Here is a 144,179-nt window from a genome sequence, read left to right as displayed (position 1 = left end):
TTGCGTGGAAATCCATGACGATGCCCCAATTAGCCTCTGTTTACACCTTTTCTTGAAATGCGCGCCAAGCCTCGGAAGACCGCTGATTCTTGATTTGCTGCAACAGAGAGCAGGAAAGGGGCATAGCAATGTATTTTCACAGATATATGCATGCCTCGATCCTCGTGCCACCAATCATGCATATCGATGCATGATGGCCGAGGAGTCGAAATGTGCAACTCAATATAGAATGAATGCACGTGTAAACACAACAAGAACCTAACTCCATCATGGATAATCCGGAGTGTCGGTGACTTGGAATTGAGACACGTTCCGTCACTCGGAGTACGAAACGTACCTCGTTTCCCGTGCTCGGGCTAAATCCTATCCCGAACACGATGTAATATGCATGACATGCATGAAATGCAACTAAGATACAATTCTAACATACACAATGTTATGGAATGGCATACACGCTGCACGAGGTAATACACAACCAAGCATACACAATGCCATGGATGAAAAGGCATACGCAATGCAATAATGGGCTTACACCAACATGAGAGAGCCTCAGCCACACTCACATAGGAGGCCATCAGATGAAAATAAGACAACTCGAAATGCGTGCACGCGTGCATGCAAACCGAGGACCGACCCTCAGGCACCGAAATGCAACTCTAATGAGACATGGCAAAGACATGGAATATGGCACACTATAATGCAAAAATCAGAGGTAAAATGAGATGCAAAACAGCCCCGAAACCCGGTAAAATGAAACCCGATGCATGGAACGAGCCCCGAAACATGGATTTTGGCGCATGAAATGGCCTATAGCTATGCAATGCATGCACAATTTGAACATGAGATGAAAAGACAAAAGCAAGGAAGCCCCTAGATAAGCATTTTTACAGTTCAAAGCATGGCCAAACAGCAAACACAAATAGGGAAAAAATAGCATGCAAAAATGGCCCTAAATGTGAGATAATGAAACAACTCACAGATGCTGACCCCAAACAGATTAGGGCCCTTCAACAAAATTGAAGAGGGGCCCAAAATATGATCTTTTACAGTTTATGGCAAACCACAAAAACCAGCATAGGTATGGATAAACTCTCATGCAAGAAATGGGCCAAAAGATGGCCAAAGAAGCAAGTAGTGGTTGCTGGCCTTAAACACAAAGGGGCCCTTCAACAATGTTGAAGAGGGGCCAAAAATAAAGCATTTTACAGTTGATGGCCGGACCCAAAACAGTATGCAAATATGTCCAAGATGTTATGCAAAAATGAGGCCAAAAAGGGAGATATAACACAAAGTATATAAAAGATGCCTCAACTCATGAAAGGCCCTTAATGAAACATGAAGAATGGACTAAAATAAGACTGTTTTCAGTTCTGTAAAATGACCAAAAATAGAAGCATAATGGGTTAATAAATCATGCAAAAATGGGGACCAAAGAGGGATATAATGACAAGTGGCACATGGAGGTCCCAAACAGTGATGAGCCCTTCTTCAATATTGAAGAAGGACTCAAAATAAGCTCACTTATAGTTTACAACATGCCCCAAAACAGATTACATATAGGCCAAAAATAACATGCAAGATTGTGGCATACAAGAGGAATAATGAAGCAAGTGCAAGATAGGGACCTCAAATGCCAAAATTTCCTTAATGAAACATGAAATAGAGCTCAAATAAAGGGTACTTTCAGTTTTGTTCGGAGCTCAAAACAGCAAGCAAAATAGCTAAAAAAAAGTTGCAAGATTAAGTTCAAAAAGAGGGAATTGGTACTTACCCTTGGAGACAAGTCTTTAGCAACTCTTGGCTTGAGTTTGCAGCACCCCTAAGCTCTGGAGAACACCCTCAAACTACTGGAGTGGAGGATGGAAGGGTAGGGCTTGGTGGTGTAGTGTAAAATGGTGTAGGGTTTGAAGAATGGAAGCTTGGAGATGGAGAGGGAGAGAGATATAATGCAAAGGGCTTGAAGGGAAATTTTCTAACCCTAAACCAGCAGCTGGAGCTACTGATATATAAGCCAAGGAGGGGGAAAAAATGGGGGAAAAAATGGAGAGAAAAATGAGTCAAGTTTCCCTCCAAAAGTGCCAAACCCTCGGACATGGGTGAAGTGTAAAAACAAATACATGGCTGGAATGCACTCACAGAGGCAAAAATGGCTGGCCAGTTTAAAAGGGAGAAAAAAGTCATCCACCAGGTAAGTGGCCGGCCGGCCAGAAAAAGGGACGGCCGGCTAGTTCAAAGGGAAAAAAGTGGCCGGCCACCCCCTAGGATGAAGCCCCAGAAGTTAGCTTTCAAATGGCGCAAACCTTGCATTAAAATTCCTCCTGTAGAAAAAGTTATGCCCTTTTCCGTGAAGCCGCGCAGATTCGGTCCAACCAGACTTCAACCAACCACATCTCCCCCCCCCCCGGGACTTGGACTTGGGAGATTCTTGAGTGCAAAATGAAGCCCCGGAAGTAAGCTTTCCAATGGTGGTGGCCTCATATCTTAATTCCTCTTGTACAAAGAGTTACGCCCGTTTCGGTGAAGCCGCACAGATTTTTCTCCTTCCCGGATTCATGCTGAACCACTTTTGACCAAAAAGAAGTTGGCTTTTCAGCAAAATTGCTGGCCTTCCACCCTCCTACAAGCTTTCTAACAGTGAAAATAAGGTCTCCACCAAAAATGAGCCGAAATCGATGCAAAATGAAGGTTCGGGGGCCGAAACGCGCAGCCCGAGGCCTTGAAAACTGGCTGTTAGGCACCGGGAGTGGTGTTCGACCACGAAGTGGGTCTCTCAGACCTCAGTGTCCCTCAAAAGGGAGTAAATAAGATGCATGCCAAAAACCGGAGCAATAGGAGATGGTTAAGCGGTCCCGAACCGAGGCACACGGCCTAACGGCTCCGAAAATCGGGAACCGGGCTCCGAAATGGGAAAAATGGCCTACAGCCACAAAATGTAGCCCACGGCCACTGAGAGATAGTCTACGGGACCTCTCCCTTCCCTCAGGAAAAGAAACAGAGAAAACCAAGCCTGGTTCGCAAACCGAGGCAAAGCACAAAAGAGTCCGGAAGTCCGGAGGCAAGGCTCACAGCCGAGACTCTAAAACTTCTGGACGAGCACGATATGCAGTATCACCAAGCGCTCAACTGGTGATGTCTGAGTCTCAAGGTCGGTCAAAAATGGGGTGTCTACAACGAGTCAGGGTTTCCTAAATTTCCCAAAAAAATAAAATATTTAGGTGGCGACTCTGTATCTGGCAAAGCAGTCCATGTTTGGCACTTCTTTCCTAAAAATCTGTTTTTCTCAAAACGATTTGCCGGATTTGGACTCTTTGGTTCAGACTTAGAACCGTGACAAATTTTAGAGTCCTGAGCTGTAGTGACCCCAAATGAACAGAACGGGAGCTCACCCTCCCGGGGCGTTCGGGGACGTCTACAGTTTCTGGCGACTCTGCTGGGGATTTAGAGAACTTGACTCGAACTCATGATATCTGGTTTTGACTACACTTATGTGTTTCTTTGCATTGCATTTGCATTGGTGCGCCTAGGACACCGTGTTTTCCATCTGCTATTCCTGAACGGTTTGCCGGAGGCTTGTCTTGTTAAGGCATGACCATAAGGCTGACCGGTTGTGGGCTCTGCCAGTATGGGAACACAAACCCCGGTTTTACCGGGGCACCCTTTTTGACCATTCAACCTAGTGCATATTCGGATCCGTAGTGACCATTCCAAACTAGGACAGGTTGCTTACCCGTTTATAGGTTGTTTGAAGCCGCTGCGTGCGTAGTGAAACCCTAGCTCCTGACAAAATAGGACAGGGAAACCCTACCCCAATATAGGGGTGTTTTTGGCTCTCACTTGTCTGCTATGTGCTTTTAGAGTGCGTCTCTATAGGAATGCATGTATCAGTCTACAAGTTTGGGCATCAGGCCTGCGGGCATCAGTATTTGGAAGAATCAGTTTTACCTGAGGGTATCAGTTTTCCGGCAGAATTTTGGGCATAATTCAATAGAGAGCACACGCATTCAACTATGCTCATATCTGTTCAGGTGAAATCAGGCTGAGATGCTCTCTGTTTTCTCTTTTGCTAGGCAGTCTTGGAACCATAGCTTCAGAAGGCCCCAATATTCCCCGGGTACACCGAACTTGTGTTGATAGACTTTGTTGGGTCAGAGATTCAGTTCAAGGGCAATCAGTGTTCCTTTACCAGAGGCAGGGTGAAAAGGTCGGTCAGGCACAGACCACCAGTACAGCAGCTACCAGCTCAGTGGTCTTTGAATAGCCAGGTTAAGATTTCTGAGCCTACTGCAGACACAGGTATACCAGTTGCTCAGTCAGATCAGGGCAATATGTCGGGTCTGGAAGAGATGGTGCGCCAACTCCAGGATAGTATGAAAGCCATGCAGCAAGATGCTGTCCGTCAAGCGGAATTCACCAAGCAACAGGCTGTGGTCATAGCACAACAGGCAGAGACAATTGCCAGGTTAGAGCAGCAAACTGGAGTATCTACTTCACACCAGGCTCCTCTCCCACCAAGAGTTCCCATACTCGGGGAGGCAACCCACGTCCAGGATGATACGGACATTCCAGGCAGGCCAACTCCGCCTCTGGTACTACCCCAGCTGTCTAAAACACCCACCAACCTGCCAGACTCCCCCTTTGAGTTCAAGACGGACCCCACAGCATTGAAAGTGAGCAAGCTTGAGAAATTGTTCAAAAAGTCTCAGGGGACCCACTCTATTCCTGATATAGAGGATGGTTATACCGACTCAGTGGTGACATTATCGGATCGGTTCAAGATGCCACATATCGATCGATTCGATGGCTCTGAAGACCCAATGGTACACCTCCAACTGTTTTCTGATATTTTGAGGCCAATGGGTTTGACCACAGCCCGGAAATTGTCACTATTCGGCCGAACCCTGTCTGGGATAGCCGCAATCTGGTATGCAAAATTGGAGAACTCTGTGAAACAGAACTGGGAAGGGCTGGCTGAGGCCTTTATTTCTCAATACTCCTACAACACACAGATCGAGGTCACGACTCGTGATCTCGAAGTCACCCGCCAAGAGCCAAAGGAGGGTTTCTCAGAGTTTGTGACAAGATGGAGAGTAAAGGCCTCAATGATGACTACAAGGCCTTCCGACAAAGATCAGATCAGGATGATTGTTCGGAATCTGCATGGCAAGTTGCTGTAAAAGATGGTCGTTCTACCTCTGTTTACCTTTCCAGCCCTTCATGAAATGGGGGTTCAAATCGAGGATGCCATCAGACAAGGGATCTTTGTAGAAGATAATGAGCCTTCGAAGAGAAATGTTGCTCGCAGTTCCAATGCTACTACCGATGGTAGCACAGCTGCAAAATGCTCAGAAGTAGACACTATCATCACTTCCCTCAATGACCAAGAACCAACCACTTCAACTCGGCCCCAAGCCCGAAAATTCCATCCTCTGTACATGAGTCTCTCCCAAGCTTTGAAAAAGCTGCAAGAAGAAGGGCACCTAGAACTCCTAGAACCCCAACCCCTTCCAAATCCTCTTCCACCAAGATATGACCCAGCTAAATACTGTGCCTATCATCAACAACACGGTCATGATACGAACCGTTGCATTCGCCTCCGTCATAAGATTCAGGATCTTATTGACGAAGAGACCCTAGCTCCACCAAAAGGACCTCAGGTTAGTACTGATTCATCACCTCCCATCTCAACCTCATCCATACACTACCATCCACCTTCGACCCTAGCATATACATCACCCCAGCCCATCTACCCAAGCCTGAGGTGCTCATTCCAGAAAGCATGGACTTATGCATGATGGATGCACCTGGACCCCAATCATCTCAAACCCGTGAACCCACTACTTCTGAGCTGAAGAGAATGATCAAAGATCTTTAGAGAACTGTGACAGATTTGGCCTCCGGGACATCGGCTCCGTCATCAACCACATCACATACCAGGGAGTTCATGTCAAAAGGCTCCCCAGTCTTGGAACGGGCTGTATTTGAGGAATGCCAATCCCTTGGCAAAGTAGAGGCAGACAGTAAGAACAAGGTAGGGACAGGCATTGGTCCCCATGAACATCTTCTGTTGGCTGTTGAGGCTTTAAAAGCCAAAGGGCTAAACAAACAGCAAGTGCTTGCAATAGTTGCAAAAACTGTGGATGATATTTTTGCCACTCAAGTTGGGGGCAGTTTGAATCAAGGGGCAAGCCGGGAGAAGGGTCGTTGTATCAGAAACGTTCCTTTCAGCTATAATCCTGCACTCAGAAGAGATCAACAAACCAGGCCAGCACCTGCCAAGCACTTTGCTGGTGCGTCCAGCAAAAATCCACAAACTTTGAAGTACCAACCCTGAGGTCAAAGGGTCTTCCATGCCCTCCACATGCCTTTGTCCAAAGCTTTCCAAATCCTTATAAGACAAGGCCATCTCAAACCCCTTGAGCCTCGGCCTCTCCCGAATCCTCTTCCAGCTACGCATGATGCTGCCTAATACTGTGCCTTCCATCAACAAACCGGTCATGGTACTGACAATTGCTCTCGTCTTCACCACGAAGTGCAAGATCTGATTGACAATGGGGTCATTGTCGCGCCAAGCTCTGCAAAGTCTATCGGCACTGGATCGGTGAACTTGGGGGATAATATGACCATGTGATCGGGGGATGAACCACCTGCGGATGGCACTCGATTTACTCTAGATATGGCATATGGCACGCACCGTTTTGAGCATTTGGCGAAAACTACATTCTGACTTGGGTATTGAGTCAGTCTTGTTGTTTTGTTTTGAGTCTGTCCTTTTGTTTTGAGTCAGTCTTTTCTTACTGAGTCAGTTGAGGTCTGTCTTGTCGTATCGAGTCAGTCCTGTTGTATAGGAGTCGGGTGATTCCGGGGGGTGTTACCTCGGGCGTCACCATTTTGTTTTATGTTTGTCTTTTCGTTTTGTTTTGAGTCTGTTTCTGCCAAGGAGCCAGTTGTGCCAACAGATTTTTGAATAAAACAGCAGTGATCTTCACGCTCTCGCATTTGCTTCTGCCTTGTGCCAATTATGCCGGAAGTTCTGAATGAGACGACAGTATTTGACTAAAGAACTCTGTCTTTTCTGTGCCTTGAAATCATTGTACCGACCTAAGTTTTTCAAAACTTTTTTGAACACTGCAGTGAAAACGAAGAGGAAGGAATTCTTCGGGATTTGCAAAACTTTGATCATTTGAGAGAAAGAGAGGCGTGCTAAGCCCTTAATGAATGAAATCATGCTTGTTAGCGTGAGTACTGAGAAGGACCCTGGCTTGATCCAGACTGGTTTCACACTATCTTCAGCACGAGCGATTTGTCGCTTTCTTAAAAACTTTCAAAAACAAAATGTTTTGCGCGGTCCTGCGAAGACCTGTGTGGAATCGCTCTTGAGATTGTGCAGCCTAGGATCGCTCTCAGCCTCGAGACTCAACCACTTCGCTTCCAAACTATTGAACTTGAATTCAGAAAGTTCAACGGTCAACTACGATGTGAGGCCTGTGTGGCTAGATTTGAAGCAGCCCTCGAACAAGAGGCCAGGAAAGTCAGATCAAAAAGATCAAGAAGATCAGATGCGATCAAAGGAAGCTTGCAAAGCTCAATCAAAAGCACCCCTCGAACTAGGGGCTAAGGAATTTCAAATGTGCTCGAAGAGTCAAAGATGAAGAACGGCAAGAATGCCAAATCCCAGAAGGAAGGAAGGAAGAAGACACTGCTGAAGAACAACTGAGTTCCTATCCACAACACTAGGAGCAAATTCAGCCCCCATTTGATGGACTCCAACATCACCAGCGAACAACAGCCATTCTCCTGGATTCAGATGACTTCAGGATCCCAAAACCATTTGACATGGACGAAGCTATACCTTTACCCTTGAGAGGCTCGCCGGGCCGAAAACCCGAAAGGGCGGCCCAGGCAAAAGTTAGAGCAAGAAAAGAACAAAAAGAACAAAAAGAGAAAAGAACAAAAGAACAAAAAAGAAAGATGCAAAGAAAAGAACAAAAAAAAAATCAAAAGAAATGAAATGAAAAGAAAAGAACACAAAAATTGAAAAGAAGAAAAACATAGCTCGCAAGGTTGAAAACCCGCAAAGGGCGGCCTTGGCAAAAGTTAGAGCGTAAAAAGGAGAGGTTAAATACCCGAGTGTACCTTAACCCCGAACTACGTAAGGCTTGATTCCCATCTTTGGGATACGTAGGCAACTTCATTCTGAAGTCCAGCCATAAACACTTCCAAATCGACTGTGTCCATGCGATGGTTCTGGTCATCTTTGTCTTCTCTGTATCTGAGAGTCTGGTTATGTTCGTCGCTCTGAGGACTGACTACAATGCGCTACGGTGCTATCCAAACAAGGGGAAACTTTCCGTTGCCATTCAAAACGCCGCAGTGCCATTTCAAACAAGGGGCAACTTTCCGTTGCCATGCAGTGTCCTTCAGACAAGGGGCAATTTTCCATTGCTATAGATCCGAGGTTGTGCATCTCAAGAGTAGGTTCCGTGCTCGTTGAGCAGTGGTCGTTTGCAAAAATAGTTTTTGAGAATTTTTACTGAGGTTGACTAATCTTCTCGAAAAGTACTCCATTTTTCAAAACTGGACCATTTCTTGGACCCAAAAGAGGAAAATTTTCAGTGCTCATAGCCTGACTTGCATGATTTTAAATCATAAAATTGAACAAGCATGTTAATCTAACTCTCATTTTGGTCAAAATTTTTTAGGAGAAAACTAAAACAAAAAATGGTCAAAATGATGAACTAGGGGCACAGTTGAGTCAGGCTTCCTGTCTTTCTCATTGTCAACATACTTGCCAAGAAGGGCATCGTATTCGCCAAAAGAGGGCACAACTGAAGTTAACAACAAAGGGCTGAAAGCTCTCACATCCTCCAAGCAACGAGGTATCAAGCAAAGTGCGAAGCACGAACTAAAATGGGGCAAGATTTTCCACTCCATCATCTGGACAGATCTTATCATGTCCAAACTCCCCAGCAAAGCATCATCAACTGATGTTAGCTGTAGATTTGCTACACACCCAGTTGTAGCGCAACCCTTCCATGGGAGAAATTCACTAGCTGTGAGCGGAAGAAAGAGAACCTAGCAGAATGCTAGGGGCACGAGCCCACAATTTGCTGTTTATCCATCGACCACCCAGGGGAGGGATAAAAAATGAGAGATCGAAGAATAGAGAGATGTGCAATGAGAGAAAAAGTGAGAAAAGGGCTTTTTCAGAAAAAATAGAGCTTGAGGGCCGAGTGATGTGAGAACCACAAATGAGAAAGGGTGGGAAACACTACCCGGTGAAACAGGCTCCCTGTGCACGTCTGAATGTTGAGTCTTTTTGTTTTATCTCGATTCTTGTTTCGAGTCGTTTCGAGTGTTACTCGACGTGTCTACGTTGAGTGCCTTTTATTTCCTTGTTGAGTCGTTTTGCTGTGTTCAATCGTATGCTCAATACCTGGTTGAAAACTCATCTCTCAATTTCCAAAAATAAAATCGTTTTGTGCTTAGAGTGCTGTGCCATTCTTCATGATTGTGCAAAACAAGATTCGTTCTTTCGTAAAACCGCACGGTTCAACCCAAGTCATGTGAGAACAGTAAAACCAGGACCTATCTGAAGCTACATGGGTTCCGGACTGCAAAGCAAAAGAAAAGAAGGAAAATGGAAGCATCTGAGTGCGTTTCACCTTCAGCAAATTTCATGATTGTATTCTGGGTATACCTTTTCAAAGCCTTGTCAATGCTCCGAAGTATGAGTGTGCCTCTACCTCAAGCGCAAGATCAAGCCTGCTTCAAAGTTATGCACCCTTCCACCTGCATTGTTATGCACTTTTCCACTTGTATTGTCATACACACCATACTTCCATTTATTTGCATCTTGTGTTATCTTCTACTTTTATCCTTTTTACGCTGAGCAGCGTTTGGGATCGTTGTCCTCCGGGACTTTCTCAGGTTGCGTTGTGTACACACCTGGGCGGTTGTTTTTTGGGCCTCCTCTCACGATTTCAGCGTGGTTTGAGTGTCCAGTTCCTTACGCGATTTCAGCGTGTTTGGAATTTATCTCAGGTTGCGTTGTGTACGCACCTGGGCGGTTGTTTTTTGGGCCTCCTCTCACGATTTCAGCGTGGTTTGAGTGTCCCGTTCCTTACGCGATTTCAGCGTGTTTGGAATTTATCTCAGGTTGCGTTGTGTACGCACCTGGGTGGTTGTTTTTTGGGCCTCCTCTCACGATTTCAGCGTGGTTTGAGTGTCCCGTTCCTTACGCGATTTCAGCGTGTTTGGAATTTATCTCAGGTTGCGTTGTGTACGCACCTGGGCAGTTGTTTTTTGGGCCTCCTCTCACGATTTCAGCGTGGTTTGAGTGTCCCATTCCTTACGCGATTTCGGCGTGTTTGGAATTTATCTCAGGTTGCGTTGTGTACGCACCTGGGCGGTTGTTTTTGGGCCTCCTCTCACGATTTCAGCGTGGTTTGAGTGTCTCGTTCCTTACACGATTTTAGCGTGTTTGGAATTTATCTCAGGTTGCGTTGTGTATGCACCTAGGCAGTTGTTTTTGGGCCTCCTCTCACGATTTCAGCGTGGTTTGAGTGTCCCGTTCCTTACGCAATTTCAGCGTGTTTGGAATTTATCCCAGGTTGCGTTGTGTACGCACCTGGGCGGTTGTTTTCAGACATCTTCTCATGATTTCGGCGTGGTTAGAGTGTTCTTTTCCTCACACGATTTCAGCGTGTTTGGAATTTATCCCAGGTTGCGTTGTGTACGCACCTGGGCGGTTGTTTTCAGACCTCTTCTCACGATTTCGGCGTAGTTAGAGTGTTCTTTTCCTCACACGATTTCAGCGTGTTTGGAATTTATCTCAGGCTGCGTTGTACGCGCACTTGAGCGGTTGTTTTCGGACCTCCTCTCACGATTTCAGCGTGGCTTGAGTGTCCCCTTCCTCACACGATTTCAGCGTGTTTGGAACTTATCTTAGGTTGCGTGGAACGCGCTCCTGATTGATTTTCTTTGTTCTACCTCCACTCACGAGTCCAGCGTGGTTGGAATATGTCACCCTTTGCATCTGTTATACTATCTATTGCATCGCATCTGTTACATCCATTGCATCGTATCTGTTTTATCGTTCGGTCTAAGGAGACCTTAAATCCTACATCATCATTCGCGCTGTTTTGCGCATCGCACTTTCATTCATTCGCTCTGTCTTGTACACTCTCCGGTTTAGGAGACCTTAAATCCTCTAAAGGTGCAATTCCTTTGGTGTTTGTCGTGCCCGAACGACTTCTGGTGGTCTGGTATAGCCACCTGCCTGTGTTTGTGGTGAGTTCCTAGGAGACCAACTGAGACGGTGGAAACTAGAGTTTGAATGGCTTATGCCTAGAACGCAAAGGTTCGTGATTTCCGAGACTAAAGTCTGGTTTAAATACCCAGGGGTATATCCTCGGCTTGAAATCTGTATGGCAACCCCATAGATTGAGATAGCACCTGTATGCACCTCAATTCTGGATACTGATCCAACCTAGTCTGTCACCCTGTTGGAGAATAGGGAAAGCTGCAACCATAGTCAGGGAGAAAAGTAGTACCTGTGGTTCAACTGAGAAGAAGCGGGAGATCCCCAGCAGCATGAGGTAAGTCATTGCCAATTGCCCCTGTGAGGTACCTTCATTTCCTAACTATTACATTGCATTTCAGCCACTACATTGCAGTGCATTGCATGAATCCTCAATTATCAAACCAGCTTCGCGTAGCGTATAAGTCCAATTATCAAATCGGCTTCGCGTAGCGTATAAGTCCAATTTTCAAACAGCTTCGCGTAGCGTATAAGTCCAATTATCAAACCGGCTTCGCGTAGCGTATAAGTCCAATTATCAAAATATTTTTGCATATCATTTTGCATCCTGCCCCTGAACTACGCTGGTTTGATTCCTTGCAAAGGGATACGTAGGCAGCCTGCGGGCGCAACCATTTATTTATCTGTATTTTGTTTGTTTGTCCAAGTCTTCGGCCTTGTCAAAAATGGGTCGTCTCTAGGCTTTGACATTCACTCCCGTCACTTCTTGACTTCCGAGTTCTGTCAAAGAGGGGCAACTGTAGACACCCCATTTTTGACTACCTTTAAGACTTGGACGTGACTGATGGTTTACTTGGTGGAGAAAGGTGTGCAGGGGAAAGGTGCAATTTCTTCAGTAAAGAGAGAGTCAAATCTCAACTTCATACCCCTGTTCTGGACCAAAACAATCTTGATCAAAAGATTTTAGTCTTAAAACCCTCTCTCTCAAAAACGTTTTTGAAATAAAGTTCTTACGATGTTCTGACGCTCGCATTTTGTTAAATGTTGCGCTTTTCGATAAACCGAGCAAGGGCAAAGTGGAAAAGAATGAAAGAGAGATGAAATATTTGAAAAAATCTTTCAAAATACCTTACTTAGGGGTTTGAAGTTGAAGAAAAGATGAGAAGAGGGAAGAAATCCAGTTGGGGGAGAAAATGGGCATGAACCGTTAAGAAAGAGTCGAACAGCCCTCGCCGAATCGGGCCTATTCATTGGCATACTTGGAATCAAGCTATGAGGCCACCACCGTTGGAAATAATACTTCCGGGGCTTCATTTTTCACTCAAGAATCTCCCAAATCGAATTCCGGACGGGGAAGATATAGTTGATTGAAGTAGGGCATCACTCTGGTTGGACCGAAATCTGCGCGGCTTCACCAAAAAGTGCATAACTTTTTTCACAGGAGGAATTTTAATGCAAGGTTTGCGCCATTGGAAAGATAACTTCCGGGGATTCAATTTGGACACTTGAACGGCCACTATTGGACCTTCCTACCACTTACCGGCGAATTTTCTTTCCGGCAGTCCATTTTTTTGTCCTGAAAGTAGCTGGCCGGCCAGAAAACCTAGCAGGCCGGCCACCTAGATGGTGAAATGACCTTTTTGCCCTTTTTGAGCTGGCCGGCCATAATCCTTGCCCCAAGTACATTCTAGCCATGTATTTTGTTTTACACTTCACCCATGTCCGAGGGTTTGGCACTTTTGGAGGGAAACTTGACTCATTTTCCCTCCATTTTTTTCCCCCCCTTTTCCCCCCTTTGGCCTATATATCAGCAGCTCCAGCTGCTGGTTTAGGGTTACAAAATTTCCCTTTAAACCTCTTGCATTATATCCCTCTCCATCTCTATTCCAAGCTCAAAACCTTTCAAGTCCTACACCCCTTTCCACACCACCACCAAGCACCACACCACCATCATCCATTCCAGCAGCTTTAGGGACATTTTCAGAGCTAAAGAGCCACCAAACTCAATCCAAGAGTTGCCTAAAGTTTGGTCTTCAAGGGTAAGCACCATTTTCCCTTTTTTTGAGCTTATTTTGTATGCTTTCTAAGTCATTCTTGCTTGCTGTTTTGGGCTCCGACCCTAACTGGAACTAGGCTTATTTTGAGCTATTTTTCATGTTTGTTTAAGGGTATTTACCTGTTTGAGGCCTTCTTGTTGCACTTACTTCATTACCCCTCTTGTATGCCATTGTCTTGTGTAGTATTTTTGGCCTATGTATAAACTGTTTTGAACTCTGTCATGAACTGAAAAGTAGCTTATTTTGAGCCCTTCTTCAACATTGTTGAAGGGCTCATTACTGTTTGAGGCTTTCATTTATCAGTTGCCTTTATATCCCTTTTTTGGCTCCATTTTTGCATGATTCATTAGCCTCTTGTGCTTCTGTTTTTGGACTCTGGTCCGAACTTAAAACAGCCTTATTTTGACCCTCTATTCATGTTTCATTAAGGATCTGTCACTGTTTGAGGCATCCTTTATATACTTTGTGTTATATCTCTTTTTTTGGCCTTATTTTGCATGGCATTTTGAGCATTCTTGCATACTGTTTTCAGCCCGGTCATAAACTGTAAAATGCCATGTTTTGGGTCCCTCTTCAACTTTGTTGGAGGACCCTCTTGTGTTTGAGGCCAGAAACTTTCACTTGCTTCTTTGTCCATCTTTTGGCCCATTTCTTGCATGAGAGCTTGGCCATACCTGTGTTTGTTTTTGGGCTCTTTTCAGAACAGTAAAATATCATATTTTGGGCCCCTCTTCAACATTGTTGAAGGGCCCTCATCTGTTTGAGGCTTGCAGCTGTGACTTGCTTCATTAGCTTGCTTTCGGGGCCATTTTTGCATGCTAGATTAGCCCCATTTTCATTCGCTGTTTGACCTTGCTTAGAACTGTAAACATGCTTGTTTTGGGGCTGCCTTGAATCTGTCTTCATATGTCATGATCAAATAATGCATGCTTGATGTAGCTACAAGTCATTTCATGTACTTAATCTTGCATTTCGGGACCATTTCATGCATCGGGTGCTATATTGTCATGATTCGGGGCTGTTTTGGGGCATATTTTAGCACTGAAATTTTCATGCTTGTATGCCATATTCCATGCCTTGCCATGTCTTGTTAGAGTGGCATTTTGTGCCTTAGGGTCGGTCCTCGGTTTGCGTGCATGTGTGCACGCATTTCGAGTGTCTCATTTTCATCTGATGGCCTCTTATGCGAGTGTGGCTGAGGTCCACTTGTGTTGGTGTAAGTCCATTGTGCATTGTGTATGCCATTTCATTTCATAGCATTGTGGATGCTAGGCCGTATGTTAGCGCATTGTGTATGTCATGTTACCTCGTGCATCGTGTATGCCATTTCATAGCATCGAGCATGCTAGGTTGTATATTAGTTGCATTCATGCATGTCATGCATACTGCATTATGCTTGGGATAGGAGTTAGCCCGAGCACGGGAAACGAGGTACGTTTCGTACTCCGAGTGACGGAACGTGTCTCAATTCCCCAGTCACCGACACTCCGGATTACCCATGATGGAGTTAGGTTTTAGTTGAGTTTTCATGTGCATTCATTCTATATTGAGTCTTGCAAATCGACTCCTCGGCCATCATGCATCGATATGCGTGATTGGTGGCACGAGGATCGAGGCATGCATACATCTGTGAAAATACATTGCTATGCCCCCCTCCTGCTCTCTGTTGCAGCAAATCAAGGATCAGCAGTCTTCCGGAACTTGGCGCGCTTTCCAAGAATAATTGCAAAACGGAGGCTAATTGGGGCATCCCAGTGGATTTCCGCGCAAGGCAGCCCAAACACACATCATTCAGAAGAGTCAAGGCAGTCCCTGGCTTGCATGCCAGTTTATGATTTTTCTTAGTTAATTTGTAAATTAATTAGGAATCTGTATTATTTGGACTGTATTATTTGGACCGTATTATCGGGACTGTATTATTCTTTCGGACCCTCTGTGCGAGGGCATAATTGTAATAAGTGTGCGTGTGTGTGATGCATGTCTTCCAACCCCACGTCTTTCTTCCCTTTTATTTACCTGCTTATGATGGTTAGATTAGGGCATGTTTAAATTAGCATACAGTATGACAGCATGTTTGCATCATTCATCTGTTTTGCATGCACCGGGCTCGGCGCATCATACTAACTGCATTGTATTTTCAATTCCAAGTTGAGTACTTGTTAGCTGTTGCATCTCATATGCCATGTTTAGAATAGCCGAGCCTGCTATAGTTGCATTTTGCATGTGTTGCATTAGGCATTTCTGTATATTTAGGAACATGCATGATTTCTAACCTAGCTTCTGTTTTGGCTTGGAGTACTCGGTGAGTTTTATGCTTTAGCATCCTTGCATGCGTGTGAGTGACTGCCATGAATAGCATGCTTACCATGAGGCTATGTGCTTATGTGATATAAACTGCCTGAATGCCTGTGGATGAAGGTTGGGTTATTTGGATTGGAACAAATCATCAACTGTGAGTTTTAAGTCCACTAGATAGTGGCAAAACCATGTTTTCTAAGCCCACCCGAGGGTGGCAAATCCACGTCTTAGCCTACTTGCGAGTAGCACCATCAAACCATTTTCAAATAAACAAACATGAAATGTTTTGTTCCAATTCAGGCGATCCAGTCTATACTTGTATGTTGTGCGCATCACATAGAAAATCTAGGCTAATAACCGGAATAAGAGCACACAATGTTTTCAAAATTTGATATCATGGTTAGTAGAGGCCGATCTTTGATCGGGCGAGCGGGGGTGCTCACGAAGTGACCTTCCCCAATCGTACCCAAGTTCCCGAGCCGAGGCAACTTTGGTGATGACGGACACGTGGCCTTAGGCAACGAGTCAGGGTTTCCTAAATTTCCCAAAAAAATAAAATATTTAGGTGGCGACTCTGTATCTGGCAAAGCAGTCCATGTTTGGCATTTCTTTCCTAAAAATCTGTTTTTCTCAAAACGATTTGCTAGATTTGGACTTTTTGGTTCAGACTTAGAACCGTGACAAATTTTAGAGTCCTGAGCTGTAGTGACCCCAAATGAACAGAACGGGGAGCTCACCCTCCCGGGGCGTTCGGGGACGTCTACACCCATTTCCTAGAAAACACTTCAAAACTCATAGTTTAACATAGGACTAAGCAAGGAATCTGTGAAATCCGTAATCCGATCCAGTCCAGTCCAATCCAGTAGGTTTGGATTGGTTTTTTAAATCCGTGGTTCGGTCCCGGATTGAAAAATTAAAAATCCGTATTCACGGATTGGTTCCGGATTGGAACCGATCCGGACCGTATACAAATAGTCTATATTTTTATTATACACCCTCCTGCATAGTATCTTCTCTTATTTCATATAAAATTTAAATCCAAACCTAAACTTGCATAGTATCTTCTTTTATTACTTTTGTTTGCTAGTTTTTAGTGTTAATTTGTAATGGTCTAAATACTTATGGTGGAACTAGTTTCTTTATGGTTGTTTAAATTCTAGAACAGTTTGTCGCTATTATGAAAAGACATATTGCTATTGTGAAACTAATATGGTGCTATATTTATATTTTTATGAAAATAAAGTGTTATATATATATATTTGTTATTTGATTATATAAATCCGTGGTTCTAAACCGATCTAATCCGTATTTAAATGGATTGGTTCGAATTGGTTCCACGATTTAAACGAATTGGATTGGTTCCAATTTTTCAGGATCCGTAGATAACGGATTGGTTCTGGTTTTACTCCAATCCGGTCCAATTCGGACCATGCTTACCACTAATTTAACATGATTCAAAGCTCAATTTGTAAAATCAAGGCACAAAGGTGAGGGAATTAAACCCAGTTTCAAACCAATTTTCAAGAACAAGATGAACATGCAACATGCATGAAGTTAAACAACTTACAAGCCTCAAATACATGCTCTATTGAGCTAATATCTTCAAAGACAAGATGAATTCATGGACTTAACATAAATATGAGCATGCATGTGACAATTTTCCATGGAATCAACTCAAAATTCAATGATATAGGCATGCATGCAACAATTGAACTCTAATTCAACACTATTGAACCAATTCAAGCCTTAGATCACTAAAGACCCATTAATCATGCAAGAATCAACTTAAAGACACAATTAAGAGGTTGAATTCCTTACATAGGTCTTCAATTACAAGTGTAGAAGTTCAATTAGGCAAATCTCCTACAATTTCTTCAAGTCTTTCAAGCCAATTCTCTAGATGAACAATCTTCTCTCAAGGCTCTCTCTCTCTAGTCGGTTGCTCTCAAGAAAATAGGCTGATGAAATGTTTTGTTGTAATGTAATAAGGCTTCAATAGATGCTAGATAGTGGTCCACTAATAGGGCAAGTTGGTAAATACAGTAACTTATGTAATTTAGCTCATTTTAATCTAATTTAATCATACCAAATCAGTTTTCAGATAATTACACCATAAAATCACATAAATTATGATGATCATGAAACACAAATCGATCTCCAGTTCGGCCGCCGATAAGGCCTTCAATTCGCAATTTAAACATAAAACATGAACAGATAATCAAACAGTCAACAGATAGATAATGCATTTAAACAGATACAATCAATCAATCAGTTTCAAATTTCAGTCAGTGAATTCAGTATTTCAATCAGTTCAATTACTTTTTATAATCAGTCTCAGTTTAGCAGTAATCGGTAGCTTATCGGTAAACAGTGGTGAGGGTTGTTACAAAGATATTGTTTGAAAACCCTATTCATTAGGTCTATAAAAGCTGCAGGTGCATTTGTTACTCCAAAAGGCATTACCAAGAATTCATAATGTCCATATCTAGTTCTGAATGCAATTTTCTCTACGTCTTCTGTCTTAACTTTTAACTGGTGATAACCTGACCTGAGATCAATTTTAGAGAACACTTTGGCTCCTTGGAGTTTATCAAACAAATCATCTATCCAGGGTAATGGATATTTGTTCTTAATGGTCACTTTGTTCAATTCCCGGTAATTGATACATAACCTCAAAGACCCGTATTTCTTTTTGACAAATAATACTAGAGCACCCCAAGGTGAGGTACTCGAACGAATGAATTTCTTGTCTAAGGGTTCCTGTAGCTGAGCTTTCAGTTCTTTTAGTTCAGAAGTTGACATCCTATATAGAGTCTTAGAGATGGGCTATGTTCTAAGTGTTACATCAATGGTGAATTCTATTTCCCTATCAATTAAGTCCCCAGGTAGGTCATTTGGAAACACATCGAAAATTTCACAAGCAACTGGGATAGTTTCTACCGTAGTTCCGTCAGATGGTACAGCCAGTATACAACACAAATAACCTCTACATCCCTTTTCTAAGCAGTTTTATGGCTTTCAAAGCGGAAATCAGATATGGGGGAGGAACTACCCCATCCCTAGTAAAAGTAAATTCAGGCATACCCGGTGGTCTAAACACAATAGATTTACTTGCATAGTCAATGGTAGCATAGTATTTAGTCAACCAGTCCATTCCCAAAATACAATCAAAGTGATCAACATTCAAGGGTAATAAATCAACATATAACATCATTTCGCCAATCATAATATCACATGCTGGATAAACATGAGGACACATCATAGAATCCCCAGACGGTGTGGATATAGATAACACATATGTCATACGTTCTAGTGGTCTAGTCAATTTTCGAGAGAATGTATGCGATATAAAGGAATGTGTAGAACCAGAATCTATCAGTACACATGCATTTTAAGAACATACAGAGAGTGTACCTGACACCACAATATAGGTGTTTGGTACGTCACCAGCCACTAAGGCGAACACTCTTCTTTGCCTCAATGTTTCATTATTTGCATTCCCTCTAACATCGGTCCTTGCATTTGGTCTTGCAGTGGAAACAGACCCGGTGGAACTTGTCATAGGACGGTTAACCTCGTTGGATCTCATCGGGCAATCCCTCACCATGTGGCCAGTCTTGCCACAGCGAAAACACGCACCTGATGCTCGATAACAAGCACCTCTGTGCTTCTTTCCGCAGTCAGGGCAGTTTTGAGTAGATCCACTACTTTGGCTAAAGCTGCTGGAGGATCCTGTATTTTGCCTCTTCGAAACTGACCGGCCTTTCTTGAAACTGAATACAGTCCTCTTTTCTCTCCATTCTGTTGTTGGTGTTGTTGTTTGTTTCTTAGCTACTATTGTGGCTTCTGCCATCAATGCCCTGTCGAGTACCTCCACATAAGTAAGTAATTTTAGGACACCCACTCGGTTAAATATTTCCAGGTCCAGCCCTCCCTCAAACTTCTGTGCTTTCTTGTAATCAGTATCCACCATATATGGAGCAAAACGTGCCAATTCGGTGAATTTGGCTTCATACTCTGCTACGGACATTCTTCCATGTTTAAGTTCTTGAAACTCGGACACCTTTCGATCCCTGAAGTATTGGGGAAAATATTTATCATAAAAGATTGCATTAAACTGTGCTCATGTCATATTCCCATTGCCACTTAGAATCAGTAACCACCACCTGCGGGCTTCATCTTTCAGAGTGTAGGTGGCTATGAGGACTTTCTGAGTTTTAGAACAAGGAAATACTTCATACAATTTTTCCATCTCAAGCAACCACGTCTCAGTTTTCAAAGGTTCAATTCCACCATAGAACATTGGCGGTTTCATTTTCATGAATTTCTATGTCAGATTGATGATGTCATTATTATCTACTTCAGCTTGTGTTGGTGGAGGTGGAGGGAGTAAAGGTTGTTGTCTCTGTTGTTGTGTCAAGGTTTCAGTCAATACTGCTAACATCTGTTCCATTCGGCCCATGCGAGCCTCTGAAGATTCACTTTTACCACTTCCCCTTGCATTCTCCATCTTACTATACAGACATCAAATGATAATAAACACAGGCAAAATCTTATTCATTTCCTTCAATTCATTTGACTCAAATGTACATTCAGTTTTCATATTCAGTTGTATTACCACACACTCACACATGCAAATGGAATGCCTCTAACTCTTACTAGGACATCCTAAACTCATACGGACCTATACGGACCTGTGTGTGCGGTAGAACACGTGCTCTGATACCACTCTGTCACGACCCAAACCCGCCCCTGTAGGTTTAGCATCGTAACCGGCCAGTAATCCATGGATTACCAAAGGCCTCTGAACAGATTAGCAAATAATAAGGGGCTGCGGAAGCAATAATACAAAATAGACAAGGTCCAATGAGCTGTGATAACGTACATGGGACAAAACATTTCAAAACTTATTTATATATACATAAACGTGCCAGTTCAGATACACAATATTTACAAGGTATTTACAGAATGTACTTCCCAAGACCTGGCTTTATAGAGCATACACAAAGACTAGCATGAATACAAAAAAAAACAGCCAAGGCTTTAGGCTTCGTTCGGAACCTCCTCGGGAGGCACAACAGTTGGCTGACAAAAACAAAACAGAAGGCCATCAACTCTGGCCCTGGTCATGTGCCGACTCACCTACATACATAATATAAACTGTGAGCGAAAGCCCAGTGAATAATAATAGAGTAAATGGGGTTTTATGAATGATGTCCAGCTCAAGTTAGGATCCAATATTTAAATCAGAACATATTCAGACTTCAAAACAGAAATAGATTTAGATACACACTCATGTTCATAATCAGATTTTGTATAAGATCATACGTGGTACACCCATTAGCTATCAGATCAATTTGGTCCAGAGACCCACATGCATAGTTGGTACCAACGACCATAAAGGTCTATATCTTCCGCGCAAGTAGCCATGGTATTGTTACCCCCAGGCAAGGGCCACGTGCAGATTGGTCGCGGTATTGTTACCCCCGGGCGAGGGCCACGTGCAGATTGGCCGTGGTATTGTTACCCTCGGGCGAGGGCCACGTGAACTAAGGGTGCCACAAATACTTTTCAGAAAATTGGACATTCATTCATAATTCGTAAGATACCATTTCAGAAAACAGATCATACTATACCAGTCAGAAAATACTTAAGTTAAACATAACTTTACAGAGTTATTACTCACAGTGGGCATTGAGACAGACAGACGGAGTAAACTTGGTCAAACGGTATGTGGCACGTGACCTACATAACACATAACAGATGCACACTTGAAACACACGTTCTAATTGTACAAAACTTATTTCGTTGGCTCTTAGTGTGTTTCTAATCTCTTATCCTCATTATAGGGTCTTAAACATGGCCTACGAATGCCCAGGATGGAGTGAGGATGCAAGAATGCATTGAAAACCATTTCTCAAATTTTGTTGAAGATAAGGTCCACGCTCGAGCGTGGCTTTCCCCACTCGAGCGGACATGCAGACAATGAAGCTCCGCTCGAGCGTGGACTTTCCTGCTCGAGCGGACTGAAAACTTATGAAAAAGTACTGGATGCATGAAATTCACGCTCAACGGGCGCTTGACCCCCGCTCGAGCGTGTGACACAGACCCTCACGCGAGCGTGGCTTCCCCCGCTCGAGCGGACTGCAAAACACACAAACTTCTGGGTATACACATTTCACGATCGAGCGTGACTCTCGCCGCTCGAGCGGAAGTGCATGTACTCAGGCTTCATGCTCGAGCGTGAAAGTCCCCGCTCGAGCGTGGGTCAAATTTCTAGAAAATCTAGATTGACCTCCAAGCATGAAACTCAACCTTTAAGCCTTCAAAACTCATTTTTTTGGGCCAATATTTGAGGAAACATATAATAACTCATAAAACAACATGTATTTAAAATCATTTCAAGAAATCATGGCCCAAGAGCAACCCAATTTGTGCAAAATCAACATGAACTTTATGAATATGCTATTAATTCAACATGCAAGAACCTCTATGAATTCAAACCCTCCAAAACATAATCAAACTTGATAATTTGATGGAAAACAAGTTGAATGACCATAATGTGAGTGAAATTAACACATGCATGGAAGAAATCTTAGAATTCAAACTTAAAGCATGGAAATTTATGCATGCATGCATGGATTGACTCTCAAAACAACACCTTGAGTTAAGTCTAGACTTTAAATACCAATTTCACCATGAATCTAGCAAGGACAACTCAAATTCATAATTAAAAGGATGAACTCCCTACCTTAGGTCTTCAATTCCAAGTATGGAGGCTCAATTATGCAATTCTTCTACAATACCTCCAATTTCCAAGCAAATCTCTAGATGAATTCAATCTCCTCCCTCACTCCCTCTCTCTCACGGTTTGGTCACAAGAAGGTGAGCAAATGGTGCATCCAATATGTAATAAAGCAAAATAAAGGTTGCCTAGAATCAAGCCACTAAGTGGCAAACTTGTAATAACTCAAATAAGTGTAAATTAACATTATTTAATTTAATTCAATCATACCAAATCAAATTTTAATTAAATCTACCATAAAATCACATATATTCTAACTAGTATGAAACACTAATCAATTTCGAAATCAGGCGCCGATAAGGCTTTCAATTCGCAGTTCAAAGTCTAAACATGCATAGATCATTTTATGGCAAACAGATAGAAACGCAAAGATAATGAAACACATATGCAAATTAATTCCGGATTCCTTCTAAATTACTGTTAGGCATAACTAATTGTGAATTAACATTAATCAGAGGTCGGGGTTATTACAACGAGGGTATAAAGCTGGAAGTTGAGCGGAAGCTTCTCGAAAGATGGGACTTAGGACATATTCTTGTTTGTCGCTATGGCGAGAAACAAAAAGGCGTCCGTCTATGGCGCTTGACCCATCAGCTGTAAATTTGGTAATCTCTTCCTCAATACATTTCTTCAAAGCTATTATTGGACTTATACGATCGCCAGTTGGTGTTTTCAGAGAAGAATAATCCATTGGTGGCAAGCAGCAAGGAAGAGAGGGTTAATAGAGGGGAAAGGTTTGTGTGTTGAGCAAACGAGTGAATTTAGAGCACGAAATAAAAGGGTTTTAAAACCTTTGTGTCTGGAATTTGTAAAGAAGTACTAAAAGTACGGATGCGAAGAGTTTTCCTCAATATTGATAATTTCTGGAGGGAAACACATCTCAAATACTAATGTTAGCTTTGAAATAAAATATTTGGCTTTGAAGCCAATTTTAGGTGCCAAATGAAATGACAAACGGCTTTGAATGTCGAATGCTTGCTTCGAAGCACATTCCACACCTAAGGATGTAAGAATGTTCAAGTATTTGTTTACTTCGAAGGGGATTAAAGACCTGTTTTAGGTTTCTTAATGAGAGTAGTATCCTTTGAAGCAAAACTTGAAATCCCTTAAGGATGGGAATTGTTGTTCGAAGTATCAAAACCAATAGTTGGTTTAATAATATACAAAAAAAATTGCTTTTTCGGATTAAAACAGTGCAGCCTTCAAGAGGGGTTCCATATTTTTGAAAGTATGGGCTGTTGTTTGAAGCAAAAATGGTCAATTTTAAACTGATTGATCATACTAACCATGACCAAATGTTGGACATGGTTAAAACAAGCTTTAAGGGGCAAGGTTGTTAAATTCGAAGCACTGATTCTAAATGGAAACCAGCAAAAGTTGTCAACTATATTCCATGAATTGGACAATTCATGTTGATTTTGCAGTGTTTCATTTGATATGATTGAATCCAGAGTCGAAGGATGAGATTATGGAGTCCGAAGCCCTAAATTTGCTTATAAAGACAAACAGAGATAAAGTCAAACCATGCCAAACAAAAAGAAAAGTCTTAGCTATATTGAAACAAAAGCAATTACATCAAAAGACCCTACTTGGGTACAAATTCGAGTTTATAAAAGTAAGGAATAGAATAAATAACAAGATCATGGAATTTAGTCCAACTATGGTCGATAAATTTCTATTCTTTTTTTATTCTATCCTCTATTTTCTCCAGGCTTGGCTGCTGAAGTTGATGTGCTCTTACTTGATAAAAGAGTTCTTCAGCCTTTATTTCGAACACTGTTTCTTTTAACCCTTGTTCCAGCTTGTCCATATTCAAGTCATCCCAGTACGCAGAGTCTTTATTCTTGAAATCATCGTATTCTTCGATGAGGTTCTCTATTTCGTACTGGGTATGAACTCGAAGGGATGAAAGTTGGTTTAAAGATTGGGTGGTGGCCACAGAAGTCCGGTGCCAATGGAGAAGCAATGAAAGTTGGTCCAAAAACATTTGGAGTTCTGTTTGGGCGATGGGGTTGAGGACGTGACCCCGAGTGATAATATCACAAGCCCATCGAAGGTTCTTGAGAGGAACATCGTCTTCAAGAACATTGAAATGCAAGTGAGAAAAGACCGCAAGCAAAAGTTGGGCTTGCTTTCGCTGAGCTGGAGTAGGGAAAGGTGGAGGCTTATAAGGAGGAAAAACCTTGTCCGCAGAGAGGGTAAGCCTCAGTCTCTCTGTCCAGCAGGGATTTTGCGGAAGAGGAGGTATAGAGGTTTCCATTTTGAAAGAAGGAGGAAACTTAGGGACATTAACACAATCAAGCCAATTAGAAGAGCAAAGCCTCGCCTTCTGGGCTAAGAATAATGGGTTATACCCTTGTGCCTTTTCTGGGCGACGAGTAGCTTGTACTATCTTTGTAGGCATGGAGGATGTGTACCATGCTACAAACAGATTGTCCTCTAAACTACGTCGGCGGTCAATGGGCACGTAAGGAAAAACCACCGAACTTCAAGCATCAGAAAGGAATTCTAGGGGATCAGTGAACTTGACAAAGTGATGATTAACTCGCTCCCCTAACTCACATGCATCAGGTTCCAACCAGCTTCTCCAACCAGAAGCCCCAAAGGAAGAAGAAGCCACAGCCTCATCCCATGCATAAGATTGTGGATTAGAAGAAGAGCTTCCAATATCAATATTTGTAAAATTTTGGGTTAGAGAATTATGAGTAGCGAGTATGTAATCCAAAGGTTAATAGTTTGCAAAAGCTTCTATGACTTGAATATAGGAAGGTGGGTAAAGGTGGCTAATCAATGAATGAAGGTTCTTTCGAGGAAGATCAGCATCATCAAATGACTCCTCGTATACTCGATCAATAGAAGAGAAGATTGGCTTGGCCATAAAAGATGTATCAGTCTTTTCGAATACTGAGATAGTGGGAGTGTTCAAGGGTTAGATGATAATTTAATGCAAATGATGAATGACAGTTGCATTTCTAAGAAATGCAAAAGCCCATACATGTTCTAAGACGTGGAAAAATACCTTGATTCACTAATATCACCAAGTATTGTGTATATTAGTGCGGGGGGTAATGTTGGCTACATATTTTGTATAGAGTCAATCACAGTTCAACACGTAGCAGGTTGAGGGTAATACGAGAAGATAATTCAAACCTTCGATCGTGATCGTCCACGTGGCAGTTAGTATTGGTTTTCATAAGATCTGCGTAGTATTGGATCAGCAAAAGAGATGCAAAGTGATGTGGCTTCAACGGTTACTCACATTTAAATTCAAAATCAGGAGGGAAGCCTAACTGCAGTATTGGCGTAGTGGAGCTAACTATATGGCAACATGATCAGCGATTATGGAGGAGCAGTTCGATGGTTAAAAGTGCAGTTCGATGGTTATCCTTGAGAAGTATAAATAGCAGAGAAGGTCCCAGAAAGAAGCCCCAGGCTCAGATCCAAAAAACCAGTTTTATTCTACTTTATTTCCTTTCCAGTTTTATATTTCTTGTTCTTTACATTTCTGTACTTTAAAATTCCTGCACTGCACTGCACTTCGTTCATAGGAGTAGTTTCAAGTAGATTGTTGCTATAAACCTCTACGAGGCTGAATTGGATCATTGTAAGTTTTTTATTTTAATGAGATGCTTCAATTGTTCTTCATTTGAATGTTGTTTGCTTAATTCTCCTAAATCAAGTCATTAGTAAAAGTCCTCTTCATTGAGGCTGAAAGAATTAAAACACAATCGTATGATAATTGGTTAACAATTAATTTTCTGTAAGGATTGATTGATCCTTGCTGGCACGCTTATAATTACAATAATAACATTCGAAAGCCAAAAAGCTAACAGAAGTAAAATGGGAAAGTAGATATTTGTAATCGAATAGAATTTTCTTTGAAAGAAACATGAATCCAAATGATTTAGCGAGATCACCATATATTTTTATGTAAATTAATTTTAAAAATTAGTTTTCGGCTCTAAATAAATATATATATGTATATATATATATTTTAACTCTGTGTAACGCTCCGTTTGTTTGAGTAGAAAATATTTTCAAATGGAAAACAATTTCTATATAAAACATTTTCTAGAAAATATTTTTTGGAGAAAATATTTTTGGGCTGAGCTTCCTTTCAGTCCGTGATCGGATTGAAATGTATTGTTAAGCCCATGAGGGCCCACCAAGGGTTCCATTTCGATAATCCGAACCGTTCAATGTGTAGAACTCGTCGAGTATTATATGTCAGTAAAAAATTACGTTGATCGGATATCAATAGCTATCTCATCGGATCAAATTTCTGTCAACTGTTTATTTTTTCACATTCTATTTTTTTTAATACAAAACTGATTTGATCATGTAGCTATCGATATCCGATTAACGTAATGTTTTTTAAGAATATAGTACTCAACGAGTTCTACACATTGCACGGTTCAGATTATCGAAACAGGATTCGTGATGAATCCCCGCGAGCCTAACAATACCTTCCAGTCTGATCAATGACGGAAGGGAAGCAAGCCCTAATATTTTTCTATGTTTGGTGATAGTGGTGGTGAAATGAAGGTTGAGATGGTTGTGTGATGGCAGAGGTGAGAGTGGCGATTGTGGTGCGGTGACATTGATAAGATTTTAGTCTGAAAAATATTTTCTGTTCATATACTTATTTTTTTTTTATAAATTATGAAAAATATTTTCAATTAATTTTTATTTTTCATTATATCAAATATCAAAAAAATATATAAATTATTTTTTAAAACATATTTTTCTACCCAAACAAACGGAGGAAGAGAGAGAGAGGTGGCATGGTGAGACTAAAAGTCTGGTGAGCTATGGAACTCAAGGCCAGGAGGGAAGTCGTTCCCTATAAACGCTATGTAACCAAAAAATACGCATTCTTTTGCATTTCATTTCTCTCTCTCTCTCTCTCTGTGTGTTTGTGTCTGTCTTTCTAAATTGTCATCGTTAGAGAGAAAATAGACATATATGATGAGTGAGAGTAATATAGAAGAAATGGGCGTTCGTTCTCTGGTAATGGAAACACTAAGCGAGAAGGTCACATTCATGAGGGAGTCTCTGCAGAAGAGCCAAACCTTCACAGACAACATGGTCACCATTCTTGGCTCTTTTGACCATCGCCTCTCTGCCCTTGAAACTGCCATGCGCCCTACTCAGGCACTCTCTCTCTCTCTCTCACACACACACACACACACACACACACACACATTCATATTCATATACATTCATAATGCACATATTCTTACATGTATATACACATGCATACACATAAATATGCATGATCTGGAAAAGATACATATGTGTTGAGTTGCGATCTATCAATAATAGGGTGTTTGGCAGGGGCTTTTTTTTCGCTTTTTGGTTAAAATTTACAAAATGACAAAATAGGTTAAAATAATCAATCAAAAAAAGGTCGCATCAAAATCATAATTATTTTATTTTTTCTCTTACAAACATCAAATATAATTACAAAAACACAAAAAATCAAAAAAAAAAAAAAAATCCAACTATCTTCTCCAACACAAAAATTTTAACCTATTAAAATAGCCAAAAATTAAAATAGCCTTTTTAGTAGCAACTTCCCAAACAGCCACAATCTATCTGTCAATCATTTTAATGGGTTTTGGGTTTCTTGTGTAGATAAGGACGCATTCGATTAGGAGGGCACACGAAAACATTGATAAGACACTGAAGGCTGCTGAGGTCTTTTTGGCCCAATTTGATCTTTCACGCCAGGTTGGTTGTTTGTTGTTCTGTCTCTTTTCATCATCAATTATATATATCTATCCGGTTTACTTCATCCAAATAAAATCTTGGATGGTTTGGCATAATACCATACTGAATTTGTACATTTATATGTTTTGTCTCTATTATTGTCAATAATATGTCCTTTTTTCGATTTGAATCATTGTCTTGCCAATTACACGCCTTAATTGCTAGAGGTGGTAGTTTTTTTGGTCTTGTTTATGTATAATGTATAATTAGTAAAAAGAGGCTTCAATTTGATATTATAAAGAACAAAATATAATTGAGAGCTGCATTTACTGTGTAGTTTGTCAGTATTTTGTTATACATTACAAATAGAGATGAAATATGATTTAGACTAGATATCTAGAACAAACACTTCTTAGATACAACAGAGCATTTCATGAAATCAGGAGCTTCCTTCGACATCTAGAGACTAGAAGTTTCTGTAGCCATTTAAATTAATTAAATGAATGAAAATTTGGATCATTCTTCTGTTACGTCTCAAATGAGATGAGAAAAAACTTATAGGCTGAATGAATGTGTGGGTGCTCTAGGATCAAGTGAGATCCAAATGTGGTTGAGGGCGAATGTGCTCGAATCTAACCTATAATCAAAATGAAAGCTTGTGATTTGAGGGGCAAGCCATACAGGTTCTCTCTTGCCTTAATGAAGAAGACTCCACTATTTATCAAGTGTGGAAGTGTTGGACTCGCCTTGATATGATTGAAATGACGGACAATAAATTAAGCAAAGAAAGTAAATGTTACCATTGATGGAAATAGTAATGATTACAGATCTGAATGAATAGTGTTAAAGCTATTGGTAAGATAAGGAAAACTAAGCTACTAAAGCAAAGGTAATGATAAAGATAGAAGCATTCAGCCAAAGTTGAATTGAAAGATTGATTGAATAAATTGGTCAATTGTCATGTTGGACTCTTTACCATGCCTTCAAATCTTCTATTTATACTAAGTTCTTGGTAGTTTATCCAATTGTGATTCTTTACCTATGTTCCCAATCAAATGTTGTCACGTGTTCCATGTTGCACTCGACTTCTACAACTACTTCCAGCATTTTCTGATCATTCATCCCCATAATCCATCAACTACTTTATGCAAATCTTGCCCTGTTCTTCAGAGCCCTTTATACTTCGCCGTGTGTCACTTTCCTAGCTTTTAGTACCTGTCCCTTTGATGTAGGAAGTTGTGTTGCTTGGATTAATGGACGTGATCACCAAGAAAGCCTTAGTCCTTGACAAATGCCCTGCATCATGACTTGAGCCCATCTATGCGTGTATGTGCATGGTGTTTATGGCTAAGATAAAATAGGAATAAGGCCATAACAACTTCCTCCTTTATAAGAACTAAATACAACCAGCTCCCTTAGATTCAAATTTAAGTAGTAGCTGTTACACCCAATGATTTAGGCTTTTGAAGATAACGGCCTGGGTTTTATTCTTTCCTCCACTTTGCAGAATAATACCAGGTGATGCCCTCTTACTGGCAATGCCATTTGGGGTACACACATCTTCATATGTTATATCTAAAGGTGTAAGAGATTTTGAATTGAATTAGATGTTTAACAGACCCTTGTGTTGTCCCATTGACTTAAGAAGTTGAACATGTAACGTTTGGCAAGACTTTTGAAAGTCCTTCCAAACTATTAAAGTCCTTTTGAAGGTTTTTATTCTGTTTGATAAAGGTAATCAGAAGTCATTCCATCGGAAGCACGGTAGTAGAAAGCCAATTCCGAAGAAGTCACCCAAGTAGGCTTCCAAATTCACTTATCGTAAAAGCCAACCACTATGACGTCCATTTTATTTTATTATTTCCTCATTATTTAAAATGAATTAATTACCCTTTATTATATTTACAAGTTCTTACATATAAATGTATAAGTTTTTTGTAATGAAATTTTACATTTAAGAGTATAATTTTTTGACATTATACTATAACACACCTTGAATTGAACACAAAATTAGTGTTCGGATGAATTATTTTTCTACATGGATATGAATATGACATGATTCAATAAAATAAATATTAAATAAGTCAGATTAGTGTCGAATCTACATATAACAAAATTGATACGGATAACCTATGTAACAAAAAATTAATAACAAATGTTAATGTTATTTTTAGTTAGTGGTATCGTGGCATTTTTTAATCCCTAATGATACTTATCTAGCTGATTAAAAAATAAGTAAAGTATAATTTAATGCGTATATAATTTTTTTTAATTGAAGATAATATATTTTTTATTTAGTAAAAACATATAGGGTAAATTCCATTAACCTTTCTTGAGGTTTGGAAAAATTATATTAAATTCACAAGGTTGACATAATTATAATGGTCTCCCTTAATATTTTAATTTACATATTTATTTCCCTTTCATCAATAATTCGTTAGTCGTATGGATGAAAAAAATGATATTTCATGTCAGTTACACTGAAATATATATATATATTTTACCATTGTTTATTCTTGTGTCTACAAATTGTTTGCATTAGTTTGGGCCTCTTTAGCATTGTTAAAAGGGAAGTCGATTTAATTATATCAAATACACTAATATGATATAGTTTTTTAAAATTAGAGAAATGGAATTACGTTGAAATCAAACATTTTTATAAACAATTTTATCAAGTAGAGATTAGTTTCATTAAATTTAATTTTGGGAAGAAAATTTTAATATTTTCATATGCTTGGTATTTTTAATTAACGATGAAAAATTATAACACATTAACAGACATGTATTGTACAACATTGTTAAATTAAAGTTATCCGTACTTCTAAAATGATGCCACCAAATATCACTTTATATAGTTGAAAAAAATCCTAAATTATGTGATTCGTGATTTGAAATAGATTCAATTACTACAAATTATAAAACACAACAAACAAATAATTTAAATCAGCTAGCAAGTACGAAAGTAATTTAGGTTGTTTCACAATTGATGAACCAATATGAAAGATTTTAACGTGGAAAAAAATCATAATTGCCGCACCTTCAATTATGAGAAAAAACCACGGGCTTAAAACCACTAAACAATCCACTATGAAGATAATGAAATTACAAATGAGTACAAGCAATTACCCAACACTCACTCAAGAATTGACTTCCACTCCTTGTGCCCCTTCCACCAACATTCTTGTCTCAGAGTTAATTAGTCTGGTGTTGAATCCCCAACACCCATGGTGAATCCACAACGATGGGCCGTTTCGAATGCCTTCAAAGCTTTCAATCTCAAACCTTTCGGAATCCATCGAAGAATGCTATTCGAAAGATAGATTTGTAACAAGCCCCTTGATGTATACTCTCCAATCCATGTGAGGCGACAAGCTCACGAAATCATCAAGGGAAAATATATGCAAAGTTCTTCAGATGGATACTTAGAAATTCTTAGGTCTCCAATCTCAGATCTGAAAGAGGTAACCCTAAAATTTGCAACTAAGGCAGCTTAAAACAAAACAGGGTCATGAAGACCGCTGGAGTGTAGGAAACACAGCTCGAGTGGTGTGTCTAAGAGGCGGTTGAACAATAAGTGATTTTGCTCGAGTGGTAGAAAGTTTGCCTGAGAGGAGAATGAATCCTCCTTTTATCTCAGAACAAGTCTAAACTATTGGATGTGGATCATTTCAGTGCTCAAGCATACAAAGCACCGCTCTAGCAGTCCATGAGAAATCTCAGCTCCAACAAAAACAACTCAAATGTGTTTGTATGCGGAATTGACAAAATAAGGGACCTAACAATTTCTCCTTTTAGTAATTCCCGGAACAAATACTTCTAACAATCAAGTCCTAACAAACACACGCTCTAGACACAACCCTAACCACTCTAACCAATTGTGATATGATCCACCTGTAGGGAAAACAAAACAACCAACAAATAGGATCATTCTATGGTATCAACACAACGTATAGATAAAAGATGGATAGACAAGAATGAATATATAAGTACCAAAACTCCACATGCTATGGTATCAACAATAATCATTCTCCCCCTTTTTGATCATGGGAGACAAAGGGACATATGAAGAATAGCCCAAATGATGACAAGTAACCACAAATAGGCAAGAGAAGGAAAACTCAATATCCAACTGTCCATGATATCCTAAAATACCAACAAAATAACCCAACATGGGTCAACAACCCCAAAAACCAAGTATAGCTAAAGAAATAAGTCCAGGAGAGCAAATATTACACAACCATAATAGGGAAACCATGTCCAAAAGAGATATAATCCAGAGAAATAGAAAACATCACTGATACGAAGGCCGAGGAGGGTGCTGCAGGTAGTAGGATAGAAGCCGTGCAAGTTGAAGGGTGGCCTAATCCACCGAAGTAGAAATGTTGTTAGTGGTGGTCTCCAAGGTAGAGAGACGCCCATCGAATGCATCCACTCGAGCATCTAGCTGGTCGAACCTTTACATCATGGCATGCTTGAACTGGTGAAGCTGTCCTCGAATGGTATGAGCATGGACTGGCTGCTCCCCCTCATTGGCAGCCGCAACCTCAAACTGAGCTTCTTTGGCCATTTGCTCTTCACCTGCAACTGATGGACCCGACTTTGAGAGACAGTCTTTTTTGGTAAAAGGATTGATAGGTGGAGCTCTCTCATCATGCACAAAGGACACAACATCAAGAGAACCATAGGGTAGGCCAAGGTTTTTCTTACCCTCAAACATAGACAACATTTTTTGGACAATCATTGCAGAGAGATTAATAGGTAATCGACAATCAATGTAGTAGAGAACAAACCCTTGATCTTGATTGATCTCAAAACTATGAGTGGTGACATGGAGATTGGCACAAACAATGAGATTTAAGTGACGAAAGGGAGGGTGGAGTTCGTTTTGCTTAATCAGAACCCCGAATACCCAATTCGAGGTGAGCCACAGAGTTCAGAAGCAACCATGTTGAAATCAGCATTTGGAGAGGTAAGAAACAGAAGGGGAGGGATATCGAGAATGGAGCGAATGAACTCAGAAGTGACATGAATTTCGATGGACCGAACCCAAGTTTTGAAGGATGGACCAATGAGATCAATGGAGTGCATGTTACAATAAAACTCGCACACCCAATCTAAGTTTTTAAGACCAGAAAAAGATAGAACTTTGTCACCCCCAACAGAGTTGAATAAATTACGAATTGGGATGGATTTGAAAGTATCGGGTTGGACATTCCTCTCTAGATGGACAATGTGAGAGCTAAACAATTCCCTATATAGCTTGGCTTTCTCCTTAGATTGGAACTTCTCATGGTTAAACGAAGGGCGATTAGCCATAGACTTTTGACCCTTGTTGGATTGAGACATGACGAAACATTACAGGAGAAGGGCATCCACCAAAAAAGACAAACAAAACCCAATAACAACCCGACAAATAAACCCCACCATGATACACCAAACCAAAACCAAACATAACCCAATACCCCCAAAAGCAACCACCAACAACCCACCAATCAAGAAAAACCATTAGTAACAAACAATATATATACAATGATGAGCAATAAACTGAGAATATATATAATGATGAGCAATATAAACCATGATGAGCACAAAAATATTGAGAATATTAAACTAATTAAGAAAAAAAAAACAAAAAAATTAAAATACCTAGATGAGAGCACAAGATCAAAGAACACCCTAATCTAGAACAAATAAGCACAAAAAGGGAATAAAGCAAGGGAATAAAAAGAAAAAGAAAGAAACACCCCTAGAAAGAGAAAAGAGTAGAAAAAACAAAAGAAACATCAAAATAAAAAGAAAAGAGAAGAAAACTTACCCAAAAAGTGAAGAGATTCACATGATGAGGCACAAATCCGAGGGAAAAGATGAAGAAGGAGATTCGAAATCAACGATGGGGGTGAGAAATCGCCCAAGAGAGAAGCCCTAGAAGAGATCTGGGGGAAAATGAGTTGAAAAGACTAATCTGAGCATTAAAACCCGCACAGATTGCTCGAGCGACCACTTTATCGCTCGAGCGAACTTACTAAAACATGCGTGATACAGCTCGAGCAAAGACTTCACCGCTTGAGCGCAAAAAGAAAACACCCAGAAGTTCTGATTGTAGACAAAAGTACCGAAAGATGTGCAATAACCGCTCGAGCGCAAGAAAAATCACTCAGTCAGTAACAAAAATCAATTAGTGCTCCCAAAAGTTTTAAACACATCCATGAGCATCCAAAACACTCTCAAGAACAGAGCATCACCTAAAATAGAGTAATATGAGCAATATAGCACAATGTGATACATAGATAAGACAATATGCACATCGTAAGTCACTCAATCTTGCAAGATAGACAATATGAACATGAAAATGATTGAAAACAAGATAGAGTACAACAAGTGACATAGACAACACATGAATGCAATACACAAGGGAGAACATGATACCTCACAAAGAAAGTGTGTGTGTGCCATTCTTGAATGTCCACAACCACTAGACTTAGTAGGTGTTTGGCATCCCCTAAAATAGCCAAAAAGCAAAAAAGTCACTGAAAAAGCAAAAAAGTTTACACGATTCACATGTTTTGGCGGGAAAAAAGTACTGAGTAGACAGAGAGTAAAAAGTAAAAAATGCCCTTGGTTTGCTAGTTCCAACAGCGTACTTTTTGGTGAAGAAAAAAAAAAAAGAAAGTGCAGCACAGTGATGGAATGTGCACTGGCGGCACAGTGCGGATGGTCACTGACATGTATGGAAAGATGTCAGAGGTCAAAGGGTAAGAAGGTAATTTTGCTAGTTGATACAATATTGTAATACACTTTCTTTCGTAAAAAGTAAAAAAGTTATCCCCAAACATACATATTTTTTTCCTCTACTTTTTTAGCCAAAAAGTCAAAAAGTGCACTTATATAGTTTATCCCAAACAACCCCTTAATCCTGGTAATGATCGGATGGTTGGACCTCCAGCAAGAGAATCTATACGAGATTGAGGAATGTCAAACCACTAGTGACCAAGGGGTATTTGTTGAGTAAGCATAGAAGCTCCCCCTCAAACAAAGAATACCATTTTCTTGTGCACTCACCGGCGGCTTTCGTGCTCAAGAGTATGGAAACCAAACCAGAAACGGATGGAAAGAATAAATGAAGCCTGGTTGGTGACTCTGAGGTAGCATTTTCCTCATGCCTTGAGAAACATTAACTGAGAGAAAAGCTGTGGAGATACAAAAAGATGATGGGGGATTAAGAGACTCAACATCACTCAAGATATGCTAGCATAGGTCAATTCCTCAAGAAAGCACAAGATACAATGCTAGAAGTCCATAGAGAAATTTGATCACTTATGCGGAAACCCCTACAATTTCTTAACTCAAGGATGTGTACAGAATAAAATCATGTAAACAAATAGCATAAACATTCATCATGAGATATGTGCAATCACACATGAAACCTTGTTTACAAAAAGAGAGATGTTCAAGTATATTTATGCGAAAAGATGAAATGAATCATTACTAATGAGAGTATATTATCCAAGCACACAAAATACCATATAGCACACATCTACTCATGCAACAAGTTACACCCTAATTAATGAGCACTACTCCCAAGGTCTTCCTAAGGAACTCAAACCTAAGAAGATCAAGGGAATTTGTAAAAATATCAACTTTTTGATGCTCAGTAGGAACATGCTCAAGAACAACAAGGCCCTCATCAACCAACTCTCGAATGAAATGGTGACGAAATACCAATATGTTTGGTGCGAGAGTGTAGGATCAAATTTCGAGAAATATTGATGGCACTCACGTCATCACAGAAGAGAGTGAGTGTGTGCTGATCTTTCCCATAATCATGAACCATTTGCTTCATCCAAATCATTTGAGCACAACAACTCCCTGAGGCAATGTACTCCGCCTCAACGGTCGACAGAGAGATGGCATTTTGCTTCTTGCTATGCCATGCGACCAAATTATTTTTGAGGTAAAAACAACCTTCGGATGTTTTTTTGTGATCATCAGCACACCCTGCCCAATTGGCATAAAAAAAGCCAATAATGTTGGCAGTGGTGTCAGAAGAGAACCAAATCCCATACCCCAAAGCCCCACTCACATACCTGAAGGTGAGACTCTTTAGGGCAAGCTTGATAACGAGCACACACACCAACACTAAAAGAAATATCAGGCTGACTCGCGCTGAGGTACAAAAAACTCCTAATCATACTCCTATAAAGTGTGGGATCAACATCAGTGCCAGAGGAGTCCTTGGACAAGTGAAGACTCGTGCTCATGGGGGTCCGTGCGTGTTTAGCAGACTGAAGAACGAACTCAGAAACAAGACTTTTAACTTACCTGGTCTGTGACACAAACATACTTGAAGACAATTGCTTAATTTGAAGCCCCCAAAAGAAAGACAATGCCCCTATCATGCTCATTTCAAAATCATGTGTCATGCAATCTGAAAAATATTTAATAAGAGAATCAGAAGTGGATCCAAACACAATATCATCGACATGTATTTGAGCAACAAGAATATGGTTACTTAGTACACTTCACAAATAATGTCATATCTACACTACCCCTTTGAAATTCATTGAGAAAGGTAGTCAACCTATCATACCAATCTCGAGTGGCTTGTTTCAACCCATAAATTGTCTTGTCTAGCTTGTAGACATGAGACGGAAAATGAGGGTCCTCAAAATCCTTGGTTGCTCAACATAGGCTTCCTCTTTTAAGTACTCTTTCAAGAAAGTACTCTTCACATCCATTTGAAACAATTTAAAGCCAAGAAAGCAAGCAATAGCAAGTAAGATACGAATAGATTCGAGACATGCAACAGGGGCAAACGTCTTATCATAGTCAACACCCTCAACTTGCGTATAGCCTCGAGCAACCAATCTTGCCTTATTCCTAATAATTGAACTGTTCTCATCAGATTTATTCTTGAAAATCCATTTGGTACCTGTCACATTCACATCTCTAGGTCTAGGAACAAGGGTCCAAACTTTGTTACGCTCAAATTAACCTAACTCCTCCTGCATAGAATTAATCCAACAATCGTCATGAAATGCCTCTCACATTCGTAGGTTCAATTGAAGAAACATAACAAACATGTGATACCTCTTCCCAAAGTTGCTTTTAGGTTTTTATCCGATCGGTGACATTACAGATTACTTGTTGAATAGGGTGATTAAGCTTTCCCCTAGCCATTGGCTCCAAGATGAGCGGAGAAGAAGATGAGGTGGTCATGGACGCATTGCCTTGTGCACTACTTGAGTTTGAGCTTGCCATGGGTGATGGTGCTTCTTCACCTCCTAAAACTTGTCTCTGAGCTTCTCCTTAGCTTGGTGAGGCCACATTGGATGTTGGAGGATCAACTTCTTCCTCCTCATGAATTGATCCTATAGGAGAACCTGTGTCATCTACAATCACATTTATAGATTCCATGAGAGATAAAGTACAAAGATTATAAACATGAAAGCCTCAACTAGTGGTTGAATACCCTAGAAAAATACTTTCATCCCTCTGGGAGTCAAACTTATACAAAGGCTCTCGATCTTTAAAAATCCAACACTCATTCCCAAAAGTTTTGAAGTATTTTACATTACGTTTCAACCCTTTCATAAATCATAAAGGGTTTGTAATGTACCAGGCTTCAAATACACACAATTCACAATGTAAACCGTAGTCTATGAAGCATGGACACTCCAAAATCGGTGCTGTGGCGGTGTTCGACACGGGGACACGCCGGGGACACATACGGGACATCCCAGATGGCGTGTCCCTTTAATTTAATGATTTTTTTGTAGGGGACACAACGGGGACACGACGGGGACACGTGTGTCCATATTGGGACATGGCATGGGACACGGCAGGGATCACTTCTTTTTTTTTTTCTTTTTTTGTCTCTCTTATTTAGTGCTTTTGTGTTGAATATTGTTGGATGTTGAATGTTTTCCCTTTCTCATCTTGGTTCTTGTTATCGTTTATTATGACTTTTTTGTGAATAGATAATCTATTAATTTGTTTAAATGTAGTGTTTATATTTATTGAATTAATGTTACTATGTTAGTGTTTGTTAATTTTGATTTAGGATGAATGTAATATGAATTTACATGACACATAAAAATATATAATAAAAAAAAATATTTCGTCGTGTCCCCCCGCCATGTCCGTGTCCCCATTTTTTAGAAATTGCCATGTCCCGTGTCGGTGTCTGTGTCTATGTCCGTGCTTCATAGAACGTAGTATTCAAGGCTTCAGCCCAAAACTTGAGAGGGACCTTGCTAAGGAGCATGACCCTAACCATTTCTTAAACCCCATGATTCTTTCTCTCAACAACCCCATTTTTCTGTGGAGTAATAGGAGCAAAAAATTCATGCTTGATCCCATACATATCACAAAAATTCAAGAAAGAACTGTTCTCAAACTCACGACCATGATTAGTTTGGATTCTTATGATACGTCCAATGGCAACATCTTGTTCATTCTAGATTCTTGTGACCAATGACTTAAAAAGCATCGAACGTATCAGATTTTTCTCATAAAAAATTTACTCATGTGAATTGAGTGAAATCATCAACCGTAAAGAAAATATATCTTTTACCTCTAATACTTTCAGTACGAGTGGGTCCCATAAGATCCATATGAACAAACTCAAGAGGATGCTTGGTTGTTAAGCTATTCATATTCTTATGAGAAGCTCGAGTTTGCTTCCCTAATTGACATGGTCTACACACATGGCTCAAAGACTTACCCAATTCGGGCACTCCTCGCACTAGCTCCTTATTGGCTATCTTGGCTAGGTCTTTGAAGTTGATGTGACCTGCTGGTTGATGCCATAAGTCTAGATTGTTTATGATGGCCGAATGACTAGTGAGGTCACTAGTAGTAACAATCCTATAGCAATTATCAGATGTGCGAACACCATGCATGACGGTATTTCCCTTTTTGTCCACAATCTCACATTTATCTTTTGAAAACAATGCCTCATGATGTGAGTCACACATTTGACTAATGCTCAAAAGATTAGCCTTACGACCATCAACAAGCAACATATTGTCCAATTTAGGAAGACTGGGGGCATTTATAGAGCCCTTACCAACGACTCTAGAGGTGCTACCGTCTCCAAATATGACAATTCCTTCTTCATATTTTCCAGAGATGTAAAGTAGGATTTGTCTTGGACATGTGACGAGAACAACCACTATCAAGATACCACATGCGTGAGTCACGTGCTTTATAAGCAGTGTGAACGAGAAACCAAGTTAAGTCACTCATCCTCACCCACTCTTCTAGTCTTAACTAGAGAGGGATCATCATGATTCTTGGGTGATGTCTTAGTGTTGTGAACACTATTTCGGTCAATGATGCTTCGCCTAGACATATAGGGTTGTCTCCTAACCCAAGAGGTATTTGAATTTCTCCTAACTCTTTGAGACACCCTACCAAGCAACTCAAAATAATAGGGGTGTATGTGGCCATACCTACCACAATGATGACAAATAAAAACCGGTTTTACCTTTCTTTCATTGAACATGCCGACTTTAGGTTGGTGGAGAGACTCATCATCATGTTGCATCTTTTGCTTCTCATTTCCTTAGGTCCTTCTGTCATGCGATGTAGAGGCGTTCCATTTTTGCGGCTTGTCATCTCCAAAACCATTCCACTCTATTCAAAGCCCATTTGTTGAGATCCAATGATGTCTTCCAATGTCTTTGACCTGTTGTTCCAAAAATTAATTTTAGCCCTAGCATTCTTGAGTTCTTCCTCTTTCTTAATGACTAGCTCATCCAAAGCAACTTAAGACATCTCCAAATTTTCAATCTTCTCTTCATATGTTGCATAGATTTTCAGTAGCTCATCCCTCTTAGTCTTGCAAGTCAAGAGTTTTGCACAACAAGCTTGTCAATAATTTGAGATCTTGATGATATCATTCCTAGCCTTGACAATCTCCTGCTTTAGTTTGACATTCTCACTCTCACATGCTTTAAGTTTGATAGTGAGTTTGTCATTCAACATAGACAAATTAAGAGATTCCTTGTACAACTTTTCGTAGGCTTGTTGAAGCTCTTCACCATCTACTTCATCACCACTCTCAGAGGATTCATTATCAATAACATTCTCAAGTGAAGGCACATCCTCCTTTTGTTTCTCTTCTTCCTTGAGAAGTTCCAATTGTGCAATAAGAGCATTGAAGTGAGAGGAAATAGATGCTTGTGAAGATGATTCCACTCTTTCATGGAATTGCATTAGAGTAGCCCACACATCTCTAGCATTCTCACAATGAGATGTGTTGTCGCTCTTGTTTCATCAAGCGTTTCATTCTCACGCATAAAAAGGATTTCAAAAGCGGAGGTGAGACGTTGAAGTTTTGATCTCTTGGCCGAAGTAGTAACCTTGTGAATTGTTTCAAGAATGTCTCAAGCTTCTTTTTCAACTTCACAAGTGCAAATACACCAGAACTCTTCCAGGGTGATAGAGCGAAAGAGGGAATTGAGCGCTTTACTATTCCAACCCACGCTTTGATAATAATTTGTATCCCATTTATCAATTGGCTTAGAAATTATGACATCGTCAATGGTCACAACATGTACATTCCATCCATAGATGACGGAATGCCAAACTTTCTCATCAATAGATTTTAAAAACACCCTCATATGAGCTTTCCAATATGAGTAGTTTGTTTCATCAAGCAACAGAGGTCTATGAGTCGAGTTACCCTCACGAATTGAATCCATTGTCACAAATCACATAAAATCACACTCTTATAGCTTTGAAAAAATGAACAATCAAAGAACGAGTGACTCGCTTTGATACCGATTGAAAAAACCCTAAGTTATGTGATTCGTGATTCGAAATAGATTCAATTACTACAAATCCCAAAACAGAACAAACAAACAATCTAAATTAGCTAGCAAATACGAAAGTTATTTAGCTTCTTGTTTCACATTTGATGAACCAATACAAAATATTTTAACGTGGAAAAAACTACAATTGGAGCATCTCTAATTGTGATAAAAATAAAAATAAAAAAAAATCACGGGCATAAAGCCACTAAACAATCCACTATGAAGATAATGAAATTACACAAGAGTACAAGTAATTACCCAACACACTCAAGAATTGACTTCCACTCCTTGTGTCCCTTTCATCAACATCTTCGTCTTGGAATTGGTTAGTTTGGTGTTGAATCCACAATACCTATGTTGAATCCACAACGATGAGCTACTTTGAACGCCTTCAAAGCTTCCAAGCTCAAACCCTTCGGAATCCACCGAAGAACGCTTTTTGAAAGATATATTGAGGTGACAAGCTCACAAAATCATCAAGGGAAATATATGCAAAGCTCTCCAAATGAATACTCAGAAGTTCTTAGGTCTCAAATCTCAGATCTTGAAGAGGTAACCCTAAAATTTGCAACTAAGGTAGCTTAAAACAAAATAGAGTCGCGAAGATCGCTCGAGCAATGTATCTAAGAGGCGGTGGAACAATATGTGACTTTGCTTGAGTGGTAGAAAGTTCGCTCGAGCGGAGAATGAATCCTCCTAGTATCTTAGAACAAGTTTGTACTACTGGATGGATCATTTCAGCACTCAAGCGCACAAAGAACCGCTCGGGCGGTCCAAGAGAAATCTCAGGTCCAACAAAAACAACTCAAATGTGATTGTTTGCAAAATTGACAAAACAATGGACCTACAATAGTGAAAATACTATTGAAATAAAAATTAATGTTCGAGTGATATTTATTAATTTTGCAAGACTTTCAAACAGGTATTCACCAAACATCCATCTACTATTGAAGTCGTTCTCATAAAATTCTTTCTGAGAAGTCCATCTTCATAAAGGACTTGCAACTACAAAAAGCTACGCCAAACAACCTCCACAAACATTTACTAGGATGGTGTTGCCATATTTTAAAACCTAAAGTTAAAGAAAACAGCAAAAAGTAATGTGTTAAGAATTATTGTTTTTCTTTTAAATGGATTTCTTCTCCAAGTGTTAGATATTATCAGTGGGATTAGTGAAGGTAGATGCTTTATATCTTCTTCAGCATTTGTTTATTTAACATCTATAATCATGTCTATAGAATTTCAAATATACTTTCTCACTTGCGTGATCTCATTCTTTATGCTTTACTCAATGCAACTTCACTTCAGGTAGAGGCTAAAATATTGAGAGGGCCACATGAAGATTTAGAAAGCTACTTAGAAGCAGTTGATCAACTGAGGAGCATTGTGCGTTTCTTTAGTAGTAACAAAAGCTTTCAGAGTAGTATCGGGGTGCTTAACCATGCCAATAACTTACTTTCAAAGGCTATCCTAAAACTAGAAGAGGAGTTTCGACAACTCCTAACCTCATACAGGTTTGCTTTTTTATTTATTTTTTCATTTTTTTTTTACATATATATAAAAAAAGTAATGCTAATTACTTCATTTAGCTTTTGCTTACTTCTATGATAAACTAATATTATGATTTGTCCTTGCACAATTAATTGGATAATTTTATTTTCTTTCTCTGATTCAAGGATATGCATGAATATCTCTTCTAATTGAAATTTTGGTTTTGTTAGAATCGGTAATTATGGTATGAATAGGCTGTGAAGATTTGACAGCTCAGTAGATTGGAAAAATGTGTATTACAGCGGTGTATATGTCCTGTAATTATAATATTAATATCCCTGATTTATGGGGATTAGGTCTTAGGAGAGTTTTCCTTTTATACCTTAGTTTTTTCCTTTATATTTCTGTACATTCTTTGGTTGAATATTGACAAGAGATTTCTCTGTCATGGTATTAGAGCCAAGTTAGGCTTCTTGTTTTTTCAATTTTTCAGCTTTCATCATTGCTAATTTTTTTTTTCCAGTTTGTGCAAAAATATATATATTTTTTTCCGGGCCTTCATTGCCTGAAACTCTTGCCGACGGCCTTAATTGCCGTTCATTAATAACCTAATATTCCCACGTGAACCCATGAATCTTTTCTCCCTTCGATTTTAACTATGTCTGACGTTTTAGAATCCAATAAGGTGGTGTTTGTTTTGAAGGTGGTGTTTATAAATTATAAATTATAGATTACAAATTTAAAATTATATATTAAATAAAAATTATAAATTACAAGGGTAAAATAGTCTTTTGAACATTTATCCTTATTCAGTCCGTCCAACCAAACATTGGATTCATTAAAAATAGTCCAATCCAGACGTCTAATCCCATGACTAAACAAACATAGGATACAAATCCAGTTCAACCAAATAGTCTGGGCACAATGTATCCCAGGACTAATAGTCCGATGGATTACAATCCCCCTTATCCAGTTCGTCGAAACAATCATGCTCTTAGTCTCTTCAATGGCTGCAAACAACACCACTTCAAATAGTTCTGTCGGAGAATTGTAGAATATTCAACCTAGTTTACGTCTTAATGGCCAAAACTATTTTAAGTGATCTCAATTTGTTCGAACCCTTTTGAAAGGGAAGGGCAAACTCAGTCATCTTCTTGGGACGAGACCAAAACCAGAAGATCTGATGTTCACTGCGTGGGATGAAGAAGACTCGATGGCGATGTCTTGGTTATGGAATTCGATGATGCCAGAAGTTAGCGATACTTGCATGTTTTTGACAACATCAAGGGAGATTTGGGAGGCCTGCAGGCAGACCTATTCTAAAGTCTGAGATGCTACACAAATCTATGAGATTAAAACAAAATTTCATCTACCAAACAAGGTAACTGCTCGGTAACTGAATATGCCCAGATTTTACAAAACTTATGGCAGGAGTTGGACCATTATCAGTGTATTGAGATGAAGTGTAGCGATGATGCAACCCTTCTTAAATGTTTTATGGAAAAAGAGAGGATTTGCACCTTTCTTGCCGGATCAAACATTGAGTTCGATCCTATCCAAGTGCAAGTATTGGGAAAGGGAGAAATTCCTTCACTCAATGAAACAATTGCCATAATTCATGAAGCAGAAGGACGAAGAGGATTTATGATGGAGCCTCAACCAGCAGATGGTTCAGCCTTAGTTACAAAAGCTGCAAATCCCATATCTGTGAAATCAGACCAGCAGCAGTCAAATGCCTATTCCAGCGGAGTAGGAGGGAATAATGGGCTTTCAGAAGGATCAAGAGCAGGTAATAAAGACTCTTTATGGTGTACCTACTGTAAGAAGCCGTGACATAGCAGCGAGAGGTGCTGGAAACTCCATGTTAAGCCCTCAAATACTAAAAATACTTCTTGGACTGCTAAAAGTAACCAAGGAGGAGGGCAAGGACAAGCACATTTGACCTCGACACAATCAGAAGGAGAAGGAGAAGGAGAAGGAGAATTCTCTCAGGAGCAATCCGAGTTCAATAGAGAAGAGATTGAGAAGTTGAGATACTTTTTGGGAACATTAAAAGAAACCTACGGGTGGTGCATCCGAGTTCAATAGAGGAGAGATTGAGAAGTTGAGTTACTTTTTGGGAACATTAAAGAAACCTACGGGTGGTGCAGGTACTTGGTCCTTGGCTCTTGGCTCTTTCAGGTAATTCTCAACCATATGCACTTAATGTGTCAACCTCCAAAAGGACTTGGGTAGTGGATTCCGGGGCTATGGATCATATGAGACCCAATCTTCTCATGGGTTTGTCTCTTACGATCCTTGTCCTAGCAGTAAGAAAATTACTACTGCTGATGGAACACTGGTTACAGTTGCTGGTCGAGGAGATTTAGTTATAAATCAGAACTTTGTTTTAAAAAATGTACTGCATGTTCCGAAATTGCCTACCAATCTAGTTTCAATTCACAAGCTTACAAAGGATTTGAATTGTATGGTGACATTTTCTTCTGCACTTTGTAAATTTCAGGACCAGAGCATGGGGATGATGATTGGACTTGCTAGGGAGAGGAATGGGCTCTACTTTCTTGAAGAACTCGATGGGCAAAATAGCACTAAGGATACTATCCACTGTCTCTGCTTTCTGAGTCTTCTCTTTCCAATAAACATAAAATATGGTTGTATCATCTTCGTCTTGGTCATCCTCCTTTCAATATTCTTAAAGTAATGTTTCCTGGTTTGTTTAAAGGAGTTGATCTAGGTATATTTCATTGTGATGTTTGTGAACTTGCAAAACATAAGCATGTTTCCTTTCAAACAAGCAATACGAGAGCTTCCATACCTTTTACTCTAATTCACAGTGATATTTGGGGACCTTCTACAGTTCATAATATTTCTGGGGCTCGCTGGTTTGTCTCATTTATTAACGATTGTACTTGTGTATCATGGGCTTTTCTCTTAAAACAAAAATCACATGTCAGTTCAACCTTTGAAATTTTTTTCTACATGGTGAAAAACCATTTTTGGGTTGAGATAAAAAGAGTTCGGTCTGATAATGCTAGGGATTATTTTAATCAAGTGTTGTCACCATTCTTTGAAGAAAAAGGAGTCATCCATGAGTCTTCGTGTGTCAACACACCACAACAAAATGGTGAGGCAAAGCGGAAAAATGGCCATCTTCTAACTGTTACACGAGCATTTTTTTTCCAAAAAAATGTTCCAAAAAATTATTGGGGAGAAGTTGTCTTAACCGCTACACATCTGATTAATCGATTACCCACTCGAGTTCTTGATTATAACAGCCCCATGGAACTATTTTCATAATTTTTCCGTGACTTAAAAACAACAAATCACCTGGTTCCTAGGGTCTTTGGGTGTGTCTCATTTGTTCATATTCATTCAAATAACCGTGGGAAACTTGTCCAAGGGCTCTTAAGCGCGTTTTTGTTGGATATTCTTCTACATAGAAAGGGCATAAGTGTTATCATCCTCCAACAAAACGATTCTCTGTCTCTGTAGATGTATCCTTTTCTTCAGGGGGAGACATCATTCATGCAAGATAAGGACATAGATTTGTTTTTACTTGATCTTTCATCCTTCGCCTCACAACATCAAAATCCACCGTCATCTATCTCCATTCCTTTACCGGATGAGTTAGACCTAAGTATTCCGAGCCCAGCGAAAAAACATAAACAAATTCATAGTGCTATTCGCCCATTGCAGGTATATTCAAGGAGGAAAGAACCACTTGTTCAACCAATGCAGGTTCTTGATTCAGAACCAAACTCTGGTACTGATAATGTTGAGGTAACTCCTAATTCTGAAGATTATGCAAGTAATGTGCCAGTTATTGATGTTGATCTCCCTATTGCGATTAGAAAAGGTCTTAGGAAGTGTACTTAGTAGCCCGTACATTCGTTGTCTCACTTTGTGTCCCATGAAAAGCTATTTAGTGGACATAAAAGTTTTCTTATCCACCTCAACGCTATTACTATCCCAAAAACTATCTCTGAAGCATTGGGAAGTAAAGAGTGGAAGGAAGCAATGAAGGTTGAAATGGATGCACTCGAGAAGAACAAAACATGGAACTTAGTGGAATTGTCTCAAGGAAAGAAGCTAGTGGGATGTAAATGGGTCTTTACTGTGAAATACAAGGCAGACGGATCACTTGAACGATATAAGGCAAGGTTAGTAGCCAAGGGGTATACTCAAACCTATGGTATAGATTATCTTGAAACATTTGCTTCTATTGCAAAAATGAATATTGTACGAATCCTATCATCTTTAGCAGCTAATCGTGGTTGGAGTTTGTAACAATTTGACGTAAAGAATGCCTTTTTACGCGGTGGTCTTGATGAAGGAATCTATATGGAGGTTCCTCCAGGATATGAATCAGAAAAGCATAAGGTGTGTAAATTAAAAAAGGCACTTATGGCTTCAAACAATCTTGCAGGGCTTGGTTTGGCAGGTTTGCTAGAGTAATGAAAGCTTTGGGTTACAAACAAAGTCAGGGTGATCACACATTATTTGTTAAACATTTTGCTTTAGGGGGAGTTATAGCTCTATTAGTCTATGAGGATGATATAATAGTAATATGAGATGACTTGCAAGGAATGGAGGCGTTGAAAAAGTGTTTATTGCAAGAGGTTGAGGTCAAAGAACTCAACAGGTTAAAATACTTCCTCCACATTGAAGTGGTTGACTCTCAACATGGGATCTTTATATCCCAACGGAAGTATGTGTTGGATTTATTAAATGAGACTGGGAAACTAGGGTGTAAACTAGTGGAGACACCCATTGAACAAAATAACAAGCTTTGTGAAGCTCTTGAAAATGCGGTGGTGGATAGAGAATCCTATTAGAGATTAGTTGGCAAACTAATCTATCTTTTTCATACCAAAACAGGCAACCTATGTTGTAGGAGTAGTGAGTCGATTTATGCACAGCCTAAAAGAAGTACATCTTCAAGTAGCACATCGAATTCCAAGAACGGGAGTATTATTTAGAAGAGGCAATGAATTAACATTGGAAGCATACACATGCAGATTATGTAGGAGTAGTTGCAAAATCAAGCACAAAAGTTGAGTTCAGAGCTATGGCATTGGGAGTTTGTGAGCTTCTATGGCTGAAAATAATTTTGGAAGACCGAAGATTGTGTGGAAAGGACTACTGAAGCTATATTGTGATAACAAGTTAGCAATTAATATTTCACGTAACCCTGTGCAACATGAACGCACCAAGCATGTGAAAGTGGACAAGCATTTTATAAAGGAGAAGTTGGAAAGCGGACTGATTTGTGCCCAATTTGTGTTAACCGAGGGTCAACTTGCAGATGTGTTAACTAAAGGATTGAATGGTTCTGCGTTTCAGTTTATCGTTAGCAAACTAGGAATGGAGAATATCCACTCACTAGCTTGAGGGGGAGTGTTAGAATTGGAAATTATGGTATGAATAGGCTGGGAAAATTTGACAACTCAGTAGATGGGAAATATGTGTGTTACGGAAGTGTATATGTTTGTGTATATGTCCTGTATTATAATGTTAATATCCCTGATTTATAGGGATTAGGTCTTAGGAGAGTTTCCTTTTATACCTTAGTTTTTTCCTATATATTTATGTACATTCTTTGGTTGAATATTAACAAGAGATTTCTCATATTCTGTCAGGTTTAATAGTCTTTTATTGAAGTTTCTTCTTTTTTGAACTTAAACTACATTCCCCTTTATAACACCTTATTCCTCTCCATCAGAAGTGGGGTTGATTTTTGTGATGTCCCAGGTCCTTTGACCTAACTTGAATGTGCGTATTCGGAGCCTTGTGCATCTTGTAATACCATAGTGTTTGCAAATCGAACTCTTTATAACTTTTCTTGACATTTTACTGAGTTAGAATTTTTGAGTTTTGGACGTAAGGACCGATCGAGGAAGTGGAGTGCCTTGGAAAGATTTCGGTACACCAGGCTTTCCTACACGTGCGGCAGGTAGGGCCCTAACGTGCAAATTTGTGCAGTGACATTTTGGATTATGGACAGATTTTTGCACGTGTGGTGTGAGGTTTAGTAGGTGCGGTAAGGGTCCCACATGTGTGACGAGGTGGGTCAGCAAGTGAAATCCATTTTGTATTAAACTGCACTGCAGAAGAGGGTCATTGCACGTGCAGCCAGACTTGTTTTTGCCTTAACTTTTGTGCACTTTTCCTTCATCAACTGAGCCCTCACCCATATTTTCACCATTTTCTTTCCTCTCTATCTCTGAACTCTTTTCTCTTATTTCTCTCTAAAACAACCACCAACCCTCATAAATATCTCAATCCAAACAAATGAAAAAGGAATTTGACCCTAGTTCTTTGGACCAAGGTGTAAAGTCTGTCAGGGGTGTTGTTTTACCGGAGTGATCAACATTTAGGCAAGCTCAAAATTTGGGGATTTTCTTCCTTTTCTCTCTCAACTCTTTGAGGTAGGGATTTTCTTAACCTAGTCCACGTATTTTAGCAAGATTATGTGCTATTTTGATAGTTGTATTGTTTGGAAGATTAGGGTTTTACTAATATTGATATTTGTAGGTACTTGTATCAAGCCCAATACGCTACAAGCCCTACGGGTGCCACATCACCAAAACCCCACCCATGTGACAGACTAATAAGGCACCACGTGAGCATGTCATCTGTTTGATACATCTCGAGCCCAACGGGCGCCATGTGCTAAGGCACCACGCAAAACGAAGACTATATGCTTAGCCTAAGTGGGAGCATACATATAAGCTCAAATATATCTAAATATGAAGAGCCCTACAATAGGCAGCACCATGGCCCCGCAGGGCCCATGGTCCTTCATAACTTGTTTTAAGACCAAACAACAATATAATCAACCCCCGGTTCACTTGGACTTGGATTGATGAACACTGGCTCTCCTAAACATTGAGATAGGCTTGCGGCCCATTGTCCTACTTGGTCGCTTGGAAGCGAGCCCTTCTCCTAAACATTGAGATAGGCCCACGGCCCATTCTCTTACTTTGTCGCTTGGAAGCGAGCTCCTAGCTCTCCTAAACACTGAGGTGGGCCCTGGCCCATTCACATACTTGGATGCCTGGGTTGGGAGCAGGATCCAGGCACCACTGCTCGGGATCATCAAAGGATATTGGACTGGTGGCTGAGGTCATGGGATCGTTGAGATGGTTGTCTTCTTGCTAAGACAACTCCATCTTGACCGGGCTTGGGGAAGAGGCAATAATGACCTTACATTCGTGTCATCCGATGCATATACAAAACGTTACTTTCCGTCTGCCATGAAACGTTGCTCTCCGCTTGCCGTCAAGCCACAGATGGCAGAAGGGCTTATATACTTCTAGCAGAGTTGAGGAGAACAAGCCACCTGTTCAACAGTTTGCTTGGCCTCCAATACTCCTGTGGCCTATATAACGTATCATATATGTAGCAAGACACAACAACAACACAACTCCATAATTCTAACACACTGAGTCTCACATTCAGACATCCCCTCTCACACTCTATATCAGTGTTCAAGGTCCATCACTGCCAACCTCTCCCTCTCCAAGCTTGCCTTGACCTCCTCCTCTCCACCACCGGTGATCTCAGGCCATTAAAGTGCCCGCCATCTTCCTAGATTACCTCTGACCACACCTCTCACCCACAATATTAATGCATAAATAATTAGGGGAAATTATAAAATACTTATGAACTTTTCAAATGTTTTATCTATGGTTTAAGTGTGATACTTGAATTTGAAAAAAATTCACTTTGAATGAGAGATTCTCAAATTTTTCTAAACCCTAGGAAATGTGGAATTTGAGAATGTGGTTATGTGTTGGGAAATTGATTGAATTCTTGGAAGATTATGATCATTGGATGTATTTTGAAAATGATGAGATTATTAGATTTTTGGAAAATCGTGTTCTAATTTGGAATTGTAATGCCTCCAAAATATTGAAACCCGATTCATTGGGTGTATCTCACATTTATATTTCAATCCTCATTATCAATATATTTAACATGCGGAAGCAATATGTTGTCTTAACAATTCATTAAAATCAATATCATACTAGATCTCTGTATTTCATTAATAAATTCCAAGTTGAGATTTACAAATGAGAATCACATGCAATAATACATTTATAATCCCTAAGACTTGAATCTATAGCATGTGATTACAAGAGTTAAAACAAAACAAATACAAGCATATGCCTTAGAGGCTACAAGTTCCAAGGCATTACCCCAATACAAATTTGCCCCTTGGCTTTACAAAATAAGGTAAAAGAAACAAACCTCATGCTCCAAAATCCTCCAAAGTCATCACCCTGGCGGAGGCACCCCGTCAACACCTGAAAATGGTTTTTGACAAAGGGATGAGCACAAAGCCCATCCGAGATAATCTTAATGAAATGCATGGATTTTAAGAATATCATGAGGTGAATGCAATGAGATGCCATGCCAAAAATATAAGTTTGCTTTCTGAAACCTCATGCCATGCACTTTTCCAAACCATAAACCAATCATTCTTTCATTTCGATAAAAAAGTATGGGGTGGTAAATATAACTCTGACAATCCCTAGGTACATGTTTGTTGGGCTCATAGAGTACTACCGAATCCACTTTACTTGCTCTTAATCGGAAGGAAATTGAAACCTACTCCGCGTGTGTTTTAGGACTTTCACCATGGACCTAAAGCCAGCTTAATTCTCAACAAACTACAGCCCTAACCGGATTCACCAAGGTATTTCCCCCTTTCTCAATACTTTTCAATCAATCTCAATAATTTCAAAAGTTTACAATGAATCAAATCACAATGTGTTTCTCAAAATGCGGTAAGAGTTGAAATCATGAAATCATGGAATGTTCAATGACATGCATGCTTTTGAAAATGTTTCAATTTCCCTAATTCACATGCAATTTCTACAACATCTCAATACAACCGCCTACCTGTTGTCAAAACAATTATCTCTATCTTAATATTCTAAAATAGGCAATATATAAAGCATAATTCAACATTTTCAACAATTCTCAAATGGAGTATGATTTTACACAATCTCATCATTTCCAAATATACTCAACGCTAATAATTCTTCAAGGATTTTTCATCCACACAAATTCAATTTCAACGATTGCAACTTCTAGGGTTTATGAAAAATTAGGGGGTTCTCTCTCAAAATACATATTTCACAAATTCACAATTATAAGTTAATCAAAAGAAAATCAATTTGAAGATTTTGCAAAGTTTGAGAGTTTTCCCCTAATTGGTGTATTAATACTCATACAAACAAACCCAAATCTCTCAAGTGTGTTAAACTATCAAAATAACACGTAACAAAGCTAAAATACATACACAATATTAAGAAAATCTCTACCTCAAGTATTTGAAAGAGAAAAGAAGAAAAGCCCTGGAAATTTGGATTTGCCGGATCGTCGAACGCTTCGATCAAAACATAGCCCTTGAAATGCTCGTCGTTTTGATCTTAAGAACTAGGGTCTAAATCTTTATGGATTTTGTTGGATTGGAGATTTGTGTGGGTTGGGTGAGTTTTAGAGAGAAGGAAGAGAAAAAGAGAGAGTTAGAGAGAGAAAGAGTCAAGAAAGAAGAGGGGAAAAGATCAGTATAAAAGCAAAAAGGCACAAATTCGAGATTTTCAAGCGCCTAGCAGCACCTAAGGAGCCCTTGGCCGCATGTGCGGCTCCCTTCTTCTGCATGTGCGATGCCCCTTGGCCGCATGTGTTGGACTCACGTCGCAAGTGCAGGACCCTCCCACTGCAAGTGTGCAAAACTGCCCATAATTTCAAATGGAGACTGCACTAAACCGCACGTGTGAGCCCCTCTTGCTGCATTTGCGGTGCAGGAAAGACTGATGGTCAAAAAGATTTCTAAGGCGTTCCCATACTTCCTCGGTTTGTCCTTATATCCAAAACTCGGAAATTTCTATCTCAAAGAAACAACAAGAATGTTAAACAGGTTCAAATACAAATACTGACATGTCCTACAACACTCTAGACTCCAAAAAGGCGTAAACAAGTCAGGTCAACAACCAGGGAAATCACAGGAATTGTTGAGGATTTTGAATTATGTGCTCTATATATTGCCTTATTGGAATATTTTGATAGAGATAATTGTTTTTGCAATCGGTGGAGGTTTGCATTGACTTGTCATAGAGAAATTGCATGAGAATTAGAAAAATTAAAACATTTGCAAAGACATGCGTATCATTGACATTCCATGATTTCACAGTTTCACTTCGTATCACATTTTGTGAAATACATTATGATTGGTTCGTTGAGAGCTTTTGAAAATGTTAAGAAATAAGCCAAATACCTTGGCAAATCCAGTTAGGGGATGTAGTTATGTTTTGAGAATTAGGTTGGCTTGAGGTTTGTAATGCCCTACAACCTGTTTGTCGAAGTAACTTGTGGGTCTACTAACATGACCCAAAAGCACAAGCTCAAGTTACTTAGTAGCAAGCTAGTGGTGCTTTATATGCTCAAGATCACTCATGCAAACTTCTGATATGGGACGGGGTTGTTACAAACTCCCCCACTAATAAATTCTCGAGTCCTCTCGTGGGTCCATAATCAATCAAAAATACCACGTCAAGCTCGTGGCCAGCCCAGAATAGTGATCCACATGGTTGTGTGCATGGATTGGCTATACTATTTGTAACACCCCATTACCTGCTAGCCCAAGTAACCTGTGGGTCTACCAACATGACACAAAAGCTTAAGCCCAAGTTATGCAGTAGCAAGCTAGTGGTGCTTTATATGCTCAATATCACCCAGTGCAAACTTCTGATTTGGGACGGGGTCATTACAAGATCCATGGTGAAAGTCCTAAAACATGTGCGGAGTAGGTTACAATTTCCTTCCAATTAATAGTCGGAAAAGTGTGTATTTGGTAGTGCTTTGAAAGACTACTAGCGGATACGTACCTAGGGATTGCTAGTGTTGTATCTACCGCCTAATGTTTTGATGAAATGAAAGTTATTGATTGGTGTTATGGTTTTGAGCATGACACATAATTGTGTCTCATAAGCATGATAATGTTAAAACTCATGCACTTTGTTAAGATTATCTCTGCTGGGCTATATTGTTATCCCTATGTGGAAATCATTTTCAGGTATTGATAGCGTGCCTCTTTTGTTGTAATAGGGCAAGGCCCTTGAAATTTGTAAGCTATCAGGGCATATATTTGAATATGTTTTACTTTCATATTTACATTACATGATATAGATTTAAGTCTTAGGGATTGTGAATGTATACTTGCGTGTAATTAACTTTTTGTAATCTCACAATGAAAGATTTGAATGAAATATAATTGAAAGTGGAGATTTACTATGATAGGATTATCGACATGTTTGAGATAAATTATTGCTTTCACATGTTTAATACTTTCGATAATTGGGACTGGGTAATGAATATGGATTGTACCCGGTAAGTCTAGTTTCAAATAATTGAAGGCGTTACAATTTGTCTTGTGAATGTTTTTTTTTTTTATTGAATTTATCTGAGAGTTGGCTAGCAGTTTATGTTTCCCTCATGTGAACTTACACATTCTCTAGACAAGAACCTTATTGTAATCAGTCAAGTTTTTTCGTCTTTTTAGATCAATAGATGTTCTACCATAGAGTGTAATGTCGCTATGCTTTTTAGGAGCCATAACCAACTCAACCTACACTACTTGGAACTTGTAGATATGTTTCTAAAAATTCTAAATTGATCCACAATATGGAAATTAATCTTTTGACTTTTGATCTATAGGTACGGATCTTAATCGCATGAAGTGGGAGGACGAGCGAGGACGGAGACATAGAAAAGTCTAGGGGACCATTAATGTATTTTATACACAACAGAAGAAGATGTAGTATAGATTGTTATCAATGACCTGTATGGGCCCATCAAGGAAGCCATGGTGTTAGGAGATTACCAAACATTCCTTCAACTGTTTGGATGAGCTGCCCACATGCAAAGGAATATAAAAGATGGATTTATAACTTTCTTCGGGAGCAATTTTAATAGGGGACATTGCACACTGAAGAATACCCTAAGAACCCAACTACTAACTCAAGAGGTTAACATTAGTCTGAAACAAATTAATGCGGTTCAATCAATAATTGTAAGTTAAAATGTTTACATTACATCACCAATTAAACTGTTAAAAATAAGCATAGTGAATTCTCGTTTCGAAAGTAACAATTTATCATCAATAACGTTTATCTTTACTCCTCAATCCTTAGATAACCTAATTGAAATGTACATAAAAAATCTACATTCTTTAATTCCTAAGAGGAAAGTCAAAATCCACGATAAATATATGATCTCTACAAATATTCTTTTTCCTTAGTAGTTTATTTATTTATTTGGTTAGACAATGTGTGGTTGGTAAACAAAGTTGGAATTCATAGTAGTCCATCCTAGTTGGAATTGCAATTCTATCACATTAGGGGCGTGGTTTTTGCAAGATTCTTACTATGAGCTGTGGAATTACAGTTCGAAAGCGAAAATATCACCCCTAATAAGAGATCCATACAGCTAAGGTTATAGGGTGTCATATCTTTTATAATATTCTTAATCTATCTTCAAACAATTTTTGTAGTATTGTATGCTGATGCGTGTATGTCTTAATCTCTTGGAGGCAACACTTTTACTCATGCCATTGATTATATGTTGTTTAACGCTTATTGTTGCAATTTTATTTTGTACGTAATTAGTATTTTTTTAACCTATTTTCACGATGTTAAAAAATCTTATGCCACATGATAAGTTTATGAAATGTGATTCTTAAATAGAGAAAAACAATACACAATTTGTATCCTGATATGACAATTATGATTGTTATATTATTATTAAATTATTTTTTCCTTTTTTGAAAATTTGGGATTTTATGCACCTTGGAATCATGTATACTCTTGTTTGATATTTTTGATTCATTTCACATTAATAAATGTTTTTTAGTCTTATTGACATATATTAGGATTGTGCAGTTGTGATCTTTATATCAATGACTGTATAGACCTTAACTATGTTCAATTAATCAATACTTCAGAGCTCATTATAGATAGGTTTTAGTTTTAGTTTTCAAAAAATTTCCAGTGTTTCCAAAATATTTTCCATTTCCGTTCTATTCAAAATACTTCATTTCTTAGCTGACTGAGACATCACATCAAAACAGAACTTTGATCATGCTTGCCTTCACACCTTAAGTTAACATAGCCTATTCATGATTAATTATGTTACCTAACATGGGTCGTTATCAGTAATCAGTAACAAAGACAAGCTTAACATTGTCACCATGTAGTTATGATTTTGTGGATATACTTGATTAGTTTCCTTATTGTTTGCTTACAATAGTTTAGAATGAAGATGTAATATTTTACGTGAAGCATTCAGTATTTTATGCTTCTCTTTTTTCGTCTGAACCTGAACCTGTAGAGAATTTTGGTGTTACTCGATTGTATTATGAATTTTTTTAATGTTTTATTCTGCATATTCTATGTAATTGTATAATGATTTTGAATTTGTTTTTAATTCATAATGCATCTTTAAGCTCTGTATAAATTCATCAGAAGATTATTTGGTTTTTCGTTAATGCTAAATGTAAAAGATGATCAAGTAAGTCAGATGACTCATCTCTCATCTGGATTCCAGCAAACCTGTGGAACCTGATCGTCTTTTTGACTGCCTACCCAATTCTCTGCGACCATCATCAGGATCGCCAGGCAATGCTAGTGGCAAGAAACCATCTTCTCATAGCTTAGAAGCAGCTGTTTACACTGTTCCAACTCTCATTCCCCCCAGAATTTTGCCATTGCTTCATGATTTAGCTCTACAAATGGCTCATGCTGGTCACCAACAGCAATTGTTCACTATTTACAGGTGAAGGTGTTAATTCCTTTAACTATTTTGATGTAGTATCGGTCAACATTCTAATTTATTAGCGATCTTTCCACACCTGGGTGAATTGTTCTTTCATTTTACCAATCAGTACATATTAAGTAAAATACATTAGATTAAATACATTTCATCTATTCTTTCTTCTTATATGTTTTTTGTGAACTATTTGGGACGACATCAATGATTTGCATAAAAAAAAGAAAAGAAAGAAAGAATTATTGTTATAAGACTTGATGCATGCTAGTATGAACATAAAATATTGTGGTCGTGTGAGAATCAACTGATTAGCTAGATTTCTTTATAATTCTTTTCTGGTAAGATATGAATTAGATTTCTACCATTAATGAGCAGGATGAGCTTAATTGGGGTGATATAATTAATCAAGAGAATCCTAAAGTGGAAAGTTTTTTATCATTTCAATACAAGTGCTTGTTTTGTTGGGAAAAACTTGACCGAAGCCTTTTAACAATGCTAGATGAAAGCATAATCATATATATCATCTTATGATTTAGAGTTTAGGTTTACAAAATGGATACAAGTGAGTGTTAAGGAGTTATAATAACTTTTTTTCCAGAATTTTTTAATTACTCTTCAATAGAGGAAAAGTCTATTCCTCTTTTATGTTCTCTAGAGGCAAAGAACATGTAACGCCCCAAATTTTATTACTCGAATCAACTACCATAGCCCTTTAATTAAGTCCATTTCCAAGATATGAAGTCAGAATAAAATAAACTAACCAATTAAGGTTCTCTCTCTAGTATAGATATACAATGATGAGGTGATCAATACAATTAATTAGAAGTGCCAACCTACATTTAACAATTTAAAGCAAAACAAATAAAACAAAAGGGTTTAACCCTCTTTACAACAAATTGGCATTCTGCCTAATGTAATAGGCCCCATGGCCAACAGTCAAGGAGATTTCAAGTCTTGCACAAATCTATCAAACTTCACACCTGGAAAATAATCAACAATGTGAGATGAACACAAATGTCTAGTAGGAACCCCAATGACTCTAAACAATAACAATATATAGATAGATATGATCATGAATGTTACAATTCATATTTATATATGTAATGTGACTTTTTATATTCAAATATACATACATAAGTATATCTTTCTTCAAAAGTATCATTCTTTATCATATCAAGAAAATCCATTTTCTGATCTTGGTAACTCACCACTTTCAATTCACAAAGATTTCTAGAACCAATCCACAGTATTTTCGTGATACTCATTTATATCAAATAATACTTACATTGTTCTGAATTCAATGACTACTTATTATTGATACTCATTTTGATCAACAATTATCTCTACAAACATACATACATTAGTAATAAAATCTCACGATAAAATAAACAATTTGTGGTCTCATCAAGCCCCACATCACCACCGTGGTCTCATCAAGCCCTACGTCTGCCTGCTTTACCGGTTGCTAGCTAGAAATACATTGCCTATATATAGCACAACTTGCTTTATCGGGTGCTAACCGGAAGGAACGCATTACCTCTATATAGCACATCAGCCTGCTTAACCGATTGCTAGCCGAAAGGATCGTGTTACCTCTATATAGCACAATCACAATTCACACACATACATCTCAATTTCCTTTCATTCATTCTCACCTGATTACCTAATTACGCAATCAACCTATGAAGCACAGGTACGGGTACGGGTACGAGTACGGTACGGGTACGAGTGCGGGTACGTTGATACGTCAAAATTCAAAAAAGTATGATACGGGTACGGCTGCGGTACGCCAATAAATATATATATTTTTATTATATATGATAAAAATTATAATTTATAAAATTTATTATATATATTATATATGATCAATTATATTATATATTATACATGATCAATTACATTATATATAAAAATTTATTATATTATTATATATTATATGTATCACTAATTATATTATATATCTTATATTATATATATTATATTATATATCTTATATTATTTATATTATAATATATATTATATTATATATTATATCTTATATTATATATATTATATTATATATCTTATATTATTTATATTATATTATATGTATCATATGTCTTATACTATATCTGAGAGGAGGTGAGAGAGCAGAGGCGAAGAGGAGCAGAGGCGATCGAGAGACGAAGAGAGAGAACAAGAGAACAGAGGCGATCGAGAGACGGAGAGAGAGAGAAAGGAGAGAGACGAAGACGATCGATCAACAGTGAGCAGAAGATCGGTCAAAGAGAGAGACGATTGATCGATCGATCGATCGAAGAGAAAACCCTAGAATCCTTCATTGCCCTAGCACACAAAGGCGACGCCTCTCTACACTATCAGGTTCGATCTCTTCCATCTCCTCTGTCTCTCTCTCGATTCCCTCTATAGATGTGTTTATGGTATGTTTATGGTATGTATACATGTATACATGTAGTTTTTGAGTATTTTTTGCCCCCTCCGCACCCATGGCGTACCCCCTCCGCACCCATGCCGTACCCAAATGTACCAGACGTACCAGACCCCTTTTGGCCGTACCCGGTACGCGTGCAGCCGTACCGGTACGTGTACCCGTACTAGGTACGTACCCAGTACTTGTACGGCAACATTTTAGGAGTACCGGTGCTTCATAGCAATCAACTAACAACACAGTTCAATCTATTTCACATTGATTCTATAACAAGCAATTCCATCCTTCACAGATGGCTAAGGACGAAACCTCTATGCAATAAAGACCCAACTCTCACATTGAAACAAAATAATTCTCATAGCAATTCCATACTTGATTTCATCATTTCCAATTATCAATAGTTTCGACATAAGTCTAATTCAAGACCATTACATGTTTCTCTTCCTCTTTCAATTGCATGATACAAGTCTCACAACAATTACTTATAAAATCATGGGCAAATTACGATGGTAGTCCTTGTACTTTGGTCCTTGTGCAATTTTAGTCCCTGTAATTTCGATGGACTCAATTTTGACCCTGAATTTGTGACTTTGTCTCAATTTGGTCCAATTGGTTACAACTCTTAGCATTTATTTATGAAAAATAGGACAAATTATACTGATGGTCCTTACATTTTACCCCTTGTGTCATTTTGGTCCATACATGTTCAATTTGCTCAATTTTGACCTTGAATTTTACATTTTTTGTCAGTTTGGTCCAATTGATAATGTCGTTCGTGTTTTTGACAAAAAATAGTCACTAAATTGATTGAGGTTTACTTACTAAGCTGAGTAAGTTTATAAATCTACTCTTAAATATATGACACATGCCACTTATATGCGTATTTTTCATTAAAAAATGCTAAGAGTTGTAATCAATTGGACCAAATTGAAATAAAATCATAATTTTAGGGTCAAAATTGAGCACATTGAAATTACAAAGACTAAAATGATGCAAGGATCAAACTATAGGGACTACTATAGTAGTTTACTCTGAAAAATATGCACATGAGTGTTATGTGCCATATTTTTAAGGGCCAAATTATAAACTTACTGAACTCAGTGAGTTAACCTCATCCAATTTAGTAATAATTTTTCTTAATAGACACTAACGATATTACCAATTAGACCAAATTGACGCAAAATATAAAAGTAAGGGTCAAAATCAAGTCAATTGACAGTGTAGGGACCAAAATGACGCAAGGGGTAAAATATAGGAACCACCGGTGTAATTTACCCTAAAATCATTATCCTTCCTTTGTCTATTTATATTCTACTCTTTCAATAATTTTGATTTCATTAATTCAATTTCTCAACAAGTACGATATAGTACCATTACATGACAACCCATCCATATCATTTTCACAATATTGAATTTACAATAATCGACACGACTCAAATAGGCATAGATTCCATCAATTTACCTCATTCTCGAAATTATTACATAAACAACTAAGATTTGGACATTTTCACTTAAATCACCATGAATCAGACTCTAATTTCATAAAGTCTCAATGATTCTGTAATTTCCAACTCTTCTTTATCATCATAAATATTCAATTAAAAATTAGGGCTTTTATATTCAATCATCATAAGCATGTATTATTATCTCTCAATTTCAAGACCAACAATAAAAACATTAGATTAACTCCGAAACCTAAACTCAAAACCCACATGTGCTTCAAAATCTCTTCACTATCATTTATTTCATGCAATAAGAAAATACCACATGTCTATTTATAGTAGAGTATTGAAAAGAAGCAATAAGTCCTTACTTATTATTTTATATGGCTACGGGTAGGGCTACACAACTAACCGAATCACCCGAAAAAATTGATCTAATCAGACTGATCCAAGCAAGTCATAGGCGATTTCGAATTCACTTCGGTTAGAAACAAGTTCAAATCTCCAAACCCGTTCAATCTTTGGTTGAGTTTCGATTGTGCTATAAGATAATTTGCCGAAACTGAACCGATCTGAAATATTTATTAATGCTATTATATTTCTTATATTGACATGTTTGGCTCTTGATTGGCAATGTTTATCTTTTTCAAGACACTGCCTTAATTCTTATTTATCTTTTCAAAGACCATGCTTCTTCTCTTTCTCCCTTAACATATATATAAATGCTATTATATTGCCACGTTTGGCACTTGATTGGCTTTGTGAATTAATGTTTATCTTTTTGAAGACATAGCCTTTGACTTTCATTTATCTTCTCTAAGACCAAGCCTTTTCTCTCTTTACTTTCAAACTCTTCATCTCTCTCACCTTCTCATCTTCTTCTCACAGTGATAGTCTCTCTCACCCATTCACCCTCTCGTTTCCCTCCAGAAACTCATTCCCCTCTTAATATCCCTCTACCTATGGAGATGGCACTATACAATAGTGCTCAAACCTAAACGACGATGGCGATGGTGCTGAGATCTGAGCAACGGTGACGATGCCATTCAGATTTGAGCAATAATGAGTCTCTTTCACTCTACCACTCCAATGTTTGTTTCTTTCTCAAATCTGGTTGCATATTTAGTACATTTATTTCAATCTCTCAAATCTCTCCTTCACTCCATTCAAATTTGTTTGAATCAGAGAAAGTGGGTCATCGACCGAACCGACTGCCAAACCAAATTGTTCACTGCAATCGATTTCGAATATATTGTCAGTTGACATTGAGTGACTATTTCCCCAACCTGTTACATTCGGTTCGGCTGGTGGGCTAAGGGTAAACCTGAGCAAAATCAACTCGTGTACACCCCTAGCTATGGGCCTTATTTTGTTGACTGAGAGCCGTATGTTGTATAGGGTTACACCATTTTTTTGTGATGTAAGCCCATGGAGCAATTTTGTTGTGTAATTTCATTTTATGTCAATGAGATTTTATATTGTATATTAGTAGATGAATGTAGGAGGTACATAAATATTATAAATTAATGTATTGAATGCCGTGTGAATATCGAAGAGCGAGTTGTAATTCAATTTTGTATAACAATATCACCTCTTGAGTACACAATTCTCATTCAAACTTTCTTTCTTCATATGTCGATTTTCTCTATTTGGATTATATTTCCATATCTCTTTACTTGGGTTAGGATATTGTAAATTCAATGCATGACAAATTGGTATTAGAGCTAACATGATTTGAACATCTTAGGCTCGCGGGAAATGATTTTTTATCACAATGAATTTTTACTTCACTTGTAAAGAATGATTGCGTGTTGTATGTTATGTGATAACATGTTTATGTGATTTATTTGGATATGAGATTAAATTTCAAGGATGTTATATTAAGTCTAGGAATTTCTTGGAAGTCTTATTGTAAAAAGCACTTGATCAATGTTATTTCTAAAAGAAATTTTTGGAATGTTCCTAGGATGAATAATAATCTTTGAGAATTAATATGTTACGTGTTATGTGGCTATGTGTTTATGTGCTTTTTCATTCTCTGAATCGTCTTAGACCAAAAGTGATCTTAGTAGGAGTCATCAGTTTTATGAATTAGTTGCGTCACTTTACTTGACAATTGAACCATTCCAACTGCGTGAGAAGCCAATTGTAGAATCAATATTAAGCCTTAAATCAATTAAATTAGTATGCTTATGGAGGTGGGTGTGACTTCAGAATAGTAGAGATTGTAATATACAACAATGGACGTGTTGTCCTGAGAAAGTTGATCATTTATGAGTCTTATAACGAATCATCAGAGAGTGAACTAGATAAACAGTTTTGGAAATAGATTGAGTTGGAGATTAAACTTGTTGTAGTGGGTACTATTTGCTTGGATTTTTAATAGTAATAAGAGTGACCTAAGAGCAAATGTTTTGGAGTATTGACATCGGAACATGTAAATTAGTTTTGAATTCCCTTGGGATTGGTGGAATCAACTGTCATAATTGATTGTCAGTGTAAGAATTTATGTATTATTGATTGATGTTTATTGATTTATTACAATGATTCATGATTCCTATATATAGAAGAGGGTGAGTGTGTAGTAGGTAAGGAGTAGGTGAAGTGGAGGTGGTAGTGGTGTAGTGGGTTAGGTTTAGTGGAGTAGGTGAGGTGGTAGTGGTGTAGTGGGTTAGGTTTAGTGGAGTAGGTTTAAGTGGGTGAAGGAGTAGTGGGTTAGTGGGTTAGGTTTAGTGGAGTAGGTGAGGTGGAGGTGGTAGTGGTGTAGTGGGTTAGGTTTAGTGGAGTAGGTGAGGTGGTAGTGGTGTAGTGGGTTAGGTTTAGTGGAGTAGGTTTAAGTGGGTGAAGTAGGTGATAGGTTTTAACAGCCCCCCGCAAACTCAAGGGGGATAGGAACTAGCCAACTTGAGTTTGGAGAGAGTTACAAAACAAGAAAATACATAAAAATAAAAGAAGATAAGAGACACTGTATGGTCGTGTCAGACCATTGGTGAAGACACTGGATGGTGGTGTCATAACGTTGTAGAGGACACTGTATGGGGGTGTCATAACCATGTAGAGGACACTGTATGGTGGTGTCATAACGGTGTAGAGGACACTGGATGGCGGTGTCAGACCGATGTAGAAGACAGTTTATGGGGTCATGTTGGACCGTTGTAGCAGACAATGTTGTGACAGTTGTAGTGACAGTTTACGGAGTCTTGCTGGACCCTTGTAAAAACTAACCGGAATCAATGTCGGGACAGTTTACAGAGTCTTGTCGGACCCATAAAGGAGCTAACCGGAATCAATGTCGGGACAGTTTACAGAGTCTTGTCGGACCCATGAAGGAGCTAACCGGAATTAATGTCGGGACAGTTTACAGAGTCTTGTCGGACCCATAAAGGAGTTAACCGGAATCAATGTCGGGACAGTTTACAGAGTCTTGTTGGACCCTTAAAAAGTCGCACCCTCAAAAGGTGTGCCCAATCTTTCAAAAGGCGTGCCATCAAAAGGTGTGCCCAATCCATAAAAAGGCGTGCCATCAAAAGGCGTGCCCATGTTTTCAAAAGGCGTGCCATCAAAAGGTGCGCCAGACACGCGGCGATGCACGTGATCGACAGAACGCGTGTCGGCCTCTTTGTCATGGTCTTTATAAACCGAAGCGGAGGCTGAGGCTTGGAAGCAGAGACAAAAACCTGCTAGAAAAACTCTGAAAAAACTCTTCGTTTTCTGAGAGAGATTTCTGAGAGAGATACTCGGTAACACTCTGTTTTCTGAGAGAGATTTCTGAGAGAGACACTCTGTAACACTCTGTTGTCCAGAAAATGGCTTCGTCTTCCCGTGGTCTGCTCACTCTCTTTCCAGACCTTAACGAGTCAACAAGAGAGATAACTGGTGCGGGGGCCAGTGAACCTCAACCAAGCGCCCCAGGGTTTGCTCCGTTGAACTTTCCTATGCGGTCTGTGGAGCAAAAAATGGCAGTGCAAACTGACATTGAAGCCAATCAGTATACTTTGAAGTCCTGTGTGGAGACGATGACGGCAGTCACAAACTTGTCGCACCGGCTGCAGAGTAGGACAAATGAGGTGCAGCAGTTAAACGCCCAACTGGCTCTGCTCCAACGCATGTATAAGGATGCGCGAGCAGAGTTAAGTGTGCTAAAGGCGGAAAATAAGGAGCTGAAGCGGAAGGCCACCGTGATGTTCCGATTTGGAGGTCCACCGTATGCTGTAGTGGAGGAGCAGGGAGGAGGCAACTTGCTTGCTGGTCTAGGAAGCACGGAGGCAACACCGGCAAGGACCACCCAGGACGGAGGCAAGAAGAAAAGACCGGCGGCTGAGTAGAGAAGAAAAATCCCACTGTGGGTGTGGTAGTTTTGTTTTTGTTTGTGTGGGTTTTTTTTTTTTTTTTGATGTAAAAGTGTGATCGGGGTTGATCCCCTGATATGAATAAAATAACAAGGTTGTGGAATGTTGTTGGTGTTATTTTGTGGTGTTGTTTTGTTTAATAAGAAAAATAAAATAAAAGAAAATAATGGATAAAGAAAATAGAGAAAAATATTTGTGGATGGGTGATAAGAAAAACAGCAGTGTGATTTTTTTTTTTTTTTTTTTTTTTTTGTTTGTTTTTTTTTTTTGGTGGAATATAAAATAAATAATAATAAGAGAATGGAAAACGGGTGATGCTTACTAACAAGGGATAGGGAAAATATATTATAATAAAATATATATATATATATATTAAAATAAAAGAAAAAGGGTGAAAGAACGTGGATGAAATAAATTAAGAGAAAGGAGAGATATGATTAAAGTGGGTTTGAAAGTGGGAAAAGATGAGAGAGAGGGAGATAGAGTGGGTGCATGATGATGATGTTGGGTCCATGGAGAGAGAGAGAGAGGGATGTCCAAGAAGCTTGTGCTTTTGATAGTTACACATTACCCAAGCTGTATGTGAAGATGCATGTTACTGTCTTACACTTCTGCAGGCTTGGTATTCTTTGTGGGGCACTTGCAACACGTGACATTGAAAATTGTATTCGAAAATGATAACATCTCCAACATGAAACGTCTTGGAAGCAGCCCAGGCCTTGTAATCAATATTCCCAATGATGGTTCAACCAGCGGAGTCCCCAACCTTGTACACTGCTGCCATTGAAACCTTCAAGCCAGCAAACATGGCTACCAACAACAGAGCCACAGCTCTACACCCCACACCCAAATCCATGGCTAAGAGAGAGAGAGCAAATCGGGAAAAAAAAAAAACAGCAGTGACGAGCAGAAAAGCAGCGCCAGAAACGCCAACGACGACGACGAGTAAGAGTACAACCACGGATATGTGAGAGGCGAGGTGAACGGCGATAGAGGCTAGACGATGAGGCGGGTGCCGCCGCCGACATAGCGGAGGAGGGGTGTAAGAAAATGTTGAAGAAGTCAAGGTATGTGTAGAAAATAAGCGGAATAGGTTGAGGTCCGGCGGGCGGCCAAGGCGAGGTTGTCGCCCGCCGGTGAAGCGAGAAATACTAAGGTCTTAACCTTGCTCTGATACCATGTAAGAATTTATGTATTATTGATTGATGTTTATTGATTTATTACAATGATTCATGATTCCTATATATAGAAGAGGGTGAGTGTGTAGTAGGTAAGGAGTAGGTGAAGTGGAGGTGGTAGTGGTGTAGTGGGTTAGGTTTAGTGGAGTAGGTGAGGTGGTAGTGGTGTAGTGGGTTAGGTTTAGTGGAGTAGGTTTAAGTGGGTGAAGTAGGTGATAGGTTTTAACAGTCAGTGTACTTAAGAATAGTAAATAGTATTGAGAGGTGACATGTAATAGAGTTGTGTTGGAAAATAAATATTTTAGGGTAAATTTTGGAGTTGGCATGTAAGGTCATTATGGTCCAACGAGGGTTGCGACAGGTGCTTTAAACTAGTTGATGAAGATAAGATTTGGGTATCTTCATGGAAAATTGTACTTGATCCATTGGGATTAATTAATGTTAACCCCTATAGTTACTCTTAGCTATGAGTTAGAGATTGTGAAGACGGTAGTTATAGATAAACATTTTGGGTTAGGTTTGGTGGATGCCGTGATGGTGTGATAGTTGTGAATCTTGTGTAGTGATCCTTTGTTCTACTGTAAGTGTGGTGAAAATTTATGTTGTTGATATATCGGTCTAGTAGTACAATTGAGTTCATTTTGGGTGCATTTAATTGAGAGTAATCAAATTTAGTCATTTTGTGATTGTGTTTTGGGCTACAAGCTAGAAATATGTGTGAATTTTACGATTAGATTTGGAGCAAGTTATGACAATATGGCTTGTGTAATTGGAGTTGAAGTTACTATGTCATTTGGACGATGAGATTATCTTGTATGGAGCTAGTTGCTAGTAGAAATATATATTCCTTGGTTAGAGAATTAGAGGATTCGTTTTGGTTTTGTTTCAGCTTAAGAGTGAGAAGACCTGTGTTGTAAGAATATTGGGCTATAATCACCATTATGTTGAAGTATTTATGTCTTCAACGGTAAGTGACTAACAATGGTCTTGATTTTGAAGTACTTAGTATTCTGGTTAGAAATTGTTGACCTCTTCTTTTCTAACTTTTTCATTGTGTTTGATTGGTGGTGGTGTCTTGGGTACCTCCTTCATGGGTTCTCTTCTTTGAAGAGATGGGCTTTTATGGAGAATGCTTATTACTACTGTTAGTCTCGAAAAGCTTTTTAGGATAGGTGGAATGTGTGTTTGCCTTGCCCTTTTCGATGTGGAAGATACTTTAGAAAAAAATTGTTGGTGTTGTAATTTATAGTTAGTATTGTAGCTTGTATTTGTATATCTTGAAGTTTTGTGTAGTAGTATGGCTAGTGGCTTCAGATGAAGTCATGGATGACGATAGAAATGCAAATATTAGCCAGGGTAGCCTTCTATCTTAGGCCGTGATGGTCTTCTATGTTTTGGTTGAGTTGGTAATTGTACCGCGGTAGTGTGACTTGAGTAGTCACTACAACAAATAACACATTTTATAGCGTGCAATGAATGCTATCGTAAGTAAAAGATAACATTTGTTGGAATGCTATGTTAGCCCATGTTATTAAAAGTCTATAAGGTTTTATAGCACTAATAAAATGCTATGAAAAATATATAATAGCATTTTTAGAACGCTATGACGTAGTTGGAAATTATTAAAAAAACATAATCATAGCATTTTGTGTATGCTATGAAATCTGTACTCTAGCAATTTAACAATGTTGTCGTAGCTATGTATGAATGCTACAATAAACATTTTATGTAGCATTCTTTAAATCGTTTTAAATGTTAATCATTAGTGTTTTTTTTTTTTTCTAATTCAAAACCCATAGCTGTCAATGTAATAATTATTTATCCATCACACAAAAAACTATACCATTGCAATGAAAATCAATTCATCTAACACAAATTTCATTTAAAGATAAAAATAATTACATCTTATCAAAGCGCCAAAATATATTCTTCATATCAATAAAACATAAAAGATTAGGTCCCAAATGAATCATGTACAAGTAAAAATGACCAATTCATTCCATCCTTCAAATTGTTTCTTTAGTGAGTTTGGTCCCTCTTATTCCAAAGCCAACTACTGTAAAAATAGTTATTAAGCTTTTCATCCTTCAAACTTGCTTCTCTAGTGAGTTCAGTCCTTCTTTTTCCAAAGTCAACAACTGCAAAAATAATTATTAAATTCCCCAATTAGTAGAAGCATTTACAAAAAAATGGGTGAACAATTAAACAATCCATTGATGCAAAAAAATAAAAATAAATAAGCAATCCATAAACCTAAGAGATTCAATTAAGGTTTAATATGAATTTCATCTAGTTATTGGGTTCATATGAAATTCAAGTCATGAACACCACCAGTTCAATAAATAATACATGGACCATAAATCCCCAAAAATATCATTGTTTGTCTTGTATAGAAAAGATCACCACAATTATCTGTTGCTCTGATAGGTTTATTTCAATAAATAATAAATTCAATCACAACTCTTGTTAGTAAATTCACTTATTAGAACCATTTTGCTATCAAATAATATTTTATGATTTTTTTTACTATTAGTAATGAAGGTTATAAGATCAAAGGATTATCTTAGTGGACTATCATGTTTGGGTCTTACCACTATAGTCAACAGTATAATGCAACTTATTAGAATTAAAAACAGTCAGTTCATTTCCCAAGAAAGCTATAAGAAAGATATTTATATTACTAAACTAACGATAATAAGTAAGCAAACATAATTATCATTTTTCAGAATGGTTGTTCAAACAGAGGCATGTAGAAGTCCATCTTAAATAAATAATTAAACAAAATGTTTGAGATTCATAAAAAAAACTCTCATAATTTGATATGGAATGACATTGTATATTACATTATCAACTTTTTATTTGTCACAAACTCAACTATGAATTTAAAATTTTGAATTGTGAGTACCTAATATTTCCATTAACTTAATTTCAAAATTTATATAGTATTTAATTCAATTTCATTTACTATGATGAAACCATAATCCTACATGAAGGCGATTTCTGCAAATTATAATATAAATACAACGAACTCATTTAAAAATGAATAACTCAATTTTTATTTATTTTTTAGTTTTGTCTCTCATAATATTGAGTTATGCCAAACCAATTAGGCCTAACCTAGTTGGCCACCATGCCTTCCTTAGGACTTAGTCCCTAGGGAGGTCATGGGTTCAACTCCGGGGGAGTTGAATTAAGGGAGGGCAAGTATTTAGGTACTTTGTTAAGGGTGGGGAGGTATTCTCCCATTGGTGCTTGATAAACAAGTTTAGAAGGAACTAAAGATTGTTTATTAGGCATTAGAAAAATAAAGAATACAAAGGAGATATATATATCTAAGTGTAGAAAATTTAATGTATAAAGAGAAATAGAGAATTGCATTATTGATTGATATATATTGTTATGTTTACATTATTGATTGATATATATTGTTATGTTTACATTGATTCATATATATAGAAGAGAAGAAGGTAGTAGGTGAAGGGGAGTAGGTGAAGTGTAGTAGGTGAGGAGTAGGTGGTGGTAGGTGATGGTAAATTGGTGGTAGGTGATGGTAAATTTTAACAGCCCCCCGCAAACTCAAGGAGGATAGAAACTAACCAACTTGAGTTTGAAGAGAGGAACAAAATAATAAAATACATAAAAATAAAAGAGGATAGGAGACACTGTATGGTCGTGTCAGACCGATGGTGAAGACACTGTATGGTGGTGTCATAACGTTGTAGAGGACACTGTATGGGGGTGTCATAACGCTGTAGAAGACAGTTTATGGGGTCATGTCGGACCGTTGTAGAAGACAGTTTATGGGGTCATGTCGGACCGTTGTAGCAGACAATGTTGTGACAGTTTACGGAGTCTTGCTGGACCCTTGTAGAAACTAACTGGAATTAATGTCGGGACAGTTTACAGAGTCTTGTCGGACCCTTGTAGAAACTAACCGGAATCTATGTCGGGACAGTTTACAGAGTCTTGTCGGACCCTTGTAGAAACTAACCGGAATCTATGTCGGGACAGTTTATAGAGTCTTGTCGGACCCATAAAGGAGCTAACCGGAATCAATGTCGGGACAGTTTACAGAGTCTTGTCGGACCCATAAAAAGTTGCACCCTCAAAAGGTGTGCCCAATCTATCAAAAGGCGTGCCATCAAAAGGCGTGCCCAATCCATAAAAAGGCGTGCCATCAAAAGGCGTGCCTAACTTATCAAAAGGTGTGCCGGGCATGATGGTGAGGCACGTGAGCGCCTTGGCTAGTGCGCCCGTGTTGTCGGCTGGCGTCGCGCGATGCGCGTGTCTGCCTTGACTATATAACCAAGACGAAGGCTGAGGCTGAGGCAGAGAAAAAACTGAGAGAAACCTCTGAAAAATCCTTCGTGTTGCTGAGAAAGATAGTTCCGTTTGCTGAGAGAGAGTCTGTAATACTCTGTTGCCTAGAAAATAGTCTGTAACACTTTGTTGCCCAGAAAATGGCCTCGTCCTCGTCTTCCCGTGGACTGCTCACCCTCTTTCCCGACCTCAACGAGTCAACAAGAGAGAGAACTGGTGCGGTGGCACTGGAATCTCAACCAAGCGCCCCGGAGTTTGCTCCGTTGAACTTTCCGATGCGGTCTGTGGAGCAAAGAATGGCAGTGCAGTCGGATGTGGAGGCCAATCAGTATACTTTGAAGTCATGTGTGGAAACCATGACGGCGGTCACAAACTTGTCGAACCGGTTGCAGAGTAGGACAAATGAGGTGCAGCATTTAAACGCCCAACTGGCTCTGCTCCAACGCATGTATAAGGATGCGCGAGCAGAGATAAGTGTGCTGAAAGCAGAAAATAAGGAACTGAAGCGGAAGGCCACCGTGATGTTCCGATTTGGGGGGCCGCCATATGCTGCAGTGGAGGAGCAGGGAGTAGTGATCATGCCCAGTGGAGTGGGAAACACGGAGGCAACACCGGCAAGGGCCGCCCAGGACGGAGGCAAGAAGAAGAGACCGGCGGCAGAGTAGAGAAGAAAAATCCCACTGTGCCGATTTGTGTTGGTTTGGTTTTGTTTTTGTTGTGTTTCTCTTTTTTTTTTTTTTTTGGTGGAAAAATGGTGATCGGGGTGAGTCCCGACATGAATAAAAGGTTTTGTGTGTATGTTTTTATTTATTTATTTATTTATTTATTTATTTCCTTCAAAAAAAAAAAATAAAAGAAAAGAAATAAAATGGGGAAAAGTGGGATCAACAGAGATAAGGGTGTATCTGAGTTGTGTGTGGAGTGTGTGCCCATGTGCATAGGTCTGCCCAATAAAAGATGTCATACTATAATACTGACTTTTGTTTTTGTTTTTTTTTTTTTTTTTTTTTTTATGTTTTAGAAAGTGAAAGAGAAGTGTGTGGGTAGTGGTGGAATCTAAAAAAAAATGATAAGTGCGTATCTGAAAAAGATAAAGAAAAAAAAAAGGTGAAGGAGGTGTAAAAGGTGATTAAAAGAAATAAATAAAGAAAGTTTAATAAAATATGAGTGAGTGGGTATTCAATCCTGTCAAAAGGAAGATGCTTATCACAGAGCATTATTGATTGCACCAGACAATAACAAGATGTGATACCAGGCACAGCAAATGCTTCGAGATTTATGGTATTGAGATGAAACCCAATAATAAGAGAGAACACAGTCGTCGATTGAACTCTTCTTCGAAGACGACGGTGCTGGTCGACGGAAAAACTTGAGATTCCGCAAACAACCAGATCTGTCCAACATCTGATTTTTCTTGCTTCTGCTGGTGCAGGCTAAACATGACAGCCAAGTACATAGTATCTGCTGTTTTGGGATCTTTTGCTATCTCATACTCATTTGACTATTTGATGGCTGACAAGAAGATATTTGGAGGCACTACCCCAAAAACTGTTTCGAACAAAGAATGGTGGGAAGAGACTGACAAGAAGTTCCAGGCATGGCCTCGGACAGCAGGTCCTCCCGTTGTTATGAACCCCATCAGTCGCCAGAATTTTATTGTCAAGTCAAATGTCGAAGCTTGAAGCTCCACAACTAGCATGTGATCTGTCACAATGCTTTTTCGTTTGATGTGCAATTTGGGTATTTGCTTGATGAAGCAAGGGAGAATTGCCGAAGCGAAGGAGACTCTTCGGAGAGTAAAACCAGCAGCCATGGATGGCCCAAGAGGTGTGGACTCCCACCTCAAGGCCTATGAGAGGGCATTGTACCATTCGCCGAGCTCTGGGTGGGTACTGTGAAGGGAATCCAGGTATTGCAGAGTGGCCATTGCTGATGAACCCCAAAATGAGAGAGAGGAGAGATGTGTTGAGGTCCGGCGGGCGGCCAAGGTGAGACTGCCGCCCGCCGGTGAAGCAAAATTACTAGCTTCTTAACCTTGCTCTGATACCATGTAGAAAATTTAATGTATAAAGAGAAATAGAGAATTGCATTATTGATTGATATATATTGTTATGTTTACATTGATTCATATATATAGAAGAGAAGAAGGTAGTAGGTGAAGGGGAGTAGGTGAAGTGTAGTAGGTGAGGAGTAGGTGGTGGTAGGTGATGGTAAATTGGTGGTAGGTGATGGTAAATTTTAACACTAAGCTAAACAAACCCTAAAAATTCCAAAGACTAAACTACCCTTAATAATAAATAATTATATCAAATACATATATGCTGAACACCCCCGCTCAAACTCATGATGTGACAGTAGGAAGCATCGAGAGTTTGTCAAGCAGACAACGAAAGCGCAAAGTCGTATGAGACTTCATGAAAATATCAGCCAATTGCATTGTAGATGGCACAAACGGTAAGGACAAAGTATGAAGCTGAAGATGATGATGCACAAAATAACAATCAATCTCAACAAGCTTAGTCCTCCCATGGAAAATGGAGTTATGAACAATCTGGATGGCACTTCGATTATCACAAGACATAGGAGTAGGAGCAGAAAGTGAAATGTCAAAATTAGCAAGTAACCATCGCAACCAAACAATTTCAGCAGTAGTAGTAGCCATCCGCATGGTACTCAACCTTAGCAGAAGAACGAGAAACAACTGTTTGCTTCTTACTCTTCCAAGAGATAAGGGAGGTACCCAAAAACACACAAACACCAGTAGTGGACTTACGATCCATAGCATCACCAGCCCAATCAGCATCAGAGTAGGCATGAAGATCTAATGACGAGGTAGAGGAGAAAAACAAACTTTGATGCAAAGACCCACAAAGATACCTCAGAATATGAAGAACTGTAGCCCAATGAACAGTAGTATAGCACATGTAATTAGACCTTATATCCTCCTCCATGGAATTGACCAACCATGTCATAACCATGGAGTTTTCAGCGTCCCAACTGTCGAACAACGGATCATTAACAGCAGGAGCCTTCTTGTCACCAGTGATGTAACCGATCTTTCCTTGCCCACGGATATACATCCGGACAGATTGTGACCAGCGGAGAAAATTATCACCATTTAGGCGGATGGTGGTGATTTGGACAGAGTGAGAGTTGGACGTTTTCACCGGAATGGCAGCGGCAGGGGTTGAAGTGGTTTCGGACGTGACTTCCGACATGGCTATGACGGTTTTAGGGCTGCTGTGTTTTTTGTTGCTCTAATACCAACTTAGAAAATATGAGGAAGAAGGAATATATTTCTGTTATATTCAAAACTTCTTATCTTACAAGACCAAATGACACTCCTTATATAGGAGATATTACAAACATCATTATAACCCATTATATGCCACTTACATATTATATATTACCACTATCTACCACTATCATATTATATACATGCCACTATCTACCACCAACACCACTATCATATTCTATACATGCCACTATCTGCCACCAACACCACTATCATATTATATACATGCCACTATCTTATTATATACATTAACACAAATTTCCAGCAGGTCACAATAATCCACAAAGACTAGTTGTTGTGGTATTGATCATGCTGATAGGAAGCAACAGTGCTGGAGATGATGCTGCGATGGCTTGATATATATTTTTTCTTTGGTCAAATTGTCGAAGATTATGGAGACAACAACTTTGATTTGATTCAAATGATAATGATGATAGTTCGAAGAAACGAGATTGTATCAAGAAGGCAATCATGTTGTTCAAATAGAGACATTGGGCTTTGATACCAATTGATGTCAAAACGCTTATTAAGAAATTTGTTCAACTATTCAATTAATCTCAAAACCATAATACATAGAGAATTGCTCTGAAAGGGAAGTGCAAAAAAATCACGAAGAAGAAGAGAAAGGACGAAGAAGAACAACACAAGGACCACAACCCTAACCTTTCAACGACAACAACCTACTCGATATGTGATTAGTTACAGTTAAAGATTACAATGTAAAGAACTAATTTTGATAGGCTTGAAACTCTAATCTAAAATAGGAAGCTAAATCCTAATATTATGGGATAATTACTAGTAGGTTCTATTGACTGAACTTATTTATTCATAAGTCTTGAGTAAACATTTTTTTTACCTATTTGCCCCTCATTTTCATAATGAGAAAATTTTGAAGCTTTTAGATATGTTTTGTGCTTGTGGAGTGACCATTTGCTACAGGTAGAGATACTAATAAATTTATCAAAGCAATAAATGATTGAGACATTTTGCCCTTTGTTTGTGAGTTTTGATTTCTTTGTAGTATATTTGTATTAGTTTGTATTGAAACATGATGTGAGAAGTGTAAGCAGTAAAATTATATTCTCTTGAAAATATTTTTACAACAATAAATTTATCACTGAAAGTTGGAGTAGGACTTTTTGATAAATATGTCCGGTCCACAGGACCAACCTGTAACTGCCCCCCATTTTATTGGATACTTAGGTCTTGTTTAGAAACAAGCTATCTTAGAAACATTTTGGCCTTTTGGCTAAAACATGAGTTTAAAAATAAAAAAATAAAATAACAAACTAGTATGTTTGAAATGACTTTTTGATTTTTTATGAAAAAATGTACAAAAAGTAAAGAGAAAAAGAAATTTTTAACTTTTTTTTATATAGTTTTTTTAATTTTTAAAACTTTTTAAGCGACTTTTTAACTTTTAATCCAAAATTGTAAATTGCTAAACGAGGCCTTAACTTGTACTTAAATCAATATCACTAAGATCTTAATTAAACTATAAATAAGTAAACATAAATATTACAATTTATACAATTTGCAGCCAAAATCTTTACATGTCTGTTCTGCATCACATTTATAGTAAAATTTTATCCTCTTTTTTTTTTTTTTTTTTTCGTCACTCGTAGGTGTTCTTTATAAAGTACTTACAAAAATATATGTGATCTTTTTTTTAACTAACAATCCTTTTTTTGAATTCTGGCTAAAATAGTCAATCATTTTCTTTTCATACCCAGGGAAATTCGTGCTGCAATTTTGGAACAAAGCCTCAGAAAACTAGGCGTGGAAAAACTTACTAAAGATGATGTCCAAAGGATGCAGTGGGAGGTTTTAGAAGCTAAGATTGGAAATTGGATTCATTTCATGCGCATTGCTGTAACGTTTTACACTGACTTAAGTATAATTTAGTAAATATTTTTAATTTTTCCATCATTTCTCATTAACTGAAACAGGTTAAACTTCTATTTGCTGGGGAAAGGAAAGTTTGTGATCAAATATTTGAAGGTGTTGATTCCCTTAGGGAGCAGTGTTTTGCAGATGTTACAGAAAGCTGTGTGGCTGTGCTCCTTAGTTTTGGAGAGGCTATTGCAAAAAGCAAGAGATCACCAGAAAAATTATTTGTTCTTTTAGACATGTATGAGATAATGAGAGAACTTCAGCCAGAGGTATGTTGAAAATTACTCCTTGCATAAAGACTGCACTTCATTTCTTTCTCTTTCTTGCAATATATCTACTGGAAGTCGATTAAATGCATCTCTGCCTTTTAATGGCTACTTGTTATTTTGAATTGCCTGCTTCTATGAAATTGGTTTGCACTTTTTGTGGAGCCAATGCAATATTTGAAAAGAATGAGTATGGAACTACTTGAACTTGTCATATACAAAGAGCATGATGCCTTGTTAAATTCTATGCATAGCAAATAAAATATCTCTAGATCGAATTTTGATTACTAGTTGCTTTGTTGACTAATTGACTGCACTTTCTAAGCCTGGTTGTTAAGTTTTTGTTTTCTTTGCTTATTAGATTAATTCAGTAAGCATTTGTCACTATTGTGTAACCAAAATACTTACCTTTGAAGTAAACATGACTGATTAAGATCTTGGGTATCAGTGCCTAGGCATAGGTTTTGGTGTATTGAGTTCATATCTTGTAAATGAAAAGATTATTGAAAAGAACTAAGATGTTGTTCATAAGCACTTTCAGTTGGGTGATGAAACTTGAGCAAATTGGGAACAATGGGAAACATGGTGTGTGGGAAATGAGGTGGCACATGAGACAATCTCAGTGGAGAGATTCTGTAGTGTCGCCCAAACGTCTGGTGTTAATTTCTTAGAATGGATGGTGGAAATCTATTTACAAAAGAGAGTTCATAAAGACTTACCGGTGGAATGTGCCAAGGGCACTTGCCTATGCTAATATAAGAAATAAGTGGCAACTTTTGTTTATTTATTTTTATTTGATGAGTAAATATGTATTCATAAAGGCACCAGAAAGGGGAGCATCATTTGTACATAGGTGGTTTATATAAGAAAAGGAATAATCGTAAAAAAAATCATTCGATCCAAAATTTAAGCAAATGTAGTAAGTTCTTAAGCCTATGTACTTCATCCCCATGTACTAAAAAGTTTTGTCAATTTCTCTCTATTCATGTATACCACATCAAATGGCAGCTCATACCAGACACGAGACTTGTTAGTGGGGGCAACATCCACCATAGCGAAGACTCTCTCTCTCTCTCTCCCTATATATATACATATATCTATCTGTCTGACTATCCATATGACTAGCTAAGGTATAAGTCATTTAGTGAGAGAATGCACTTTTGAAAACCTTTAGCTCCAGCCTTTAGGCCACATGATCTGAGGTCATGTGGGTGGGTTTCAAATAATGTTCTAGTTATCTCATGATGAGATAGCATGCTAATGGAAATCCCAAGGCCCTGCTCTCAACCTAGGGTGGTATAGAATGCATTAGGTTACCATGGAGAAGGGTCAAGGTAATGTAGATGGACTGATGGAGTATGATAGGCTGAGCCTATTTCACTGACCACATTTTGGATTGGAATGTGTATCTAGTCTATTACTCTCAACACCTTCAGTTATCGACCAACAATGGAAGTCGAAATTGAAATTGAAATTATTTAAATATACTTCTGTTAAAACTCATGTATTATTGATTGATTGATACTACAAGATTATAAATTACAATTCCTATACAATCTATATATAGAAGAAAATGTGGTAGTAGGTGTAGTGGAGGTGATAGTGGGTTAGGTGAAGTGGAGTGTGTGGTGAAGTGGAGGTAGGTGAAGTGGAGTGTGTAGTGGAGTAGGTGAAGGTAAAGATGGGAAATTCTAACAGCCCCCCGCAAACTCAAGGAGGAGAGAAACTAACCAACTTGAGTTTGGAGAGAGTAACAAAACAAGAAAATACATAAAAATAAAAAATGATAGGAGACACTGTATGGTCGTGTCAGACCGTTGGTGATGACACTGTATGGGGTGTCATAACGTTGTAGAGGACACTGTATGGTGGTGTCAGACCGATGTAGAAGACAGTTTATGGGGTCATGTCGGACCGTTGTAGAAGACAGTTTATGGGGTCATGGCGGACCGTTGTAGAAGACACAGTTTACAGAGTCTTGTCGGACCCATAAAGGAGCTAACCGGAATCAATGTCGGGACAGTTTACAGAGTCTTGTCGGACCCGTGAAAAAGCTAACCGGTATCAAATGTCGGGACAGTTTATAGAGTCTTGTCGGACCCCTTACAAAATCGCATCCTCAAAAGGTGTGCCCAATCTTTTAAAAGGCGTGCCATCAAAAGGCGTGCCCAATCCATAAAAAAAACGTGCCATCAAAATGCGTGTCCAATCCATAAAAAGGCGTGCCATCAAAAGTTGCGCCCTCAAAAGGCGCGCCCACTTCATCAAAAGTCGTGCCCGACAGAAAGCGTCGAGCCATCAAAAGGTGAGCTGGAGATGATGGCGAGGCACGTGGGCGCCTTGGCTTGCGTGCCCGTTTGTCGGCTGGTGGTAAGAGGCGCGCGATGCGCGTGGCTGCCTCGGCTATAAGACAGAGGCTGAGGCTGAGGCTGAGGCTGTGCATACTAGTCTGAAACCTCGGAACGCTCGGAGAGCTTGTCTCTGCAAATCTTGAAACACCCGGAAACCAACCCTTCTCTGAAACACTTGGCAACCCAAAAACATGGCCTCGTCTTCCCGTCCAGCTACCCAGAACCTGCTCACGCTCTTTCCAGAACTGAACGAGCCCACAGGAGAAATAACTGGTGCGGTGGCCAGTGAACCGCAACCAAACACCTCCGGTTTTGCTCCATTGAACTTTCCGATGCGGTCGGTGGAGCAAAAAATGGCGGTGCAAACTGATATTGAGGCTAATCAGTATACTCTGAAGTCATGCGTGGAAACCATGACGGCGGTCACAAATTTGTCGAACCGGCTGCAGAGTAGGACAAATGAGGTGCAGCATTTAAATTCCCAGCTGGCTCTGCTCCAACGCATGTATAAGGATGCGCGAGCAGAGATAAGTGCGCTAAAGGCGGAAAACAGGGAGCTGAAGCGGAAGGCCACCGTGATGTTCCGATTTGGAGGGCCGCCATATGCTGCAGTGGAGGAGCAGGGACTAAATGTGCTCGGTGGCGTGGGAAGCACGGAGGCAACACCGTCAAGGGTCGGCCAGGACGGAGGCAAGAAGAAGAGACCTGCAGCAGAGTAGAGAAGAAAAATCCCACTGTGGGTGTGGGGTTTGTTTTTTTTTTTTTTTTTAAATGGTGATCGGGGTTGATCCCCAATATGAATAAAATATGGTGTGTTGTGCAAATATGGAACTTGGTTAATAAGAAGATGATCCAAGGCATGGACAGCATCATGATGGCAAGTGGAGTTGAAATATTAAAAAAAAGATGGAACCACGGTTTTGGTAAAACCTGCAATGGGTTTGGGATTTTTATTGATTTATTTTTTTTTATTTTTTATTTTTTATTTTTTATTTTTTTTTATGTGGTCTTATAAAAAAAAAAATAATGAAAAATGATGTGAAAAGAGCGGGCTCACTTGCCGTGGAAAAGGGTTGTAAATAAAGAAAGAAAAGAGGGAAGGGTTATGAAAAAGTGGTTTAAAAAAATAAAAAAAATAAAAGAGGGAAGTGAGTGCTGAGTGGAAAATTCATAATAAAATGGGGGATTCCATAGAAATGGAATATGCTTTTAGGCTGCGTTCTGCTTTTTCTTTTAGGAGCCGGGATGCGTCGTAGGAGAACACATACACGTCTTCTTCTGGTTAGAAAACTGCTTGTTTCTCTGCTTCTGGTTGACGGAGATCGAACGGTTGTCGATCGAGAACCACACGGACGGCGTAGATGAAGCGGATCCGGGAAGATTGACCCGAGTTGGCGATGAGGATCGGGTGAAAAACGAGGAAGGTTGAGAAGAGAAACCAGAGATTGAGGAATTGAAAGCCGATGAGGAAGAAGAGATTGAAGAAGAGCAGAATCGTCCTGAAGGAGAGGTTGATCTCTGAAAGCTGCAGTGAAGGGCTGGTCTGTTTGATTTGGTTCTAGACGATGATGATGATGACGACTCCATTGTTGTACCAGCAGAGAGAGATGTCAGCGGCGGAGAAAGCGTCGCTTGAGGTAGGTCTCGAGGATCTCCATGACAGAGACGAAGCGCTTCATCTCGGCGAGACGGCGGCTGAGATCGGCCTCTCGGGCCCTGGCTCGCTCCAGACGCGCCTCCGCGTCGGCCAAGCGGAGCCTCAGGTCGTCCACCACGGCGGCGTCGGTGGGCGGAGGACGAGTCCAGGAGGTGGGTAAGCATGATTGTGTCCTATGAGTTGTTTGGAAATGAAACCGGGTCCTGGAAACCGCCCGTGACTGAGAGGGATGGGTTCTGGGAGCAGGCTGACCCGTCTCCTGTCGGGTCGGGTCAATTGTCCGGGTTGGGGTTTCCTTCCGGTCTAACGGCAGACGTGATGGTGCGGACGTGACGGTGTGTAGGGGTCCGGCGGGCGGCCAAGACGAGACTGCCGCCCGCCAGTGAAGCAGAATGATTAGGTTGTTAACCTTGCTCTGATACCATGTTAAAACTCATGTATTATTGATTGATTGATACTACAAGATTATAAATTACAATTCCTATACAATCTATATATAGAAGAAAATGTGGTAGTAGGTGTAGTGGAGGTGATAGTGGGTTAGGTGAAGTGGAGTGTGTGGTGAAGTGGAGGTAGGTGAAGTGGAGTGTGTAGTGGAGTAGGTGAAGGTAAAGATGGGAAATTCTAACAACTTCAAATATTCTTGATTCTCTTTTGCAATGTTTTGAAAGCTGGACAGGACTATCCAGTTCAACTGATTGACCCGTCGGCTGGTTTAGTTTCTGGTCTGGATACACCCTTCAACCCGCTTTAGTTTGAAAATCAGGCTATATTTGTTAAACCAACTAAACCAGTCAACTGGATGAACCGGAAGCGGGTTCAAAGAACCGACCGACCCTTCAAGCTGCAGTGCGCAATGGAAAAATATTCTGCCAAGGTTCAAAATAGGCACCTCTGCTTGATAAAGCAAATCCTTTACCACTAGATCATTACTAATCCTTATTAATATGTGGTGCATACATATTATAAAAAGAATGAATCGAATTGAATGGCTTACCTTTGAATGAGGTAAGGCTATGAATATAGAATGAATCAAGATTACAAACTAGGAATAAAATAATCTAAGGCACTAAATCTGTGATTTGTACAATCATGGTTTTATACAAACTATCATATATACAAAATATAACTTTCCTAATTCCAACACTCCTTCTCAAGGTAGTGTGAAGACATTCAACAAACGCAGCTTGGCAATAGAAGACTGGAGTAATGTTGGACCCACAGACTTTATGAACATGTCAGCTAACTGCTTAGAATTAGAGACAAATGATGGACTTACAATACCGGTCCAAACCTTTTCTCTAATGAAATGTATATTGACCTCGATGTGTTTAGTACACTCATGAAGTAGAGTTAGAGGAGTTCATAATTGTTTGTTTATTATTACAAAGCAAAGAAGCAGAAGCAGTCTCTTCATATCCCAACTCTACAAGAATAGATCGTGGCCATAGAATCTCACATATATCCTGCGTCATAGCCTAATACTTAGCCTCTGCAGAGGATCTAGAAATAATTGCTTGCTTCTTACTTTTCCATGATATAAGATGATCACCATAGAAAGTACAGAAAACAGAAGTGGAACGTCAATTGGTTCTAGATCCTGCATAGTCAACATTAATGAAACAAGAACGTCCAGATTGAGAACCAGCTGAGAAGAATAATCCCAAACCAGGAGAAGTCTTCATATATCGCAAAAGGTAGTGAACAGCATCAAGATGCTTCGTACGAGGAGTATGCATGAACTGACTCACTACACTAATTGCAAATGTCAAGTCAGGTCTAGTATTGGTCAAATAAATAAGACGACCAACAAGATGCTGATACATGCCTGGGTCTTCTAATAACTCACTAGACTTTGATGTAAGCTTGATATTAGGATCCATATGAGTAAAAGCAAGTTTACATCCTAACGTGCCGGTATCTTGAAGCAAATCAAAATTGTACTTCCTAACGAGAACAAGCAATCTCAATCCCCAAAAAGTATTTGTGAGATCCCAGATCCTTGATATCAAATTCTCTATCTAATTCCCTCTTTACCGACCGATGCCAATTGTATCATCGCCCGTGAGAATGACATCATCCATATAAACCAACAAAACGATACACTGACAGGTAGAATTGCGGCAGATAAAGCAAGTATGATCTAAATGACACTGAAAAAACTCCGTGGATAGGATGATCGAGATGAAACGACCAAGCCATGCTCTAGGAGATTGTTTCAGATCACATAAAAACTTTCATAAACGACAAACTTTTCCCGAATACTCCCCCTCAGTCTGAAAATTGGGTGGAGGAGCCATGTATATCGTTTCAAGAAGATCTCTATAGAGAAACACATTCTTGACATCAAACTGATGAAGAGGCCAATAATGAGATGCTACTAGAGAGATGAGAAGATGGACAGAAGTAAGCTTGGCAACAGGAGCAAAAGTAGCCCCAAAATCCTTGCCAATAACCTGTGCGAACCCTTGGGCAACCAATTGTACTTTGTAACGATCAACAGAGCCATCTACTAGATACTTAATGGTGAACACCCATTTATAGCCAACCGTACTTTACCCAAATGGTAAGGAGACAAGATCCCAGGTATGATTCTATTGCAAAGCAGCCATCTCAGCCTGCATAGCCGCAACTCATATAGGATTCTGAAGGACCTCAGACACAGAATGGGAATAGAATCTGACTCAAGCTTGCTAAGAAAAGAGCGATAGGAATCTGAAACTCTATCATAAGAAAGATTATGGGAAATGGGAAGATTAGTACTACCAAAATAACCCCCAACGGTCTAGAGGATGCCGATCCCAAGGTAGGTTATAGCAATGAGGTGGAGGGGCAGTATCTAAAGTAGAGGAATTACTTGACTCAAGGAGTGAAAAGGCAGCATAAGGCAGTTGAGAGTGAGGGCAGCAAGAGTAAACCTGCAATGGAGATGGAGAAACTTACAAAGGTGGAGAGTGAGAAGGGAGGGACAACCTCATTCACGACCTCATCCAAAATAAGAATAGGCCGGGCACTAGGAGCAACGGGAGGTGAAGCCTACAATGAGGAGTTAGGACCACAAAATGGAAGATCCTCACAAAAAGTAACATCCAAAGTGATGAAAGTGACCAGACACGGGATCAAAACATCGGTAACCTTTGGATATGGAAGAATACCCTAAGAAGACACACTGAATAGACTTGTCATCTAACTTAGTCCTATTTGGACTCCGATCGTAAAGGAATACCCTATGAAGACACACTGAATAGACTTGTCATCTAATTAGTCCGATTTGGACTCTGATCGTAAACAAAATAGGCACCCAAAGACATGCATAAGGAGCGGAAACAGAGTGGAGGTCGGCATAAGAACATGAAATGGAGTAAGACCATGCAAAACACGACTAGGTTCGATTAATAAGGTAGACAACAATAAGGACAGCCATATGCAAATACAATTTGGGAACACCCATACCATGAAGAAGGCACCGCACAACATAAATAATATGATGGTTTTTGCGTTTAATGACACCATTTTGCTCAAGAGTACGAGGATACGTAATTTGTTGAAGAATACTAGTCTAATTAAGATGGGAACGAAAAGCATTGGAAATGTACTCCCCACCATTATCAGAACGGATATTCCAAACAACTATATAAAACTGAGTCTTAACCATTTGTAAAAATTAAACAAATATAGAGAACACATCAGACTTACATCTAAGCAGATAAACCTAAGTGCACCTAGTGCAATCATCAATAAAAGTCCCATAATATCTATGACTAGGGAAAACAGTAATAGGTGAAGGAACCCAAACATTGGAATGAATAAGATCAAAAGCACAAGGAGCACAAGTCATGGGAGGTATATAACTAGTACGTGGATGTTTAGACAACTCACAAACCACACAATGAAACTTAGAATCCTTGCAGGCTTTGTTTAATAAAGGAAAGAGTTGACACAAATATTGAAAATTGACATGACTCATACGGGCATGCCATAAATCTAAAGTTTGAACTGAAAAAACACAAGACACTGAAGTAGGCAAAACAGACTCCTAAAACTAGCTAAAGTAGATGAAGAAGGTTGGTCCGGTGGATTGCCAAAGTAGTAAAGCCAATTGCATTTGTAGCCCTTACCAAAAATCCTCTTCGAACTCAGGTCCTGTAAAAAGCAAGGAGTGGGTACGAACATGATAGCATAGTTAAAAGTTTTGGTAAGGCAACTAACAGATAAAAGGTTATAGGCAATATTTGAAACATGCAAAATAGAGGGTAAGGTAATATCAGAAGATAAGGAAACAACATACGTATGACGCACAGAGGATGAAAAACCATCCGCAAGAGAAATAGATTAGGCGAAGTAGCAGGGACTAGAGATGAAAGAAAGGAAAACTCACCCGTTATATGATCATTAGCCCCAAAATCCAAAACTCATGAGGGACTAGCAAACCAAATATGAAAAGTAATAGAGGTACCTATAGCAAGAGTGGTAGCAGAGGAAGATGATAGGTCAAGAGAACTAGTGGTGAGGGACCCAAGTTGTGCCTAAAGCTGACCAATCTATGTCTGTAGCTACTATAAATGAGGGATACTGGGAGACCCAAGAACAAGAGTGGCCTTCACTAGAGCAGCAGTGCGAGGGGCACAAGTACCACGGGTGCGAGAAAATCGTTGCCTCAACTCAAGATGAAGTTTGAAGCAACAAGCCTTAACATGCCCAGGAGCACCACAATTGTAACGCCTCGATATTTTAATCAATTTATAATTACCAATCATTTATTCTTATTTCCAATTCATAAAAGAAGTTGGTGTTTAATAATGGTATAGATAGAATGTTGATATGATAATCCAAAAACAATCCTCTTTCTCCTTGAACTTCGTCAAAAGATTATAAGTTTACAATAAGATAACATCTTTCCAAAAACAAACAAACAAACAATGACACTTGTACTTCAAAGAACTAGAGAGAGAGAGAAGAGAGAAGAGAGAGAGAGAGAGAGAGAGAGATACAGAGAAGGTGCCCTAATGGCTTACAACTTTCAAGACAAGGGTCTTGATTACACAAAATGAAATTACATTCCCAAAAAATAAGCTCAATAGCTAACCGGAAAGTAGTCAAAAGAGCCTCCATACTCCATCCAAATGTCCACCTTCTAGTCAGCGTGGTGGAATCACATCATCTTGACCTGAAATGTTATTTATGATAGGAATGAATAAGATTGCACAATAGAAATACATTTAACAAAGTATATAAAGATTTAATATAAGTATGATCATGCCAATGCAATGTCATACCCGAAATCTATATTTTTGCTTCTTCTCAAAAGAACAATGCATCAACACACTTTTTAAATTCAAACAAAGCAATATCCATTTCAGGGCAATAATGCGCACTAGAATCCCAAGATAAGAATCAAATACGTATACATAGACTTGTATGTCAAAATAGTCCCACATTTATCGGCTCAATACAGAAGGGCAGTTGGGTACCTAAAACAATCTTGTTTCCAAATTTACCAGCCTCAAGCACAAAAGGGCAATTGGGCACCTACAAAACACTTTCCGACATTTGTCCAGCATCAAGCTTGAGACAAGGCAATTGGGCACCTTGACTCCCCGTACAGGAACCAAAACAATACACATTTTCAAAACCATGAAAGAATTTAAAATAAAAGAGATTAAAACCATGAAATGCATGTGATGCATGAGTTCACAAATATAATAATTTACCTAGAGTCCCTTTTTAACTTTATAAGAATAAACATTATATCCATAGCTTTCAATGGCCTCCATAACCGTCAATCATTTCAACATAATTTCCAAGATTCATATCATTTCAAGATTTTTAAATGTATCAACATATCATCAACTCAATTTCATCACAAGTAACAATTTATTCTCAAATTCCACCTTTAAAATCAAAATCACAAACTAGGATTTTGTAAAAATTTGATTGGGAGGGGAAGGGGGTTTCCTCATTTCCTTCATCTATCAAAAATTTGATTGGGCACCTACAAAACACTTTCCCACATCTATCAAAGAATGATCAACAAATGACCACTATTACACAGACCTTTCAAAATATTTTAAAAGATTTGAGTGAAAACCCCATTTCCAACATCAACACTTTCTTTTTTTTTAATAATCAAAACCATCTATCTCATACATCATTATATCTATGAATATACCACATACTCATATCAAAATATAGATATACAAGGTTAAAAGTATTCCTACCTCAAAGAAGAGAGAAGGGTTGTTGACCCAAACTTCGACAATAATGAAAACATGATCTGATCGGTTCCAAACGTAAAAGAACTAGGGGTTGATTTTGCCTCTTAAGGAGATGAAACCCAAGCTTGAAGCTCTCAACAATGGAGGAAAGTAAGAGAGAAGGAGACAGTGAAAAAGAGAAAAAGTGAGGAAAGAGAGGGAGGGTGCCTCTATTTATAGCGGGGGAGTAAAACGGGTTATTGGGTCCAAGATTATCTAAAATATAGAGTCAAAAATCCCAAAAAGGTGGGGCCCAAACATGTCTGAAAGTGTTTATTTTTTTGTCAAGGGCTGAGCTTATAACAGGCAGGGCAGGGTGTTAACCCCATCTTGCCTAGGTGTCGACACCCAAAAGCCAAATGCCAGTTGTTAAATCCCACATTTTAGAGGTATTAATATTTAGTGAGAGGTATTGGTGATTTATTATAATAGTTTGGTGGTGAGATTTTTAGATGAAAACTCCACTTATTTTCTTATATTTGTTCTATCCCTTTTTGTCTCCACCCCATTATTATTCATCTCTTCTTGAATCACCAATACATCTCACTAAATATTAATACCTAAAAAATATAGGATTTCACAATCTATCCCCCTTAAACAAATTTCATCCTCGAAATTCACTAAAGCCTAATACTCCAAAATTTAATAAAGAATAATTCATTAAATCACAAGCTTCCACTATGCACTCTAATATAAATAATGATTCAATTTTTTTACCTCAATTATTGATAATCATTTTTTTTACCTCAAATATCAACAATTTTTTTTTTTTTAAGCCTCAAATATTAAACACCCAACAGATCCCATGTAAGACCTAATTCCTATACTCTGATACCATTCTGTAATGCCCCAGCTTCTGGACCGTTAATAAATTAAATAAACTTTAAATTACAATTTTAGATAACTAATAACCTCAAATATAAAAATCGTCTCCATAAATATTTTATACAAATTTTCCCAAAACACAATTTACACAAATCTCCAAAAATAATAATATAATAGTGGGCCCCAAAATCTCTAACTCAATTAATCCCTTCAGAACTTCAAATTCGAGCACCACTAAATTACTCCACACCTAAAAAATAAAATGAATCGGGAAGTATACATTACGACAGGAGTAACAATGCTCGAATAGAGAATAAATCAACAAGGATCCAATAAATTATGACATGGCACAAACGATTTAATTCGAATTAACAAGCAATTTACAAAACTATATAAACAAATAAATGCACATATGATAAATAGTCTAGGACCAAATATCAGGTCCTACTCAGTACATGACCCGTGACCGGCCTCACCGACCTTGCCTAAGCACAATTGCTTATCTAGGCATATTGGTGCAAGCTATTGGCAAGGTCTACTTGATTTATGTACGGAGCATTTCCACGTCATTTAGTCAAACAAATCAACATTGTCAACACAAAAAATTTACATAATTTTATCAAATAATCGGAATAATCAAACGAATCAACAATGAATAATTCTACAGAATTTATCAAATGACCAGAATAATCAAGAGGAGTACAAATAAGAAGTAATAAAAATGAAATTCTTTGCAATGAGATTTAAAGAAAGCATATTGTATATCACCCAATTATCTCAAAATAATCTCCTTTGTCACCAACACTTTGATAATCTGATATTTCTCCATAGATCTCCAAATGCAACGGATTAAAATTCTAAGGCATAATGCTGGAAATTGTGTTCATGCATATAATATGATAGTGGTGTTGGTGGTAGATAGTGGCATGTATAGAATATGATAGTGGTGTTGGTGGTAGATAGTGGTATGTATAGAATATGATAGTGGTGTTGGTTGTAGATAGTGGCATGTATAGAATATGATAGTGGTGTTGGTGGTAGATAGTGGCATGTATATAATATGATAGTGGTAGATAGTGGTAATATATAATATGTAAGTGGCATATAATGGGTTATGATGATGTTTGTAATATCTCCTATATAAGGAGTGTCATTTGGTCTTGTAAGATAAGAAGTTTTGAATATAACTGAAATATATTCCTTCTTCCTCATATTTTCGGAGTTCTTCTTCTTCATATTTTCTAAGTTGGTATCAGAGCAACAAAAAACACAGCAGCCCTAAAACCGTCATAACCATGTCGGAAGTCACGTCCGGAACCACTTCAACCCCTGCCGCTGCCATTCCGGTGAAAACGTCCAACTCTCACTCTGTCCAAATCACCACCATCCGCCTAAATGGTGATAATTTTCTCCGCTGGTCACAATCTGTCCGGATGTATATCCGTGGGCAAGGAAAGATCGGTTACATCACTGGTGACAAGAAGGCTCCTGCTGTTAATGATCCGTTGTTCGACAATTGGGACGCTGAAAACTCCATGGTTATGACATGGTTGGTCAATTCCATGGAGGAGGATATAAGCTCTAATTACATGTGCTATACTACTGCACAAGAATTGTGGGATAATGTTAGTCAGATGTATTCTGACCTAGGAAATCAATCTCAAGTTTTCGAATTAACTTTGAAGTTGGGAGAGATTCGTCAAGGAGATGATTCCGTCACCAAATATTTCAATTCGTTGAAAAGGTTGTGGCAGGATCTTGACATCTTCAACACATACGAATGGAAATCGGTTGACGACTGCAACCACCACAAGAAAACTGTGGAAGACAGCCGTATTTACAAGTTTCTTGCCGGCCTCAACATTGAGTTCGATGAAGTGCGAGGAAGAATTATTGGCAGACCTCCTCTCCCATCCATTGGCGAAGTATTTGCTGAAGTCAGAAGGGAAGAGAGCCGAAGGAGCGTCATGCTTAAGAAAAAAGATAATGGTGAATCAATTGAAATTTCTGCTTTAATTAGCGATGCTGCGGCCAACAAGGCTGCAAATTACCAGCGCAGGTTTGATGATAAGCCACGGGTCTGGTGTGATTTTTGCAACAAGCCTCGCCATACACGCGAAACGTGTTGGAAGATTCATGGCAAACCTGTCAACTGGAAAAGCAGCAAACAAGGAGAGAAGAATCGTGGCTTTCCTACCGCTAATGAAGCCGATTCAGGTCCCTTCAACAAAGAGCAGATTGATCAACTCTTAAAGCTGATAAAATCCAACTCCTCAACCGGTACTCCTAGTGTTTTGTTGGCACAAACAGGTAGAAATCCTAAAGCCTTCTCTTGCCTAAACTTCTCTCCGTGGATCATAGATTCCGGTGCCTCCGATCACATGACTAGTTTTTCCCATTTATTTAGTACCTATTTCCCTTGTTCTGGTCATGACAAAATCAGAATAGCCGATGGTAGTTTTTCACCTATTGCAGGAAAAGGATTTATTAAACTAACTGAGAAAATTAATCTCAATGCTGTTCTTCACGTCCCCAACTTAGCCTGTAACCTTTTGTCTGTCAGTAAACTATCTAAGGATTCTAATTGTCGTGTTACATTTTTTGAATCCCATTGTGAATTTCAGGACCAGAACTCGGGGATGATGATTGGGCGTGCTAGGATGCTTGAAGGTCTTTACTACTTTGATGAAGTACCTGTTAGTAATAAAAAAGCTCAGAGCTTTAATAGTACCAGTTCAATCTCTGTTCGAGAAAAAATAATGCTATGGCACTATAGGCTAGGACATCCTAATTTTCTTTATCTGAAACATTTATTTCCAGAATTATTTAAAGGGATTGATTGTTCTTCTTTTCATTGTGAAAGTTGCATTTTTGCAAAATTTCATCGCTCTACTTATTTGCCAAAACCTTACCAGGCTTCAAAACCTTTTTATTTGATTCATAGTGATGTTTGGGGCCCTTCTAAAATCACTACTCTTTCTGGTAAAAGATGGTTTGTTACATTTATTGATGACCATACCCGCTTATGTTGGATTTATTTGATGAATAAAAAATCTGACGTGAAAAATTTATTCACAAATTTTTACAATATGATTGAAAACCAATTTCAAACCAAAATTGGTATTTTACATTCTGATAATGGAACAGAATATTTCAATGAGCAGTTGGGTGAGTTTTTGGAAAAAAATGGGATTTTTCATCAATCTACATGTCGGGATACCCCTCAACAAAATGGCATTGCAGAACGAAAAAATAAACATCTACTTGAAGTAGCACGTGCTATAATGTTTTACATGCATGTTCCTAAATATTTATGGGGTGAAGCAATTTTAACAGCCTCTTATTTGATAAACAGGATGCCTACAAAGGTGTTAACATACAAAACACCTTTTGATTGTCTCAAAACTTTTTTTCCTGACACGAGGTTGTTTTCTGATTTACCCGCCAAAGTTTTTGGATGTACTGCCTATGTTCATGTTCCCAGTCAATTTCGTTCAAAACTTGACCCCCGTGCTATAAAATGTGTTTTTTTGGGTTATTCCTCAAACAAAAAGGGGTATAAGTGCTTCGATCCTCAAAACAAGAAATTTCATGTGAGTATGGATGTGTCATTTGTGGAAACAAAATCCTATTTCCCCAACACTTCTCTTCAGGGGGAGACAAGTGGAGTAGAAGACCGTTTTTGGGATATTTCTATCCCGCTCCCCAATGTCATTTATCCTACACAAAAATCACATCTGTCTGATAATGATCACTTAGGAGAACCAAGTTCTATGGTGCCTAGTCAAGAAGATTCTTGTTTAGGGGGAGAAGTACTACAAAATGATCTAAATCCTGAGCTTCAGGTTTATACTAGGAAGCGATTTCATCTGAGGAATAATGACCCGAATGTCCATCCTAATGACCCGAATGTCCACCCGAGTTCTGGCATCGAAATTTTAGGTAATCCTATTCCTTCTATTTCCGACCTTGATGTACCTATAGCAATTAGGAAAGGTGTCCGAAATTGCATTAAACATCCTATTGCAAATTACCTCTCCTATCAAAGACTGTCTAAAAACCATAGAGCTTTCACATCTAGGATTTCACACTTGTTTGTTCCAAGGAATATACAGGAAGCATTGGATGATCCGAATTGGAAATTAGCAGTCATGGAGGAGATGAATGCTTTAAGGAGAAGTGGTACTTGGGAGATAGTTGATCTACCCAAAGACAAGAAAACAGTTGGGTGTAAATGGGTGTTTACGATAAAATGTAACGCAGATGGAAGCGTTGAGAGATACAAGGCGAGACTGGTAGCTAAAGGCTTCACTCAAACTTATGGGATCGACTATCAGGAGACGTTTGCTCCTGTTGCTAAAATAAATTCCATCAGAGTACTGTTATCTCTTGCAGTAAATTCAAATTGGCCTCTACATCAACTTGACATTAAAAATGCATTTCTCAATGGTGATCTTGAAGAGGAGGTGTTCATGAGCCTACCGCCGGGATTTGAGCAGAGACTTGGAAGTGACAGAGTATGCAGATTGAACAAGTCATTATACGGACTCAAACAATCACCAAGAGCGTGGTTTGAACGCTTTGGGAAGGCAGTTATCAGTTGTGGCTTCTCGCAGAGTCAAGCAGATCACACAATATTTTATAAACATTCAAAAAACAGTAAAATTGCAATTTTGATTGTTTATGTTGATGACATCATTTTAACTGGTAATGATGAAGCAGAGTTAGCAGCCCTCAAAGAGAAACTCGCAAAAGAATTTCACATTAAGGATCTGGGAGCCCTCAAGTATTTCCTCGGAATGGAATTTGCAAGATCCAAGGAAGGTATATTCGTTAATCAGAGAAAATATGTTCTTGATCTCCTTGGAGAAACAGGTATGCTTGGTTGTAAGATGGCGGAGACTCCGATCGAGCCTAACTTGAAGTTACAAGCTGCTAAGGCTGAAGAAGTCAAAGAGAGAGAACAATATCAGCGACTTGTAGGGAAATTGATTTACTTGTCTCATACGCGGCCTGATATTGCCTTTGCAGTCAGCATGGTAAGTCAGTTCATGCACTCACCAGGGGCAGAGCACTTTGAGGCCGTTTATAAGATCTTAAGATATTTGAAAGGAACTCCAGGGAGAGGCTTACTATTCAAGAAACATGGACATCTTCAAGTTGAAGTATACACAGATGCAGACTGGGCAGGAAGTGTTACAGACAGGAGATCAACATCCGGATACTGCTCCTTTGTAGGTGGGAACCTAGTTACTTGGCGGAGTAAAAAACAGAATGTGGTAGCTAGAAGTAGTGCAGAAGCAGAGTTCAGAGCTGTTGCCCATGGAATCTGTGAAGTAATGTGGATTAAAAGAATTCTTGAAGAATTAAAGCTTTCTCACCCGACACCTATGAAGGTCTATTGTGACAACAAAGCAGCTATATCTATAGCTCATAATCCAGTTCTACATGATCGCACCAAACATATAGAAGTGGATAAACATTTCATCAAGGAGAAAATCAATGCTGGCATAATCTGTATGACCTACCTTCCAACAGGTGAACAATTAGCTGATGTGCTAACGAAGGGACTACACAAGAAGCAATTTGATAAGCTGACTAGCAAGCTGGCTATGGAAGATATCTTCAAACCAGCTTGAGGGGGAGTGCTGGAAATTGTGTTCATGCATATAATATGATAGTGGTGTTGGTGGTAGATAGTGGCATGTATAGAATATGATAGTGGTGTTGGTGGTAGATAGTGGTATGTATAGAATATGATAGTGGTGTTGGTTGTAGATAGTGGCATGTATAGAATATGATAGTGGTGTTGGTGGTAGATAGTGGCATGTATATAATATGATAGTGGTAGATAGTGGTAATATATAATATGTAAGTGGCATATAATGGGTTATGATGATGTTTGTAATATCTCCTATATAAGGAGTGTCATTTGGTCTTGTAAGATAAGAAGTTTTGAATATAACTGAAATATATTCCTTCTTCCTCATATTTTCGGAGTTCTTCTTCTTCATATTTTCTAAGTCATAAGGTATGTAAGGTTTGCCAAGATGAACAACTCTTTTCTTAAATAAAAATGTTAACTCTCACTCTAAACACTCCCATACTAAACTCAAAGTTTATGTAACAGACAAGTTTGTGAGAGGAGAGTCGAAGAAAGGAAAAGAGGGGGAAGAATGAGTGAGAAGGGTTCCTCAGCTTGTTCAATTTATGGAGAAGAAACGTATTTTTAAGGTTACTAGTTATCTGGAATTGTAAATTGAGATTTATTTAATTTATTAATGGCCCGGAAGTTAGGGCATTACACCAGGGTCTTTTCTAAGCTCGACGGTGTGGACACCCAGAGAGGTGGTGTCGACACTAAAAAGCATAATGCTTTACAAGAACTAACAAAGTTGCTGGTGTCAACCCCAGGCTTTCCAGGTGTCAACACTTCCAAATAGAATGTTGAGAAACAAGGAAGGAAAAGCAAGTGTCGACACCCAGAACAAAATTCTAAGGTTCTAAAGCATAATTCCAACAAGTTTGAACGTAATTAAATATCTTAATCAAAACATGGATCGAAATTCTCACTCGCCTAACATCAATATACACCAACTAAGGGATTTAATGACAAAAATAAGGGAATTAAATGTATCCCAAAAGCTTATAAATCATAAGTGTTACAACAATGATGACTAAGGGATTCAATGACAAAAATAAGGGAATTAAATGCATCCTAAAAGCTTATAAATCATAAGTGTTACAACAATGATGACAAGTAACTGAACCAGGGGAACCCCGAGAACCAGATTTTGCAGCAAGAGCCATCTAATCAAATAAACCTGGAGAAACTAGAGGAGGACTCGGCTAAACCAATCACCAACGACGCTCATCACTATTAATGGTATCAAAAGCCTCATAGAGAGACGGCATGGGTGATGTGTTTAAAATCTGAATTCAAAGAAATTCAAATTCAAAGTTTAAACCCATCATAAATTGATAAGTGTGTTGCAGAACAGTCGCTTGGACACAAAAGAGGTAGCCTCAGCCAAAAGCTCAGTCAAGGGCTCATATTGAGCCAATTCTTCCCAATGGGCCTGGAGATACCCAAAAACCTCAGCCACGGAAAGACCTAGAGTAGACTGCGAGGCACGGGCTATATCTTGGTAGAGCTTGAAGATGCGCACATCATTATGAACATGAGCATACATCTGTGACAAGGATCACCATAAACTCAAAACAATGTTACTATACAAAAACATGTGATAAATTCGGTCCTCCATGGAATTGAACATCCATCCCAAGATTGTGCAGTTCTCAATGTCCCACTGGGTACGAGTAAGCTTTGTATTAGCGGGCTGGGTAGTGGTAGATAAAAGCCAATGAGCCTTTCCCTTTCCCTCTAAATAGAGTTTAAGGTAATTACTATAAACAACAAAATTTTTCCCATTCAACACCACACTCGTAATATGATGAACATGAGTTTGGTGAGAAAGAGAAAAATCTAAACCAATTGGGACAGGTTTTTGTGGTACTACAGGAGAAACAGGAGGTGACTCAATCATGGTGTGAGGAAAAGGTCCGAGATATCACACAGCAATAGAGAAGGAACCAAGAAGCCAGAAAACAAAGGTTTAGCCCAATACATGCTACCAAATCAATCTGGTAGCCCAATAAGTAAAAAAAATAGGAAAAAGTGCTTAACACATTAGCACAACACCCTGAGAGGGGAGAGGACAAGCTCAGACTACCCTAGATGGGTTGCCGAACTGTTCTGTACCAAAAAGAAGTCTAGTCGGCAACTAGAAAACCCTCAGCAAAGGCTGTAGAAGGCTGCCGAGGGGAAGAAGATGAAGAATAGGGACTGTCGAGGGCTGGGTAAGGTTGTCGGGTGGCTAAAACGGGCTGGGAGGTTTGTCGATGGCTAGGCAGGAGGAAGGAGGCAGCCGGTGGTGATTGGTACTAGAGAGAGAGGCGAGTAGGGTTGGCTCTAATACCAAAAAGAATGAATTGAATTGAATGACTTACCTTTGAATGAGGTAAGGCTATGAATATATAATGAATCAAGATTACAAACTAGGAATAAAATAATCTAAGGCACTAAATTTGTGATTTGTACAATCATGGATTTTATACAAACTACCATATATACAAAATATAACTTTCCTAATTCCAACATTATATATGTTTTTTTCGTTTTCTCTTATTCACAAGCATAGTTAATTTTTTTATACAAGTAATTAACATAAATATGTATATTAAAATTTAAATATAAGTTTTAATATATTTATGAGATAAACATTGGCTGAGAAGAGTTGAACACAGAATTACATAAAAGTAGTATGACAATATAACCACTATGCCACCTTTAACTTTTGTTTATAGTTGGGAAATATATATATATCTTTATTACATATTCTTTCAAAGATTATATATTTTACAAGTAATAAATATAAATATGTTTATGTAATTATAAATGTATCTTAAAATTTAAAATTAATTTAAGCAAATGTATTGTAATTATTATATTATTATTAAGTAATTGTTAATATATTTATAAAATAATTATGATGTCACAATTTGATTCCGCTTTGACTTGACGGTTGAACTAGTGACCCATCCACCTGATCCTTTTTTCAATTCGCTCACAAGTCCGTTTTTTTAAACATTGCTTTTTTGGACTGTTAGTCCTGATCAATACAATTATTAAGTCAACTTTATTTTCTTCAGTTATCACTTTGTTGATATGCTTAAAGTTTGCCTTTAAAATTTTATTCAACTTAGCAAAGCCCCATCCTTGATCACTAGAAGTTTGGATATATTAACTTCCAACAACTGCCCTCTCTCTCTCTCTCTATATATATATATATATCCAGTATAATTCCAGCCATTGTCCCATGCAGATTGCATAATTCTACTTCTCTTTTACTTAATGATTTTCATATGTTTTACCTCTTTTATTTCTGTTGGAGGTTGACTTGAGATTGGAATGTATAAAAGTATTTGACAACTTTTCTTTTAGGTTGACATATTTCATATTTCAAATCGATCTTAAAAGTTTACATTACTTTATTCTGACATTACTTTTGTTATTATATAATTTTGGAAAGTAGATACAAAAAAAACTCTAATATCCATGTATTTATATTAAGAAAATAATCAACTACTTGTCCCCAAAAATAAATAAATAAATAAATAAAATAATCTTATTATGTATTGATTGTTCTATTAAATCAAAGCAAGCTCTCTCATTTGAAGTAAAATACTTGTAAGTATTTTATTTTTTAGAAAATAAAGTACATTTATGAAGTTGTATTTTCATGAGGTCTAGTCTTTTTACACAGCTGGTCTCAAGATTGGAGGAATGAGAAAATTTACTTAAGCTGACAATTTCTTGTATAAATGATCACAAAAATATTCGCTCATAGTGCATTGTGCCTAAGGAAAATGGCAAAAGCCTTTTTAGCCACTAACTTAAATAGCTGGCATAGGGCTAAATACCTAAGCTTGAATAATATGAGACTAAAAGAATGTTTAGGTTCAATTGTCTGTGACTCTGGGCTTTTCTTTCTTTATCAGAAGGCAGTTGAATTCTATTGTAGGATATTAACACATCAAGGCACATATTGTACACATCATTGCTTCAGACACATCTTTTGTTCTAATTATATTTTCACCTATGAAGCACTGACATTTCAAGATAGTTGTTTTTTTTTGATCAGCAAAGGAAATTTCATTAACAGCATGAAATTAAGAGTACAGGAAGATGAAGTGCACCGAGAGAGATTTGGAAAGTACAAACTACCCCTACTACTGCTACTCGCACCCATATGACCACCCCCTTAGCCTCACAAATTTTTTGAAAAATACAAAATAAAAACAGAGGTTAAGAAGAACTTAACTCAACAAAAACCCACGAAACCCCACAAGAAAATCACACCCCACAAATAAAGCACACCCCATAAGTAAAGCACAACTACTGAGCAGATTCTCTCACACCTAACTCTCTGAACAGAACACCCACTTCCAAGATCAGAACACTTCTTATACAATACAATCTCCGAACACCCATTGCAACCGACACACCCAAGGACGATCAAAACCCACTGCCATCTCCACTGCCAAGGTCGGAACAAATCTTCTACTTTGATCCAAACTCCGAACGCACCCTCTGCAGAAACTCCAATGTTGACAACCCAAAAACCGAATAAGGTTCCTCTTGATGCAACCCAGCACACTGCTATTACAGCTAAGCCTTTCCATCCTTTAAGAATCTCTCTTTGTCCTTAAGCTCCAGCTCAAGAATCTTATCAACCACGCCCTCTTCTTGCCCACAGAAGTTAATTCCCAGAGCTTTCCCTAATTTGACGATGGCCTGCGCTTCCTTGAGGAAATAGCTATGCGTGCTTGATTCTCCCTTGGACAGCTCAGAGTGTGCAAGGGCCGCTGCTGCTGGCCTGAAGATAACAAACTTGGAGGGTAGCCTACCGATAGCTACAGATTGGTGACCATAGAGTCGAGCAAACCGAGAAAAGCCTTCCATCTGAACCTTCTTTTTCCCAGCTTTCTTGGCAGACCGATTTGGGTTGAGGATGGAAGCAGGACAGAGAACAGGGCCTGACCCATTTGAACCAACAGTTAAGAGAGGCCCAAGTAATAAAGAATTATCGCATGCCTTGTTACCTTGTTGTTCAAATGGCATGCGAATAGGACCTTCTACTAAGTGCTCATTATTCGGAGGGCCCAACGCAACCTCCAGTTTAATTCCAGGCCCAAACCCATCTATAGATCCGCTAAGACTTTTGAACAATCCAGTTGCAGAAGCGTGCTCAACACACCTCTGTGAGTGGTCATTGCTCTTTGGGCAGGGTGCACACTCCTCCATCATTGCTTCTTTCCCACCTATTGCAGTAGGTCTGCTGACCTCCACATCACATCGAGTCTCCTCAACAACTGTGTCCACCGCCTCTCTACTGTTGCATTGAGAAAGCTCCTTCCTTTGTACCACTTCAATGGAGGAAGGCATCGCAGCACCAGACAAGTCGTACTGATTTGCCACTAAATCAACATCGACCTTCCTCTTGCAACCCCCATCTGTTGTTGTAACAGATAGCAGACACAGGGACATGGCAAGGACACGTACTGGACACGCTAAGTAGTTTGCTCTCTCATCTTCTTTAGTGCTTTTGATGGATGTTGGATGTTGAATGTTTATTACTTTTTTCTTAAATTTAAATAATAAATAGATCATCCATAAAAAACACAAATGATATATATATATAGAATTAGTGTCAGTGTTAGTTAATTTTGTTTGTCTGTGGATGCAATAATATTAATAGCAAATAAAAATATGTAAAAAACTAATTTTGTTGTTGTGTTCCCACCGTGTCCATGTCTTCATTTTTTTAAAAAATCACTGTGTCCCATGTCCAAGTCCGTATCCATGTCTGTGTCTATGTTGGTGTCCATACTTCTTAGTTTTCCACCATCCCAGTGTTGTCTCTTTGGTCTTTATTTGCCATATGCCCATCAACTCATTGCATTTACCTCTTATCTTGTTTAAGTTAGATTACTCTGTGTATAAGATTTGTTGTCATGAGAAATTTAGTTTCTCTTAACATACTTGATAGTTTTTGGTATCATAGAAGATGGTATTAAATTGAATGAGTTAGATGAAGTAGTCTATTACATAATTATTTTTTGGGCCTCAATACTCTATATTGAAGATAAACGTGTTGAATTAGTGAGAAGTTTCTTTTCTACTCAATTTATGTGTTCTTGCTAGTTTTGTATTTCTTTCTTACATATATTATGCTACTATTAGGGATTGTTTAATAAAATTGGTTCAGTCGTGGCTTGCTTAGTTTTACCTTGATGTACTGTTTAGTGTATCTTTTTTTATTGAGATGATGAAATGATGTTCCTCTATTGATAAAGCTGGTGGATTTTACAAAAAGCACATTTATGCATAATGCACAATCTTGCTTATGCAATAGAAATGGTATTGTTGTTTTGGATCTTATTTATGTACTTTCTTTTACTTCTTTGGTTGGTAGATGGAATCAATTTTTGAAAGTAAATATTGCACGGAAATGCGAGAATCTGCCGTTGTTTTGACAAAGCGTTTGGCCCAGACAGCGCAAGAGACATTCGGTGATTTTGAAGAAGCAGTAGAAAAAGATGCCACAAAAACTGCTGTTCTAGATGGAACTGTCCATCCTCTCACTAGCTATGTGATAAACTACGTAAAGTTTCTATTTGAGTAAGTTCATATCACAGCCTCCTAAATTTGACTATTTGTTCCTTCCTTGTGGTGGGTGGTTTTTGCATTCTTGGATTTTGATATTTGTGATGATTATGTGGATGAGGCTGTAATACTTTATGTATTCTTCCACTTGTGATTTTCTTTTTAAGAAATTTCCAGCTTCGCTAGCAAAAATACGTGTTTCTTGCATTTAAGAGTGCAAGTTTTTAATTTGACTTTGTTCAACTTCCTTCCTTCCTGTATGGTCTTTATTCGTCCTGTCTAGTCTGTCTCTGGTTGTTCTTGTTATTCCCCTGACAGTACTTTTGTATATTTTCCTTTTGTCTCATCGTCTACTTCTTTTTTCTTTTTTCAGTTCTATTTAGTTTTGTATGGCAATAAATGCACAAAACTGTGTCTCATTCATGTGTTAAATTTTCATAGCTATCAATCAACACTGAAGCAACTTTTCCAAGAGTTTGATGAAGGTGACGCAGATTCCTTGTTGACATCTGTAACAACACGAATAATGCAGGCTCTTCAAACTAACCTAGATGGAAAATCTAAGCAGTACAAAGATCCTGCTTTGACCCAATTATTTCTTATGAACAACATTCACTATATAGTTAGATCTGTGCGCAGGTTCGTTATATATGCATATAGATTGATCAAGTACTATTTTATTAGTGTTCAATTAAGTTGCTTCATGATGAGTGCGTGTGTGTTTTTTCTTTAGGTCAGAAGCAAAGGATTTGTTAGGTGATGACTGGGTGCAAATACACCGAAGGATTGTTCAGCAGCATGCAAATCAGTATAAGAGGATTTCTTGGTCGAAGGTTTGTTGCATACATCTCCCTCTTGATGTTCAGATATAATCTAAATTTGTGCTTCTTGTTTCCTCTGGTAATTCTGTCACATATAGAGCATGTGTAATTATGTTGTTTTCATCTTGATTCATTTTGGATAGTGCTCATATTTTTACTAATGTTCTCTCTGCACCCATCCTTTCCCTTTCTCCATTCATACTGATGTAAGGCAGGTGCCTTGCATGTGAGTTGGTTAGTAAGTGAGTTAATTAGTAACATATAACTTGAGTGGAGGGGATCGTTTTGTAACTAACTTTGATGAATAAAACTTGATTGATATTGAGATATTCTCTCTAGAACCCTTTGGGTTCCTCTCTCTCTCTCTCTCTCTAGTTCTTGGACCCAGCATTTCTGGTTCGCAGCAACTGGGTTCACATTGTAACCCTAAATCGACTTAGTTTAACCTCTGTTCTGGCCTAGTTCATCAACTTTGCAGTGTTTTGTTGGAAACCCTCAGTTTGCAATCTGCTCTCTCGCTTAGTTGAAATTCTCAATTTCGTAGGTCCAATTGCAACCCTCAATCAATATTCCATCTGTGTGCCCATTTCAATTGTAACGTCTCAAATTTTATTACATGAATCCATTGCCAAAACCCTTTAATTAAGTCCATTTCCAATATAAAACTAGGTCAAATAAGGAAACAATCATGGTTCTCTCTCGTATAAATATACAATGATGAAGTGTCCAATACAAATAATTACAAGTGCCCTTAGGCGTACATTGAGGAAAGTAAAACTAAGAAAATGAGATGAGAGGGATTAACCCTCTATACAACAAAATGGAGGAAAGTAAAATTAAGAAAATGAGATGAGAGGGATTAACCCTCTATACAACAAAATGGTAGTCCACCTACAAGAAATAGGCCCATGGCCAACAATTAATGAGACATCTTTTTCTTGAAACAGTGCTTCAACTTCATACTTGAAAAATGGTTAATAACATGGGATGAACATGAATGTCCAATAGGAATCCCATTGATTCTAAACAATAGCAATACATGGATAGACATGATCATGAATGCTACAAGTCATAATTATATATGTAATGTGACATTTTATATCCAAGCAAACATACATAAGTATGTCTTTTCTCAAAAGAATCTTTCTTTATCATTTCAAGAAAACCAATTTTCTGATCTTTGTAACTCACCATTTTCAATTCAAAGAGATTTCCAAACCTAAATCACATCTCGAATACCATACATACATTAACCATTTCAGCATCTCTACGACTTATCTTTTATGATCCAAATGATTTCATCACGTTATTTATTTCCAAACAAATCCACAATTAATCCTTGGTACTCTCATGCCACTCATTTACATCAAACAATGCTCACATTATTCTAAACTCAATGTCTACCTCATAACACAACTTCAACTATATTCTCAATACATATTTTCATCAACAATTATCATAATAGATATACACATTAGCAATAAAATCTCATAATAAAATTGACAACTTGTAGTCTTGCCAAGCCCCACATCACCACCGTGGTCTCGCCCAGACCCATGTTTGCCTGCTTTACCTGTTGCTAGCTAGAAGGAATACATTACCTCTATATAGCATAGCCTGCTTTATCGATTGCTAGCTGGAACGGTCGCATTACCTCTATATAGCACAATCACATTTCACAACACATGCATCTCAATTTCCTTCCATTCATTCTCATCTAATTACGAAATCGAGTAGTTAATCAATAAACACATGAGGTTTCATTTCAACCTATTTCAGATAAATTCTACAACAAATAATACCATCCTCCACCGATGGCCAAGGACAAAACCTCTAAACAATAAATGTCGTCAATTCTCATAATTAATACATATAATTTTCACAATTGATTTCACTATTTCCGATCACCAACATTTATGACATAAGCCAATTTTGTGATAATCATTTCTTATTAACAATAATTATTTCCATTAGTCCCAATCACTAACCATTTCAACACATTCTAAGTTCACGACAATCCCTTCATTTTCTTTCCATTCCCTTTTCACACTTTGATTCACAATAATCTATGTGGCTCAATTAATATTAAAATTATCAGTTTATTTCATATCTCATAAACATTACAATAAAAAAAAATTACGGCTTTTTTACTTAAATCACCACAATCATGTTCTAATTGCATAATAGTCCCAATAATTATGTAATTATCAACTCTTCTCTAGCTTCATAAATATTCCATAAAAATTTAGGGCTTTTATATTCAATCATCATGAATATGTTTTATTATCTCCAAATTTCATAACCAACGATAAAAACAGTATATTAACTCTTAAAATCCAAAACCCTAACTCAAATGTACATGTTATTTTGAAATCTCTACTAAAAATCAAAATTTTCATGCAATAAAGGTACCACATATCTATCTATAGTAAGGTATTGAAAAGAAGCAAAGAATCCCTACCTTTAGAAGAGAATAGAAGAAAAGCCCCAAAAAACAACTTCGCCGGAATTTGATCTCCACTAGTCAAAATATAGCCCTTGTCAGGCTCATCGTTTTGGCCTTAAGAACTAGTATCAAAATCTCAGTGGATTTGTTAGATCAAAGAGAAATATGAGGGTTGGTGGGTTTGTGTAGAGTGATGAGAGAAAGAGAGAACAAGAGTTTTAGAGAGAGAAATATGAGAGAAATGAGAAAATAGAGGAGAGAGGGCCTCAGTTTAATGAGTTTGGGCACAAAAATTGAGCTGAAAATGCTTCTGGCCGCACGTACAGTGACCCTTTCAGTACGTACAGTGGCCCTCTGTTGCACATGTGGATCCTCCCAGAGAAGAAACACTTGCTGCTCCACCTTGCCTCATGTGCAAGACAAATTGCCGCACATGTAGAGCCTTCCATTGCAGATACGGGTACACTTTGTCGCACGTACAGGTACCTACCCAAAAATACCAAGCTATCTACATGAATCCACACGTCCAACCCCACCTGCTTGAGTCCCAATCTTTCTGAGGTGTTTCCACGTCTCTTTATTTCGTCCTTACGCCCGAAACTCGAAAATTCTGACTAGGAAGAATGGCAAGAAGATTAAACAAGTTCGAATCCCAAACACCAATAGGTCACACTAAACTTCGAACACTGGAACCAAAACAAATAGTCCAAAAGGCATAATTGAGTAGGGTCCAACACTCGGAACATCACATCGATCAAACTACCCAACATTGCAATGCATGATTCTAAGAATTATGATTGAACCTCGGATTCAATTTTGCAATCTACACTATTGACCCTGACTTTCATAATGAAAGCGTGATCCATACCACCATTTTTGGTTTTTCGAAGCTTGTTCCTGGTTCGACTAACAGATATCAATTTCTTGGGTAATTGACTTTCGACTAACAGCCCGTGGTTTTTCCATATTAAATAATTGTGTTAATTGTTGCAATCAATTCTATTATATTCTTTGATTACAACTATTATGAGTTTGTATCTTTGATTGCAACATTCTCTTGATTCTGGATCCTTAAATTTGCAAATTGATATTGGGTCTTGATTTGGGAATTAGGACTGTATGTGCGTTGGATTTCGTTGATTAAAATTGAATCTCGGTTTTTCTATGATTAGCTTTTCCACTATGTTTTTGTCTCTATTTCTGTAACTGAAATTGGTTGATTAGTTGGGTTTGTTGAATAGTGTTCATTGCTTTGTTGTGCCTCTGCACATTGAATTGTTTGTGTATATCAACAAGGTAGAGGTCGTAAAGGTGGCCATGGTAGGGCATATGCTCTGAATTTGGGTGATGATGCCTAGGTAAATCCTCCAGTTAGAAGGAATAGTGGGGATTCATATCAAATAGATGAAATTGTTGAGATGAGAAGGCAACTTGTTGCTTTAATCAAGATGGTACAACTTTTTCTCTGTCCTACCAATGGTAGTTTAGACACCTCATTTTGACTGGCCCTAAGACTTGGGCACTTTACTCTTGGCACTCGATCATGAAAATCCCGACCCGCTTAATCCTTCAATTTCTCCACCAGAGAGCTCAATTTTAAAGCTCTATCCCAACTTTATACCCATTTGGCCAACTGCTTTTAGACCATAAAAACCATTTTTTTTAAATTTTTTTAGCCGTGTATAAATCCAATCATTTCCATGATGTTCAAAGCTCACTTTTCAAACAAAAACATTGTGATTTTCGATAACCAATTGAAGACAAAGTGGGAATGAATGGCCTTAAGGAGAATCCTCTGGAAAAACCTTGTTTTCCCTTCAAAATTGCCCTAGCCATACAAAATTGATTGGTCGTAGAACTTTTATGTCTGACTGGCCATATTTTGGCTCCATAAAAGAGATTACCAGACAATTTTTGGCTGGCCAAACAAATTTGTCGAGAAACAGAGCAGTTTTTAGAAGATGGTCCCCCCCATGCATGTGGAGGTGCCACCTCCACAATTCTCAAGTGAATTGCGGATCAAGCAACCTCTAGGCCTCTATAAACACCCCTCTTTCAAGAGAAAAGAGGTTGGATAATTTTGAAGACAACTGAATAATTTAAATAACCCAAGATATTGATTCATGATTATGTTTCAATTTTGAATAGTGAATACTAATCTCAATCAAACAATCAATAACAAATAGACACAATGATTTAATGTGGAAAAACCACGGCCAAAGTCACAAAACAATCTACTAAGAAGACAAAAAGGAATTACATGTGTGTACTCTCAATTACCTAGTGAATCCACGTCTGAATTGAACCGACCCCAATGTGCCTCTTTTGCCCAACGTTGAATCCACAATACTAATGTCGAATCCACGACGATATGCCACTCCCGAATCCACAAAAGCTTCAGGCCCAAGTTCCCCGAAATCCACCAAAGAACACCTCTCTCTTTTGTGAATAAAATAAATAATACCAATATGAAACTCGTGGATCCACCAATCACTCTCAAATCATCAAGGAAACAGTTATAAAAATACCCTCCAATATAGAAAACCTTGGTAGCTTTGCTGTGCGAGCGCACAAGTGACTGTTCAAGCGGTCAAACAACTTTAGCTTGATCCTTGTACATAGTTAGCAAAGTGACAAACATAAAAGGCTCAAGATCACAAACTCCTCTGCGTAGGCACAATTCGGGTTGGATTCGCATCTAAACACTCACATGCTTACTAAAACAAAAGGGCGAATAAAATTACAAGTGAAAGGAGTTTTGTCAAATAGGATTACCAATTACAAAAACGTAACACTTACCAAAGCATAGAGACACCCATTTTGATCTCAAAGCTTTTGGGTCTTCCAAATTCTCTCTCTATACATACATCTATACATACACCATTAGAGCTTGGATTGAAGCTTTTATTGCTGGAGATTAAAGCAAGAATTCAAACACTTGAGGGTGCCTAGGGTGAAGTTTGCTAATCAAGAAGCTTAATTTCATTATTTGATGTAAGTTCTTCAACTTTCTCGCCACTTTCTTTCTTACTTTCTTTTGTTTTCTCTTCTCTCTTACCAAACACTCTATAATTTTGAATTCTATAGTTTAATGTGATTGGGCCTTGTGGATAGAGGAGGGGATTAGCCACCCTTCCATAGGATTGATTGGAGTGCTTGAATTCTAGTTTTCTTACACTTTTTCTCTCATTTTCTCACCTCCTAAACACGCTATTTTCTTATTTTCTTTGGTAGTTTATATTAGTTTTAGACGTGTATAAAGGGTTCTAGTCCTACTCTATGCTTTATTTCCATAATTCTCTTGTTTGTTTTTATTTTCTTTCATTTTCTCACTTTGTCACTAATTTTCTTATCATCCAAACATGTTTAATCTTCATGATTCAATCCATGCTCACATTCTAATGAACGATTATGGTTGTTTCATGAGATTGATTGGATGATTCATGAGTTTAAATTGGTGATTAAAGAATTTTAGATTCTATTTTCATTCATTTTCTACTACTTTCTCTCTACTTTCTTAGAAATCAAACATGGCTTACATCTAGAAATGATTTGTAATCTACTCTCTCCCTCCATTCCTAACATGGATTTAAGCATCTATTTGCTCTTTTTCATGAGAGAGATGTAGATTCTTACTCATTCCTTTGATTTGCATCTCGTTTTAGTTCCATTTTAATCATTGCTTCTATGATAGTCATTGATTTTCCCATATCTTTGATGATCATAGAAGTCCATCAACTCGTGATTATCTCCATGATGAGAATGGTGGATTTTTCTTATTTTGATTCTTTATTTTCCACTTGATTGCTTCCATAATCATCATGTAGTGTTTTGTATTGCTTGATGGTTGAGGAAACTAACCCATCTCTTCTATGATTATTTTCATGATTAGAGTAGTGGATTATTATTCATTTTATCATTTGCGACTCTTTTTCTCATCTTGTGGTGATTGATATTGGGATTCTCTATCATGTTTACAAGGAAGTTTTCATGGCTTATATGGGTTTAATTCTCTCATTATTCGTGATGATTGGGGATAAATTCATCATGTTTAGCTTATTAGTGCTTCTCTCTTGCATTCCTATGCTTGAGAAGTACTTTGGCCCATTTTCTTTCCTACTATCTTGTAGTTCTCTTGATTGGTAGCTTCTTCATTTTCATTTGATAGCCTTGTTAGTATAATTAGCTTTTATTATTCGTATCATTTTGCTTCTTTTTAATATAGATGCTTGCATATTCTCTCTCTCTCTCTCTCTCTATCCTATTTGGAGCTTTCCATATTATTGGCATCATATTTTCTTTATCACTTTTACATGTTTTGCATCCATTTTTCATTCATAAGGCTTGGCTTATTTTACTTACTATTTCTTTTGTTTCTTATGTGTGCTACCCCATGACTTGACATGGTTCATATGTCACATGTTAGTAGCCAAGTCTTTAATTGCATTTTGGTATGAGTATTGCATTAGCTTCTTTGCATCTAGGATCATGCATATTTTCTAACCATTTTTGCTTGGCTTGGTGTGAATGAGTACTAGGTGAGCTTCTTTCATCTTTGCATCCCAATTGTGCATGTTTTATTTACTATGTTTAGCATTCTACCATGTGGCTACTGTTAGCATATTATATTAAGTGATAGCATATTATATTCACCGAAAGGCACACTAGGGTCTGTCTGTAATCACTGTAATCATTTTATGCACTCAGGGATAGCACTCAGGGATCATCTTGTAAATTGCATTTCTTGTAAACCCTAATCTTCTTTTATAAATAGGGGGTGATATTCTATCATTCCCTAAGCTGGTTACCCAAGCTTCATGGTATCAGAGCTACACCTCTAGGGTTAGGGTTCAAAACCGTACCTAGTTGGATCATCTGCTTCGTCGATCTTCAGCCACCGTCGTCACTCCGCTTCGTCTTCATCAGCCGCTTCGTCTTCATCAGCCGAGTGGATCATCTGCTTCGTCTTCGTTGATCTCCTGCTTCGTCGATCTCCTCAGGTCCTCAGCTCGTCTTCGTCTTCTCCTCAGCTCGTCGATCTCATCGCCCTCGTCGTCCTCAGCTCCTCTGTCGTCTCCGTCACTCGTCGCCCTCAGCTTCGTCACACGTCGTCCCTCGCCCTCAGCTCCTACTGTGCTTCCTCACTGTGGTATGATCTCCGACTCTAGTATATCTATAAATATATATATATATATATACTGATATATATCTATATAAATAGCCTGATATATATATATTTATATATAAATATATGTATATATCCTGATATCTACATAAATCAATCAATATATAAAAAAAAAAAAAAAAAACAAAAACAAAAACAAAAAAAAAAACAAAACAAAACAAAAAAAAAAAAAAAAAAAAAAAATGGTTTCTTAATTTTGTTATATTTTTATAGTGGTCATTGTGCCTGTTATATCACTACCACCTTCCAGGTTTGTGATTACCCCTAGTTGTGTTGCGGGTTCGGTAGTATTGTATCCATGACAGATTCCACCAGTGTGTCCCCTTCTTCTCAAACACCAAAGAGTGAGAGTCCCATTCTACCTACTGCCATGATTGAGAATCCCAACCCTAGTTTGAAAATCACCACCTCTCTATTTAATGGTCAGAACTACCTAGCATGGTCCCAAAGTTTGACTATGTTTTTGAAGAGCAGAGGGAAGATGGGATATGTTGATGGCAGGATACAAGCCCCTAGTACCACTGACTCAAGTTATGAACAATGGGAGATTACCAACTCTTTAATTATGAGTTGGCTTATCCATTCGATGGTTCCAGAACTTGGTGAGGGCTACTTGTCTATGGAGACTGCTCAGGATGTTTGGGAGGCTGTGGCAGTTACCTATTCCCGCAAAGGGAATTTTTCACAGGCATTTGAGTTGCGCCGCTCTATTGAGAGCACACTTCAGGGGGAGCAAACTGTTCTTCAGTACTTCACTTTCCTCACCAACGGCTGGAAACGCCTTGATCACCTGGAAGACTATAAGCCCGTTTGCCCTACAGATTCTGTCGGGTACAAGAAGTTCATCGCACGGGAACGAGTCTTTAAATTTTTGGCCGGCCTAAATGTGGAGTATGATCCAGTTAGGGGTCGAGTTCTGAGTATGGATACTCTTCCTTCACTTCAGGAGGCATTTTCCTATGTACAAAATGAGGAGAGTCGCCGGTCTGCTATGATGTCCCCTGTCTCTACTGACCGTTCCGCATTACTGTCTACTCCTCGAGATGGCCTCAGCCTGCCTCATCCGTCTGCTGCTAAGGAGTCTGTATTTTGTGATTATTGCAAGAAGCCGCGGCATACTCGTGAGACGTGTTGGAAGCTTCATGGGACTCCATCCGGGGGTCGCAGTGATCGGTCTGGTTCTCGAGGAGGTCGGTCCGGTCAATCTAGGGGACGTGGTTCCTATTCCCGGGCTCATCAGTCTAGTGCCGTTGATACCCTTGATACTACTTCTACTTCTGTTACTCAAGCTTCTGATACTGAGCTGGAGGATGCTTTGCGCCAATTGTTGGATCGCCGATCTTCTACTGCTCTCAGTACCGCTTCCTCGTCCTTTGCCCGCTCAGGTAACTTAGCATCTTCTCCTTGTGCTTTCCTGTGTCATACATCTTTGCCTTGGATTATTGATTCTGGTGCCTCAGATCATATGTCTGGCTCCGCTAATCTTTTCTCTGTCTATAAGCCCTCTTCAGGTCAGGACAAAGTTAGGATTGCCGATGGAACTGTTTCTTCCATTTCTGGCAAAGGTTTAGTCCCAGTCACTCCTACCATACATCTATCTTCTGTTCTCCATGTTCCCAAGTTTTCTGTTAATCTATTATCCTTAAGTCGTCTTACCCAGGATTTGAATTGTCGTGTGACGTTTTTTCCTGATCATTGTCTTTTTCAGGTCCTTGTCACGGGGAGGACGATTGGCAGTGGTAGTGCATCAAATGGTCTCTACTTCCTAGATCAACCGGACAAACTTGCTTATTCTTCCACCACGTCTTCTACTACCCCCGCTGATGTATGGCTGTGGCATCGGCGTCTTGGGCATCCCTCCTTTCATTTACTTAAGCATTTATTTCCTTCTAGTTTCGCAAATCATCATGTGTCTGACTTTCTTTGTGAGTCTTGTCAACTTGGAAAACAACATAGAGCTTCTTTTGCTCCCAGTTTGAATAAAAGCTTTGTTCCTTTTTTATTAATACATTCTGATGTTTGGGGTCCCTCTCGTGTTCTGTCTGTGAAAGGTCATCGCTGGTTTGTTACATTTATTGATGATTTTTCTCGTGCTACTTGGGTGTATCTCATGAAAGATAAAAGTGAGGTTTTCTCTGTGTTTCGCACTTTTCATAAGATGATTTGTACTCAGTTTGGGGCCACTATCAAAATCTTTCGTTCTGATAATGGCGGGGAATACATCGATTCTGGGTTAGGACAGTATTTCTCTACTCATGGCATTATCCATCAGACCTCTTGCACCAATACCCCTCAACAAAATGGGGTGGCCGAACGCAAGAATCGGCATCTTCTTGACATGGCTCGGTGCATGTGTTTTTTTATGCATGTGCCTCGACCCTATTGGGGCGACGCTGTTCTCACCGCTGCCCATCTTATTAATCGTCTCCCTACCCAGGTCTTGGCCAAACAGGCTCCGCTTCACGTCCTCCTCGGTTCTCAGTCCTTGTTTTCTATTCCTCCTAAAATATTTGGTTGTGTCTGTTTTGTCCATAATCACTCTCCCTCTCGTGGTAAGTTGGACCCTCGCTCCCTCAAGTGTGTTTTCCTTGGTTACTCTCCTACTCAAAAGGGGTATAAATGTTACCACCCTTCGTCTCGTAAGTGGTTTGTGTCCATGGATGTCACTTTCTTTGAATCCCAGTCCTATTTCTTGCCCTCTCCGGCGTCACCGTCCTCATTTCCGGGGGAGCCTTGGTGTGAAGTGAGTCCTGTGCCTCCTATGGTGGAACCAGTTGTTCTTGCACCACCCTCTACTATTGTGCCTCCTATGGTGGAACCAGTTGTTCTTGAACCCCCCTCTTCTACTGGGACTATAGAACCCACTGTCACCAAGAATACGGACGGGCATGTTTATGTCCGGGACATAGACAGAAAACAAGTTAACTGGATACACGGGACCGTTTCTGCTACCCCACTGCCATCTCCTGCTTCTGATGAGAGTCGAGGTAACTTTGAATCTCTCGAGTCCATTGATCTTGATGTTCCTATTGCCAAGAGGAAGGGTGTGAGATCTTGTACTCAACATCCTATCTCACAGTTTGTATCACTCTCATTTGTCATCCTCATATAGAGCATTTGTGTCCAATATTTCCTCTGTTAGCATTCCTAATCATTTTCAGGATGCTCTTGCTACCTCTGAATGGAAACTAGCCATGATTGAGGAAATGAAAGCACTTAGGAAGAATGGCACTTGGGAATTGACTGAGTTACCTCCGGGCAAACGACCTGTGGGATGTAAATGGGTATATACTGTGAAACACAAAGCAGATGGGTCTATTGAGCGTTACAAGGCAAGACTTGTGGCAAAAGGGTTTACTCAGACATATGGCATTGATTATCAGGAGACCTTCGCACCCGTGGCTAAAATGAATTCAGTCAGAATACTTCTCTCTCTAGCAGCTAATCTAGATTGGCCGCTTTATCAGTTTGATGTCAAGAATGCTTTTCTCCATGGTGACCTCGAAGAAGAAGTATATATGGACATTCCTCCAGGTTTTGAGGATCATCAAACAGAAGGCAAAGTATGCAAACTTCGGAAGTCATTATATGGTCTCAAACAGTCTCCAAGGGCTTGGTTTGAGAGATTCACTCAGGCTATGATTAAATATGGCTTCAAACAAAGTCAGGCAGATCACACATTGTTTGTGAAACATTCCTCACACGGTAAGACTACAGCACTTATTGTTTATGTAGATGACATAGTTCTTACAGGCAATGATAGTGGGGAAATACCTTTGTTGAAGAAATATTTAGCTAAAGAGTTTGAAATCAAAGACTCAGCTTGAAGTATTTTCTGGGCATTGAAGTTGCTCGCTCTAAGGATGGGATATTTATCTCACAGAGAAAATATGTGCTTGACCTGTTGAAGGAAACTGGGATGCTTGGCTGCAAGGCATGTGCCACCCCCCTGGAACCCAATCAGAAATTAGGGGATGATGAAGGAGGAGAAGATGTGGATAGGGGGAGCTATCAACGATTAGTGGGTAAGCTCATTTACCTCTCTCACTCCCGTCCTGATATTGCTGTTGCTGTCAGTATAGTTAGTCAGTTTATGCATGCTCCTCATCAGATTCACCTTGAGGCTGTCATGAGAAGCTTGAGGTATTTGAAGTCTGCTCCTGGTAAGGGTCTGTATTTTTCAAAGTATGATCATCTTCGTGTAGAAGCCTATACAGATGCTGACTGGGCTGGGTCAGTAACTGATAGGAGATCAACTTCAGGGTATTGCACATTTGTTGGCGGCAACCTAGTTACTTGGAGGAGTAAGAAACAGAATGTGGTTGCCAGGTCAAGCGCAGAAGCTGAGTTTAGAGCTATGGCACAAGGTGTGTGTGAACTTTTATGGATCAAATTCTTGTTGCGTGATCTAGGTATTGATCAGACGGACTCCATGCGGTTATACTGTGACAATAAGGCCGCCATCAACATCGCTCACAATCCAGTTCAACATGACAGGACAAAACATGTTGAGATTGATCGCCACTTCATTAAGGAGAAACTTGCTGACATTCTCACCAAGGGAATTGGGAATAAACCATTTCATGACATCGTAGGCAAGCTGGGCATGAGAGATATCTTCGCACCAGCTTGAGGGAGAGTGTTAGCATATTATATTAAGTGATAGCATATTATATTCACCGAAAGGCACACTAGGGTCTGTCTGTAATCACTGTAATCATTTTATGCACTCAGGGATAGCACTCAGGGATCATCTTGTAAATTGCATTTCTTGTAAACCCTAATCTTCTTTTATAAATAGGGGGTGATATTCTATCATTCCCCAAGCTGGTTACCCAAGCTTCAGCTACTTGCTTATTTGATATATCTCTATGATTGCTGGTGGATGGAGGTTATTTTGCTTAAGTTGGGATGATATTGATTCCTATGCATGTGAATTCATCTTTCTCTTTGAGTTGCACATTTCAAACTCTTTTTTGAAATGCCTGAGATCAAAGCATCCCAAAATAAGTGATTTAGTCTATACTTATTTGCTTCACATAGTAATGTTAGCATTAATAATCGAAACATGAGCATATCATGGTAATAAATCTCATATCTACAATTAGTAGAGGTTGATTTTTGATCGGGTGAGTGGAGGTGCTCAATTCATGACCTTCCCCCCTCATACATAAGTTCCCTAGCATAAACACTTTTGTTGTGATAAATATTGGCCTTTAGCACGGGTCATGAGTTTCTTAGTTTTCCCAAAAGATTGGGTGGCGACTCTGAGTCTGGTGATGTTGTCCATTTTTGGCATTTCTTGTGATTAGTGAATGTTCTATAGATTTGCTAGATTTGGACTCTCATTCCGTTTCACATTGTAATAGTGAAAATAGACCCAAGGGTTCAAATTGTTGGGCATGCTCAAACACCCCGTCTAGGAGATCCCATAGGTAGCGATGTTTTCGATGATGTTGGGGGTACTCATTGTTCTTTTGACAACCTGTTATAGGCTTTGCAAAGGCGATTAGCAGATGTGGGTCGATTTGAACATAAGTAGGAGAATAACGTCAAAATCGAATTTCATTTTCATGGGAGTCCTAATCCCGATAAGTTCATAGATTGGCTTAACACTATTAAGCGTATCTTTGACTACAGAGAGGTCTCCGATGAGAAGAAAATCAAGCTAGTTGCAATCCGACTAAAAGGAAAGGCTTCCACTTGGTAGGAACAACTTCAACTTAGTCATTAATGATGTGGGAAAGGAAAATCCGTGATTGGGAGGAGATGAAAAAGAAGTTGAAAGTGTGTTTCCTACCATTCAACTTTCTTCAAAGTGTATACCAAAACCTTCATGCTCTCAAGTAAGTTGGAAGTGTGGGAGACTACATGAAGTCTTTCTATGAACTTATTGCTTAGGTTGATTTAAATGAGAGTGAAGATCAACGGGTGGCTCATTATGTGAGTGGCTTGGAGTCCTTGATCTAAGATATTCTTGCGTTCCATACATTATGGAATGTTTTCGAGGCCTATAATTGAGCCTTAGCCGTGGAGAAGCAACAAAGCCATAGCGCTTTGGAATGGAACAATACTCCCAAGAAGGGTTCCAAGATGGTTTTTGGTCAAGTCATTCATGATGTAATAGAATAAATACCTTAAGTATATGATTAGGTGGCCTATTAGTTTTGGCTTAGTTGTAGTCTATAAATAAGTGATGTAATACCAATGTACTTAGTTTTTGATTAAAAAATATACATTGTGATTAGAGTAAAGCTTGGTTTTTCTCTCTAGCCCTTAGAGGTTTTACCCCTAATTAGGGCATTTTCCTTATCTCTCTCAATTTGATCCTTGATGCATTATTTGGTATTAGAGTCTAGCTTGATCATAATTTCTTCCTAATCCAAGATATATTTCAATAGTCAAGTTGATTCATCAACAGTGTTTCTAGTTGTGTGTTAATTGCACGTCCACAAGTTGATTTGGTACCTGATCTGAAAACCCTTGCTTACAAAGCCATGCCCGCTACTATCAAAATCTAGTTCAATCTTCATTTCAAAGCTTATCACTTGTTCGTGTATATTAAAAAGTACGAGTTTCGAAGTTGGATTGTTCGTCTTTAACTTCAATTGTTGCATTGTACTCTGATTTGGACTTCGCAAATAGGAGTTTGAATTCAATCGAAGAGTATGAGTTTTGAACTTGTGTGAGTTGCAATATTGGTTGGATCTCATGCTTGGAAAGTTATCGCGAGTTGATTACAATACAAATTTGAGATGCCACTTCGCGATATAAATGTGAACAACGATCTTGATCTGATTACCTTTGTTAAGATCTAAACTCGATTTGAAAGCCTTAATTGAGACCCAACCTTGATTCACAATCTTAACTATGATCCAATCGAGTTTTTGTGCCATGATTCTTTGAATCGTGACCTCCAATCGGGCCATGTTTGGAAAATCAACCTCTTTACAAGTTCTTGAAGTGTTCGGAGTGTTGTTCAATCTTTCCTGATTTATGATTCTTTTTTTGTGACTTTGGGTGGACTTCGATCTACCTTCATAGTTCGATTTCGATTTGGTTCTGCAATCTAAGTTGTGATTTGATCTGAGATAACAATTCATCTTGACTTGAGTTCGATTTGAAGTCACGACTCAAGTACAGTGGTTGATCGAACATCTCAAACACATTTGGAGTTAAAATCAAATATCGCGCCTTAAGATTGAGAATCGATCTAGCGCCGTTCCTCCTTAAAATGTTGATTCAAAAATTGTTGTTGTTTTTGGGGTTGGAATAATCTTCTTCGTGGTTTTGATTAATCATTGCGATTGTTTGTTGTAATTCGATTAATATTTCTTGTGGTTCAATTAACACTTTGTGTATGAGTTCAAACTATGTTGATTGTTCAAATATGAGTTCAAGTGAATCAGAGTTTGTTGACTAGACAAATTGGTGTTGGTTTTGGTGTTTGTCAAGTTGCAACTTCAACTTGTGATGGTTTGTGTAAACTGTCCCGACATTGATTCCGGTTAGTTTCTACAAGGGTCCAGCAAGACTCCGTAAACTGTCACAACAACTGTCACAACAGTGTCTGTTACAACGGTCCGACATGACCCCGTAAACTGTCTTCTACATCGGTCCGACATGACCCCATAAACTGTCTTCTACATCGGTCTGACACCGCCATCCAGTGTCCTCTACACCGTTATGACACCACCATACAGTGTCCTCTACATGGTTATGACACCCCCATACAGTGTCCTCTACAACGTTATGACACCACCATCCAGTGTCTTCACCAATGGTCTGACACGACCATACAGTGTCTCTTATCCTCTTTTATTTTTATGTATTTTCTTGCTTTGTTACTCTCTCCAAACTCAAGTTGGTTAGTTCCTATCCCCCTTGAGTTTGCGGGGGGCTGTTAAAATCCACCTACTCTCCACCTACTTCACCCACTTAAACCTACTCCACTAAACCTAACCCACTACACCACTACCACCTCACCTACTCCACTAAACCTAACCCACTACACCACTACCACCTCCACTTCACCTACTCCTTACCTACTACACACTCACCCTCTTCTATATATAGGAATCATGAATCATTGTAATAAATAATTACAAACATCAATCAATAATACAATTCTCTTTTTCTCTTTATACATTAAATTTCTACATGGTATCAGAGCAAGGTTAAGCACTTAGTATTTTTCGCTTCCCCGGCGGGCGGCAACCTCGCCTTGGCCGTCCGCCGGACCTCAACCTAATCTGCTAAAATTTTTCTACACATACCTTGAAATTTCCTTTCTGAGTGCACTACTGTTCAGTCGCCGGAGACCACCACCGCTTGCACGTCGATGTCCCTTTGCCAAAGCTCCGTCGCGACACCAGCCTTCCTTGCGTCTGGTTTCAATCCCCTGCTATTCCAAGCCACAAAATAGGGCACGACTTTTGAGGGCTCGATATCTATATCCATGTATATCTTTTGGGCAGTCTATATACACACTCATACAGTGTCTTCTACACCGGTAACATGGTACAAGGGCCCAACCCTTCTTGATGCCCTCGACATGATTACAGAGCCCAAGAGGCCATCAGACAAGCCTCTTCGTCTCCCACTTCAGGATGTCTACAAGATTGGCGGTATTGGTAATTTGGCCCACTTTTTTGATCAACACCAGCATATAGTTTCAAAGAGATAACTATATTATATAATTTTTTCTATTTTAAAATATTTTTCCACCGTCCAAACCTTTTTTTTATCTTATATATATAAAAAATTGGATGGAACTCACGTGGGTGCTACTTTTTCTTTTTCTTCTTTCCACAGCCCAACTTTTCCTTGAACCTCAATTTTTTATTATTAAAAATAAAAAAATAAAAAAATAAAAATAAAAATAAAAAAAATTCATTCCATCTAATTTTTCTGCTCAGTCTTGTACCTTCAAGCCATTCGGATTTGCACAATACACTCATTTTATTTCTATCGGGATTTCGCCCTGATCACAATTTACACCCAAAAAAAAAAAAAAACAACAACAACAACAACAACAACAAACCCAAACAACCACATCCACAGGCGGGATTTTTCTTCTCTACTCTGCCGCCGGTCTCTTCTTCTTGCCTCCGTCCTGAGCGGCCCTTGCCGGTGCTGCCTCCGTGTTTTCCACGCCGCCCAGCACGTTCACTCCCCCATACTCCTCCACTGCAGCATATGGCGGACCTCCAAATCGGAACATCACGGTGGCCTTCCGCTTCAGCTCCTTATTTTCCGCCTTTAGCACACTTATCTCTGCTCGCGCATCCTTATACATGCGCTGGAGCAGAGCCAGTTGGGCGTTTAACTGCTGCACCTCATTTGTCCTACTCTGCAGCCGGTGCGACAAGTTTGTGACCGCAGTCATGGTTTCCACACATGACTTCAATGTATACTGATTGGCCTCAATATCCGTTTGCACTGCTATTTTTTGCTCCACCGACCGCATCGAAAAGTTCAACGGAGCAAAACCAGAGGTGTTTGGTTGAGGTTCACGGGCCACCGCACCTGTTATCTCTCCTGTTGACTCGTTGAGGTCGGGAAAGAGAGTGAGCAGACCACGGGAAGATGAGGCCATGTTCTGGGTAGCTGAACGGAAAGAAGAGGCCATGTTTTTTGGATTGCTGAGTGTTTCCGATAAGGGTTGGATACAGAGTATTTACAGATTGTTTCAGAATGACAAGTTCAGAGGTTTCAGTCTGGTTTGGTTTCCTCCGCCTCCGCATTGGTTTATATTGACACTGACGACGCGGCCGACACGCCACTCTGTCGCTCACGTGCCTCGCCGCGTCTCCGGCTCACCTTTTGATGGCTCGACGCTTTCTGTCGGGCACGACTTTTGATGAAGTGGGCGCGCCTTTTGAGGGCGCAACTTTTGATGGCACGCTTTTTTATGGGTTGGGCACGCATTTTGATGGCACGTTTTTTTATGGATGGGCACGCCTTTTGATGGCACGCCTTTTTGAAAAATTAGGCACACCTTTTGAGGGTGCGACTTTTTAAGGGTCCGACAAGACTCTGTAAACTGTCCCGACATTGATTCCGGTTAGTTTCTACAAGGGTCCAGCAAGACTCCGTAAACTGTCACAACAACTGTCACAACAGTGTCTGTTACAACGGTCCGACATGACCCCGTAAACTGTCTTCTACATCGGTCCGACATGACCCCATAAACTGTCTTCTACATCGGTCTGACACCGCCATCCAGTGTCCTCTACACCGTTATGACACCACCATACAGTGTCCTCTACATGGTTATGACACCCCCATACAGTGTCCTCTACAACGTTATGACACCACCATCCAGTGTCTTCACCAATGGTCTGACACGACCATACAGTGTCTCTTATCCTCTTTTATTTTTATGTATTTTCTTGCTTTGTTACTCTCTCCAAACTCAAGTTGGTTAGTTCCTATCCCCCTTGAGTTTGCGGGGGGCTGTTAAAATCCACCTACTCTCCACCTACTTCACCCACTTAAACCTACTCCACTAAACCTAACCCACTACACCACTACCATCTCACCTACTCCACTAAACCTAACCCACTACACCACTACCACCTCCACTTCACCTACTCCTTACCTACTACACACTCACCCTCTTCTATATATAGGAATCATGAATCATTGTAATAAATAATTACAAACATCAATCAATAATACAATTCTCTTTTTCTCTTTATACATTAAATTTCTACAGTTTGCTCGAAATACAACTTTGATTTGTAATGATGATTTCGTTTGAGAGTTAATCAAGAACCGAAGAACTTGCATGCGTTCGATTGCTTCAATTCGATTCTGATTTGTGAAGTCTAATTTGGCTAGTTGTACTGGTCCATCAAGAGATCTTTGCTATGGCTTATAGATGTAGAAGCACTGCGAACATAAGTCACACTCTGCATTTTTTGTGATAGTGTTGAGTTGTATTCACCAGTTAGAAGTAATGATGCTAATCTAAATGAGACTCATAATCAAAGAGATGAGTTGAAACAAATGAGTTATTCGGTATTCCTTTATTCCTCTCTAGAAAGTTGTTTTGAGTTAAGTTGGTTGCTTCTTATGATGCTCAATTAGTTGTTGTGTCTGAAGGATGGAAAGACAAAAGGAGTGCTATATGGAATTCCAACTCATGATCAATTTCTCACAAGTTGTTCTTGTCTAGTGGTTGCATAGTCAATCGTGTCAATTTGTCATATCCTTTAGCTTTGTTTGTTTTAAAAGATATCATTTGCCAGCCTAACAGTCTTGTTCCGATATGAAGAGTACTCGATTACACCAGCTTGCAGATCAAAAGGTGAAGAGGGTCAAGAAAATGGGATTCAGTTCAAGTATTAGCAAAGGGAGGTTATGGACATGATGGGAGTTGTCAGTGTACACCAATGGTTGCGTAGCCACGGAAGCATATTGATGTATTCGCACGAGGATCAGTTGTGCTGAAACATGTTTGTGTCAGGCAAGGAAATGCAACACCTATTCCTCGCATGTGGTTACATGAGTGGTGCTCTCAAATTCATTTATGGCTGCGTAAACTTAAGGACAAGTTTCTTCAATAGAGGGAGTACTAATGTAATACAATAAATACCTTAAGTGTATGATTAGGTGGCATATTAGTTGTAGCCTAGTTGGAGTCTATAAATAGGTGACGTAATACTATTGTGCTTAGTTTTTGATTAAAGAATATACATTGCAATTGGAGTAGAGCTTGGTTTCTCTCTTTAACCCTTAGGGGTTTAACCCCTAATTGGGGGATTTGCCTTACCTCTCTTAATTTGATCCTTGATTTGCATTTGGATTGCATTCTCCTAGCTTTGCCAAAGCTAGTCCTTCTAAGTTTATGGATAAGGCTGCTTCTTCTTCTCAAATTTAATTGTTCTAATGGTGCTTCTGGAAATCAATATCCATCTCATGGTGGAAGCGTTAAATGTTTCAAGTGTGGTGAACTAGGACATGGATCTTTTGATTGCCGCAAGAACATAGGCAATAATCAGAACAAAACACTTTTCATTGAAGAAGTTGTGGAACATGGTGACTATGAAGATGTTCCAATTCTTGACAATCTAGGAAATATTGAAATTGGTGGTGATAGTGATGAAGAATAAGGTCTTGTTCTTATGTTGAAGAAGATACTTCTCTCATCAAAACAAGAGAACCAAGAAGTTTGGTTGCACGCCAATATTTTCTATACCACTTGCAATGTTGGGAGACGTGTTTGTAACATGATCATTAATAGTGTAAGTTGTAAGTTGTGAGAATGTGGATTTCTTAAGAAGTGGTGACTAAACTCAACCTTTCGATGGAGGACCATCCATATCCTTATTCCTTATCATAGTTCAAGAAGGGCAATGAGATTAAGGTAACCAAACAGTGCTTGATTTCATTCTCTATCCAAAAGAAGTATGTCGATGAAGTATGGTGTGATGTGGTGCCTATGGATGCTTGCCACATTTTACTTGGGCGTCCTTGATGGTAAACAGAACACTTACACCATTATCAAGGATGATAGCCACTTCACATTGTTTGCAAGTGAGTCGAGATTTTGGGATTATCTTGGTTTTGGTTTCGGTTGTGCACATGGTTGCTACTAAGGAAGAGGTTGATGTGATTACTCTTTTGGAAGAGTATGTCGATGTCTTTTCCCAAGAGATTCCTTCCCATTTGCCTCCTATGCAAGACATCCAACATCATATTGATTTGGTACCTGGGTTGATGCTTCCAAATGAACTAGCCTATTGCATGTCTCCAAAGGAGAAAGAGGAGTTGCAATAGAAAGTAAAAGAGCATTTGGCTAAAGGGTATATCTGGCCGAGTCCTAGTCCTTGTAGTGTGCTAGCTCCTTTGACACCTAAAAGGGTGGTTCATGGAGAAAATGTGTGTGGATGGCCGAGCAATCAACAAGTTTACAATCAAGTATCGCTTTCCAATTCCGAGATTAGATGGTATGTTGGATTGTCTTGCCAGTTCAAAGGTGTTTTCTATGATTGACCTTGGAAGCAGTTATCATCAAATCTACATTAGGTCGACTGGTGAGTGGAAAATGGCATTTAAAACACCTAATGGTCTATTTGAGTGGCTTATGATGCCATTCGGGCTTACCAATGCTCTAAGTACTTTTATGAGGGTGATGACACAAATTTTGCAACCACTTTAGCATGTATGTGTAGTGGTTTATTTCGATAATATCTTGATCTATAGTCAAAGTTTAGAAGAGCATTTGTGCCACTTTCGCTTCTTTGAACTTCCAAGGCAAGAGAAGTTCTACTGCAACACTAAGGAATGTACCTTTGCGGTGGTTCAGTTCATTTTATTGGGTTATGTTGTCTCATCTTGTGGGGTACTTATGGATACAGAGAAGATCAGGGCAGTTGTGGAATGGCCTACTCCCTCTAGCATCCATGAGGTGAGGAGTTTTCATGGGTTGGCTATTTTCTATAGACGGTTTATCCGTAACTTTAGTAGCCTCGCTGCCCCTTTAACAAACATTCTCAAGCTTAAGACTTTTGAATGGACCAAGGAAGCCACCAATAGCTTCCATCTATTGAAAAGGGTGGTTACCGAAACTCCAATTTTGGCGCTATCAGACTTTGGCAAAACCTTTGAGCTTGAACGTGACACCTCAGGAATGGGCATTGGAGGTGTCCTTAGCTAAGAAGGCAAGTTGATCACCTTCTTTTGTGAAAAATTGAACGGGCTAAGCTCAAGTATTATACTTATGACTTGGAGTTTTATGCAATGATTCAAGTGATCAAACATTGGAGAGTATTCTACTTATGACTTTGAGTTTTATGCTATTATTCAAGTCATCAAACATTGGAGCTATTGCCTTGCCTAGAAAGAGTTTGTGCTCAACACCTTTCTTGAAGCCCTCAAGTACATCATTAGCCAACCCCATCTTAACAAAAGGCATGCTAAATGGGTGGCTTATTTGTAACAATTTAATTTTTCCTTACGAAATAAATCGGGGGTTCTTAATAAGGTGGCCAACGGGTTGAGTAGGCGGATGACTCTCTTTGTTGAGATAAAAAAATAATGTTGTGGGTTTTGTTGAGTTTCATACGTTTTATGTGAAGAATCTTTACTTTCACAAGATTTTTGTTGCATTGCAAAGAGGGGATAGAGCTACTTATCCGAGTTACATGTTAAGGGATGAATTTATCTTTCATGGCCTTAAGTTGTGTGTTCCTAGTTGTTCCTTAAGGACACATTTGTTGGTCAAGCATCATAAGTTTGGCCATTTCGGTAACGACAAGACCCTTGGGTTGCTTCAAGATGCATATTATTGGCTAAGCATGACCAATGATGTGGGCAACTATGTGAAGCGAAGTCAAATTTGTCAGAACAATAAAGGGGCTATGACTAATGCGAGATTATATGTGCCTTTACAATGCTGGATAGTCCTTAGCGATGTAATAGTATGGATTTTGTGTTGGGTTTACCTCTCATGCAAAGGCGGAGTAACTCTATTATGGTGGTGGTAGACCGTTTCTCCAAGATAATACATTCTATACCTTGCAAGAAGACCATGGATGCTACCAACATCGCTAACCTCTTCTTCAAGGAAGTCTACAAGTTGCATAGTGTTCCTACCTCGATTTTGTCCAATAGAGATGCAAAGTTTCTTACTCACTTTTGGTGAACTTTTGAAGAAAATTGGTACCTATTTGAATTTTAGCACTATCTTTCATTCTCAAACTAATGGCCAAACAGAGGTGGTAAATTGAAGTCTTGGAAACTTGTTAAGGACTAGTTTCCTTATTGGATTAGTTTGTATTGTTGCTAGTTTAGTATCGTGCTTCATTTTTTCTTCATTAGTTGTTTACTTTTCTTTTATCTTCACTTGAGGACAAGCTCTTTCAAGAGTGAGAGTATGATGTAAGACATGTGCCAAGCATGTGAGTTGGTTAGTGAGTTAATTAATGGCATATAACTAGAGTGGAGTGGATTATTTTGCAACTAACTTTCATGAATAACATTTGATTGATATTGAGATATTCTCTCTCTAGAATCCTTTGGGTTCCTCTCTCTATAATTTTTCTCTCTTGTTCTTCGACCCATCACATGCATCATCATCTCCTTACCATGGTGTTTATTATTATTATTTTAAATAAGATTCTTTTTGATATAAATCTCATCTTTTTTTATTGCAATTGAGTTGATCCAAGCTAAGTGTCTAGTTGAGTGTTGGATAGGTCAAGGTTGGCTTAGCTGAACTGACATGCTTTCAAGATCTTCTCAAGCTAGAGTGGAGCTTGTCCACATTTGTTTGTAGTTTCTTCAAATTTATAATGTGTTTCATGTGTGTCTAAGGACACATGTATCCCCCAAGTGTCTAAAGTATGTTTGATTCTTAATAAAATTTGAAAAAATAATAGGAAAGGTTTGAAGGTGTGTTCAACACGTGTCGAGAAGTGTCTAGTAATTGTTGGTGTCCAAAATGGCCATTGCATCTTCTTGGAAGTGTTTGTGCTTCTTGAGTGTTAGTTGCATAGTTTTCCGGAACCCAATTAAGTGGAAAGTAAAAGAAATATCAAGCTAAGGAATAATGCTAAAAAAGAAAATAGAAGGGACATAATCTTAGGAAAATGGCCTTTTTATATGTAAAAAGACATGAAATCATGCAACCTCAATATTGAAATAAGAAAAGAACAAGATTGCTTGACATTTAGAATGATGAGCTAGTATATAAGCAACACTTTGTTCTTGAAAAAGTGAGGTGATATTAAGTGAAGATGGTGGCTACTACAGTGAAGAAAGTAGCAAACTTTCCTAGTTGCACTTGAGAAAAAACAGTTAATGAAAACCAACGGAAACAAGTAGGGGTGTTCACGGGTTTTGTTTCACCTCTAACTTGCTACTCAAACTGATGAGCTCAAGCTAAAGAATTGGTCATCCAATCTCGATTGAGAGACGGTTTGAAACTGAAGGCATCGGGCCATACGGTTTACCAGTTGATTTCGGTTAGGTGATCATGCCTTCAACAACTGAGTTTATCCACTGTTACTTATGCACACAAATATACAAATTTAGAGAGAGAGAGTAAATAGAGTAACATCAACTACTATGGAAAGAGGAGACCCATCAGCACACAAACAAATGCATACAAATCTAATAGAGAGGGAGGGTAGGAGAGCACCATCACCTAAAGAGGGATAGTCATCAACAATTGTTAATGCCTCACTGACAGTAGAAATTGTCAACTGTGGAAAGAGGGAACTCATTGTCGATAGTGAAATGTTTTCGTGAAGTAGGGGAGGAACGAAGGGGAGAAGGGTAATCAGAAATCTGAGAGGAAGGGAGAGAGAGAATGCTCCATTCTTTAATACATAAATAAGACAAAACAATATATTAATCTTATGTTAGAAATTTTTTGTATGTTATTGATGATCATCATCGTGATCATATATGTGTCAGTATGTAGACTTTTCTTCTTATTTTAAATCTGAGAAGTGTGAAAGATACTGACACTTTTTTTAGAATTGTACCATTTTTTTAACCTATATTATTATAGGTTTATAGGTACAACATACTACAGGAGAAGACCCTATATCATCATTGTTGACATATTATAATCACCGAAAGGCACTTAGCATATTATATTAGCCGAAAGTCTCTAGGATCTGTAATCATTATTACGCACTCAGGGATCATCTTGTAATTGTCTTCTTTGTAAACCCTAAATCTTCATTTATAAATAAGGGGTGATATCTCATCATACCCTAAGCTGGTTACCCAAGCTTCATGGTATCAGAGCATCACCTCCAGGGCTAGGATTCAAAGCATACCTAGTTGGATCATCTGCTGAATCGATCTTCTGCCATCATCATCATTCCGCTTCGTCTTCGTCTCTGCCATCATCATCATCCCGCAGTTCGTCGCTCGTCTTCATCAATCGCAGTTCATCCCGCAGTTCGTCGCTCGTCTTCATCAATCGCAGTTCGTCGATCTTCATCGCAGCTCGTCGCTCGTCGATCTTCTCCCGCAGTTCGTCGCTCGTCTCAGCCCTCGTCCCTGTCGTCCTCGCCCTCGTCCTCGTCGTCCTCTGATCTAGGTACATATAATATATATATATATATATATATCCTGATATATATATATATAACTATAGTCTGATATATATATTTATATATAAATACATGTATATATAAATAACTCAACATATATAAAAAAAATAAATAAATAAATAAATAAACAAAAATTAAAAAAAAAAAATAAAAAAAATAAAAAATAAAATAAAATAAAATAAAAAAAAAAACAAAAAAAAAACCAAAAAAAAAACAAAAAAAAACAAAAACAAAAAAAAAACAAAAAGGAAAAAAAAAAAAAAAAATGGTTTGGTAATTTTGTATTTTGTATGTCTTTATAGTGATCATTGTGACTGTTATCTCACTACCACCTTCCGGGTTTGTGATTTCCACTAATTTGTTGCGGGTTTGGTAGTATTGTATCCATGACAGATTCCACTAGTGTGTCCTCTTCGTCTCAAACACCAAAAAGTGAGTCTCATTCTACCTACTACCATGATTGAGAACCCCAACCCTAGTCTGAAAATCACCACCTCTCTATTTAATGGTCAGAACTACCTAGCATGGTCTCAAAGTTTGACTTTGTTTTTAAAGAGCAGAGGGAAGATGGGGTATGTTGATGGCAGGATACAGGCACCTAGTACCACTGACTCAGGTTATGACCAATGGGAGATTAACAACTCTTTGATTATGAGTTGGCTTATCCATTCGATGGTTCCAGAACTTGGTGAGGGCTACTTGTCTATGGAGACTGCCCAGGACATTTGGGAGGCTGTGGCTGTTACCTATTCCCGCAAAGGAAATTTTTCACAGGCATTTGAGTTGCGTCGCTCTATTGAGAGCACACTTCAGGGGGAGCAGACTGTTCTTCAGTACTTCACTTTCCTCACCAACGGCTGGAAACGCCTTGACCACCTGGAAGACTATAAGCCCGTTTGCCCTACTGATTCTATCGGGTACAAGAAGTTCATCGCACGGGAACGGGTCTTTAAATTTTTGGCTAGCCTAAATATGGAGTATGATCCAGTTAGGGGTCGAGTTCTGAGTATGGACACTCTTCCTTCACTGCAAGAGGCATTTGCCTATGTCCAAAATGAGGAGAGTCGTCGGTCTGCTATGATGTCCCCTGTCGCTACTGACCGTTCCGCATTACTGTCTACTCCTCGAGATAGCCTCAGCCTGCCTCCTCCGTCTGCTGCTAAGGAGTCTGTATTCTGTGATTATTGCAAAAAGCCGCGGCATACTCGTGAGACATGTTGGAAGCTTCATGGGACTCCATCTGGGGGTCGAAGTGATCGGTCGGGTTCTCGAGGAGGTCGGTCAGGCCACTCTCGAGGACGTGGTTCCTATTCCCGGGCTCATCAGTCGAGTGCCGTTGATACCCTTGATTCTAATTCCACTTCTGCTACTCAAGCTTCTGATACTGAGCTGGAGGATGCTTTGCGCCAATTGTTGGACCGCCGATCTTCTACTGCTCTCAGTACCGCTTCCTCGTCCTTTGCCCGCTCAGGTAACTTAGTACCTTCTCCTTGTGCTTTCCTGTGTCATACATCTTTGCCTTGGATTATTGATTCTGGTGCCTCAGATCATATGTCTGGCTCCTCTGATCTTTTCTCTGCCTATAAGCCCTCTTCAGGTCAGGACAAAGTTAGGATTGCCGATGGAACTGTTTCTTCTATTTCTGGAAAAGGTTTAGTCCAAGTCACTCCTACCATGCATCTATCTTCTGTTCTCCATGTTCCCAAGTTTTCTGTTAATCTGTTATCCTTAAGTCGTCTTACCCAGGATTTGAATTGTTGTGTGACGTTTTTTCCTGATCATTGTCTTTTTCAGGACCTTGTCACGGGGAGGACGATTGGCAGTGGTAGTGCAGAAAATGGTCTCTACTTCCTAGATCAACCGGACAAACTTGCTTATTCTTCCACCCCGTCTTCTCCTACCCCCGCTGATGTATGGCTGTGGCATCGACGTCTTGGGCATCCCTCATTTCATTTACTTAAGCATTTATTTCCTTCTAGTTTCGCAAATCATCATGTGTCTGACTTTCTTTGTGAGTCTTGTCAACTTGGAAAACAACATCGAGCTTCTTTTGCTCCCAGTTTGAATAAAAGCTTAGTTCCTTTTTCATTAATACACTCTGATGTTTGGGGTCCCTCTCGTGTTCTGTCTGTGAAAGGTCATCGCTGGTTTGTTACATTTATTGATGATTTTTCTCGTACTACTTGGGTGTATCTCATGAAAGATAAGAGTGAAGTTTTCTCTGTGTTTCGCACTTTTCATAAGATGATTTGTACTCAGTTTGGGGCCACTATCAAAATATTTCGTTCTGATAATGGCGGGGAATACATAGATTCTGGGTTAGGACAATATTTCTCTACTCATGGCATTATCCATCAGACCTCTTGTACCAATACCCCTCAACAAAATGGGGTGGCCGAACGCAAGAATCGGCATCTTCTTGACATGGCTCGGTGCATGTGTTTTTTTATGAACGTGCCTCGACCCTATTGGGGCGACGCCGTTCTCACCGCTGCCTATCTTATTAATCGTCTCCCTACCCAGGTTTTGGACAAACAGGCTCCGCTTCACGTCCTCCTCGGTTCTCAGTCCTTGTTTTCTATTCCTCCCAAAATATTTGGTTGTGTCTGTTTTGTCCATAATCACTCTCCCTCTCGTGGTAAGTTGGACCCTCGCTCCCTCAAGTGTGTTTTCCTTGGTTATTCTCCTACTCAAAAGGGGTATAAATGTTACCACCCTTCTTCTCGTAAGTGGTTTGTGTCCATGGATGTCACTTTCTTTGAGTCCCAGTCCTATTTTTTGTCCTCTCCGGTGTCCCCGACCTCCCTTCCGGGGGAGCCTTGGTATGAAGTGAGTCCTGTGCCTCCTATGGTAGAAGTGAGTCCTATGCCTCATATGGTAGAAGTGAGTCCTGTGCCTCCTATGATAGAACCAGTTGTTCTTGCACCACCTGGAACTATAGAACCCACTGTCACCAAGAATAAGGATGGACATGTTTATATCCGGGACATCGACAGAAAACAAGTTAACTGGATACACGGGACCGTTTCTGCTACTCCACTGTCATCTCCTGCTTCTGATGAGAGTCTAGGTAATTTTGAATCTCGTGAGTCCATTGATCTTGATGTTCCTATTGCCAAAAGAAAGGGTGTGAGATCTTGTACTCAACATCCTATCTCACAGTTTGTATCATACTTTCATTTGTCATCCTCATATAGAGCATTTGTGTCCAATATTTCCTCTGTTAGCATTCCTAACCATTTTCAGGATGCTCTTGCTATCTCTGAGTGGAAACTAGCCATGATTGAGGAAATGAAAGCACTTAGGAAGAATGGCACTTGGGAATTGACCGAGTTACCTACGGGCAAACGACCTGTGGGCTGTAAATGGGTATATACTGTGAAACACAAAGCAGATGGGTCTATTGAGCGTTACAAGGCAAGACTTGTGGCAAAAGGGTTCACTCAGACATATGGCATTGATTATCAGGAGACCTTCGCACCCGTGGCTAAAATGAATTCAGTCAGAGTACTTCTTTCTCTAGCAGCTAATCTAGATTGGCCGCTTTATCAGTTTGATGTCAAGAATGCTTTTCTCCATGGTGACCTCGAAGAAGAAGTATATATGGACATTCCTCCGGGTTTTGAGAATCATCAAACAGAAGGGAAAGTATGCAAACTTCGGAAGTCGTTATATGGTCTCAAACAGTCTCCAAGGGCTTGGTTTGAGAGATTCACTCAGGCTATGATTAAATATGGCTTCAAACAAAGTCAGGCAGATCACACATTATTTGTGAAACATTCCTCATGCGGTAAGACTACAGCACTTATTGTTTATGTAGATGACATAGTTCTTACAAGCAATGATAGTGGGGAAATACCTCTGTTGAAGAAATATTTAGCCAAAAAGTTTGATATCCAAGACTTGGGAAGCTTGAAGTATTTTCTGGGAATTGAAGTTGCTCGCTCTAAGGATGGGATATTTATCTCACAGAGAAAATATGTGCTTGACCTGTTGAAGGAAACTGGGATGCTTGGCTGCAAGGCATGTGCCACCCCACTGGAACCCAATCAGAAATTGGGGGATGATGAAGGAGGAGAAATTGTGGATAGGGGGAGCTATCAACGATTAGTGGGTAAGCTCATTTACCTATCTCACTCACGTCCTGATATTGCTGTTGCTGTCAGTATAGTTAGTCAGTTTATGCATGCTCCTCATCAGATTCACTTTGAGGCTGTCATGAGAATCTTGAGGTATTTGAAGTCTGCTCCTGGTAAGGGTCTGTATTTTTCAAAGTATGATCATCTTCGTGTAGAAGCCTATACAGATGCTGACTGGGCTGGGTCAGTAACTGATAGGAGATCAACTTCAGGGTATTGCACATTTGTCGGCGGCAACCTAGTTACTTGGAGGAGTAAGAAACAGAATGTGGTTGCCAGGTCAAGTGCAGAAGCTGAGTTTAGAGCTATGGCACAAGGTGTGTGTGAACTTTTATGGATCAAATTATTGTTGAGTGATCTAGGTATTACTCAGACGGACTCCATGCGGTTATACTGTGATAATAAGGCCGCCATCAACATTGCTCACAATCCCGTTCAACATGACAGGACAAAACATGTTGAGATTGATCGCCACTTCATTAAGGAGAAACTCACTAGTGGTACCATTTGTACTCCTTTTGTTCAGTCTGGTGAACAACTTGCTGACATTCTCACCAAGGGAATTGGGAATAAACCGTTTCATGACATATTAGGCAAGCTGGGCATGAAAGATATCTTCGCACCAACTTGAGGGGGAGTGTTGACATATTATAATCACCGAAAGGCACTTAGCATATTATATTAGCCGAAAGTCTCTAGGATCTGTAATCATTATTACACACTCAGGGATCATCTTGTAATTGTCTTCTTTGTAAACCCTAAATCTTCATTTATAAATAAGGGGTGATATCTCATCATACCCTAAGCTGGTTACCCAAGCTTCAATCATATCTATGTATACAGGTTAACATTTATTGGTTGCCTCTATTATCAGTTGGTTCAGATTAGTCTGTCTTTGTATAAAGAAAACCGCCAGCCATCTATAAAACTAGTCTTTTCTGTATAATGAAACTGAGCCAACCATGTATAACTTTCGAAACCGTCCAAAATTAATCGATTCGGAACGTGTTGGATGGTTTTATTTAGTAAATTGGTCTTTTAAGGGGCATTTTAGGTATATCAGATTTTTGAGGGCATGGTTGAAGGCATTGTTAGATCTAATAATAGAACTACAAAGGAAACACAGCAAAGTGTAGCTCTTTGCTGTTACCAAAACTCTACGGGAACTAAAAATCCTTCTAATAGACGAAATGAGAGCTAAAAATTGTTCTAATATACGAAATGAGCTCTTGAATCCATGAGAAAAAAGAATTTTGACACTTTGTTTGGATCATGAATTTGGATAAGAATTTAAAAAAGAGAAAGGAAAAGGTTGGTGCAAGGATGGTGTATGGTTTCTTATAGTTTTCTCCTTGTGGAATGTGCAAGGAGTTTTATTTGTCAATCTTGTTATGCTTGAAAAAGTGGGGTTGCATAGGGATAGTAGTTTGTGATGTAATAGTCTGGGGATGCCCCATGTAAATGCGTATATTTTATCGTTTTATTTTATGACTTACTTATCCAAAATAAAAGTTGGTGAAATATGAATGAAATATAGTAATATTATAGTCACCTTTTCCTTTTATCTTTCCAAATCTCTACCCAAATTCATGAGCCAAATACAATCTAATGGACAAGGAAAAGAATCTTTGAATATTTTTAATAAAAAGTTATTTTCACCCCAAGGCATATAGGTATTTAAAATAAATTATGCCTTGGAGGCCAAATAATGTTGGAGCAAAAGCAATCTAAAAATTAGGAAACTACCAACAAACCTAATTCTTGCTAATCAAAATAAACAATGAAAGAAAATATTTACTCTTGTTAAGCAAGAAAAAAGAAAATATTCTAGGCCTATTCAAAAGTGCGGTCTCATCCTCGATCAATAATTCGATCTCTTCTGACCTAGTCTGATCCAACTGCTTCATGAACTCTTAAGCTATTTGTGTATTACTATTGTATGTGAAACACATGGTGGCACATTCTCCATTGCAATTTTGCAAGTAAGGATATTGAAACTAGAAGCTAGAAGAATTAAAACCAATAACCATGGGGAAGTAGAGGATAGATTCCAACTGTTGACAGAGCATGGCCTTGGAACCATTCTTCTGTTTCTTTTATTGATCTTTAATACAGCTAAAAACATGTGTAAGAAAAATTGATAGAGAGAGAATTAATTGTATGTATTATTGATAGATTGATATTGATATTTATTACAATGATTCATGATTCCTATATATAGAAGAGGGTGAGTGTGTAGTAGGTAAGGAGTAGGTGAAGTGGAGGTGGTAGTGGTGTAGTGGGTTAGGTTTAGTGGAGTAGGTGAGGTGGTAGTGGTGTAGTGGGTTAGGTTTAGTGGAGTAGGTTTAAGTGGGTGAAGTAGGTGGAGAGTAGGTGGATTTGAACAGCCCCCCGCAAACTCAAGGGGGATAGGAACTAACCAACTTGAGTTTGGAGAGAGTAACAAAACAAGAAAATACATAAAAATAAAAAAGGATAGGAGACACTGTATGGTCGTGTCAGACCATTGGTGAAGACACTGAATGGTGGTGTCATAACGTTGTAGAGGACACTGTATGGGGGTGTCATAACGTTGTAGAGGACACTGTATGGTGGTGTCATAACGGTGTAGAGGACACTGGATGGCGGTGTCAGACCGATGTAGAAGACAGTTTATGGGGTCATGTCGGACCGTTGTAGCAGACAATGTTGTGACAGTTGTTGTGACAGTTTACAGAGTCTTGCTGGACCCTTGCAGAAACTAACCGGAATCAATGTCGGGACAGTTTACAGAGTCTTGTCGGACCCATAAAGGAGCTAACCGGAATTAATGTCGGGACAGTTTACAGAGTCTTGTCGGACCCATAAGGGAGCTAACCGGAATCAATGTCGGGACAGTTTACAGAGTCTTGTCGGACCCTTAAAAAGTCGCACCCTCAAAAGGTGTGCCCAATCTGTCAAAAGGCGTGCCATCAAAAGGCGTGCCCAATCCATAAAAAGACGTGCCATCAAAAGGCGCGCCAGACACGCGGCGATGCACGTGATCGACAGTGCGCGTGTCGGCCTCTTCGTCATGTGCTATATAAATGAAGGCTAAGGCTGAGAGAACATGTGGAAATCAAACCAGTCTGAAACCTCTAAAAAACTCTTCGTGGGCTGAGAGAGATACACTGGTAACACTCTGTAACCAACCCATCTCTGAAACACTCAGCAACCATAACATGGCCTCTTCTTCCCGTCCAGCTACCCAGAACATGGCCTCCTCTTCCCGTGGTCTGCTCACGCTCTTTCCAGAACTGAACGAGCCCACAAGAGAAATAACTGGTGCGGTGGCCAGTGAACCTCAACCAAACACCTCTGGTTTTGCTCCGTTGAACTTTCCGATGCGGTCGGTGGAGCAAAAAATGGCGGTGCAAACTGATATTGAGGCCAATCAGTATACTCTGAAGTCATGTGTGGAAACCATGACTGCGGTCACAAACTTGTCGCACCGGCTGCAGAGCAGGACAAATGAGGTGCAACAGTTAAACTCCCAGCTGGCCCTGCTCCAACGCATGTATAAGGATGCGCGAGCAGAGATAAGTGTGCTAAAGGCAGAAAACAAGGAGCTGAAGCGGAAGGCCACCGTGATGTTCCGATTTGGAGGTCCACCATATGCTGTAGTGGAGGAGCAGGGAGGAGGCAACTTGCTTGGTGGTCTAGGAAACACGGAGGCAACACCGTCAAGGGCCGTCCAAGACGGAGGCAAGAAGAAGAGACCGGCTGCAGAGTGGAGACGAAAAATCCCACTGTTCCAATTTGTGTTGGTTTTTTTTTTTTTTTTTTTTTTTTTTTTTTTTTTTTTTGTGTGGTGTAAAATGGTGATCGGGGTGAGCCCCGACATGAATAAAATAAGTTGGTGTGCAGTTGGTCTTCTTCCTCTTTTTTCTTTTTTCTTTTTTTTTTTTTTTTTGGGAAGAATAAGAAGAAGAATAAAAATAATAAGAATAAAAAATGTATTAATGGGAAAGCAGGCTGGTGGGTGGAAGGTGTAGTGTTGTTTCGGTTGCTGTTCAAAAAAATGGAGTAAAATAAAGGAAAAGAAAGTGGGGGACATGAGGATGTTTTTGAAAAGAAGAGATAAAAAAAAAATATGGTAGAATATATTATAATGGTGTGGTGGGAACGTGGTGTTGTGTGAAGAATAAAAAAAAAAAGAAAAGGGGTCTCTTTAGGCAGGTGCATGTCGGCTAGTGGAGAGAGAGGGACTGCACTGCACAGAACTGAACAGCACCATTCACTTTACCCTCCATATCAAGGCTCCATAGGACTGACAAATCTCGCTGGACGACAATATCATCATCCAAAACCACGACTCTCTTAAAAGTCGGGAATACTTTAGGAAGGAGATAGTGTGAGTGAGAAAAAACAGATAAGTATTCTGTTCTAACACCAGTTGTAGATGGTTTATCGACACTGTGAAAGGAAATACGAAATTCCTCAGCCAAGGAAAGCTGTAATGGAGTCTTTTTTGGTGAACTGCAATTCTCTGACCTTACTGTTCTTTCAACCAGCTCCACCAGGTCTGCAAATGGTGTTCGATCCATAACTGGAATGTGCAAGCACCAAATATCAAAGATCTCTCCAAGTCTTTGATGCTGCAAAATAAGGCCAAGCCCAACACCATCAATCTCGGGTAAAAAGAGCAAGAGAGGAGAGCCGTTTAATCGAGATCCGCACTCGAATGGCGAGAACCAGCGAGGCGGCCCACCGTCCGATCTAATCATGTCCTTGGACAGTTCAAAGTAATCCTTCAAGCTCAACCATTGATCTTCCGGCATAGCCTCCGAGCTATCGCTGCGTTTGTCAACGGTGGCCGCCTCATGCAACCTTCCGTTGTCGGAGACGGTGAAAGTCGGTGGCTGAGTCGGCGTAACAGTCGCCGACACCGGAACTTTCCGTTTGAATTTGAATCTCCCGGCGGCCGGCGAGAGAACGGCTGAGAAAAGTCCTGCTCCGGTGGCTGCCGCCATGAAGTTTTCTCTCTCTCTTGTTTCGGACAATTTTCGGATTTATTGAATGGGCAATGATGGGAAGGTATGTGTAGAAAATAAGCGGAATAGGTTGAGGTCCGGCGGGCAGCTAAGGTAAGGTTGCCGCCCGCCGGGGAAGCGAAAATATTAGTTCTAAACCTGCTCTGATACCATGTAAGAAAAATTGATAGAGAGAGAATTAATTGTATGTATTATTGATAGATTGATATTGATATTTATTACAATGATTCATGATTCCTATATATAGAAGAGGGTGAGTGTGTAGTAGGTAAGGAGTAGGTGAAGTGGAGGTGGTAGTGGTGTAGTGGGTTAGGTTTAGTGGAGTAGGTGAGGTGGTAGTGGTGTAGTGGGTTAGGTTTAGTGGAGTAGGTGAGGTGGTAGTGGTGTAGTGGGTTAGGTTTAGTGGAGTAGGTTTAAGTGGGTGAAGTAGGTGGAGAGTAGGTGGATTTGAACAACATGCATAATATTTCATTTCTATGTGCTATATTAAAATAATATTTTATTACTTCTATTGATCATTTCACAAGATATTGATGCATATATATATATATATATATGTATATTATACATGTACACACTCACTTTGGTGACACTCCCGCTCTCAAGGTATTTTCACAAAGGATGCTTTTGAGCTTTCACTCAGAAAATCGGTTTGTTAGGGTGTGATGTGTAGTATCAATAACATGTATACACCTATTTGCACATTAAGTTTCATTATGTTCAGGATGCCTAATATGTGGAGTAAAGATGATTACTTCCACAGAATTGCTGTCATATTTCTGAAGAAAATAATATGTTATATAATTGTGCCTGTTTGTTTTGAAGTAATAGGTGCTATTATATCAAGGAAACTACCCTGGATGTTTAGCTAAATTATGCTCTCTTTTTATCTTTTGCCTTTTTTTTAGCCAAGCATGGCTTTCTTTTTGGTTCTATTATGATACTGCTTTTTCAATGTAGTTTGGATGTCCAATTATTGTTGGATTACCTTACCAATGTTAAGTCACCAATTTTTCCAAAAGCCTAAGTTGTTAGAAAATGGGCCCAACAATGTGTATCAAGTTGCCTAACAACCAGAATTTTTTATATTTTTTTATTTAAACTTCATGAGTGAGATTTTTAAGAGCTTGTCACCTGTGTTTCCAGCTCAAGAAATGCATTTGTGGGCTTCCCCGTTTTTAGGTTGATGATAAGCTAAGAAGTAGTTAGTTCAATCTTCAATGTGGATGTTTTGTTGTTATTTGGCAGATTTTGCAATGTCTGACAATTCAAGGGCTTTCATCATCAAGTGGGAATCAGTTCGGAGGTGATAGTGGGGGAAATAGTGGAGTTTCAAGGGCAATGGTGAAAGAAAGGTTCAAAACATTCAACATTCAGTTTGAAGAGCTTCATCAAAGGCAATCTCAATGGACAGTTCCTGACAGTGAGTTGCGCGAGTCTTTGAGGCTAGCTGTAGCCGAAGTCCTTTTGCCTGCGTATCGATCTTTCATTAGACGTTTTGGGTATGTTATGTTTTCTCATGCTTCCTTGTTTGCAAGTTTTAAAGTTTTTCTCACTTTAAAGTTCTATACCCTTGGTTGGTTGGTAATAAGACTGGATTTGATGATGGTGTGCTACTCTGCTTTTTCTTCTAGGCCTCTAATTGAGAATGGTAAAAATCCCCAGAAGTACATCAAATTTACGCCAGAGGATCTTGAACGGATGTTGGCCGAGTTTTTTGAAGGAAAGACATGGAGCGAACAAAAGCGTTGAATTTTTTTCTGACGAACTTGTTAATGGGGAGGTGCTCAATATCACATTAGTGGTAATAATAATAATGTGATTAAATAATTAGTTGATAGTGTATTCTTTCTCTTCCTAAATTCTTTCAACTGTTAATGTTTTAACCACAACATTATTATATGTTCTGTAGGAGATGTTTATATTATAGAAGTCCTCTCTCTCTCTCTCTCTCTCTCTCTCTCTCCCATTAACAATTGTAGCTGGCCATGTTTGTTTGGACGGATTGGATTAGCATTCCCATAACTAATAGTTCTGGGATTACGAATCCGTTGGATTATGTATCCTATCTTAACTAATAGTCAAGTTTAAAATAATTAATCCGTACTTCAATTGTTTAACCAAATATCGGATTAATAATTTTATTAGATTATTAGTCCAATCCCAAGCTCATGTCCACCCAAACAAACATGGTCTTGGTTTACAAACAGGAATTATGGATTTTGCTTGTGCATATGTAATGTGAAACCAAAGACAAGAGAGCACAATACATCAGACGAAACCATTGAAGGTAATTGCCAAATTGAAAGTACTATAATAAAACAAAAGGCATTTTCAGTTACTAAGTTTTGCATATGAATTGGTTGTACTCCTGTTTGAAAGTGAGATTCTCATGTCAGTAATGAACATTTAAAAATAAAAAATAAAAACTAAAATGGACAAGATCTCTCTCCCTAGACCTAGCTACTAGCTTGTCTATGCAGACAAAAAATGTGGGGTGATGCTACAACCCCGGAGTGACTGGGAAAGCTGTATTGTGTGATGTGGCATAAATAATATAAATGCATTTATAAAATTACAACATACTAACTTTCTTCGTTTACATGCTCACCTTCTTGTTAAATAACTTATTAGTTATAGTTCATAAATAGGTGATGTAATACTGATTTCACTTTGTTTTGGATTAAAAGAATATACATTGTGTTTGGAGTAGAGTTTAGGAGCGTTTGGTTTTATTTTATAATCATGATTCCAATAAAAAAAAAATTCAAAATTCATATCCAAATATTCAATTCAAAACTCTTTTTAAAATATATAATCAAACTCATTTCAAAATTCTATTTTTAAAACAAAAAAAAAACAATTTGAAAAAATTATTTTTTATTTTGTTCTTTAAAATTATTTTTTATTTTTTACTTTTTTGAAAAATATATTTTTATTTTTGAAGAAAACTATTTTTTTCCAAATATATATATATATATATATTTAATTATTGACTAAATAATTTGTTATAATTTAGATATATATGGCAATCCAAAAAATTTTTATATTTAAAAAAATTAAATATTTAAAAAAAAATATAAGAAGATATTTAAAATAAAAAAATAAGACAATATTTAAAATATTTAAAGAAAAATGCAGCGCACAAATATAGTAAATACATCACATTAAAAAAATAAATAAATATTTACAACAAAAATTACTTACCTGAAAAAATAAAATTAAGAAAATTTTTAAATACTTATAAATAAATAAACCTAAAACAATTTTAAAATACAATTCAAAACTCAAATATCTTTTCAAAATTCTTTTTAAAACTCATAACCAATAAATTTTTTTTTTTTTTTTTTTCAAACTCATCTCAATTTGATTCTTGATTTTCATTTGGATTTCATTATTTAGTATCAGAGTCAGGTTTCGATCTTAGGACCTATGGGTTATAGAACTAGTATGAATGTTATGTTTAGCATTATGAGTTAGTTGGGTCTTTTATCCTATAAAGAGGTAGTTAGTCTCCTCTACTCTCAGTACCGATTCAGACCACTAAAACACAAGCACTAGAAGCAGCTCTAATTACGTGGCAGCCAACAAGAGAGGTAAAATCACACCTTCATATTACAGTGCATATGCTTCACGCACTATGAAAAAAAAAAAAAAAATCCACTCAAAATGTAAAATAGAGGGAGAAGAAATCGTGTTCCAATTTCAGCTCTATTCTCGCTGAAGCTCTATTCTAGGTGTAGGGGTTTCCTCCGTTGTCCCTCTCCTCCACCGTCCGACGTTCATTCGTTGTCTCCGTCACCGTCTTCGTCTCCCTCTCCGTCTTCCCTCTCTCGCTCAAGCATTTGCAGATCTATCCTTCGTTATCCCTCTCATCCACTGTCCGACGTCTTCAAGTTAGTGCACCGTCCAGCGTCTTCTCCCTCTCCGATCGTCGTCCCTTGTCCAGGTTAGTTTCTCTCTAGCTTTTGTCCATCTCTTTATACACACACACACACACACACATATATATATATATATATATATAATAGGACTTTGAGAATGATTCTTATAATGAAATTGTTTGGAAATTGTAGTTGTAGCGATCTCAGTTTTGGTACTTCACTGAGTATGTCGGGGGTCGAGCTGCCCAGTTAGCTCGTGGGGGTCCAGGGGGCAGCGCCCCTTGGCGGGTCCAAGGACAGTGCTTTGGCGGGGGTCGAGCTGCCCGGTCAGCTAGCGGGGGTCCAAAGGGCAGCGCCCTGGCAGGGTTGAGGGGCAACGCCCCCAAAACAAAAATGCAAAATGCATTCGAAGTTGCTTGTCCGCTCGAGCGGAGAATGTTTGATTTCAGAAGTTTTACCTGTCTGCAAAAGTACTGGGTTAGTGTATTTGACGCTCGAGCGGGGCATTCTGTAACACCCTCAAAATAACTACATTAAACCCATCAAATAAATATGTATTGATATATAAAAGTCCCACAACCTTACATTCATCAGAGTTTCATTACAAAAGTATTACATGTTAACAACAAAAGCAAAATGCCCTACGGGCTTACAGCTTTCCAAGTTAACACTTGGTTACAACAAAAGAGTACTAACTCATTTACATATTTAGCCCTTGGCTTGAATTTACATGTAATACATCAAAAATAAAACGACAAAAGTATGTCCGCCTCTAGCCTCCCAAGCTATGTCCTTGGAGGTGGCATGCTACCTGTACCTGAAAATGATATTCCCATATAGGGTGAGCCACAGCCCAGTAGAAATACACTAAACCAACCATGAACAATGACTAAAAGATTAGCAATTGATAGATGGCCAACACTGATACATTCACATAAATCACATATTTATGTCATACGACTTATGAGTCCAAGTTACTTTTCATTTTCCCTTTTTCAACAGATAAGCATATTAGCTCTATCATCATCTCAACAGATATGTATAAAAACTATATCCCACATTCACAGATAAGCATATAAGCTATATCCACATTCTCAACAGATATGTATAACAACAATATCCCACATTGTAACGACCCAGAACCGTATACGATGATTACCAGTGATTAATTATGTGTTAGTATGATTTAATTGAAGATTATCTGTTGAACTTAGAAAATACCTGTTGAGATTACGACTTCGGGACTGAAATTGATGACCGTAATGGGTTCAGAAAACGAAATTGAGCACGCCTATGTGATACCGGGAATTTTTAGAGCCATTTGGGAAAATAAATTGAGAACTGAATTTCGTCTGATTCGTTAGGCCATGTTTGGCTCAAAGTTTGGCACAATTGTTTATAAATGATATATAGATAAGTATAAGGGCCTTTATTGACTCTTTGACTCAAAAACAAAAGAGAAGAAAAAAAATCTGGAAAGGAGAGAGAGAGAGAATTCGTGAGAAAGGGGAAGAAGAGGAGGAAAGAGAGAGTCAAGCTAAATCTTCTACAATTAAGTGATTAAGGTAAGGATTCCCCTCTAATTTCCTGGAATAAGGTTGTTACATCAATGATGTCGTGTTAAATAAGAGGATTGAAAGGGGAAATATGTTTAATTTGAGCATGCATGGCATGAATAGATGATTTATGGTTATATTTGTCATATTTTGAGGAAGAACCTCCATGGATTTAAGAATGAAGCTTTTATGCTCAAGTTTATGATTTTCTATTTTACTCCAAGATTTGAACTTCTATTGTTCCATATGGGTTTTGATTTGAAGTTTTGATGTTGATTTAAGATGGGTTTTAAGTGTTTTGGGTCTTGGATTTCATAAATGTGGAAAGTGATTTTGTAAAGAGGAGAATGAAGCTTGGAAGAAGAACCAGAAATTCGGATTTTTTTGCTCTGTACGCTCGAGCGGAGGGAAGCCCGCTCGAGCGGTGAAAACAGCCTCCCAGCAGTTTTGGGACTTTTTACAGTACGCTCGAGCGGCCAAAGTGGCGCTCGAGCGGGAAGGCCTTTTTCAAGAAAATTTTGGGGAAGTTGCAGACTTGATTTTAACATGTTAATTGCATCATTTATCATCTTATGAACATGAAATGAGTATGAATCAAAGTAAAGAAAGATTAGAATGAACATGAAATGAAGTAAAAGAAAGAATGAAGTGCATGAATTACAGGATTTAATGATAATGTGTATTGAGAAATGTATGACATGTTGATATTTGCAGGTCAAGATTTGAAGACCGTGCATTCGGTTTCGGAAACCCTCTGTGAGTAACATTTCTGTAAAGATATGTTATTATGAACTATGTTTTAAATGTATTACGTTATGCTATGCTTTGAAATGAGAATGTTTTCCGTGAATGAATGTCCTGATTTGCGAATCTAGTATGGCATCCATAGATAGTTGGGTCATGGGGGCGGGAACATGCAGGCCCATGCGTCATGAGTCATGGGGAACGGCATGGAAGGACAAGCCCATGACTAGTTACGAGATCTCGTAGACTGTTGACTGATAGACTGTTATGAAAGGTTCTGTGGAGTATGCCATTACGTATGTTCTTATGATGACTGATGACTGATATATGTTTATGATTGATTTATTGTGGATTTATGAAAATGTCGGACTTCGTTCACTAACCTCTTTACTGTTATGTTACTTGCTGAGCTCTAGCTCATTGTTTGTAATTATGTATTATAGGTGAGCATTCTGGAAGTCAAGCCTAGGCGGGTTCTCGAGCCGAGCCGCTGTTTTGAAGCCTAACAAGTGTTTTGTGTGCTCCGAGCCGGGGCTAGGCCTGGAAGGCCGTTTTGTGAGCTTTGTCTTGTTGTATCTGTGGCTTTTGCCTATGTGTTGTATATGATCTTTTATTGCATGTGATGTACAGTAAGTGGGTAAATTAACACCTTTTTGGCATGTAAATACTTGTTCATATTTACGCACAGCTCTTTGGACCATGGTTATTCGTTTTCGCTTCCGCGAGCCCCTTTTATTTATGTTTTGTATAGCAAGGCCTGCGGTAATCTAGGATTACTGGCCGGTCTCGTTGCCAAACTTCTAGGGGCGAGTTTGGGGCGTGACACACATTCACAGATAAGCATATAAGCTATATCCACACTTCACAAAGATAAGCATAAGAGCTTTATCTTCACTTCTCTAGACAAGCATATGAGCTGTATTTACGGAGTTCATCCCCTATCTTCTCCCAATACTATTCGGTTTAGAGGTACATCCCCTATCTTCCCCTAAACCGCGGAGTACATCCCCCATCTCCTCCTCTACACATAACGTATACAAACACATTGGTTCTATACACAATCACTCAATACATACAGTTAATGTATTCTATCAACCGTCAAATTCCATGACACATTCCATTGATTAGTTTTCATTTGCCTAATCATCATGCATTGTCTACAACAATCACGACTATCCTCCACCGATAGCTCAAAGCAGTTATCTCTAAACAGAAAATAAATGCACAATGGATATTCAATCGACATTTCAATTCGGTGAGTGATAAATAATTCAACTACACCCTTTTTCCCCATACATTCCCAATCTCAACAATTCCACTTCATTTCCTCATTTCTCACAATTAATTATCTCAATTAATCAAACAATGTAATTAGGTCATTTTTCATAATTACCATTACAACCCTTGGGCCCCATTTTCATCAATGATTCAACATTTATTACATTCCTCTATACCAAACATACATCTAGGTTTATTATAAACAAAACCCCAACCTTTGTAAAATAACACAAAAGCCCCAATCTTTCACAAAATCACCAAACCAACCCCAACCTCTCAAAATACCAAAATTTAAAGACAAAATCCATAGAGAGGAGTAGGATATCCCTACCTCAAATTCGGAGCTCCAAAGGAGAAGATGACAAAACCCAACGTGCTCCAAATCTCGAAATTTTCAGATTAAAATGTAGCCCTCGACGATCAACAACTTTTTTGTAAAGGCCAAAGATGAGCAAATCACTCCTACTAGATCAAAACCTAGAGAGAAGGTAGAGTTCTAGAGTGAGAGGCTCAACAATGGTGGTTTTGGAAAAGTAGGAGAGAGAAGAGAAAGTGAAAAAGTGATTTGAAAAGTCAAAACACGGAACTTAAACCCAGTCGACCCGCTCGAGCGTCAAACACCCCGCTCGAGCGTCACTCACAGACTCCCGCTCGAGCGTCAACAATCCTGCTCGAGCGGCGGATACACACCCCCAGAACTTTTACAGAACCAGGTCTCCGCTCGAGCTTCCAACTCCCCGCTAGAGCGGCACTCACACAACCCCGCTCGAGCGGCCAACTCCACGCTCGAGCGTCCAACACTGCACAGGAAATACTGGATGGGTGCAATTCCCGCTCGAGCGCCAGAACCCCCGCTCGAGCGGACAGGTCAAAATCTGGGCAACTAGTTTTGGTTTCTAAACTCAACCAACCTGTAACAAACCTGCCCAACACATCCTATAACTCAAATACAAAGTAAAAGGATGTAAACAAGATAATAATCAACTACCAACATCCACAGACACATGTCCGGATCACTGTACAACAAGAGTAAACCCGGGATCGCTATAACCTCCTCCCCTTAAAGAATTTCGTCCTCGAAATTAAGCACAAGTTTTCAAAAATAAGTTTTCCTCCATTTTAAACAATGTTACATTTTAACATTCAACAATTCGACCCATTACCGGTCACCCCCTCCCTTTAACAAGAGGCACTTCACAATATGTAAACAACATATGTACTTTCAACATGCATCAACATTACGCATTTCCTTTCCAATTTCAACAATATATTCAACATATATAATGTTACATTCAACTTCCATATGAGGCAAGTTCCCAAAACATACTTCCAATAAACCAAACATTTTCAATGTTTCACAACTTAAGACATATATAAAAGCTCTTAAGTTCAACAATAGTTCAAAATCTAAATACAAGATTACATATCAACAAACACGTCCGGATATTTTTCGCGGACTTCCAACTCACGTTCCTAAGTGGCTTCCTCCATTCCGTGATGTTTCCACAAGACTTTCACCAAAGGAATGGTCTTGCCACGCAGGACTTGATCCCGCCTATCCAAGACCCGAACCGGTCTCTCCTCATACGAGGCATCCTCATCTACCTCTAAATCGGTCCAATCCAACACATGCGATGGATCCGGTTCATACTTCCGAAGCATACTCACATGAAACACGTCATGTACTCCGGACAACTGCGGCGGTAAGGCTAACCGATAAGCAACCTCGCCAATCCTCTCGAGAATCTCAAAAGGACCAATGAACCGAGGGGATAACTTCCCACTCTTTCCAAACCTCATCAAGCCTCGCCTAGGTGATATCTTCAGAAAGACATGATCACCTACCTCAAACGCCAAAGGCCTCCTCCTACGGTCGGCATAAGATTTCTGACGACTCTGGGCTGTAACAAGCCTCCTACGGATAAGCTCAACTTTCTCCGTCGTCTCCCTAACCAACTCCGGACCCAACAAAGGTGCATCACCCACCTCAGCCCAACATACTGGAGACCTACACGGTCGGCCATACAAGGCCTCAAACGGTGCCATACCGATGCTAGACTGAAAACTGTTGTTGTAGGCAAACTCTACCAAGGGTAAGTGCCTCTCCCACGTCCCACTGAAGTCTAGGACACAACCCCGAAGCATATCCTCGAGGATCTGAATAGTACGCTCGAACTGCCCATCAGTCTGAGGATGATAAGCCGTACTAAAGGTCAACTTAGTACCCAAGGCACTCTGCAAACTCTGGCACAACCTGGCGGTAAAACGAGGATCTCTATCTGAGACGATCATCACTGGGACCCCGTGCAATCTCACTATGTCCCGAATATACAAGTCGGCTAGATGATCTACCGAATCTCTCACGCACATAGGAATGAAGTGCGCTGACTTAGTCAACCGGTCTACAACCACCCAAATAGCATCACTACCCCACTGAGTCCTCGGAAGACCTACAACGAAGTCCATAGTGACATGCTCCCACTTCCACTCCGCAATAGGCAAGGGTTGCAACAAACCCGCTGGCCTCTGATGCTCGGCCTTCACTTGCTGGCAAGTAAGGCACTTCGATACGAAAACAGCCACATCCCTCTTCATACCCCGCCACCAAAACTGGCGACCCAAATCCTGATACATTTTAGTACCTCCCGGATGCACCGCAAGGCGCGAATGATGGAACTCTCGGAGTACTTCCTCTCGGCAAGACTCCGGCACAAACAAACGGTCTCGGTATTTCACACTCAGATCGGGATACACCGTCAAACCCTTTTCAACCTTCCCAATGGAGATCTTCTCTCGGAGAGATTCTACCTCAAGGTCACCTCTCTGTGCCTCTAACACTCGTGTCACAAGTGTAGGCTGCGCAACAACAGAAAACAAGGCCGCAGCCTCAACGGATTCACTCAGAAGTAAATCAAACTCCCCAAGTGCTCCCAACATCTCCCATTCTCGGATGGCTATACTAGCTACATCACTAATGGATTTCCTACTAAGGGCATCAGCCACAACATTGGCCTTTCCCGGATGATAATGCAGCTCAAAATCATAATCCTCAATGAACTCCATCCACCTTCTCTGCCTCAAATTCAAGTCTCTCTGTGTAAACAGATACTTTAAACTCTTGTGGTTCGAGAACACCTCGAACTTCTCACCATAAAGGTAGTGCCTCCAGATTTTCAAGGCAAAGATCACAGCCGCTAACTCTAGGTCGTGTGTAGGGTAATTCTTCTCGTGTATTTTCAACTGACGTGAGCCATAAGCTACCACGCTCCCCT

The 144,179-nt window shown here is 39.0% G+C and overlaps 1 protein-coding gene across 4 annotated transcripts; it reads left to right on the top strand.

The window, feature by feature from the left end:
* The first annotated feature begins 27,169 nt into the window (after positions 1-27,169).
* On the top strand, positions 27,170-135,377 carry LOC114286125 (exocyst complex component EXO70A1). Of its 4 annotated transcripts, none has more exons than XM_082904065.1 (11): positions 27,170-27,574; positions 28,058-28,153; positions 42,259-42,464; positions 56,056-56,283; positions 75,023-75,161; positions 75,239-75,451; positions 98,574-98,779; positions 99,206-99,403; positions 99,498-99,597; positions 134,694-134,947; positions 135,080-135,377. In XM_082904065.1, exons 1-11 carry the CDS (start codon positions 27,386-27,388, stop codon positions 135,195-135,197), a joined length of 1,947 nt encoding a protein of 648 aa, XP_082760191.1. In that variant the 5' UTR covers positions 27,170-27,385; the 3' UTR covers positions 135,198-135,377. The 4 variants fall into 4 exon arrangements, with proteins under 4 accessions (XP_082760191.1, XP_082760192.1, XP_082760194.1 ...); XM_082904066.1 differs by having other exon boundaries at positions 27,196-27,574; positions 75,023-75,113; XM_082904068.1 differs by lacking the exon at positions 56,056-56,283 and having other exon boundaries at positions 27,196-27,574; positions 75,023-75,113.
* Positions 135,378-144,179: the final 8,802 nt, after the last annotated feature.

The sequence above is a fragment of the Camellia sinensis genome, chromosome 14, assembly GCF_055761805.1.
Source record: "Camellia sinensis isolate YWXY chromosome 14, ASM5576180v1, whole genome shotgun sequence".
Lineage (NCBI taxonomy): Eukaryota > Viridiplantae > Streptophyta > Magnoliopsida > Ericales > Theaceae > Camellia > Camellia sinensis.
Note: the sequence above shows the minus strand (reverse complement) of the source record. Positions and strands in the feature narration are given on the sequence as shown.

Coding starts and splice junctions, on each gene's coding strand:
- LOC114286125 (XM_082904065.1), top strand. CDS start 27,386: ATGATGAGTGAGAGTAATATAGAAGAAATGGGCGTTCGTTCTCTGGTA. Junction 56,284..75,022: donor CAATTGTTCACTATTTACAG/GTGAAGGTGTTA, acceptor TTTCATACCCAG/GGAAATTCGTGCTGCAATTT. Junction 99,404..99,497: donor ATAGTTAGATCTGTGCGCAG/GTTCGTTATATA, acceptor TTTTTTCTTTAG/GTCAGAAGCAAAGGATTTGT.